The sequence below is a fragment of the Balaenoptera borealis genome (genome assembly GCF_965194805.1).
Source record: "Balaenoptera borealis genome assembly, chromosome: 8".
Lineage (NCBI taxonomy): Eukaryota > Metazoa > Chordata > Mammalia > Artiodactyla > Balaenopteridae > Balaenoptera > Balaenoptera borealis.
In genome coordinates, this window is record NC_138865.1 from 82,269,420 (window position 1) to 82,413,598 (window position 144,179).

A 144,179-nucleotide genomic window follows, 5' to 3' on the forward strand; every position below is an offset into this window, starting at 1 on the left:
AGTGCAGCCACTGGTGCAGTGAAGCTGAGTCTCTCAAGTTCTTCCCTCTAAGACTAGCGACTTCCCCTCTCTGCCTGAAGGGTGAGTGGATAAAGGTGTGAGTGGAGAAAGCAACAGAATCCTTTCTGCCAGCACGTTTCCACAGGACGAGACAGAGCAGATCCCTCCTTTGCACCTGAGGCACAGACATAGGGAGAGGTGGCGAGGTATTCCTGAATTCTCCTTAGCTTTCTGTTCTGTTCTGTTGTCTGTTGAAATTAGAGTTCAAAAGTGAAATCAACTTCAACTCAAACCTTAAGACGAATGGTCAAGGCTATGGTCAACCGAGGGCAAGCCTGTCCCCTGAGGAAAGGGGCCAGCAGCATGTCAGGGCAGCGCAGCTCCTCTTGTGCCACTCCCAGCACCCAGCAAGACTGAGGATCATTTCCTGGCACAAGTGAGCTGTGTAGTTCCGCTTTTATGATATAGAGGGGTCATAAAAGAACATTAAGTTATTTCAAAGGCCAAGTTGAGTTTTAGGCTGACTCTTATCTCAAACTATACCCAAGCACATTAGCCAAAATCGCTCACCAGAGATTATGGAATGGATCCAAATAATACAGTATCGATTCCCCAAATATGAACAATGGATCACTTCTTAAAGTCCTAGAAGAAATTAGAGTTCAAAAGTGAAATCCAAATAGAAATCACCTTTCCCTTGTAAACCAAGACACTTAATTCCAAAACGCCTCCCTCCTGCATTTCCCATTCTGCTCAGAGTCAGAGAGCCTCGCACAGCTACTGCAGCCTGTGCCATCTTCCTGGGAAGCTGCACCAGGGGCTGTACCTCCTAAGAGTGGATCCATCCAGCCCCAGGACTCTAAGGTGTCCCATGTCCCCAAACAGTCAAAAGGTCTACCTGATTCCTAAGATGGTTGATGATAGCCACAGAGCCATACAAATAGCATTCATGGATGATCCCCAGAGACAGCGTGTCACAAATAGAAGCAATGTTCCCCCTTTTTTTTGAGCCAGCAATGGATCAAAGCTGAGAGTTGGTGGAGGAAGTAACACAGAGAAAAGAAAGTATGAGGGAAAAAACTCATTTTGTCTTTAGATTTGCCAGGATGCCAGTTACTCTATGCCAGCTGTCTGGAGTATACAACATGTTCACTTAAACTCAATTGGGAAAATTTTCCATCATGAGCTTCAACATACTGCCATATGCTTCTCCCGGAGCCTTACATAAGGCCAGAGCTTCTCGCCTGAGCCACTGCCGTTGGAACTTTCTTCCTCAGAATTCTGAGAAGAAGTAAAGACCTCTGTTTGCTGCATGCTTGTCCCACCAAACTTGCGGTAGCTGTGGATTCCTTCAGCTCTCTGTGGCTGTCGAAATCCCCCATACCTGTGCCTCAGTGGACTCCCCCAAAGCTTTTCCTTCTCTCATTTTTTTTCTTAATTCTCCAGGCTGTGAATAAATTTAACTGCTCAAGAGGCAACACAAAAATCCCTTGTTAAACACCCATTTCCTGGTACATTAAGACCACAGCTGTGGACAAATGGGAAGAACCAAGCAAATATCCTTTGTGTCTCGTATGCCCAGCCCTCCAAAAATCTCATGCATTCATGTCTCCACACATATCCCCAGACCTTTTTGAGGTGAAGCTCCTTACGTCTATTAAGGACCCTACTCTTTCCAGGGCCATGGGTATGTCAAAAGCTCTGTGAGACCCTGAACTCCTACGTGTCTTAAGTGAGGTGACCCAGAGAAGACTTTACTGATGCCAGATGAGAAATCTCTGTCTCTGCTCTCCACCAGATGCCTGCTCATTCGTTTTGAGGCTCCAGATCAACAGCGGGTTGCTTTTAGTGATAATTCCTCCTGTGGCTGCCCACCTGAGAATTCTGGGCATGGATGCAGGTAATTGTCAGTTGCTGGGGCCTGTGATTATTAAGTCTGGACTCCTTGGCCCTGACATCCCAGACCTGCTTTAGCCATCCACTTGTAAGAGGCGGAGGAACTGGAATAGATGGAGAAGGATGTGGCCTGCATCTCAGTCACCATAACAAATGGGACAAGAAAGAAGTGGGTGCTGCTTCTGAGCACATGAAAACTGAAAAAGGAAGCTGATGGCTTAGTTTCTGCATTGGCGACATGGTGTCTTAGTCCATTTGGGCTGCTATAATGAATTACCATAGACTGAGTGCCTTATAAACAACAGATATTTATTTCTCATGGTTCTGGAGGCTGGAAGTCCAAGATCTAGGTACTGGCAGATTTGGTGTCTGGTAAAGGCCTGCTTTCATTAATGGCTGTCTTCTCACTGCAACCTCACACGGTGAAGGGATGAGCTAGCTCCCTGGGGCCCTTTTATAAGAGCACTAATCCCGATCAGGAGGGCTCTAACCTCATGACCTAATCATCTTCCAAAGGCCCCACCTCCTAATACCATCACTTTGGGGGTTAGGATTTCAACCTATGAATTTTGGGGGGACACAGACATTCAGAGAACATGATAATCCTGGCAGTTACTATACGTGGTCAAATGGATGTTTGGTCCACTGACCCAAACAGTTCCATAGGCAAGGACTAGAAGCTTGCTGCAGAAGGCAGGTTGTGGGTGCCACTGGGTGGGCATGCCTGGGCTTGGGATTTGAAAGAAGATGCTGGTCTTTTTTCAATAACAAGATACATTAACTGTGAATTAGTAAAATATGAACCATTGAATATCAGGCTCTGACTATATGGATTGGCCACTACTTTTCCCATGGGGCAGAGAAACTTAGAGAAAGAGAGGGGACAGGAGAGCACCAAGTATTTACCATAATACTTGTGGTATTTGTGCAGAATGCCAGATAGAGAGGCGTGAGTAGGGTATCAGTCAGGGTTCCAGCAAAAAAGAGAACCAGTAGAGTGTGTGTGTGTGGGTGTGTGTATGTGTGTGTGTGTATGTGTGTGTGTGTGTGTGTGGGTGTATAAAATGATATTTATTGCAAGGTATGGGCTCATGTTGTTGTGGGGACTGGTGAGGCAAGTTTGGAATCTCTAGGGCGGTCCATCAGGAAGGGAAGGCTGGCCACTCTGGGGCAGGAGCTGATGTTGCAGTCCACGGGGGAATTTTTTCCTTCCTCAGGGAAACCTCAGTTCTGCTCTTCAGGCCTTCCAACTGCTTGGATCAGTCGCATCCAGATTATCCTGTCCAAAGGATAATCTCCTTTACTTAAAGTTAACTGATTATAGATATTAGTCACATCTACAAAATATCTTTGCAGCAACACCGAGATTAGTGTTTGAATAGGTACTAGAGTTGAGCCAATTTGACACATAAAAATTAAGGGGAAATGTCTGCCTTTTTCCAGCGGCTGGGCAGATGTGCAGGGAAAGGCGTTTCAGAGAGTGGGAACACCATATGCAAAGTGGAATCGGAAGAAACTTAGAGTGAAGGAGAAGAAGGTTACAAAGGCAGATGAAAAAGTAGGCAGAGGCAAAATCATAAGCACCATTCTGCCTTAGAACGAGAGAGTTTGGATTTTATCCAGATAGAGGAATCTTGAGATTCTAAGGTAGCGAAGGATATGACAAGGTATGTCATAGAAAGATATGTTGTAGAAAGATCAGACAGGTGACTATATAAAGGGCCTGGATGAGCAAAACTAGAGACAAGAAGGCTGGCTAAGAGATAGTGGACAGGATCGTGGTTGGAAATGTGTTTTGGGGTAAAGTTTGAGAGCAGGGTATAAATTCACCATAATTTAAAATATTTAAGAAGTAGAATTTACAACACCTGGTCAGGATTGAAATGGAGTTGAGAGAGAAGTCCAGCTGCCTGGTCTGGGCAACAGGGTTTTTGGCCATTCATTTGCTGAAAGAGTGAATTGGGAAGGAGATACAATTTGGTGCCTCTGCTGACATGTAGTGTGTGTCATGGGTTTGGTATCAGAAGGTGTCTGTGAACATCCGTGTGTTGATAGGCAATTCTGGAGTCTTGGAGAGATGTCTGAGCTAAAAATAAAATTTTGTGATCTTTTGATGGATATTTACTGGAGAGTTATGCAAATGAAAAAAGATTATTTAGGAAGTCTGTGAGCAAGAGAAAACCCCAAAGAGAATAGGAAAAGAGGAAATAATAGAGAAGAGAAGAGGGACAAGGAGAGAATCCTCAGGGACACTTAACATTTAATAGACCGAACAGGAAGAGAATCTTGTGAATGATGTAAAAATCAGATGAAGAGGAAGCGTGTGCTCTTTCCAACCACTCCCTAAACAGTGATTTTCAATAAAGTATTGCCTTTGGTCCTCTTCTATTTTTTCACCAAAGATGTATCAAATGCCTTCTGGTGCCAGACACTACCCTGGAGATGCAATGATGAACAAGTCCCCCTTGTGATTTCTGCCCTTGAGTACTTTAGATTAAGATTTCTTGTGTCTGTGAATGCTAGGGTGGAGCAGAATCACCCCAGATGAGAACCACTGCTCTCAGGTCTCATGGCAGGGACAGATACATAAACAGAATATAATTACCTCATAAGATATGTTGTAAGAGGTTTAAAATTGGTCAAGGTAATTCGTTCCAAATGACAGAATCCATTCTTGCTATGTAAGCAGCAAGGGATAATGAATATTCCCAGAAAGGGATATTAGGTAACTTATGGAATCTATGGGCGACCGCCGGGAGCAACACATCCAGACACATCACAGCCAGAAAAAAACAGCCAAGTGTACCCCTCCATATCACTCTGGTAAAACACCACCACTGCCACTGCCTCCATTTAAGACCCAGTGTACTGGAGCCTGGATGCTAGAAGCCCTCCACAGCTACCCCAGAAAAACCTGCCCACACTCTGCCGGCATGGGTGCCGGATGATCTTCCGATTTGATGCTTGCTCACTTCCAAAATTTCCATAGGTATATCTGATTGGCAGAACTGAGGCTATGTGCCTGGTTGTGTTTTGTTTGTTTGTTTGTTTTGTTTTGTTTTTTGGCTGCGTTGGGTCTTTGTTGCTGCGTGCGGGCTTTCTCTAGTTGCAGCGAGCGGGGTCTACTCTTCGTTGCTGCGTGCAGGCTTTCTCTAGTTGCAGTGAGCAGGGGCTACTCTTCGTTGCTGTGTGTGGGCTCTAGGGCACACGGGCTTCAGTGGTTGTGGCTCATGGGCTCAGTAGTTGTGGCTCACGGGCTCTAGAGCACAGGGTTAGTAGTTGTGGCTCACAGGCTCTAGAGCACAGGCTCAGTAGTTGTGGCGCACAGGCTTAGTTGCTCTGCGGCATGTGGGATCTTCCCGGACCAGGGATCAAACCCCTGTCCCCTGCATTGGCAGGCAGATTCTTAACCACTGCGCCACCAGGGAAGTCCCCTGGTTGTGTTTTAAGTGCAGTGGGAACCTGATGATTTTGAAGGAAGGAAATGATGAGATTTTATTCATGATTTTAAGATATCACATCACTTTCCACTTGTGACCTTTGAAATTTATGTTCAAATTCAAATTCATAAATAAATCTCTTTATTCCTTAGCACAGGCTTTCTATTTCTAATTGACTTCTCCATAGCTTCTCCTGGTATCTCAATCTGTATCTCAAGTTGACTCCTCTTGAAAACCACTCCATTCTGAGAAAAGGGACCTCTCCTACACCATTGCTGAGAATGTAAATTGGTACAGCTACTATGGAAAACAGTATAGATGTTCCTATAAAAACTTAAAATAGAGTTACCATGTGATTCAGCAATCCCACTACAGAGCATATATCCAGAAAAGACAAAAACTCTAATTTGAAAAGATACATGCACCCTATGTTCATAGCAGCACTATTTACAATAGCCAAGACAAGGAAGCAACCTAAATGTCCGTCAACAGATGAATGGATAAAGAAGGTGTGATACATATATACAATAGAATACTACTCAGCCATAAAAAAGAATGAAATAATGCCATTTGCAGCAACATGGATGGCCCGAGAGATTATGTTAAGTGAAGTCAGAAAGAGAAAGACAAATATCATGTGATATCACTTATATGTGGAATCTAAAATATGATACAAATGAACTTATTATTGAAACAGACTCACAGACTTAGAAAACAAACTTATGGTTACCAAAGGGGAAGGGGGGTGGGGGAGGGATAAATTAGGAGTTTGGGATTAGCAGATATAAACTACTTTACATAAAATAGATAAACAACAAGGTCCTACTGTATAGCACAGGGAACTAGATTCAATATCCTATAATAAACCATAAGGGAAAAGAATATGAAAAAAAAATATATATATATATGTAAAACTGAGTCACTTTGCTGTTCACCAGAAATGAACACAACATTGTAAATCAACTACACTTCAGTTAAAAAACCAAAACCAACCAAACAAACAAAACATTCCATTCCTCTGGTCAAGAAAGCTTGGCAACTGTGAATGTCTTCACGCTATGTCTAATCAGCTGTCCCATTCAGTTGATTCTACTATCCTATTCCCTCTGTCCTCACTTTGGGTTTTGGACGTTTCTCTCAGTTTATCTGAGTCTAGCCATTTGTCCCATCCAAGTTCTTTCTCTTCTTGGCTTCCTGAGTATGGAAAGAAGGAACTAAAATTTATTGAAATTCTATGATGTGTCAGATGCTGTGGCAGGGACTTTGCATAACTGATCTCATTTAGAAGCAACTGGCTAGTGTGCGAGGAAGAACTATAAAATCAGAGGATTCTAAGAAGCACAAGCAAGTAGAGGAAAAAAATAGATCAATTAGACTTTAACAAAATTAAAGACTTGTGCATCAAAGGACACTCTCAAGAAAGTGAGAAAGACAACCCATAGATTGGGAAAAAATACTTGCAAATCACGTATGATGAAGGACTAGTAGTCAAAACATTAAAGAACCCTTACAACTCAACAGGAAAAAGACAAAACCTAGTTTTAAAATGGGCAAAGTATTTGAAGACATTTGTGTAAAAAAGATAGATGGGTGGTCAATAAGCACATAAAAAAGATGCTTAACATCATTAGACATTAGGGAAATGTAAATTAAGGCTACAGTGATATACCACTGCACACCCACTGGGATTGCCATAATAATAAAATAAAAGGAAAATTACACTTGTCGATGAGGATGTGGGACAATTGGAACCCTTACACATTGCTTGTGGGAATGTGAAATGGTGCAACTTTTCATAATAGTATCTAAAATTTTAATCATAAAGCCATTTAGGTGCCAGGCACAGTGACAAGCACTGACATGCATTATCTTATCTAGTTATTTCAGTAACCCTAGAAAGTCTATTCAACTCCTTCTTTCCCAAAGTGGGTTTTCCTCAGACTCTCAAGATGCTCTGGGTTAAAGTAAAACAAAACTGGGACACATTGCATCTTCAAAGCACTTCTGCAGAATCACAACACACACTACCCTATTACAGGCTGAGAACTCCTGCAGTAATAAAAAATTAACTTGGGTAATCTAGTGTTTTGCAGATCATTTGGCCACTTAACACACTTATTAACAGCAATTACATGGAACATACTTTGGGGGATATTGACTTGGAGTTGTGAGCTGTCCCACTGACAGTTTCTGCAGGGAACAAGGAATGGTCCTTTTGAGTTTTCACTACTGGCCTACATGAGCATGCCTGCATCTGATAGAGTTAGTTTAAGAAAAGGTAATCAAAATAAACAAGTCATTATTTGATGTTATAGAAAGTAATCAAAATAAACAATTCATTATTTGAGTGTGTGTTTGTTTGTGCATGCATGTGCGTATGTGCTTTCATATAGGAAGTAGCAATATTTTTGAAAGTTTGTTTTGTGCCTTGCCTACTTCTTGACTGTTTACTCTCAAGCTTAATATATTATCAAACGAGTGACTGTAAAGTAAACATAAATGTAAAACTATGTGCAGCATATCAACAGTTAAGGTTCATATTGGAATGGAGAAACAAGGGAATGGCATTTGGTGTCTGAGCTTCAGTTAAACAAGATTTAGAGCTGATACAATGCAAATGGTTTTGGCAGTAGAAAACCATATTGGTGCATATGTGGGCTCGGGTACCAGAACTCCATGTGATTAGATGCAGGACCAAAAGGACAGTTTAAACTAAGATTTCCAAGCTCAATTTGGAGAAGTCCTTGAATTTTTATTAAAAAGCCGAGCTTTATATGAATACAGCAGAAGCATTTTCTGGGAAACATGGATGGCTAACTATTTGCTGAGTGATAGCAAGTGACCCTAACTAGCCCTGTTTAGAAGGTAGTCATAATTTATTTGTAAGCCAGTGAGCATGGTCTGTCAAAGGATCATTTTCTGCTTTGTGAATTTATTTATATAAGAAGTCTTAGAAAGATATAAAATTTAAATCACATTTGATGAATTTTTTTATTAAAAAGATTAAAATTACATGAATTTAAGACTTTTCTTAAAAACTGGCTTCTACAATTGTCCTGTGCTCCACGTACCTATTAACTTATGGGGGCATAAGAACATTTAAAAATTCATTTGGATTTTTTTTTTTTTTTTGATTTAACGTCGAGTTTTAGTGCACCAAGGAGAAGGAAGAAAACATCTACCTAAGAGAATATTACTAAGTCAATTTAATGTATAGGGGAAAAAATTTATCATAGGTTTTATAGGATTTGAGTTGTATTTTGTGTTTTCACAGCTGACAATGGAGATGTTTAGATTGAAATATAATCACAATGAAACCTTTTTAATTCTTACTTATAAACTTACCAAATTTATAGGTCCTATTCCCTTCCAGAAAGCTTTTAACCAGTAAGAAGCTACAGTACAAGTCTCAAGCTATGCATAATGCCTTTTTAACAGAAATGCTGGTTTTGCAAAATGCAAGAAACTTGTAAAGATTTAAATAATGCTTATGAATTTAAAAAAATATAATAAATTGAATTTTTGTGTATCCACTTTTACTATTAAAGAGAAAAGGGGAGCATTACTATGTTAGATTTGTGTTCACTATAAAAATATACAGAAACATTTGCTAAGTGAACTTTCAGGGTTAACTGTACATTTTAGAAATTTAATTTACACAATTACTCTGATTCTGAAGTATTTCATTTTTCACATAAAGTTTATTTTACTGTGATATTTTAAAATATCTTAAGAGGGATAAGTAAATATGCTATCGGATAATGAATCTACACCTGGACCATCTCATCATTACACATAAGTTGCTGTATCCCCCAATAATCAATGTAGCTTAAAAATACTCAAATAATATGGTACTTGCATTGCCCAGTTTCAATGCCACTCTTAGGAGTAAGCATAATAAAGTATTTTAAAATATACAATTCACAAAATTGCTAGCATCCCAGCATTCTGAAGAATGCACTAGTGCCCCTATGAATTTAATTACTACAAGGAAAGAATTTTTTTAATTAATTAATTTTATTTTTGGCTGCGTTGGGTCTTTGTTGCTGCGCATGGGCTTTCTCTAGTTGTGGCGAGTGGGGGCTACTCTTCGTTGCAGTGCATGGGCTTGTCATTGCGGTGGCTTCTCATGTTACAGAGCAGGGGCTCTAGGCATGCAGGCTTCAGTAGTTGTGGCATGTGGGCTCAGTAGTTGTGGCTCACGGGCTCTAGAGCGCAGGCTCAGTAGTTGTGGCACACGGGCTTAGTTGCTCCATGGCATGTGGGATCTTCCCGGACCAGGGCTTGAACCCTTGTCCCCTGCATTGGCAGGTGGGTTCTTAACCACTGCGCCACCAGGGAGGCCCCAGGAAGGAATTTTTTTTAAAAATATATTTATTTATTTACTTATTTATTATTTTTAGCTGTGTTGGGTCTTTGTTTCTGTGCGAGGGCTTTCTCTAGTTGCGGCGAGCGGAGGCCACTCTTCATTGCGGTGCGCGGGCCTCTCACTATCGTGGCCTCTCTTGTTGCGGAGCACAGGCTCCAGACGTGCAGGCTCAGTAGTTGTGGCTCATGGGCCCAGTTGCTCCGCGGCATGTGGGATCTTCCCAGACCAGGGCTCGAACCCGTGTCCCCTGCATTGGCAGGCAGATTCTCAATCACTGCGCCACCAGGGAAGCCCAGGAAGGAATTTTTGACCCTGGGTAAAATTATGCACATGAGGGAGTTTTAGCTGGGCTGGACCAGAGGCTTAGATTTACCTATTTATGAATAGCCATCACCCCACTAAAGTTCCTCCTTGTGACTGGACAAATAGTACCATTAATTGACAGTTAAAAAGCCACACTCACCAATTTTATTGGGGTTCAGGATGTTCAAGGAAAAGAACTTGGACACGACCATTACTGGGATTTAGACAAACTAGTGAATTGGAAAGGTCACGATGGAAGTCAATTTCAGAGAATAGCAGTGGCAGAAATTCTCTGAATGTGCAGAAGGAATTGGGTGTACTGGGGTTGACTCAGAAATGAGACCTTCAAACAGGAGCAGTGATTTTGGGTACAGAGTCAGGCTGTGATCCTGAATATACTTTGTATTCTTTCTTCCTAGACTGCCTAAGCACTTTGCTAAAAAGAGAGCGTTGTCAGTAGAAATTAAAGAATTGTGGCACTGGAGGCCCACATGAATTCTATTGAAGGTTGGTCTTTTTTCCAGAGGGCTCTGGATGGAACAGACTGGGCTGTTTCAATAGGGACTTTAATCATTTTACAATAGGATGTCCTACATGACTAGAAACTGAAAGAGAAGTAAATGCTGGAGATAATGAGACAGATGGTGAAGACTTTTGGGTGTCAAAACACTGAAATTAGGTGCTCCAGGAGCTTGGGAATCAGAGCCTCTATAGGTGAGGCCCAAGCAGCACATTAGTAGTGGTGTTCCTGGACTGAATAGGTAGAGGATCTCCAGGCTTCAAAGGCAAGTATGGTGAAGCAAGTACCCTCGAGGGTCTTCCCTTGACAATTGTGTTTCTCACTGCTCTGGTGAAGGGTCTTGGTAGAACTTATTTGGGTATAGGAAGGGGTTGGGTGAGCAGTTCTTAGATGACAAATCTACTCTAGCATTCCAATTTCCCTGGGTCTTGGAGACTGTCTTCTACAACATACAAACCGAGCCGTTTCATCTTGGTTTAGCGTGGGCTACCAGGTTTCAGTTAATTAACCAAGGAAACTCTTAGAGCCACTTAGCCACTAAGTAATTCTTTTGCCACTACGTAGTATGCGCACTTCAGTTCTTTCAAAAATATTCTTCAAGCATCTACTGCATGTCAGAGACTCTTCTAGTCCTGGAGATACAGCCATAACCAAGACAGAGATCGTCCCTGCTCTCTCTCTCTTTCAGCTTGGTTCTAATGGGAAAGACAGATTAAAAATAAATTTTTATTAAATTTCAAGAATTTAAGTACTTTGTTGGAAAATAAAACTGGTAAAGAGACAGATACTGACAGGAAGGAACGCTTTTAGGTCTGGTGGCAATAAACACAGACATTAGCTCATATTAGCAAAAGAGTGTTTAAGAATAAAAATAAGTATAATCAGTGCCCCTTACTTTGGAGACAAACTGAAGTACTTAACGTACTTCTATTTTTGACTTCTTCCTTAGCATGGTGAGTTGTTTGGGAAATGATTCAATAGTTATTTGTAGTTCCTAAATTCTCAACAGCAGTTGCCTCCTGATATGTGTCACTATGTATTCTGAGTTGACATCTGCTATCTGAATCACCAAAATAGTGCCTTGTTTTAAAATTTATCCACTATTGGCTTATGTTTTATCTTACTCTAGGCCATGTTATCACTACATGTGACATCTCTGTATATGTGTTTGTGAAACTGGGATAAAGTTGGCAAAACTTGAGATGGAGGAGACTCTCTATGAAACATGTTTTTGCATTGGTAGAACAGCAGGCATAAGCACGTTAGGAATAGAGGGAAGAAGAGAGACGGAGAGATATTGGAGAAATAGGATCTCACAAAGGAAAGTCAAATGCAATTTGGGAACTTAAATGCCATTCAGGCAACAACCTTTGGAGTTTAGACAACTATAGACTTTTAATTGTAGTTTTTGGTCTCCAGCAAATAGATTAAAATCTCCTTTAGAAATAAAGCTTTTGCTTAGTGGAGGAAAATCAGTTAATGTTTATTGATGGGGATTTTGATGACAGCACTCATGATGACATTCTATTTGAGGAATGTTTCTCAAATGGGACTTGATTCGGCAAACTTTTACACTGATAGGGAGATGGACGCTCTGACACTTTAGATATTGACGTATGAAGAAGAGAAATCATTGATATGACTAAGTAATTGTGAAGCGTAGTATACGAGTCTCCAGAGTTTTGTGGAGTTAAATAAAGAAAATCATAGTACAGATTATCCTCTGTTGAACAATATAGATATGTGTACACCTAATGTCGGATAGCTATCAGAGCATCAGAGCAGTTCCTAAAATGCTTTGTTAATGATTGTTTTTAAGAATTCAAATAAATGTTAAGCCTTGTAATTATCCTACCAATTCCCATTCCCTCTTCCCTCTGTGACCAAAAGATGAACCAGTCCCAGGGGAGCCTCAGCAGATAAAGATAGGATTTTTTTTTGTTTTTTTAGTGTCTTTCTGTCCCTGCTTTTTCAGTCCATTCCAGGCCACCCAGATCCTTACTGGCTATTTCATAATAAGAAAGCCTATTGATCGTTCACATGTCCTTGATAAAGGGCTGGTATAGTTTGGACAAGTGAGCTGAGACTGACCCTAACTGGTCTGAGCCTACAGCCACTGTTCTTTTTATTCCAAAACACCGACCCCTGGAGAAAGGGTTAGGAGAATTTTCAAGCCTGGTCACCCTAGGGTTGGGTTGTGTATGGAAGAGAGGACACGAGCCTGGGAGTTAGGCAGTGCAGGTACTCGTTCTACCTGGTACTCAGCCTACCTGGTCTGTCTTTGTGAAACATACTAGGTGTGTTTCCTCACCAGATGACTTCATGGGCCTCTTCAAAAGCTCACATCCTGCAATTCCTCTCTGTGACACTCAGAGGCCAAACAAATGATTTGACTGTTTTCCAACCTCCTCTCCAAAGTATCTTGTAATATTAAAGCAGAGTATTTTGATTGTCTTATATTGGGATCTGCTAATGAAATTGGAGGAGAACATATTATTGTTTTTCAACTCTCTTAAATGGATGTGCTGTCCTCTCCCTTTTCCATCTGTTTTTCTGGCTTTCTGTTGGTTTGGGGCCATATATACGTGGGCAGTAAGGGCGAGCATTTCTGCAGAAGCACCACAGGCCCACTGTGCTTTAGCAGACTTTATTCTTGTTTGTTTCATGAGGGTTTGTAAAGATTGGGACTTTTCCAACAGTCAGCACATACTTAAGGGCACCTACTATGTGCTGGTTCTGCTTTAGTTTCTAGGAATTGGGAGAAATCTGCACATAGAGAGCCATGTGTATCTACATATTTAAACTATTATACCTATTTCCCTGTATTATTTTGGGACTAAGGAGTTGATGCAAACCAGCACTATGAATGAACTTGATTATATTTAGGAGAATAATTTCTCACTTCTTGGGTCTTTGCTACAAATTTTAACAATGAATAGCTGTTTTCAGAACTAAAAGTTTGGCAGCCCACCAATAAGATGTAAAATGAAGAAAAACCAAAGACACCTCTATCATTTTGAAGTACATGGAGCTATTTTTCAGAAGCCAGCTTCGTTGACAGAGCAAGTCCGTTAATAACCCTGCAGCACTCCCCTTGTTGGAATAACACAAATTAGCATTTAACCCGGGAGGAAGAACACATGAAGTTATTTAACATTTACATAAAATTATGGAGTAAACTCCAAACAGGTTGCCTCTGAAATGTATAATTACACTCAGCAGTCCTGTCAGCATACATGGAAACAATTTTACTTCCAATCATCTTCTGCTTTTATTCACTCAGGAATGTATCATTAAAATTTCCACAGAACAATGAACCTTAATAGGTGCTAATGCAATTGTGAATTATGGTAATTGTTACCTAAATTAATCTCTGTACTTTCCATTCCTTATTGCCTTATGCATAAGGAGTGTGAAAAAGATAATGTTGAAACTGACATTTGTATAAATGGTGTAAAAGATTTGTCTAACTTGATAAAAATTTCAGGAGAACTTGCTATTTTTTAAAGTAGTTTACTTGGAAAAAATGTTAGAATTGCTGCAAGTACAGTTTATGTAATCTTTTATTGATGAAACTTGCAGTGGACAAAGGCTGTTGACTCGTTTAGGTCGTCTTGGTGAATATGCACTCACTAAGATACCCAAATGGCAAATGTGTGCCTCTGTGTCTATATTGCGAGGACAGAGGTGCATTCACACCCATATCTGTATGGGGTCACCATTTGTGTGTTTACCTTCACTTATTTATGTAAAGTACATACAACTTGCTTGTTGTAATGAAGCCCATTACTATGGACTGAGTCGTGTTCCCTGCCTCCAAATTTGTATGTTGAAGTCCTAACCCCCCAGTACCTCAGAATGTGACTATATTTGGAGATGGGGTCTTTCAATAAGTAATTAAATTAAAATGAGATCATTAGGGTGAGCCCTAATCCAATATGACTTGTGTCCTTATGAGAGGGGGAGATTAGGACACAGACACCCACAGAGGGGAGACCACGTGAAGACAGAAGGAGAAGACGGCCATCTGCAAATCAAGGAGAGAGGCCTCAGAAGAAACCAACCCTGCTGACACCTTGATCTCAGACCTCTAGCCTCTAGAATTGTGAGAAAATAAATTTCTCACAATTGTTGTTTAAGCCACCCAGTTGGTGGTATTTTGTTATGGCAGCCCTAGCAAATGAATGTATCCACCTAGATTGGATGTAAAGAAATGTAGGTCAAATATATTCCAATCTAAAAAAAAAGGAAATACAGGTTTTTGTCCTGTCTCTGTCACTCCTGAGTTATATTGGACCTTGGGTATATCACTTAATCTTCCCATTTGTAATGAGGTCTAGATTTTGTATGTTTGTTTATATCAGACTGCCCAGCATCAGATCCTTTTTTTCTGCTACCAGCACCCCGGGTTTTCTCCGAGAGAATACTTGCCCTTTGTTTTCGGTCCCCACAGTTTGTGTGAGGCTGGTCTAATACCCTCGCTCTAGATGTGGGCATGTTACTCGAGTCTGGCCAATCTTTATGTTCCATGCCCTCTGCTTGCAATGATGGGCTCAGGTATGGGACAGAGGACAGAGACCTGGACAATGAGATTTGATTTCAGGACTTAATTTGGAAGTATTGAGCAGTTAAGCTCTCCGTTTGTTGAAGCTTCTGAGGTATGGGAGGTGAGTGCCCGGGGCTTGCTATAGCTCTGGCAGCCATAGTGAAAGGCCAGGCTAAGAAGGATGCTCACATGAAGGGAGCCAAGCCACAAGATAGAGAACTAGTACTAAGGATCCTTCGTGAGCCCTCACCCAGGCTTGCCTGAAGCTCATGATCCCTGGGACCCTGGCATTTTATTAATAAGCCAGTAAGTCTCTCCACTCTTTCTTCAACCTTAAGGCAGCCTGACTTGCATTTCTATTATTGCTACCAAGAGTCATGAGTAATATAATGGCTTAATGCTTTGTCTTCCTCTGCAAAATGAGTGCGCTCTTCTAATGGAAATGATTTTTTCCCCAAATTAACTATTACCTAGAACACTGATACTTCTCTGGCATGTATGTGAAAGGAGGCAGCAGCAAGGGCGGGAAGTGAAATCCGACCCATTTGATATTGTGCTGATCCCTTTCTTCTGTGTGGAAACCTTTGGGTTAGATGATCCAGACTCCTGCCAATACTTAAAATCATTAAATCTTATATACTTGGGAATACTTGTAGGTCTGAGTGTGCAGGAACCCTGGGGGCAAAGTGGAGAGCAGGGTGAGGGGAAAATGCACTAACAGGTAAAGAAAGCATGGTCAGAGGTCACAGGCAGACATGTGTCCTCCAAGGGCTGTGAAGTCACTGAATGGCCAGAGGCAACGGCTGCTTGTAAAGCGCTTTACCATCGGGTAGCTGATTTTGCTATCCGTCTCTGGCAGGGCTCCAGGCTGTCACGCACAAGCTGAATAATCGACTTTAGAATGCTTATGGGCAGAGGTGTACTTGACCTGAGCATAGTAAGAGAATTTAAAAAGCAATATCATTGGTGCCACCAGAAATCCTCCAGATTGGTGAAAAGCCCACTAGGTTGAAGTGGAATGCATCGTAATTAGTGATATTTTATTTTATAGAAAATGCTTTATTGAGCCAAGCCTGGGACCAGCTTTGCCATTTATAACAGTCTTTGGAACAGTGCTTATTAACCAAATCTGAAGAAGACTTTGAAAAATCCATATAGAATGTGTGATCAGTTTTGAGGGTTCTACTTTCACAGCCCATTTCCCTACTGGACCCCAAGAAAAGGGCTCCTGCTCTAGACAGATGTGTTAAACCCATGTTTGTTGATTTTTTTTTTCCAAACGTTCATAGCAGCTTTATTCATATTTTCCCAAAATTGGAAACAAAATGTTCATTAACAGGAGAATAGCCAAATTGTGGTACATTCATACAATGGAATACTACTCAGCAATAAAAAGAAATACATGGTTCAACCTCTCAAAACTTTATACTAATGAAAGCATTAAGTGATTCGATTTAGTTTCAGAGCTGGGGAGGAAGGAAATGCTAGTCTGTGGTGAAAAAATATAGATAGTAGTTAAATTACCAACTAAAGTAGCGGTAGTGCTTTGTTGCTTAGGTAGGAGTATAAGGGAACCTTCCTTTGTTCTGATATGGCTGTGGGCTAAAAGTATCCATTTTCAAAATTGTAGTTAAGATTTGTGTATTTCAATTTTATAAATCTTACCTAATAAGAGGTGTGTACAGCGGACAGATGAATGTACCAAAGCAGAATTGAGGACTGTTGAAGCTAGGGTGTGAAGGTTCAAGGTACTATTTTTTTAAATATACATCCAATTAAGATGTTTAATTACAAATCTCGACCTATTTTTATGGGCTCCTAGCTCACATATCCAACAGCATATTGGACATCTCTTGACACTGCCAGTGGTTTTCTTCCAATCTTAGTCACATAACAGACCTCTATGACCCTGCCTCAGTTTCATCCTAGGTTTCTGGTTTGAGCAACTCAGGAAAATGCTGGATTGCAAGAAGTAGTCTGAAGAGGGTTCAGTTTGGGGGTAAGAATTGACACCTGTCAATTCTTGTAAAGGGTCTTGTAAAGGACTAACCAAGTGGACCCTAAGGAGCAAACTCAAGTGGGAAAAAACTAGAAAAGTAAAACAAACTGATGGTGATCAACAGTGGACATGCTTGCAGTGAACTCAGTTACAAAGTCTCTGAAGGTAGGAATGGGTGGATGGAATCCAAAGGACCAGTGCTTCTTCCATTATGACAAAAAGAGAAGGGTAGATGGGAATGTAAAGTTTGAAGGTGGGTAGCCAGGAAATGGTGAGTTATCTGGCTAGGACAATAAAAGCCTTTTATCTTTCATAGTGTGATACCACATTTACCATATTTTTCAGATTATGTCCCTGAATCTGATTAACACCAAGTGCTTGCCAAACTCAGTTACCAGTTCATGTAAGAGAATCTGGTGCTGTAGGTATTGCACACATATGTAACAACCTGCTCTTCTACGATCAACCCTTTTTAACTCAGATTTTGGACAATATTCTGATAAGCTTATTCTGAGAAAGATCCAAATACACATTTTTATAAGATTCCAGTTCTTAGCTTATTGTAGATGAAGAACTGAAATTTTGCCAGATGATGAGATATGTACCTGCATGGCACAATGATGAAAAGCTTATAACTCTGTTCTAGTTAATAGAAATAACCATGAGTTAAACTCTGCCCCCACCCCACCATCAAGAGCCTCTTTCATAATAAATGTTGGACTATTCCACCTTCAGACTTTTCACTCTTCTAGCTCCAAACTCTAGCATTCTTATTCTTACTACTTACACCCTTTCTACTCTTTGATATCCTGTATATAGCCCAGATGATTTCCTTTGAGCTTCAGGTATGAAGCCACTGACAAAAAAAATGTTTAAATCTGTTCTCCCAGGAGCTCAAAGATCTTATCTTTATGACAACTCCTATAAATCTTAAAAAAATGATCATTAAATATTGATTTACTCAATTAATTATGAAAACTTTAGAGACCTAGTATTTGGTCATGTGTACTATTTAAAAAAGTACATCAACAGAAAACTTTCTGAATGTCACTAGACAATAAATTAAGCAAACCTTTATTGAAGCTTAAATTGTGGTACAGAAATACATTTCAATTGATTTAAGTCCAACACCATGAAGAGAGAAATTACGGCACCAAAATTTTCCCTCCTCTATCATACACACTAGGATTAATTTAGATTACTATTCAATCTATAGTTTTCATTTTTCTGGGCTTTGTTCCATACAAATTTGTGCAGTTTTTCAACATTAAATAGAAATCTTAAATCTGTTGTGGTGGGGTGGGGTGGAAATCAGACCTCAAGCCAGTAAATGTTCATCAAATCTACTGGGACACTGTTCAAGAACAAAATCCACTTTGAGCATTGGTCCTCATAATAGCACCAAAACATAAGGTACTGTGCACTAATTACAGAATCGGACTGATCCATTGATTGAAAGCTTCTTCAGTGAAGCTTTGAATCAACAACATGTTTAAAAGTCAAAAGTGTTCCAACCACTTGATTTCAAAGCAAGTAGAATTTATGTTTAGAAACACTAAAAAAAAAGTGTTTCATTTATAAATACAGAAGGAACAAAAGCATCACTGCATCAATCCAGAAAGAATCAAAAATTGTTTGAGGACAAGAAGAAATACAAAATTGTGTCAACTTTGCTCATTTATCAGCTGCTGAAATGTCCGTATTAGCAAATACAGCTAAAAGGCTAAAAACTCTTTTAAGCCTGTATTTCTAGTCATTTCGCATTGACCATTTTGGAATTTTGTATGTTTTTATGGATAGCATTCTGCTTCACTGTGTAGTATGTCTGAATAACCTGAACAGTTCTCATTCATCACTTGATGTTACTCCATGGAGAAAGAAATACCAGTAAGAGGAACTGTCAGAACACTATCACATGCATCACAAAGTCACAGAACTTTTTAAGTCACAAGATGGCAAAGACATCAATTCTGCTTTGAACCAAAGTTTATGGCATATTATTAATAGAAATTAGTGGAAATGGCTACAAAAGTAAAAGTTAAGGTGAATCATCTGAGCTAACTTGACTTGTTGAATCCAATACAACCTTTTTCTTAAATCTCCTTGCTAACAAATTTAGTGATAATTCTTTCATACTACTACTTAGCAAGTTAATAAAGGCATGGCACTCATGAGAAGCTAATCTCATTTAATGGGGGGCACAGAATGGCATACAGTTTCCATACAGTTCTGCCAGTATTCCCTAGTATCAATCTACACCTTCTTTGCTAATCAACACCAGCTTATTCCAAAAGAGCTCATGGTAACGAAAAATGCCAAACTCCCTTGACCTTAAAAGAAAATTAAGCCCAGGGTCCATCCCCCATCCCCCCTCTGGAGTATAAGGTTAGTGTAAACCCACAGTGTAACAGTGTATTGCTTTATGGAGGGGGTGGGGTTGGGAGGGAGACACCATGGTGAGGAACGAATCAATTAAAGTCATACAAGTATAGGAAGCAGTGAGATAGTAATACACAAAATGGATAACTGCAGTCATTTTCGTAGAGGACTCGACTCGTGGAAGAAGAACTTTGATTGGTGCTGCAAAAACATCTGTATGAAGTAGAAATTGGTTTCAATAACATTAGTAGAGAATATGTTCTAGTAAGTGGAGGTAACTGGATGCAAAATCCTTGTAGCAATTGAATAGAACAGTCCCAGATGGCTAGGCTGAGGCCAACACCTAATGAGGACGAAAGCCTTGTCTGTGGGGAATTTTGGATGATACCTGGAGAAATATTACACTGTGCATAAACCAGATTGAATTGTTTTCACAAGTGTTGTAAAGTTTCATATAGTGAAAGGTTTTTTCTACATGTACTTCAATTTCACAACAAGAGTGGCATAGGATACCTAAACACAGAAGAGAGCATTCATGCAAGATATCTAACTCCTTGATACAATAATGCATACAATTCAAAATGATTACACTATCATAACATCTAGGGCTTTCTGCAACTACAAGGGGGTGGTTATGGAAAGCATGGCCCTTGGTATCAATATCTAAAAAGCAGCCACCACCTTCTTCTACGTGTGTTCTCTTTTTGCGTTTTTTCGTCATTTTTCTTAATCAACTCTGCTGTTGTTGCCGCTTCTTAGCAAAACTGGTAAAAACAAAATTGTAATCACTGAATAGAGCGCTCTGGCAATCTAGACCTTTAAAACCTTCAATCTTCTGGGGCAAAGAAAGCACTGTGTGACATTTAGAACTCTGATTTGCAAACAGGGTGGTCACAAATTTTCCTGGCTTGAAGACTTCCACAACTTTCCTGATCAGGTCATCATAGGAGGTCTGACTTAAGTTTGTTTCAAAGCTAACATAAGAAAATTCTGGTTCTGGAGTGATGTGGATAGTCCAGTAAGTTCCATCTGATTTCATTCCATTCATTGAATACCCACAAGGATCGAACAGTGTGGCATCAATGACAGAACCTGGTATCAGATCACGAATTCTACTCTCATGAGTGACATCCTTTGCAGTAATACCATCTTTCATGTAGCACTGGTCCATACTGCTGGGTCAAGCTCACTCATCAGAATTTCCAGGGTTTGATCTGGCTGATTGATTACTCGACTCTCTGGGAAATCCAAAGTATACAAGTACCAACAATCAGAATTCATGCGTCCCATACAATATGCAGCTCCATTTGGGAAAATTGCATTATGAAACTCTATTTCTTCCTGGAAATTCCCGTGTGGGTACCCTTGGTGAGAAGGCTTCATGAAATTCTTACGAGAATAAAAGAAGCATTGAATTGAGTCAAACCCATTGTAATCCCTAGCAAGTTTCAACAGGGGAACTGGTGCTTTCAGCAAGAGGGTGGTACCACGTCTTCAAAATGAAACGTCTCTTGGAGGCAAACATGCTACTCTTACTGAGTACATAAGCTTCCTGCTTGTCAGTTTTTGTCACACTTATGACTGAACATTGCACATCCTTCAAAAGTATGTCCCACTTGTGTCTTGGGATGGTGCGAAGATCCCCAGATCCTTGGTTTGAGTCAGGTTGCTGCCGGGAGAACCAAACCTCCAGCAGCTTCTCGGTCCCTTCGAAAAAATGTGCAGCTTCCATCACCATGAGACTAGCAAACAACCAAAACCACAGAAAATCAAGTAAATTAAATCTCTTCTCCCACCGCTGCCGCCGCCGCTGTGGATTGTTCCAGCTGTGTTACTGAAGTTCAGGTTCCTTTTTTGCTATAATTTTATATTAACTTTTTTTTTTAAAAAAAGGGTTAGTAAAATTTCCCCAGCTTTTTTTTTTTTTTTTTTTTTTTGTGAGCGAAAGTTGAACGTGAGTCTGTTGGAAATAGAGGCAGATACAGCTCAGTCTCTTGTAGTCTGCTGTTTCGCCATTAGAGAGAGTAGAGCGAGCGCTAGCTAATGTTGCTGGCCATACTGTGGGAGCCTGCTGATTTGTTTTTTAAGCTATTTGGATTTTCTGAATCCAGATTCTTTAAATTGTAATTTACGCAACACTAATTCATTTCTTCAACTACCTTTAATTTCTTTCTTTTATTTTGGGGGTTGCTTTTATTCACCTCTGCGTGTAATCTAATGGAGTTCCTTGTTTATTCAACAAGTTTTTTGGGAGGGGTGCATGCCGTGTACCGGAAACTGTGGTAGAGGCTGGGGATATAATGAGAGTAAAGACAGGGGGGCCAAATCCCCCTGGAACTGATGGGCTCCTGGGAGAACACAGGCCTTAGGTAATATTGAATCAGCAGAATCTAATCTTGTCGGTTCTGTCTCTCGAGTGAGGGCACTATCTCTGTGAGGCCCAGAGCAGCCAGGGACTGGAGTTTCGAGGGGACTGTGGAATCTGAGGACGTATAAAGGCTGCCCCTTCAGCTGCTGTAGCTTTGCAGAAATGCAGTGGGCATCACAGGGAGGGAGACAGGAGGATTGAGGACGGTTAAGAGTGGCCTATTCTTTTACCAAAGACCTCACGCTAGGGCCAGAACTAGGGTGAAGTGAGTGAGATACTTGGTCTTGGGCGGAAAATTCACACAGGTGCCAAAAAATCCCTGGGTAATCAGGATTCAACAGAACCAGGATTAGGGTGAGGGAGGGAGGTGAGCCGTGCGTGGGATCTTTATTTAAAATTTTGATATTTTCTTCATCATGGCCATTTGGATACTTTGTTCATCATGGATAAATTAATTTTTTTAGCAATATATTTTTAAAATTTTATTGAAGTATAGTTGACTTACAGTGTTGTGTAAGTTTCTGGTACAGCAAAGTGATTCAGTTTTATGTATATATATGTTCTTTTCCATTGTGGTTTATTACAGGATATTGAATATAGTGCCCTGTGCTATAGAGTAACACCTTGTTGTTGATCCATCCTATATATACTAGTTTGCATCTGCTAATCCCAAACTCCCAATCCTTCACTCCCCCACACCCCTCCCCCTTGGCAACCACAAGTGTGTTCTCTATGTGTGTGAGTCTGTTTCTGTTTCGTAGATATGTTCCTTTGTGTCGTATTTTAGATTCCACATATCAGTGATATCATATGGTATTTGTCTTTCTCTTTCTGACTTAACTTCGCTTAGTATGATCATCTCTAGGTCCATCCATGTTGCTGCAAATGGCATTATTTCATTCTTTTTTATGGCTAATATTCCATAGTATATATGTATGTAGCACATCTTTATCCTTTCATCTGTTGATGGACATTTAGGTTGTTTCTGTGTCTTGGCTATTGCAAATAGTGCTGCCGTGAGCATAAGGGTGCATGTAGCTTTTTGAATTATAGTTTGTCTGGGTATGTGCCCAGGAGTGGGATTGCTGGATCCTATGATAACTCTATTTTTAGTTTTTATAGGAACCTCTATACTGTTTTCCATAGTGGCTGGACCAATTTACATTCCCACCAACAGTGTAAGAGGGTTCCATTTTCTCCACACCCTCTCCAACATTTATTATTTGCAGACTTTTTAATGATGGCCATTTTGACTGGTGTGAGGTGGTACCTCATTGTAATTTTGATTTGCATTTCTCTAATAGTTAGTGATGAGCATCCTTTCCTGTGCCTATTGGCCATCTGTATGTCTTCTTTGGAGAAATGTCTATTTAGGTCTTCTGCCCATTTTTTGATTGGGTTGTTTGTTTTTTATTATTGAGTTGTATGAGCTGTTTGTATAGTTTGGAAATTAAGCCCTTGTCGGTTGTATCATTTGCAAATATTTTTCTTCCATTCTGTAGGTTGTCTTTTTTTGTTTATGGTTTCTTTCCTTTGCTGTGCAAAAGCTTATAAGTTTGATTAGGTCCCATTTGTTTATTTTTGCTTTTATTTCTATTGCCTTGGGAGACTGACCTAAGAAAACATTGGTACGATTTATGTCAGAGAATGTTTTACCTATGTTCTCTTCTAGGAGTTTTGTGGTATCATGTCTTATATTTAAGTCTTTAAGCCATTTTGAGTTTACTTTTGTGTATGGTGTGAGAGTGTGTTCTGACTTCATTGACTTACATGTGGCTGTCCAACTTTTCCAACAGCCCTTGCTGGAGAGACTGTCTTTTCCCCATTGTATATTCTTGCCTCCTTTGTTGAAGATTAATTGTCCATAGGTGTGTGGGTTTATTTCTGGGCTCTCTATTCTGTTCCATTTATCCATATGTCTGTTTTTGTGCCAATACCACATTGTTTTGATTACTGTAGCTTTGTAGTATTGTCTGAAGTCTGGACAATTTAAATTTTATATTTTAAAAAATACTGCATTAAAATGTTACTTCTCTTGATTGCTAAGATTTTGGAAGCCTCCTTAAATTTTGTGCCCAAAGCAGGTGCCTAACTTTCCTCACCCTGGTCCCAGCCTTGTCTCACAATGTAGTGATAAGTCACAGCACTTTATTAGGAAATGTTTGCTATGTATCATTTTTATAATTTAGTTTGTATAGGATATGAACTCTTTTGATAAATATTTTGCATAATATATGATATATATTTTTATATATATAATTTTTTGTATATATATAATTAATTTGACCTCAAGGAATACTTAAAAAGTGTAGAGTCAGTATAATTTTGAGTCAGTAGATTTGAGGCACAGAGAGAGAGTATGTGTCTGCGCATCATTTTTTGACTCAACATCTCTCCGTTTGGCTGGGGAATCCTCTGCACTGTACCACATCTGGCTCTGAGGTTTAGTGGCTGTCTCCATCTGCACTGGGTGGCCACAGAGAGCAGGTGACGAAGACACTAACTGTGTGCCCGGTGGGGTGGCCTTGCCTGGAGACGAGACCACTGTGCCTTTCCCATTTCCCTGTCCTTCATGCAAGCCCTCAACCTCACCTCTGGCTTTATGTTGCCCTCATCTCCTCTTATCGCTCCATGTCTCACCTCTCTGTTTTCTCCTCTCCCTAATCTACTTGTTCCCTGATCTCCTCAACACCAGACTTTGCTCTGGGTTTCATCCCTGACTCCTCTGTCGCTGGCATATATCTGTCTCCCACACGACTTCTCCACCATCTGGAACAAGTTCTAGAAGCCTAATGAACTTGTAAAGTGTGTTCAGTTTGGATGGCAAAACCCATCTTTCTTCCCTGTGACTGGAACCTCCTGACCTTTCCTCATAAAACACTCATGTCCTATTTGCTACCCGTGCTCAGTTGTCGTTAGTTTGTGTTGACAGTTTTATTGTTTCCTGCTGACCCTTGTCCATCCACAATTACTATGGTATGTAGCAACCTATTTATTTCAGAGTTAAATGTGTAGAATAAAAACAAAACCAGAAAGTTCCACATGCTAGGGAGAAAAATCCCAGTTTTAAAAATATAACCTATATTCATATATGTATGAGTCCTATTGTAATTTATTTCTCTAAATTAGTGAGTAGGTCTCTTAAACATGTCCAGATAATAGTTAGTAATCCTTGGCTTTTTAGATCTCCCAGGCTCTAAAAATTATGTGTGTGAATAAACAAATATCTAATGCAAATTTTTCAGAGAAGCAAAAATTAACCAAAGAAAGATACATTGCAGCAATTAACTAAATAAATGCCTTAAAGTATTGACTATAAATGAAGATGATTCACTCTTTCAAAATATCCTGGGCTTCAACATAAAATGAATTTTTATTTATGAAACTTGTGTGACCAAATCATAACTTGAGAATTAAAATAATGAAGGGAAAAATAGTTTGGTATGTAGCAGCATGGGGGTGAGGGTGAGGAGACCAGCGTCTTTCTTTTAGTCATTGCTACTGATTGCAGACTAAGCTTGGGCAAGATGTGTACCGGGTAGATGCCTCATGCTGATAAGTGAAGATGGGGGCTAAAATGAATGGCTTCTACCCAGTAATCACTAAAGCTGATTTAAATCAGATCACACAGCTATAGCCTTATATTTAAGGAGAAATTTATCTCTGGTTGCATTCCTGTTATGAATTTAAATAGCAAGGGACTGTCATTTGCTTTTAAAAGTTGAAAGGCCAGCACAAAGATGCAGAAAGGAAAAAAAATGTACAGTGTGCTGCATAAGAGGCCATAAAGTTTGGTATTGTTTTCAGATACAAGTACTTAATCTTCTATGTAGATATGTAATCTTTAGACTGAAAATAACCTATACTTTTATTAATTTCCATATTCCTCTTATGGTTCTGTGGATTCATATCTTTTGAGAGCATGAACTAGGAATGAAAATATATCTATTTGTAGAAGCATGCCCTGGACAGTTTGGCTTTGGATTAATTGATACATTTTATGAGTCAAATTATCCAGGACTTTATCCTGAGTTTCTTCAGAGAAGTGAAGGAAGGCAAAAATAACACTTCTCTGATGCTTTGGGATCCTTGGTAAGAAGCTATGTGAGAAGCACAAAGTATCGCTCTCATTTGGCAATTGTGATTCTAAGGCATATTGAAGCAGACACCCGAGTGCTCCAAATGACAAGATAATCCAGATAAACTTTACGTGTCTTGCAGCTTTTGAAGTTTCTAAAGCCAAAGAGAGTGAAAGGATAAAAGACAAACCAAGTTCCTAAGTTAGTTCATATCATACACTTAGTGTGTCTGCTTCCTATGACTCCTGGCTGCCAGCAACAAATACTTCAGCCAAGCACCTCGAGTCAGTGTATCTGCATGTGGACAGTTCTATCGCACATATGTGCCACGGATTACAAAAATGAGACTATCTTCTTATGTAACTTGCTTTCTTTTAATGAACATAGTACTGAGTAATTAAATATGCTGCTCTACAATATCAGTTGTAAAAGCAGAATAGTTCTCCATTATATAGATGAATCAAAATGTGTTTAACTAATCCCCTATAATTGGGTATTTATATTATATGGCAAGCCACCACCAACATATCAACATGGAAACAGATTTAACCTTTTAAGTTTCCTAAAGCTGTTAATAAGAATGAAACCTGTGGAAGACCCAAGTGGATAGGGCCAGAGTCTTGTGAGGTAATACACAGTGGGAGACTTCCCTGGTGGCGCAGTGGTTGAGAATCTGCCTGCCAATGCAGGGGATACAGGTTCGATCCCTGGTCTGGGAAGATCCCACATGCCGCGGAGCAACTAAGCCCGTGCGCCACAACTACTGAACCTGTGCTCTAGAGCCCGTGAGCCACAACTACTGAGCCTGTGTGTCACAACTACTGAGGCCCGCATGCCTAGAGTCCATGCTCCGCAGCAAGAGAAGCCACTGCAATGAGAAGCCCGCACACTGCAAGGAAGAAGCCCTCACTCGCTGCAGCTAGAGAAAGCCTGCGCGCAGCAACGAAGACCTAACACAGCCAAATATAAATAATAAATAAATAAATTAATTAATTAATTAAAAACACATTTAATACACAGTGGGTCAGAGGCCTTGGGCCCTACAGATCTTGGGGGATGACTGGATGTTTAGGTAATAATCCATGTGAAGCCATTGTGTAAACTGTATCAAATGTACAAAGTATGACACATTTAGGCTAAGAAATTGCTATCTTTCAACATAAACTTATGCTTTCCAACTAAAGATATTAGCATTTAATTATTGGCTAAGGTTTATACAGTTTTATTTTGAGTATATCTTTCTTAGAAGAACCTTAATATGGACTTATATGTACAGTGCAGTTTAAAAAGTGGACAACTGCATTATAATCAAATGAATGCATTTATTTATTTTTACCATCTTTATTGGAGTATAATTGCTTTACAATGGTGTGTTAGTTTCTGCTTTATAACAAAGTGAATCAGCTATACATGTACATATATCCCCACATCTCCTCCCTCTTGAGTCTCCCTCCCATTGCCCCTATCCCACCCCTCTAGGTGGTCACAAAGCACTGAGCTGACCTCCCTGTGCTATGCGGCTGCTTCCCACTAGCTATCTATTTTACATTTGGTAGTGTGTATATGTCCATGCCACTCTCACTTTGTCGCAGCTTACCCTTCCCCCTCCCCGTGTCCTCAAGTCCATTCTCTATGTCTGTGTCTTTATTCCTGTCCTGCCCCTAGGTTCTTCAGAACCATTTTTTTTTTTTTTTAAGATTCCATATATATGTGTTAGCATACGGTATTTGTTTTTCTCTTTCTGACTTACTTCACTCTGTATGACAGACTCTAGGTCCATCCACGTCACTACAAATAACTCAATTTCGTTTCTTTTAATGGCTGAGTAATATTCCACTGTATATATGTGCCACATCTTCTTTATCCATTCATCTGTCGATGGACACTTAGGTTGCTTGCACATCCTGGCTATTGTAAATAGAGCAGCAATGAACATTGTGGTACATTACTCTTGAATTATGGTTTTCTCAGGGTATATGCCCAGTAGTGGGATTGCTGGGTTGTATGGTAGTTCTATTTTTAGTTTTTTAAGGAACCTCCATACTGTTCTCCATAGTGGCTGTATCAATTTACATTCCCACCAGCAGTGCAAGAGGGTTCCCTTTTCTCCACACCCTCTCCAGCATTTATTGTTTGTAGTTTTTTTGGTGATGGGCCATTCTGACTGGAGTGAGGTGATACCTCATTGTAGTTTTGATTTGCATTTCTCTAATGATTAGTGATGTTGAGCATTCTTTCATGAGTCTGTTGGCAATCTGTATATCTTCTTTAGAGAAATGTCTATTTAGGTCTTCTGCCCATTTTTGGATTGGGTTTTTTGTTTTTTTGATCTTGAGCTGCATGAGCTGCTTGTAAATTTTGTAGATGAATCCTTTGTCAGTTCCTTCATTTGCAAATATTTTTTCCCATTCTGAGGGTTGTCTTTTCGTCGTGTTTATGATTTCCTTTGCTATGCAAAAGCTTTTAAGTTTCATTAGGTCCCATTTGTTTATTTTTTATTTTATTTCCATTTCTCTAGGAGGTGGGTCAAAAAGGATCTTGCTGTGATTTATGTCATAGAGTGTTCTGCCTGTGTTTTCCTCTGAGAGTTTTATAGTGTCTGGCCTTACATTTAGGTCTTTAATTCATTTTGAGTTTATTTTTGTGTATGGTGTTTGTGTATGGTGTTTGAGTGTTCTAAGTTCATTGTTTTACATGTAGCTGTCCAGTTTTCCCAGCACCATTTATTAAAGAGGCTGTCTTTTCTCCATTGTATATTCTTGCCTCCTTTATCAAAAATAAGGTGACCATGTGTGCATGGGTTTATCCCTGGGCTTTCTATCCTCTTCCATTGATCTATATTTCTGTTTTTGTGCCAGTACCATACTATCTTGATTACTTTAGCTTTGTAATATAGTCTGAAGTCAGGGAGCCTGATTCCTCCAGCTCCGTTTTTCTTTCTCAAGATTGCTTTGGCTATTCGGAGTCTGTTGTGTTTCCATACAAATTGTGAAATTTTTTGTTCTAGTTCTGTAAAAAATGCCATTGGTAGTTTGATAGGGATTGCATTGAATCTGTAGATTGCTTTAGGTACTATAGTCATTTTCACAATGTTGACTCTTGCAATCCAAGAACATGGTCTATCTCTCCATCTGTTTGTATCATCTTTAATTTCTTTCATCAGTGTCTTATAGTTTTCTGCATACAGGTCTTTTGTCTCCTTAGGTAGGTTTATTCCTAGGTGTTTTTTTCTTTTCATTGCAATGGTAAATGGGAGTGTTTCCTCAATTTCTCTTTCGGATTTTTCATCATTAGTGTATACGAATGCAAGAGATTTCTGTGCATTAATTTTGTATCCTGCTACTTTACCAAATTCATTGATTAACTCTAGTAGTTTTCTGGTAGCATCTTTAGGATTCTCTAGGTATAGTATCATGTCATCTGCAAACAGTGACAGCTTTACTTCTTTCCGATTTGGATTCCTTTTAATTCTTTTTCTTCTCTGATTGCTGTGGCTAAAACTTCCAAAACTATGTTGAATAATAGTGGTGAGAGTGGGCATCCTTGTCTTGTTCCTGATCTTAGAGGATATGGTTTCATTTTTTCACCATTGAGAACGATATTGGCTGTGGGTTTGTCCTATATGGCCTTTATTATGTTGAGGAAAGTTCCCTCTTTGCCTCCTTTCTGGAGGGTTTTTATCATAAATGGGTGTTGAGTTTTGTTGAAAGGTTTTTCTGCAGCTGTTGAGATGATCATATGGTTTTTCTCCTTCAATTTGTTAACATGGTTTATCACATTGACTGATATGCATATATTGAAGAATCCTTGCATTCCTGTGATAAACCCCACTTGATCATGGTGTATGATCCTTTTAATGTGCTGTTGGATTCTGTTTGCGAGTATTTTCTTGAGGATTTTTGCATCTATGTTCATCAGTGATATTGGCCTGTAGTTTTCTTTCTTTGTGACATCTTTTTCTGGTTTTGGTGTCAGGGTGATGGTGGCCTCGTAGAATGAGTTGGGGAGTGTTCCTCCTTCTGCTATATTTTGGAAGAGTTTGAGAAGGTTGGGTGTTAGCTCTTCTCTAAATGTTTGATAGAATTCGCCTGTGAAGCCATCTGGTCCTGGGCTTTTGTTTGCTGGAAGATTTTTAATCACAGTCTCAATTTCAGTGCTTGTGATTGGTCTGTTTATATTTTCTGTTTCTTCCTGGTTCAGTCTCAGAAGGTTGTGCTTTTCTAAGAATTTGTCCATTTCTTCCAGGTTGTCCATTTTATTGCCATATAGTTGCTTGTACTAATCTATCATGATCCTTTTTATTTCTGCAGTGTCAGTTGTTACTTCTCCTTTTTCATTTCTAATTCTATTGATTTGAGTCTTCTCCCTTTTTTTCTTGATAAGTCTGGCTAATGGTTTATCAATTTTGTTTATTTTCTCAAAGAACCAGATTTTAGTTTTATTGATCTTTGCTATTGTTCCTTCACTTCTTTTTCATCTATTTCTGCTCTGATCTTTATGATTTCTTTCCTTCTGCTAACTTTGGAGTGTTTTTGTTCTTTTTTCTCTAATTGCTTTAAGTGTAGGGTTAGGTTGTTAATTTGAGATGTTTCTTGTTTCTTGAGGTAAGCTTGTATTGCTATAAACTTCCCTCTTAGAACTGCTTTTGCTGCATCCCATAGGTTTTGGGTCGTCGTGTTTTCATTGTCATTTGTTTCTAGGTATTTTTGATTTCCTCTTTGATTTCTTCATTGATCTCCTGGTTATTTAGTAGTGTATTGTTTAGCCTCCATGTGTTTGTATTATTTACAGATTTTTTCCTGTAATTGATATCTAGTCTCATAGTGTTGTGGTTGGAAAAGATACTTGATACGATTTCAATTTTCTTAAATTTACCAAGGCTTGATTTGTGACCCAAGATATGATCTATCCTGGAGAATGTTCCAGGAGCACTTGAGAAGAAGGTGTATTCTGTTGTTTTTGGATGGAATGTCCTATCAATATCAATTAAGTCCATCTTGTTTAATGTATCATTTAAAGCTTGTGCTTCCTTATTCATTTTCATTTCGGATGATCTGTCCATTGGTGAAGGTAGGGTGTAAAAGTCTCCTACTATGATTGTGTTGCTGTCGATTTCCCCTTTTATGGCTGTTAGCATTTGCCTTATGTATTGAGGTGCTCCTATGTTGGGTGCATAAATATTTACAATTGTTATATCTTCTTCTTGGATTGATCCCTTGATCATTATGTAGTGTCCTTCTTTGCCTCTTGTTATAGTCTTTATTTTAAAGTCTATTTTGTCTGATATGAGAATTGCTACTCCAGCTTTCTTTTGATTTCCATTTGCATGGAATATCTTTTTCCATCCCCTCACTTTCAGTCTGTATGTGTCTCTAGGTCTGAAGTGGGTCTCTTGTAGACAGCATATATACGGGTCTTGTTTTTGTATCCATTCAGCCAGTCTATGTCTTTTGGTTGGAGCATTTAATCCATTTACATTTAAGGTAGTTATCGATATGTATGTCCCTATTACCATTTTCTTAATTGTTTTGGGTTTGTTATTGTAGGTCTTTTCCTTCTCTTGTGTTTCCTGCCTAGAGAAGTTCCTTTAGCATTTGTTGTAAAGCTGGTTTGGTGGTGCTGAGTTCTCTTAGCTTTTTCTTTTCTGTGAAGGTTTTAATTTCTCTTTCGAATCTGAATGAGATCCTTGCTGGGTAGAGTAATGTTGGTTGTAGGTTTTTCCCTTTCATTACTTTAAATATGTCCTGCCACTCCCTTCTGGCTTGCAGAGCGTCTGCTGAAAGATCAGCTGTTAACCTTATGGGGATTCCCTTGTATGTTATTTGTTGTTTTTCCCTTGCTGCTTTTAATATTTTTTCTTTGTATTTAGGTTTTGAAATACAAAGTTTGATTAATTTGTGTCTTGGCGTGTTTCTTCTTGGATTTATCCTGTATGGGACTCTCTGCACTTCCTGGAATGGATTGACTGTTTCCTTTCCCATATTAGGGAAGTTTTCAACTATAATCTCTTCAAATATTTTCTCAGTCCCTTCCTTTTTCTCTCCTTCTCCTGGGACCCTTATAACTTGAATGTTGTTGCATTTAATGTTGTTCCAGAGGTCTCTGAGACTGTCCTCAATTCTTTTCATTCTTTTTTCTTTATTCTGCTCTGCAATAGTTATTTCCACTATTTTATCTTCTAGGTCACTTATCCGTTCTTCTGCCTCAGTTATTCTGCTATTGATCCCTTCTAGAGAATTTTAAATTTCATTTATTGTGTTGTTCATCATTGTTTGTTTGCTCTTTAGTTTTTCTAGGTCCTTGATAAACGTTTCTTGTATTTTCTCCATTCTGTTTCCAAGATTTTGGATCATCTTTACTATCATTATGGTGAATTCTTTTTCAGGTAGACTGCCTATTTTCTCTCCATTTGTTAGGGCTGGTGGTTTTTTGCCTTGCTCCTTCATCTGCTGTGTGTTTCTCTGTCTTCTCATTTTGCTTAACTTACTGTGTTTGGGGTCTCCTTTTAGCAGGCTGCAGGTTCGTAGTTCCCGTTGTTTTTGGTGTCTGTCCCCAGCGGCTAAGGTTGGTTCAGTGGGTTGTGTAGGCTTCCTGGTGGAGGGGACTGGTGGCTGTGTTCCGGTGGATGAGGCTGGATCTTGTCTTTCTGGTGGGCAGGTCCACGTCTGGTGGTGTGTTTTGGGGTGTCTGTGGCCTTATTATGATTTTAGGCAGCCTCTCTGCTAATGGGTGGGGTTGTGTTCCTGTCTTGCTAGTTGTTTGGCATAGGGTGTCCACTACTGTAGCTTCCTGGTTGTTGAGTAGAGCTGAGTCTTAGCGTTGAGATGGACATCTCTGGGAGAGCTTTTGCCGTTTGACATTATGTGGAGCCGGGAACTCTCTGGTGGACCAATGTCCTGAACTCAGCTCTCCCACCTTAGAGGCACAGGTCTGACACATGGCCGGAGCACGAAGATACTGTCAGCCACACAGCTCAGAAGGAAAGGGAGAAAAAATAAATAAATAAATTAATTAATTAAATTAAATACAATAAAATAAAGTTATTACCATAAAAAATAAAACAAATTACTAAAAGTAAAAAAAATTAAAAAGTAATTAAAAAAAAGAAGGAAAGAACAAAGCAACCAAATCAAATAATTCTTCTATGAATGATAACAAGTGCTAAAAACTATACTAAAAAAAAAAAAAAAAAAGGACAGACAGAACCCTTGGACAAATGGTAAAAGCAAAGCTATACAGACAAAATCACACAAGGAAGCATACATATACACACTCACAAAAAGAGAAAAAGGAAAAAAAATCTATGTATAAAAAAAAAAGGAAGAGAGCAACCAAATCAATAAACAAATCTACCAATGATCATAAACTCTAAATACTAAACTAAGATAAACATAAAACCAGAAACAAATTAGATGCAGAAAGCAAACCCCAAGTCTACAGTTGCTCCCAAAGTCCACCGCCTCAATTTTGGGATAACTCGTTGTCTATTCAGGTATTGCAGAGGTGCAGGGTACATCACGTTGATTGTGGAGATTTAATCCACTGCTCCTGAGGCTGCTGGGAGAGATTTCCCTTTCTCTTCTTTGTTCGCACAGCTCCCGGGGTTCAGCTTTGGATTTGGCCCCGCCTCTGTGTATAGGTCACCTGAGGGCATCTGTTCTTCGCTCAGACAGGATGGGGTTAAAATAGCAGCTGATTAGGGGTCTCTGGCTCACTCAGGCCAGAGGGAGGGAGGGGGACGGAATGCGGGGTGAGCCTGTGGCGGCAGAGGGTGGCGTGATGTTGCAACAGCCTGAGGCGCGCCGTGTGTTCTCCCGGGGAAGTTGTCCCTGGATCACGGGACCCTGGCAGTGGTGGGCTGCACACGCTCCCTGGAGGGGAGGTGTGGATAGTGACCTGTGCTTGCACATAGGCTTCTTGGTGGTGGCAGCAGCAGCCTTAGCGTCTCATGCCCATCTTTGGGGTCTGCGCTGATAGCTGTGGCTTGTGCCCATCTCTCGAGCTTGTATAGGCAGTGCTCTGAATCCCCTCTCCTCGCGCACCCAGAAACAGTGGTCTCTTGCCTCTTAGGCAGCTCCAGATCTTTTCCTGGACTCCCTCCCAGCTAGCTGTGGCGCACTAGCCCCTTCAGGCTGTGTTCACACAGCCAACCCCAGTCCTCTCCCTGGGATCTGACCGAAGCCCGAGCCTCAGCTCCCAGCCCCCGCCCACCCCGGCGGGTGAGCAGACAAGCCTCTTGGGCTGGTGAGTGCTGGTCGGCACTGATCCTCTGTGTGGGAATCTCTCCGCTTTGCCCTCTGCACCCCTCTTGCTGCACTCTCCTCCGTGGCTCCGAAGCTTCCACCCCCCCGCCCCATCTCTGCCCACGAAGGGGCTTCCTAGTGTGTGGAAACTTCCCCTCCTTCACAGCTCCCTCCCCGAGGTGCAGGTTCCATCCCTATTCTTTTGTCTCTGTTTTTTCTTTTCTTTTGCCCTACCCAGGTATGTGGGGTGTTTCTTGCCTTTTGGGAAGTGTGAGGTCTTCTGCGAGCGTTCAGTAGGTGTTCTGTAGGAGTTGTTCTACATGTAGATGTATTTCTGATGTATTTGTGGGGAGGAAGGTGATCTCCATGTCTTACTCCTCCGCCATCTTGAATTTTGGCTCAAGTGAGTACATTTAGATTTACTATGTCTGATGTCTTGTACTCTGCCAGTGTAACTAAGCAGAACTACATTTCCCAGAATACCCTTTTCTATTTAGTTTCCCGTTCAGTTGACGGCTAGAAAAATTCATAGAAGATTTGAAAGGCCAAAGTGAAGTCAAAGCCTTTTTGTTGTTTTTGGAAGGCTGATGCAGCATACCAGACATGGTGGCAGGTCACATACATTGTCTCTGGTCTGCCAGCTCACCTTGCTACTGGGGGACAGCAACCACACTCATCCTGCTCCCAGCTCCCACCAGATCTGCTCTTTGAATCCTGGGCCACAAATATATGCAGCTCCATGGTTAGAGCACGGTTTTTCCTGTAGCTCATTCAAGGCACCAGGGTTGGAGGCAGTGAAAAGCAGATGTGAGCTTCCGTTTATCCATCTTCTCATCCTCATCCAGCTTCCTTTCTGGCTGATCTTGAGTAATTGCACAGACTCCTTCAGCTTCCATGATTATGTACAGTCTAACGGCTATAATAAATTTCTATTGGAGACCATTCTTAGCAGTTCTGTTTCTCTTTAATCGAATGCTGATGGCTATAATAAGAAAAAAAATGTACACACACACACACGGAACCTGAAAAAAAGCTTCAGGAAGATGCATATGGTAGCAAGGCCTCAGCCACTGAAGAATGGATTGCCAGTGGAGATTGAAGGAAACTTTAGTATGGGGGCTGATGTGCAAGATGTGTGAGATGTATGAAAAAAATGATGGGACTATCCCTAGGGGCCTGATGGGGAATGACCCTAGGGACCTGGGATCATGGAGCACAATTCTAGACACAAAGGCTTTGAGTAGTACAACAGAGAGAGAGCTCTGTAGTTTTGCAATTAGTGGACCAAAGTTTATGGACATAGGACCCACAGAATACATTGAATATGCATATAAGAAACTTTAGGAAGGACAGAAAGGTTATGGAAAAGAGTAGTGGACATTGGGTAGTTTTGCCTGCCTAGTAAACGTCTGCAGTCTCCCAGGGCTGTAGAGCATGTGGCGACTCTCTGTGAATGTACGAAAGATGCTCCTTTCAGCCAGATGATCCAATCTAGGGTACCTGATTTGGAGACTGGAACACATCCTACCATCATCCTCTCATTTCACCACTCAGCTTGTGCCTTTGTGCCCTGATCATGTACAACTGTATGCATACTTTCCCCACACTCTTTCTCCATGACGTTCAGGTGGATGGACTGCAGCCTACCCCAGATATGGGGTGGATAGTGGACCAACTCCTGGCTACATTCCCACAACTGATAATCCCAGCGGAAAGCGACTCTTATTTTCCACAGAGAAATAGAATGTTATTGGCCTGACTTTGAGGAACATGCTTACTCCTGCACCCATCCCTGTAGCCAGCAGTATGATCTCCTATTTAGGCATGTGTCATGGGCTGAATTGTCTCCCCTCCCTACAAATTCATATGTTGAAGTCCTAATCCCCTAGTACCTCAGAATGTGACTGTATTTTGAGATATAAGGCCATTAAGGAGGTAATTAAGGTAAAATGAAGTCATATGGGTGGGTTCTAACCCAGTCTGACTGGTGTCCTTATACGAAGAGGTTAAGATGCAGACATACACAGAGGGAAGACCATGTGAAGACACAGGGAGAAGACAGTCATCTGCAAACCAAGAGAAGAGGACTCAAAAGAAACCAACCTTGATGACACCTTGATCTTGGACTTCTAGCCTCCAGAATTATGAGAAAATAAATTTCTGTTGTTTAAGCCACCTAGTCTGTGGCACTTTGTTATGACAACCCTAGGAAACCTATACAGCATTGTTCTTATTAAATGACTCAATTTTTATAAAATGATACCAAACTAATCTCTGCTGTCTGCTTAGGTATATGTCTGTGTTTAACAAGTGACATAAGCTAGCCCCACAATGATTACCCACTTGAACTTGAGGCCCACCCACCGTTTAGCAAAAATTTAGCTGAAACAGAATTTATGAAGGGAAGTTTGCTTAAAGGCCTTCACGTTTATCAATTTCATAGATATTCTAAAGCTTACCTCTGAACAAGCTCCATCCTTTGGTTAGCTGGATCCTCTGCTGTATAATGTTGTTTTAGCATTAGGTTGTGCTTTTTGCTGGGGTGTCATCAGCATAGACGAAAGAATATTCTAGAAGAGCCTCAAGAAGTACATTTGTGTGTCTACTGAAAGTTTGCTACTGAAAACATTGCATGAGATATTTGCTAGGAGGACCCTAGGGAGAAATTTCTAATTTAAGCACCAAGGATATCTGTTCTTCTCATGATCAATTAATCCAGAAGATTAACTTAGTTTTAATTTTTGCAAGCATGACTAGAAAGTTGGGTAATAGTTCTTAAACTTAATGTGCAAAAGAATCACCCGAGGAACTAATTCTGAAATTCTTCTTGAGAGTGAGTAGGGAAATGTGACAAAATATCCAATTTAGAATAAGCTTGATCTGATCAAAAAACTTTCAACTGTTCCTTTATGTACTTTTCAATTCCCATTAGGTAAAATTGCTTAGGTCCCATCTCCCTTTATTTTCCTTCCCAGGATGGTACCTGGGTACATGAAGAGGCTTAGGTGTCTCCATGGTAGTGGGTGGAGGGGCCCCTGTTCTTGAGTTATCACTGGTTTTGGACCCTTGTTCTCTACTTTGCCTCCCATCTAGCCCTCTGGCCAGGCCACCCAGTTCCACCTTCTACTGTGGTGTCACTTTGCCCTACCCAGCACAGTAGTCCCCACATCCGTCTGGCTGGCTCTCAACCCAGACGCCCACACATCATGGGTCTTGAAGGAGGATCAGAAGTACTAATCCAGATAATTCTCTAACAACATGGTCTGCTTTCCTTATTAGGCTGAGTGGCTCTATGTTGGTCATCTCCTCCTTGAATCCCAAAGGAAGAAAATGGAGCAAAGGTCCCTTCTCGTTGAGGTTTCTTCCCTTATATGACACAAATAACCCTCTCTAGGCAAAAATCTGAGAGGGGCATATCAGGAGACATAAGACTGAACACTTGAGTCTCATTTTTCTTTCTGTTCTGTTCCCTATAATTCCCCAAGCAGGAAATGGGGAGGTTTTTGTTTTTCTTTACCTACATTTTGATCTCTTTCTACAACTGAACAAGAGATTTCCTGCCATTGCATTCACAGGTGGAAATGGAATTTTCTCAGCACTAAGAAGAACTCAGTAGGCCTGGGTGTTCCCAGATTGGTTGATACACTAAAGAAGGAAATAAGAGCATTTGGGAAATCCTTTCTTTTTAAAAAATGCATGGCTCTAAGCTTATTGACTTTCTGCTAAATCCTATTTTGTATGTGAGATGCTGAATAGTACCTCAGTCTTTATTTTTGTTTTTCTCTCCTCACCAAATTTCCCCAAGTAGATGGATGCTCTAGGACATGTACTTGGAAATGCAAAACAAATAAAGCACATTAATAATTAAAAACTGTCTATATTATAAATTATAATAAAAGATAGATATCAGAAAATAAGGAAAAAAGGGCCTTAAAGGAGAGAAGAAAAAGTTAACAGTAAACTCCAGGTGCTCAAAACTGTTTTTTTTGGTCCTAAAGGCATAGATGCTGAGAAAAAATAGTTGGTATCTGGGCCATATTTTGGGTGCCCCTAATTTGGGGCATCTATTGGTACACATGAATTACTTTGAAAATTAGATGTGGATTATGCTATGAGCTGGTTGTCTTTGGTAAGGGATTCAAGAGTTGAGTTCAAGTATTTCTAAGAGTATTAGTAATCCAAGTAATCCACATTTTCTTTGCTTCAAGTTTTTTTCTTCGTTTTTACAAACTTTGATAAAGCCATTCTCATGTCTTTCTTGCTGACCTCAAAGGAGTGTGGTGGGGAAAAAAATTGAAGAAGAATAGAGATCCATTTAGAAGGTTGAGATATTAAATTGATTACATCATTTATTGTTACATATCAAGAATGGACAACTTTCTTATTCTGTATCCTTTATAATAGAATCCTTACAAGCTGGAGTCCAGTTATAGACTTTGAAAAGAAGTATGTTTTCCTATCTCATTTCTCATTTCCTCACTTCTTGTTTTGATCGGGATTGAGAAGGACTTAGAAACACACAGTCATTAGGCAGGGCAGTAGGAGAGTCCTGGCATGTGATATCAGGTGACAGATGATTCCATATGGTGGCCAAACCTCAAAAAGAAAAAGTAGAGCACTTTAAAGAGTAACAGGAAAGATTTCAGAGCAGGATGATTTCATTACGGGGCTTTATTATTTAGGCTTCTTTAGCAAGCACACATTGACACAAAATCTTGGAAGATTTTGAAAACTATAGTTGGTTTAATTACAGGCTCCCTCATTTCCCTGTTTTCTTCCCGAAAAGAATCCCTGTTTTGACAAGAGGTTGTTACCAGCCTTAAATTCCATCTCTACCGTGAAAGTAAGATGTGGTTTTCATTCCTTTTGCAACCCACACACCGATGTGGCACTCTACCCTAATCTCCATTTCCCTCTCCAAAATCCTATCCTTTTCCTCTCCACATCATAGCCTTTTTTTCCTGAGTACTTTTGTAGCAATAGGTACATGTCATCACTTTTTTTTTTTTGGTTGAGAAAATACTGTAATAAAGGTAGGCCCTTGAATATATTTTGGTGGTGTGGTTTGTAAGTGAGAAATTTTTTAAAAGATGCCTTTCTTGATGAATCCATTAGTGTTGTCTTGATTGAAAAAAAGTGATGCCAGGGCGGAGTCTTCTTTTCTTCCAAGCACCTTTGATCCCAGTGTACAAATAATGTTTATATTCCAGTTCACAGGGAAAAAAAGGAACGTGAAAATATTTCATTGAAAGCTGACAGCTTTAACGAACTTTAAAGGTTAACCCTGGTGCTAGTTAGCATATCTATTCATGTCTCCATCAGTCTATTGAATTACTCAGCTGAACATGCACACAAAAGCAAAACTTGAAAAAAAATACCCAGAAAGCCAACATTAATAATTCATAAATACTGGAGGCTGGTGACTGACAATTTTCCCCCTACTGTGTTGAAGTCTGTTAAGAACTGAATCCTGATAGCTCCTAAGTTACTTTAGAAACTCCATGAGCAACCCTGTCCAGGAATGTTAATGTTTCTGTAAGTGGTTCGCTACCGAAACATATCGTGGATTTTCCTCCCCTCGAGCACTTGTTCGTGTTCCTTTGGATTAGTATAAGGTACAGCTTTTCATGAGATGTTTAACTGACAGTTTTTATATTTGAATTTCACAAGCATCTGCAGACCATAAAAAAGTCCAAATTCAGCCATAATCCTCTGTTACAAAGTAAATCGGCATTTTTGAACAGATTCCAGATACCAGTTATAGCATTAATGAGGATATACAATCACGTTGTCTGCTTGGGCAGGATTAGAAGTGATGCTGCTCCTGACAGGGCTGGCCTGCCTCAAAATTCATTGTCCTCCTTCTTCCACATACATACAACTGTGCTTTATCAAACCTTCCCATTAAAAATAGAAGCTATCAACATCTTCAGGTGTTAGCCATTTTCCCAGGGAAATAAGGGATAAATACTACCACTCTTGCCTGACAATAAGTTGATTTCAAGCTCTTGTATAAAAAGAATAAAAATTCAGGCTTGATGCTATTAAAAGATTTAGCAAAGAGCTCCCGCAGAGGCCTGAAGAGAAGGGGACTTGGCAGGCTCTCCACCTGGTACCAATTGCTTTTCTCACCTGGGTTTGCTTCCGAAGGGGTTCCAAGGCTGTCGTCTCCAGCTCATGGTCAGAACTTCTACCACTTGTCAGTGATGAAACTCCCTTTTATGTTTTTCCGCTCAGAGTTTTTATTGTCATGCCTGCCCTTTGGAAAAAGCAATGGAGGTATGTGGATGAGGGTGTCTTCTCAGACTTGGGAAATGGTTATTTTGACATGAGGTTTTCTGTTGGTTCTCACAAGCCAGCTTCTAAACGTGAAACTATGGTGGTGTTCCAACATTAAAAACCCTTACTTGACTTCCTAAATTGCAGTCTTAGTAATCGGTTTATATTAGGGATAGTTAGAGACATAACTCAACCTCTGCCCTTGGTAGCAACAAGCTTGTTTCCATTTCCCTTAAATTGTAGTTAACGGCAACAACTGAAAACTATTACGCTAACTAAAGTCCTTCCTCACTAAAATCTTAGACTCATGAACTGCCACTAAAGGTTTAAGTTTCAAGAAGATTTATAAGTTATAGAGTAGAAACTCAAAAATAATTGATCAACATAAGGCAGTGGTTTCCCTATTAAGTAATAAATAAAGCCCCAAACACATATTGAGCACCTTTCCTCTATGAAGAACTTCACCAGCTACAATTAATGTATTAGTCATTTGGGATAGATGTAGTTTGAAATCCTGCACTGCTGATTAATAACTATGCAAGTTTGGACAAACTGCCTAAAACTTTTGAGCCTCTGTTTGCTCGTCTGCAAATTGGGGGTAATAGTATTTACCTAATAGGGTTGCAGTATGGGTTAAATAAGATGATGTAGATGAAACATCTAGCAGAATTAACAGTAAATCTTATTTCCTTTCCCTTACATTTGAATCAGAACAATCTTTTTTGTCTGTGTGTGTGTGTTTCTTTAGTATAATCCTGTGAGGAAGAAGAAGAAGATGTTGATAACTTCTATTTTGCAAATGAAGAAATCCAGGCACAATCAAGTTACATGACCTGCCCATGCAGGTCATGGTAAACCGTTTCTTGGATTTTCTGGTCACTGTCTATGACCCTCAAAGACCCATAAGACAAGTGGGTCAATCATTATTTCTCAGCTTGATAACATTTTAGAAAAATTTCACTTTAAAATCCAGAATTTTCCTGTGTCCAATGCACATTTTAAAAATAAGCTATTTGCTTTTATTTTCCTTTGGGGATTTGAGGCAGCTTATAACACAGCAAACCAAACTGAACTTGACAAAAAAGAAATAAAATATCAGGATCAAATAAAAAGAGCATAATTATACATATTATAAGGCTCAAACCTTGTTGCCATAGCTGGCTTGTGAATTTGGCTCTGAGCCATCATAAAATTCCTTGAGGGCAGTGAGTGATGTAATAGACAGTGACCTTCGTCACATTTTTGTAACTTATAAAACACTAAATTTCAAGACTATATGATGACATTTGATAAAAACTGAAGGTAAACATTACTCTCTTAGGAATAACCCTAATGCACGCCAAATATGTAACTTTCTGGTAGTTCAGCTCACTTCAGGGTATAAGTACCTAGCGAAGTTAATAGATTGCATAACGATTTCTTAAAATGGTTTCTCTGTATTACAGTTATTTTGCAAAAATCTCATTAACTTTCTGTCCCAAATTTATAAAGTGTATATAAAAAATACAGAGCAACATAAATACTAAGTAATTTTTCTCTCCACTCTCCTTTTCTTCCCTTTCCCATAAGCAGTATTAATAGTTGGTGTGTATTAGTCTATTCCACAGTAGAGAATGCTAAAAATGCTAGGTATAATGCTTTAAAAGAATCCTTTTTTATAAAAGATGTACAACTGAGCTGGGGTTAAGTTTAACATCAATTTTAGACAAACTTTTCCAAAAATTGAAGAAGAGGAAAACACTTCCCTTTATTTTTCATCTGGCCAACATACACTATCAATACCTAATTGGCCAAAGAAAACAAAACATATAAAATTATAAATCAGTGTCTTGAACATAGATGCAAAAATCCTAAGCAAAAATATTTAAATAGTAAGTTTAGTGACATATGGAAAGGCTAATACATCACAACTAAGTTGTTTATTCAAAAAAATACAAGATTAACTTAACATTTGGAAATACTTGAAATTAAATTAATTAAACAAATAAAGAAAAAAATCATACTTACCTCAATAGTGACAGAAAAAGTATTTGATAAAATTAAAAAATGGTTCATGATAGAAAACTTTGATAGCAACTAGCAAACCAATAATAAAGGAGAACATACTCAGCCTGATGAAGAGTATTACTATAGACTGAATGTTTGTGTGTCCCCCAAATTCATGTGTTGAAATCTTAATGCCCAATATGATGGTATTAGGAAATGAGGCCTTTGAGAAGTGATTAATGCCTTTGTAAAAGAGGCTCAGGAGAGTTCCCTTGCCCCTTCCACCATGTGCAGACACAGCAAGAAGTTGGCAGTCTGTGTAACCCATAAGAGGGCCTCCACCAGAATCTGACTGTGCTGGCACCCTGAACTTGGACTCTCAGCCTCCAGAACCTCCAGAGAAGTCAATTTCTATTGTTTATAAGTTACCCAGTCTGGGGTATTCTGTAATAGCAGCCCGAATGAACTAAGCAGGTATTCTACAAAATACTTAGAGTCAACATCATACTTAGTGGTGAGATGTTGAGAGCTTTCTCTCTTATATCAGGAACAACACTGGATCCTAGCTCCTGAAAGTAAGCAAGGAAAAGAAATAAAATATATTTGAAAGTGATGAAACAAAATTTTCATTGTTCACTGATGACATGAATGTGAACATGCAAAATTCGAAAGAATTAACAAAAAGTTAAAGAGTGAATTTAGCAAAAAACTGGGTAAAATATCAATACACAGATATCAGTTGTTTTTCTATATACTAACAAAGCAATTAGGAAATAAAGTAAAAAACACATTATTTATAGTTGCATCAAATAACATCAGATAACTAGAATAAATCTACTGGAATATGTGAGAATCCTCTACGCTGAAAACTAACTTTATTGAAAGACACTGAAGAAGACCAAAATAATAAAAGGATAAACCATGTTCTTATATGAGAAATCTCAATATTAAAAAGACATTAATCCTTCCCATATGGATTTATAGATTCAATGCAATTTCATATTTGCTTGTTTATCTATTATCTATCTCCTCCACCCATCTGTCTGTCACAGAAAATGGCATGCTGATTCTGTAATGTATATGAAAATGCAAAAGGGTAAGAAGAGCATTTGATCTTGAAGAAGAGGAACAAAGTTGCAGGACTAAACAAGCAGATACCAAGTTTTATCATAAAGCTCTTATAACTAAGATAGTGTGATATTGATATAAAGATAGACTGATTAATGAAACAGTATAGAGTCCAAAAAGTGACCCATCTATATAAGGTCACTTGATTTATGAAAAGATTATACTGTAGTACTGTGGGGGAAACAATGGTCCTTTCAATAAATGGTACTGAGTCCATGAGATATACATATTTAGAAAAAGAATCTTATTTAGAAAAAGACCTATATCACTGTAGGTCTTACCCTGCAGGGGAAAAAAAGACCTATTATTGGATAGGTCTAAATAGGAAAGGTAAGACAATAAGAGTTCTAGGAAATAACATGGGGACTGTAGGAACTGGAGCTTCTTAGCGGTATTTAGAATTCACCAAAGAGATGCAACCACTTCTCAAGACTGTCCAAAGTAGGGGAGACAGAGACAGAGACAGAGAGAGAGAGAGATAGAAAGACAGAGAGATTGAGAATACCTGGCTGGACCTCGAAAAAAGTCATTTGCCAAGGAAATTTCGAAATGGAGCAGAGCAGGAGATGGTAGACAAATGGATCTTAGCTAAGAGCAAACAAAAAAAACTGAAAGCAAAAGAAACAAACAAAATATGTCAGACACAATCATCGAGTTCAAAAGCAAGCATGAGTTCAGAAATAGGAGATGAAGCGCAAGTCAGGAAATGGAAAGATATAAAAGACAGTCATGGCATCAAATGGCCCATTTTATTGAGGTCCAACTGTATTCAGGTAGAGACTGATCAGGTATAGGAATTCCACCTAAGGTTTCATGGGGGCTTCCCTCCTGCCTGCTCTGCTTCTTGAGTTGGATTGGTTAGAGTAGACAAATACTAAGAGGAAATAATAGTTAAGGATTTCTTAAAATGCCAGTCCCCTTTATTATTGTTTGGACGAATCTAGTCTATATGAGTCAGAAAAGCTCATGGATGGAATAGGATAACTATTAAAAAATAAGTTAAAAGTAAGTTATTTTGTTTAACCCTGCAGTTACTTTTTTTTTTTTTAATAATTTAGTTGACTTTAAGTTTCCTTAATATCAGTAATGCTAATCGTGTAAAACAATCTCACTACCAGTTTATTCTTTTGGCAAAATTGCTTTTTACACATTTAAATGGTCCTTTCACTTACAAGGAAATGCATAAAAATTGTAAAACGTTGTTGCCTGCTGAGCTTTACCTCTACTTTTACAGTAGTGAGAACCCAGCCCTGCATGAGTAAATTTTCTAAATGTGTTTTTTTTTCCACTCAAGATTTCTGGAGCCTGTAGCTCTTTCAGTCTTTCAAACTCCCATGCTTTGAAATTCTCACTTTTGCAGAAAGCCTTCCCATTTTATCTGAATTAGGTACAAACTTTTCAGACCAGAGAAACCCTGTGCCTTTTCAAAATTCTACATTTTTTGAAACTCTTCCCATGCTACAAGTAGAAAGACACAGATATTTACTAGATCATTCTCAACATTAGCATAAGGAAAAAAAATATGATACGAAGTCCCAGAAAACCTGCAACAATAGAGTTTCCTAACAGGGTAACAAATTTTTTTAAAAATCAAAGATAAAATATTCTTTCCCAGTAAGTAGAGGCTACCCTGACGTTTTCAATCACTCTGGGGGAAAATAAAACCATTAACACACGTTCAGCCACAAGCATCCTTGGATAAGTTACATCTTACCATCATCCCGTTTCTTCTCACATAGTCTAGACAACACAGTATGACTTAGACCTCAAGACTCCCTAATAGTGTGGCTCCTAAAAAGTACAGAGAGAACAGCAGAAAACATCTTTCCCCACATTCTCTATTACTTCCTGGACACACATTACTCAACACCTGCTAACTAACAAAGGGAGGGAAATATACAATCTGGAATAGGTCTTAAGGTGTTATTGTCTCCTTTGTCTGCCATCTTTAATGTGCTGGAATATCTGGCATCAGGCCTAGAAAATCGAGATTTACATCCCCTTCTTTGAAGCTCTCTCTTTCCTCTTGGTATGGCTACTCATCAGTAGGCAAATGCCCCTCGGCTCAGTTTAGCTCAGAGGGACCTAGACTGAACGCCTCCATCACACAAGCTTTCTCCCCAGGTGTTTGTATTAATGTGTTCCTTCCTCCCCCAGTCCTCTCTGAGGAGACTTCTACCTCCCTAGTAGTGTTTTCAGTGACAGAAATTAACCCTCATCAGTCTTCAGTCCTACATAGTAGTGTTTAGATATTTTCATGTCCGTTAGCTTACTAGATTCATTTGTTTGTTCAATAAATATTTACTGAGCTTCTACCCGGCCCTCTTACAGGTCAATAAGCAACGCAGAACTCTTGCTTTTGTGGAACAGCCAACCTATTGGATCCTGCAAATGTCCTGTGAGATGGCTTCAAACAGTCAGCATGCTAGGATGTAAGGAAGAAGAAGCATAGAGAACCAGACTAGCACATGCAGACTTCCTGTTCTCAAAGCTCTCATTATTACCCTCTGGGTCCATTTTTCTCACTGATAGGCTATGTGCTTTGCTTCTTACATTCCCAGAAACATCGGGCTTAATTGTAGGTGTTGTGGGAATACATTTAAGAAATTAACGAAAGACCGTAATGGAAATGACTCACTTGGTAGAAATCCATGTCAATAGTGTATCTGGAATGATCCGTGTTACTAGCTTGGAGTACAAACGCAATTACCTCACTTTTATTTATTCAGTGTATTGCTTGAGCACCCACCTGCCCTCGGTGACGGGAAGTCCCCTTATTCCCCAAGGCCTCCCCCAACCACCCTCCATGGGCAGGAACACTAGGGACTTAGTTCATAGAAGATCGGTCCTGCTTCAAAAAGCCAGGAAGTGAGCGAAAATCAGGAAGTGTGACCTGTCCACTAATGCCGTGGCTTGGGTCTCTGCCACGTGAGGTTACAGGTGGTCCTGCACATTCTGATGGCTGGAAATTTGTTCATGGTTGCTACAATACTCCTATTGATTCAGCTCTTTTCTTCCCATCACCCCAGCAGCATGCCCCTGAACTCTGAGGACACTTTTCTTTTAGATCACACTTACATGCTCAGCCATTTCCCCTAATGCTTAGCACAGTGCCACGTGGGCCACGCTGGAGAAAAACCCAGCCCCAGCCTCCTGAGGTGCTGGAATAAGTCTTCCCCATGGTGCCTGGTTTGCTCCCCCTGCATGGGGCCACCTCGGCCCATCCCAACAAGGGATCTCCCTGCTGCACATAAGGGGAAAGGCAAATGTTGCTAAGCAACAAACACCCATTTTACATACCTACACCTACACACAAACTTTCACTGGCAAGGATTGCCTTAAATTTTCATAATTTAGAGGGTCTTTTAAATCCTTCTCTACAATGAAGCAATATCCTCCAAGGCAGTGTTCTTGGCTACACAGTAGAAGTGGCACCTTAGTGCCACATAGTATTCCAATACTAATTTTTTATAAAGAAAAGTCTGCTCCAAGACTGTGGCTATTGAGTGAGGCCAAGTAATCATTATTCAGGGCTTGAGTGCTCATGGGGGGAGAGTTAATCAGCCATTTGCATCTCCCCCAGTATCTGGTAGTTTTACCCAGCATTAGCATTTTAAAAAAAAATTGTAACACGTGACTGCAAAGCATTAATATCCAAAATATATAAAGGATGCCAGTGGTCAAGAAAGAACAGTGTAGTAGAAAAATGGGCATTTCACACGAAGGAAATCTAAATGGCTAATAAGCCTTATTAGTAATCTTGGAAATTCACATGAAAACTATGAGATCAATTTCACACCCACCAAATGGGTAAAAAATAGAAATTGGACAAAACCAAGTGCTGATGGGATGTGGAGGAATGGAGATGGCCAGTGGGAGAGCAAGTCGCCTCAGCACCTTGGGGCGACAGTGGTGCTCACCGGCCACCGCGTTGTTCAGGTAGCCCCTCACATCAGCTGGTCTGTGAGTTGTGGTGCATTCATCCAAAGGGCGTCTGCAGCAGGGGATGAGCGAGGCCTTTCTGGGACTGGGTGGTGAAAACAGCCCATAGCCCTAAAGGAGGCCCCATGCCACCAATATCAACGAATCTCAAAAGCCTCCCCGGCCCCCATGCCTCAGGGGTGTGAGCCTGGGGAGAAGCTAGTGCTTTTCCAACCGTAATGGGTATGGTCGGCAGCCTCACGTCTGCTCCAGTGATTCTGCCCCTTGGCAGTCATGGCCCCGGCCATCCCTCCCAGTGGGCCAACCTGTGTAATGACATAGGTGACCGTGGAGGCACAGAGACTTCCTCCTGGCTCTCTTGGACGACTTGCCGTGGTGCCCCAGCTGCCATGTTGTAAGGACACTCGAGTTGTCCCATGGGGTGGAGAGGCCCCATGATGAGGAGCTGTAACCTCCGGCCACACCAGCATTAACCCACCAGGCAGTGAGCGGGCCCTCCCATCCCTTTGGCAAGCCTTGGCCAAATCTTACTGCAGCCTTAGGAAGGACTGAGCTGGAGCCGTTCAGCGAAGCTGCTCCCTGACCCTCAGAAATGGTGTGAGATCATAAATGTTTACTGTTTTTAGCATCTGCGTTTTGGAGTGATTTGTTATGTAGCTATAGGTTATTGAGAAACCTTGTCAAATACAGATTCTCTAACAATCCGCTCCCAAAGGCCTAGGATGCGGGGCACTTTAATAAGATCCAGCTGATGCCAGTGGGCGGGCACGTGGTCCTTGATGAGGAGGAGGATTTGGCTCCACCCCCGCTAGGTTGAGAGCCCGTAAAGCAAACCAGTGCAGCGTCAGCAGCGTCCCCTGTGAAGGAGCGGTCAGAGCAGCCAGGCGGCGAGGACGGATGGGCGCAGCCCCGCACCTTGGCGGTGACCAACCGTGAGTGCCAAGCCTGACGGGGAACGATGCGTGGTGGGCTCGCGAGGGTGCTGTGAGCCTGGAGCCTCCTGATGAGTTCTGGTTCCATTTAATTCAGAGTTTGCTCAGTGGACTCCGGAAGGTTCTGTGCGTTCTGGTTCCGTTTAATTCAGAGTTTGCTCAGTGGACTCCGGAAGGTTCTGTGCGTTCTGGTTCCGTTTAATTCAGAGTTTGCTCAGTGGACTCCGGAAGGTTCTGTGCGTTCTGGTTCCGTTTAATTCAGAGTTTGCTCAGTGGACTCCGGAAGGTTCTGTGCGTTCTGGTTCTGTTAAGTTCAGAGTTTGATCAGTGGACTCTGGAAGGTTCTGTGCGTTCTGGTTCTGTTTAATTCAGAGTTTGTTCCACAGGCTCCGGAAGGTTCTGTGCGTTCTGGTTCTGTTTAATGCAGAGTTTGATCAGTGAACTCTGGAAGGTTTTGTGCGTTCTGGCTCCATTTAATTGGGAGTTTGTTCCAGGGACTCTGGAAGGCTCTGTGCATTTTGGTTCTATTTAATTCAGAGTTTGTTCCACGGATTCCAGAAAGTTCTGTGCATTCTGGTTCCATTTAATTCTGAGTTTGCTCTGTGGACTCCAGAAGGTTCTGTGAGTTCTGGTTACATTTAACCCAGCATTTGCATTTTAATAACTGAAACAGTCCAACACAGGTGTCCGTGGTTGGATGGGTCTCCCAGGTAGCTTTCTTCCACATGGCAGCTCAGGAACCCAGGTTGCTTACAGTATAAAGGCTTCAACATCCTCCAGGGTTTTGGAGTTCACCAGGTCTCTGCATCTGGCCACTAGATCCCTGATTGACCCATGTTTCAATGGCTCCACTTAACAACTTATTATTTACTTTTATTCAGACTTTAAAAAATTTGATTTGATTTGATTTTTTAAAAAGGCTTCTATTGGAAAATTTAAAGACATATATCTGAATTTGTATCTGAATATATATATATTCATTTTTCATATATATATATATATATATTCTGAAAAGTCAAAAGAAGTTGGATAGTTAGTGTTGACAATGAAATTGAATATAATCCTTGACTCTTATTCAGACTTTAAATTGTTAGTATGAGCTGAGGGGAAGGAAAAAAACTTAACAAACTCCAAACTGGTTCCAAGAATGGCTTTCCTTTTTAGCCAGTGTTACATTTTTCACAGGATGGGGGAAAAGCTTTAGTGGTTGCCTACTGTTCTCGAGTAATACTTTTTAGTAATGCAAGAGCTTAGTTGGCTGGATAACTTGATTACTCTGGAGGGCATGCTATTAGCAGAATGGGAAGGAATCAAAAGAAAAAAATAATTTACATTAAGGCCACAGACATTCCATACAATACAATTACTTCAGGTTTTATATCCAAAAAGCTATTATACTTTTCCCCCCATTCTTTTAGCACTGTGGTATTCTGGTAAGGGGCTTTATAAGAGGCAATAAATGGATGCTAGCCCAGAAAAAACCCAAGAGATTGTTTTGTGAATGAAAAAGTCCTGATGCTGGGAATAGGTCCATATGGATTTTTCTTTTTAGCTCTTTCCAATGAATTGTAGTTATCCATGGCTAATCAGTTCACTTCTTTTTACTTTAGTTTTCATGTGGAAATGATCATTCTGGTTCTTATTACAGAAATGTTATATGCATAAAGGAGATAATCCATGTGCAGTGCTTTTGTATACCTGAGCGAATTCAGCGTCCTTCCAGATCATTACCTGGAATCTCACTAAGCGTTATTCACCTGTTAGTAGAAATTGTTATGAGGAAAGAGCATCTTGGAGTAGATATTAGTCATGACAAGTTAGGTTATGCTATAGTAATGAATTAGTCCCTACATCTTAGTGGCTTATTAATTAAATAATATTAAGTTATTTAAATATTTAAATTTAAAAATGGATTTAATTTTCATTCATTCAGTATATCCTACATGGATAGCCTACGTGCATCTACAGTGGAAGGCTTTGCTCCAAACTCTCACTCAGATCTAGGCTGAAGGAGCCTCACCATCTTGTGTGGCTGCCGTCTCAAAAATATGATTTCCAGGATCTCCCTGAGAGAGGGAAAGAGAAAGCACAGAGCACTCACACCTGCTCTTAAAGAGTCTTGACCAGAAGTGGCATAAGTCATTCTCACTCACCAACCAGTCATGTGATTCCATTTACCTGCAAGAGGCCTGGAAAGTGTAGTCCCAGGTGCCTAGGAAGAAGCAGAGAACCACAGGTGGGTAAACAATGCACTCTTAATTGTAGTTCACTGGGAATCAGTAATTGAAATATGCAAAGGAGCTCATCAAAAGGAAACCATTTACAAATTAGGTGAACCTTTATAACTTATCTCAGGTGCTTCATCAGAATTGTGTTTTAGTATTATTTCATTCTTGTTTTGGTGGGTGGCCAACCAAAAATTCCTGGGTTTAAGATGAGGCATCAGCAAAGACACAAATTCTAACCTCAAGTATCCGACTCTGAGCTTCTCTCCGAGAATATATCAGACTGTGATCCTCTGCTTTCCATCAGGAGATTCTTAAATAGTCCATTTCTCCTTCTAGAAACCTGCTGTTGTGTTCTGGCTACAGAAAACAAGACCAAGGCCAAGTAAGATCTTGAAATTCAAAATAAAGACATCTGGTCCGAGTTTGCTGAATTGAATCGAATCCTCCATTAAATTAGGCACACGTCTTAAAGAGATACTTTCTGTAAAAGTGCCCAGCACAGTTCCTGGCATGTCTATAGTAGATGCTCAATAAACGAACGTGTACTTCCTTTGCAAAGGAAGTAAAAATCATACTGGTTTCTACTCTATTTGTGAATATATTTAGTGAGATTTTTCAGGTAATGATCTCCTTCCTATTCTTATACATCTAACCAGTTTTACAATTATGAAGCTCTTAGAACTTCTCCTCGAAGGTAGGACTTTATTATAAGCCATGCAGTGGAGATACAGCAGTGAAAAAAACAGCCGAAGTTCTCGTTTGTGCTCTTGTGTTGTAGCGGTGGGGCAGCCATGGGCACAGAGAGCAAACAAATCAAGGAACAAGGAAACTGTCAAGGGGGCCAGTGAGCGAGAGGAAGAGCAGAAGGAGAAGTGGTCCTATAGGCTGCAGCGGCCCACTAGGTGTCTGTCTGGCTTGTGCACGCATCCTGTGGTTAAATTGTTTGTGGGTGGAAACTGAAGGAGCTGCTTAGGGAGCAGAATTTTGTGGGACCTGGGGACCCCAGCTTTTCTGTTTGAGTCCGACGGCGGGGGGAGATACAGATCAGGGAGAGGGGCTTCCAGCATGGAGTCGTCACAGCAGAACAGGGTTCTGTGACACAGAGTGTGTAGGGAACGCAGAGCTGCACTGGAGCCTGGAGAAAAGGATGTTTGGGGACATCCACAGACAGTAACTTTGGGAGAGACATCAACATTTTTACAGTGGAAGAGGGCCAGGGGATCAGAAGAGAGGCGCTCTGCAGCAGGTTTGAGTTGTCAACTGACAGATTCAGGAAAAAAAATGACAACTCCCACCCAGAAATAATAGGATGAAAAATAGAACAAAACTTTGAAAAGAGAGATGAAAGTCCAGGGAAATACAGGTCATTAAATGTTAGGGTGATCCCATTGTCCTCAAAGCCTGGGTAAAAGCCATGGGGAACTTCAAGTTACACTGACGAGGCCTTGCTTGAATGTGTTTAGAAAGTTAAGGGATATTAATTTCCCTTTGGGAATTCATTCAGTGATCTCTTTCCCATTGGATGGACACGTTTTGTTGAAACACCTGGGCTGCTTGGAATTTTTATTAGTCATACTTTCAAACCCAAAAGCTATAGTTTATGATATTTCAGTTCTCCTAACACAAATGCTGGCCAGAGTTAATCAAAGGCAGGTTGGACTACACCCTGTAGTGACATTTCTGGGATAATAAGATGGCTCCAGTGTCCCCTAAATATTTTCTCTTTCCCATTGTCTGAAATGGCACGATGGCGAGGCAGTTGACCTGTTGTTACGATTGAACCACAGTTGCCCACAGTGATAATTGCTCATTAATGCGCCTTGTATTAGCTTCCTTACTTTTTCTATCCCACTTTTGCAGTTCTCAACAAGTACTTCTTGAGATCAACTCCCAAATAAACCACTTGCGTGAAAATCCTAGTCTCATTGTCACTTTTGGGGAAACCTCAACTAAAGACAGCAAACACAGCTAAATGTACTGAGGGTAGTAAGGGTGAGCTAGGTGCCAGCTACTATACAATTCTCGTCTAACTGCTAAAACAACCCTATGAGGTAAGTTTTTTTTATCATTATTATCCCCATTTTATGCAGGAGGAAAACAAGGCAGAGTAGTAAGGTAACTTGCTTTTGGTCACCGAGCTAGTAAATGGCAGAGCCTGGAACCCTCACTTCACTGCCATCCCTGTTTCATCAATTTCTGATCAATTTTGTTCCTTTTGGCATCCCATAAGGAAAGTATTTAATCTCTGTCATCCTACTTTCTAAAAACTGCTTCCCCCCCAACACTTCCTTCCTCATTATAATATATAATAATATGGTGCTGTTTTTATAAAATTCCCTTAATCTGAGGACTTCTGTGGAAGCATACATTACTACTGATGGTAATAACAGGCCACAGGCTTCACCAATATCTTAATGTTCCTCACATTTACCAAGGAATGGCCCGATTGATGCATTTCCCCACAAAGCCCTTGAGACTAGTCTGCCTCTGTGTGAGAAGCGGAGGCTTTGAGCCCAAGGCTTGCTCTTTGGAGAGTGGTGACCGTGAGGAGGGGAACGTGTGTGATGCATTTCGATTGCAACGCCTGTGGGTCTTTACTGCGGTTCCTATTTTTGCTTTTTGGGTGCAATCCCAAAATAACCTACTTTCCTTCACCACCCAATTTGGTTTCTTCTCTCACAGCCCGTAGGGCAGCACTGTTACGTCTGTCTGTCGTGGCAAAGTGATACCAGCCAGCCTGGCATGGATATGTCTGTCTTGGACTTTGTATGATTGCAATAGAAACACTCTTAAAGAAGCTTAAAATATATTTATTATACCGATTCAGGTCATAGAGGTGGGCTTCGTGATTTCTCTCTCCTCTCTTTACATGTATTGTTCACTTCTGCTTCTGTGTTTTGATCACCTCTCTTTCTGTCTGCTGCCTTTTCCGGTCGTTCATCTGTTTGTCCATGATAGTGACCTCAGCGCCCGTATCAGCTTCCTATAGCTAAATGAATTGGTTCTGTCTCCCAGTTCCTGGGAGAGAGAATATGATTTGCCCAGCTGGAGCCAAGAGCACATCCCTGCTGCAAGCAGTTGGCGGGGATGCTGCTGTTTACTCCGCGGGAGTTGCCAGTGTCAGAAGATTCTCTGTGGCGGCAAAACTGAACTTCCACGTTGGCTAAAGTGGTTTAATTTTACATCCGTGTATAACGATTATATACATTAAATGCCAACAGATTCCCCAAATTGTGCTGTAAGTATTATCTCATTTAATCCTCACAGTGACCCTGCGGTGTAATTATCCCCATTGTATAGGCGGGGAGCCTGAGGGTCTGCGGCTTTCCCGAGGTGAGAGGGCTAGTGCTGAGTTTCATGCGTGAGCTCACGTCTGTCTCCAAACCTCGTGCCCTTTCTCTATGGGCAGAGCTGAGTAGAAGGACTAGTTAGAAAACCATTTTGAACGCAAGACGCATACTTGGCAGATGTCATCACTCTCCCGTGAAGGAAAGAGTGGAGTGCAGGGAGCACATTTTAATTTTGTCACTAGATCATCAGCCCAGCCCAGCCCAGCCCAGCCTGGCGAAAGGGAAGCCTGCCTGCTGATACATAATGATGTTTCAAGATGATGAGCAAGAAAGCCCTGTCCGTTGACATAAAGATAGTTTATTACTCACAATTCATGTAACATGCCCAGTGTCTCTGCCCTCCTGGGGCAGAGGCCCCTGGGGGCGAGGCTCAAAGAGCAGTGAGGAGAGACTAAGTGAACCATGAAGGCTCTGGAGCGAGGATGAGCACTAGAGCCAGGCGTTACAGTGAAGGGCAGCAGAGTGGGCTGCAGAGAACGCGGGGAGCATCAGGGACGTGACTACACGGGCCTGAAATGAGGCTCGGAGGAGCGGGAGCAGGGGCAGCCCTCCCGCAAGGATTTGTGGGCCTCCTCCCAGTTTGCAGGAGCCAGCCTGTGGCGCGTGTTCATTCACTCATAGATACTGGCTGCCTCCGTGACTACGGACTCTCCCTGCGGGCCTGGACAAATTGCTTAAATGTGTGATGTTTCTTTTTTTCTTTTTTTCTCTCAGTTTTATGGAGATACCATTGAAATGTGTGCTGTTTCCTCTTCCACTTTTAGTTTTGGTATGCACTGCCCCCTCCCCTCTGTCTTTCCCTCCTCCAGCCTGCCTTACTCAGACGCCACTTGTGTACACTCTAGAGTTATGTTTTGTTGTTCCTTATTCCAATAGAATTATGATACTGTGTATTCTCACAACATACATTGTCCCATTCCCAGGAGACTAGGGTAGAAGCATTAGGGAAAAAATGTTAGTGTAGGGAAAATACACTAATTCATACACAGCGTTAATTACCGACAATGGCTTTATTTGCTCACCAGTCAGGGGTTTTGCTAATTCCCAAGTTTCCTCGTGACCCAGTGTCTTAACCCAAATGAATGATACTTTGGTGGAGGACAGCCCTGGCTGTCATTGACAGAGCCTGTGCATTCCCAGTTTCTACATGAGGAAGGTTTACTTCTGGCTTCAGTAGCTTCAGGCTCAGTAAGAACCAAATGATCAGAGAAAACGTTCTCCGAAAAGCCCACCAAGCACCTTGCAGGAACAGATAAATGGAGCCAGGTTGGGAGCAAGGGACTAATTCATTGAGCATCCACTATGAGCCAGGCACCCTAGAGATCGCTTCCTTGTACATAATTCCCATCCTTTTTGTTTTATATTTTGATCTTTTTTTTTTTTTCTTTATTAAAGATATGTGCACAAGGGAGAGTGTGCTCTTAGGAATCCTGCAACATGCCTGGGTTTTCTGGGAGGGGGAGGACTTAAAGCTTTATTTTTCTCCTGAGGTGAAAAGTAAAGGCTGAGGGAAATAGGTAACACAGCTTCCTTACAATATTTGCAATTATATAATTTCTGTTACACAGATCCCTTGGATTAAGATTAACAACAGTGACAGCACATAGCTGATACACATGTGACCAGCACTGTTCTAGGTCCTTGACTCATATAAGTTCATTCAACCTTGAGAGCACGCCAGTGAAATACGTATTATTATCATTTTACAAATGAGGGCATTAAAATAGATAAGTGATCACCTCCAGGTGCACAGCTAGTAAGTGGTGAAACCAGTATTTATATGTAGATAGTTAAGCCTCCGGAATCCACATTCTTAACCATTACATTCTTATCAAACGGCTGAAGCGAGTTATACACACATTGTGAAAAGAGAATTATATAGAGAGGGTGGAAACATACCAAGAGGTCACATCATTAGATTTCAGGTATAGTCCAAGCTTTGTGAATCAGTAGCTATATGACTTTGGGCAATTCCTGCTCTAAGCCTCAATCTCCTCGTTTGTCAAATGAACACAGAAGTATTAGTTATTTCCCATATTGCTTGGTATTTATGGTCTAATTATTTCTGGTCTCAATTCTTACTATGCCTTGGACATACATTAGGGATTCTAAATAGTATACCTTATATTGCGGGATAAAATTTGGACAAAATTGAAAGCACAGGATATTATCAAATAGAATAAAGTATGTTCTGTAGATATCACATTAACCTGCCTTTGTTGTTATAGGATTAATTAGAGAATAATTGCACACATTCAAATTAAAACACAAGACAGGGCTTCCCTGGTGGCGCAGGGGTTGAGAATCTGCCTGCTAATGCAGGGGACACGGGTTCGAGCCCTGGTCTGGGAAGATCCCACATGCCGCGGAGCAACTAAGCCCGTGAGCCACAACTACTGAGCCTGCGCGTCTGGAGCCTGTGCCCCGCGGCAAGAGAGGCCGCGATAGTGAGAGGCCCGCGCACCGCGATGAAGAGTGGCCCCCGCTTGCCACAACTAGAGAAAGCCCTCGCACAGAAACGAAGACCAAACACAGCCATAAATAAACAAATAAATAAATAAATAAATAAAATTAAAAAAAAAAAAAAAAAAAAAAAAAAAAACACAAGACAACAAGAAGTTGGGAGCTGCATCAGAAAAACCAGACTCAGTAAGGAAATATTTTGGTTCATGTAACCGTGAGTCAAAGGAAGGAGGAGCTTCTGAATTAGCTGATACAGTGGCTCAACCATGTCATCCAGGGCCCAGCTTCTTTCTTTCTGCTCTAATGTCCAAACTGTCAGCTTCATCCTAAGGGTGTTTTCCTTTGTGGTCTTAGGATGTTTATCTGAAGCACTTAGGTCAAACACTGCCAATTCTTATCTACAGCTAGACAAAGAGACACTGCAGGAAACTCTTCTAGAAGCCAGAGGAGGAACTCTGTCACACCTGTCTCATTGGCCTGCCATTGTATCACATGCCCATTCCCCTTCCATCAGCAGCAAGGGGTATGGGAGGTCTCTGATCGGGCTACACTGTTGTTTCTCAGCCCTCAGGGCTCATTAGTATCACAAGGGAAGCTTTTTCGAAGTATCAATACTAATACTTGGGCCCCTCCCAGGCTGAGAAAGTCAGAATCTCTGGATGTGGGGCCTGGATATCAGGATGTTTTAAGTGCTCTCAGGTGATTTTAATGCAAAGTCGATTTGAGAAGCATGGGCCCATGCTTATTAGACTTCATCCATTAAGCTAGAGATTGGGACAACATCTGCTGGGTCAAAAGTCCTGAGTATAAAACGGTCATGGGTTCAGAAGAAAATTAGGGCTTTGTTAAGAAAATGGAAATGGGAAATGGATGCTTGGTAGGCATTAAATATTATTCACTCTAAAAGAAATTTGCTAGTCACTGTTTTTAAACTTTACAGGCGCATGCTTATTTAATCCTCATAACAACATGATGAGCAAGCTATGATATTCACCAGTGTGTAATTGTAGCATCTTGTTTGCTGCCAGTATCTGTTCACTTTGGTTAATGCTTGAACTGTACCAGTTGATAAATATTTTTAATATTACCTATGCCATCGAGTAGAATGGCTTCATAGTTTGTTGTCCAAATTGAAACATTTTTGAGAGTGAAAAGGAATATTCTATTTTTAAGACTATGACTCCAGGACATTAAGAGTAAACTGGGACCATCCTGGGCAAACCAACATACGTCATCACTCTACCTACAAGGTATTATGTATAGTATAGAATTTGGCTTTGTTTAAAGAAAGGTCTGGCCTTTGTCTTGACTTCTAGAATGTAATCTGTGTCATACCTGATAGGCATGTCTTGGCTTAGGCCAGATTCTGACCACACTGGATCTTAAGAAGTGGATGTCCACACCTGAGAGTTTTAGGTTGGGGCTGGCCACACCAGAAAGACCAGCTATGTATTTAGAGTGGAGACTTTGGGTAACTGGGTATCGGTTGACCTAGAGACTGAGTTCAACCACGTGGGCAATCAATTAGTCATGCCTGTGTAATGAAGTAACAATAAAAACTGAATACTGGTGCTCAGGCACACTTGCTTGATTGGCAGTACTCCATGTGTATTGCCATGCGTCAATACTGGGAGGGTAAAGTGTCCCGAGGACAACAGCAGCTTCCTGTTTGGAACCCTCCCAGACTCTGTCCTATGCATCTCTTGCTTTGGCTGATGTTGATCTGTATCCTTTCCCTGTAATAAACCATAACTGTGAGCATAATAACTTTCAGTGAGTGCTGGGAGTCCTCTTAGTGAATTGGAAAGCTGAGGGTACTTTTGGAAGTCATCCAAACTTTCCATTGGTGTCAGAAGGGATGGCTGTCTTAGATACTTTGCCCTCAAACCTCACAGTTTGGTTAATTCTGGATATATTATCAGGCCACTTTAGGAGGCTAAGTAACATGCCCAGTGTCTCAAAACTAATGAAGGATGGAGCTTCAGCAGAGTGGGCTGCAAAGTCATTTCACTCCCCAGAAGTGACTACTTCTATGATATTTCAGTGTTGCTTTTATACTTTTTTTCTGCCTCTAATTCCTCATGTTAAATTCTTTCTGTTAAAATAACTGATTTTGTTTTTTCTTTCTTTCTGTTTTGCTGACTGGAACTAGATTGATACAACAGTGTTGACATTAAAATACTTTCTTTTTATTAAAAAATACCTCAAATTTATAGGAGACTCTCAACTATAAATACAATAAAATGTCTAGACTCTTAGAGTGAGAAAGTGGTGAAAGTGGCAACAAAATAGCTCTTAGAGCTCATGGATCAATGTTTGACTTAGTTGGGTGCATGGTCTTTCCTGGGGCTGTCAGAGGCTTAAAGGAATCAGTTGCTCCAAGTCCTGGTTTGGCAAAGCATCTTTCCATTCCTGGGCATTTTATAACACTCAGGCTGAAGCCAGTGAGACTCAAGGTGCAGAGTGTGAAAAGAAAGCAGCACATGCACAGCTCCCTTACCTTTCCTTTCTCGTCTGGTTTCTGAGACTACTGATTTGATTCTGTAAAGGGACACACTTATGTACCAAGGTGAAATTGGGAAAGTGAGGCCATATACAGTATTTGTTTCATTAATACTCAGTCCATAGATCTAACTGTGAATGTGAAACTGCAAAGAGAAAACACCTCACTTCAGAATAAATGCCCTGGACATGATACAGCTAGCAGGTGGGGATCATATACTATTTCTAGTTTATAAACATTTAACTGTGAGAGATTAATGTAGCCAAATGGTAGTTCTGCTGCCTCACTTCCTGCTTTAAAATATAGTGCATTAATAGAAAATTTGAAGTATAGTAAGGCAATCAGAAAATGACTGGCACTGGAAAGATAGTTTATTACTCACAATTCCCAAGAGGAGGTAGCTTGCCACACCACAGGGAGTTGTATTAGGGTTCTCCAGATGAGCAGAGAAACAACCAATTGTGTGTGTGTGTGTGTGTGTGTGTGTGTGTGTGTATATATATACACACACACACATACATCTACATCTATACCTATATCTATATATAATAAAGAGATTTATTATATGGAATTGGCTCACATGATTATGGAGGCTGAGAAATCCCAAGATGATATGTAGTTGGCAAGCTGGAGACCCAGGAGAGCTGATGTAGTTCCAGTCCAAAAGCCAGCTGACTTGAGATCCAAGAATTAATGTGTCAGTTCAAGTCCAAAGGCAGGAAAAGACCAATGTACCAGCTCAATCAGGCAGGCAGGAGGAATTCCCCCTTCCCTGTGTGTGTGTGTGGGGGGGGGGTGGTGGTGTGTCAGCCTTTTTGTGCAATATAGGTCTTCAACTGATTGGATGAGATCCACCTATATTAGGGAGGGCCATCTGTTTTACTCAGTCTACTGATTCAAATGCTGATCTTATCCAGTAACACCCTCACAGACACACCCAGCATAATGTTTGACCAAATATCTGAGCACCCTGCGGCTCAGTCAGATTGACACACAAAATTAATCATCACTGGTGGCCACGTGGGAAAATTACTGGGCTTGGTCATATGGCAGAAAGAGGAAAAGACTGTGGTCAGGAGCCTTCATTGTGGTTTCCTTGGGAAGGAACACGTGAGGCAGGGGAAGCATGCTTGGGATTGACTAGTTTGAATAATTACAGTGGGCTCTGGGGCATAGGGCTGTCCCTAATTGTCTGGAACTTGCCTCTGGAACCTGCCTCATTTGGGCAGGTATATAGTGGCCCAGAGTGTAAGAGTCAGATAAGGAAGGTGGTTGGGGGTGTAGACTTTGGATTGATTGGCTTGTATTTGAAAAGCATATCCCCAAGAAGGGGACTCCTCCTAAGGAGGGGAGATGGGAAGGGAGGCAGAGGGCTAGGGCAAGGTGATTTAGGCATATTTGGGTTGTCCAGTACAAGGCATATCTAGCATGTAGACCTAGAAAAGATGTTAAAGCATCAAGTTTACTGAAGCTAAAAATATGGTTAATTCAGCCCCATGGTGCACAGCCTGTCTAATTCCTACTGTAGGAGTTGGCACCTGGTCACATGCATTCTCTCTCTAACCAAAGCTGAGTCGCAAGCATCCCCACTCCCAACTGACAGACTTGTGGGTGCACGAGCAGGTAGAATAGGATAGTAGAAAATGCTTGGGTTTTGGACCCAAGAGCTCTTGTAAGTGAATACCAGCCCTTTTGCTTATTAACAGAGTACATTTAGCAAGTTATTTAATCTCCCTAAGGATTGATTTTTTAAAAATATCTGCAAGGTGGACAATGGAATCTACATCAGGGTTTTGGTGAAGATTTGAGATAATGAATACAATGGGTCTATCAAATAGTAAGCACTTATTTTAATTAGGATATTTTTGTCTTTATTAATATTAGGATATAGATAGTTGAGGGTCCTGAAATGAGGTCCGCGTTCATGGGACCTTAGTATTCAGAAAAACTCAAAATATCTGGAACTATTAGTAGATTTGTTCTAGTGAAATTTATGAGTCAAATAGGCTTATTTTAATTCATCTGTTGGCAGCTAGAATACGTCTTTGAGTAATGCTTGCATTAATCATACACAGTGGTATATTGTCTGATCTCTTGCATATTTATGTCCTTTCTTTTTGTCTCCTTTAGATTTGATAAAAAAGAAATAAACTTGAGTTGAAGTCACCATCTCTCAAAATTTAGTAGTCTTTGCTTTGCTGTCTTTTTTCATTTAGTAATAGAGAGAAAACAAATGTCTATCTGATTTTTGCTCCTTTGTATGTGTACATCTGTTTGTGCATGGTAGCTATTCCTATGTATCCATGTGCACACAGGCTGAATTAGGGATACTTTAAATGGGAAAAAAATGTTGGTGTATGTCCAGGTATTGGTATATGTCTAGGTATGGTATCTTCTCATTAAATTTTCTTTTCTTTCTTTCTTTTTTTTGTTTTTTGGCAAAGTATTTCAATCTTCAAAATCAGTTTTTTCAGGTAAAATAGTTTTCTTCCATTATTCCTATAATCGTTCAATTCCTTTAAGCTTCAGTACTGTCTCCATATTTTATTCTTCTTAGATGTCCTTTGCAACTTGACTCCCCTATATATGTCTTCCATGTCTCTTAGATTTTTCTAACCATTTAAATCTTTTTTAATGCTTTCCCTGAGTTTGGGAAGAATCCAGAGTTGATTACTGCTTTACAAATTTGATTTCTGAAAAAACTAACTTGTCAGCCTGCATTAACTTTACTGTTTGTTATTTGTGCTTTTTACCTCCAGGTCTGATACAGTTTCATAGAAACAGGTCCTTCTGACTCCTATTGTAAACACATATGGAGGTTCTAAAGCACTTTCTTGTTCCTTGCAATAAATTTATTATTTTATAGGAAGTCATTTGCTCTGAATTCTCATGGTGATCCTTTTCTTTTGAACAACTGTGCCTTTTTTAATATATGCTTTGTACTTTTTTTGGTTAGTTGTTACCTTTTGCAGAGGAATACTTTAGCTTGTCAGGGATTGAGAATTGAGAAGGGTTCTATCAGACATTGGCATGAAGCATAGTTTGAAATTTTTATGCCCAGATGAAGGGTAATGGACAGTATTTGGTTTCATTTTGCCAGTTCAGAGATCCTTCAGCCTGCGGGGAATGCGGATAGAGCAGAAGCCAGAGCCAGAGTTAGAGAAGAAAGTCGGAGCTAGTTATACTTGGGAAGTTCGCCCAGAGTTTCTGTTTTGTGTTTGGCATGCAGTCACGATTTTTCTAGGACAGGGCCCCTGCTATCGTCTGGCAAAGCTGCACTGTTTAAAATCTGATGGTTTCATTACCTCTACTCTTCACTAACGTGGTCATCAGGACCAATTTTAACAAGGAGTGCCACCACAGGGTCCTGGTGAGGCGTGGCCTCCGGTGTGAGAAGTGCTTTTGCTGACACTGGTGGGAAGCAGATTTCTCCTTCCTGATCTCTCCTACTCCCCTTCCCCAACTCTCCTACTCCTTATTATCTCACCTCCTTCTTCATTTCCAGCCCTCACAGCCTCCAAGTTAGGCTACAAGTCAGTATCTTGCTATATAAAACCGGGAAGAATAAGACTGCTGAGAGGAGCAGCTGGGCCCAGAGTTCAGGTACATGGGGAGTTTGCTTGGTTGGTTGTTGGTTTTACTTTTAGGACGTTTCCCTGTGGCTACTCTCGGGCATTCAGTATTAGAATTTCTGGGGGAGGAGGTAAGAATCTGTATTTTTAAAAAGCCTCCCAAGTGATTGGAATGCAGCTGGCCCTTGGACTTCCGACAGTTATTTGCAAATCAGGAGTCTGAGAAAAAGGCCTGAAAAAAATGTGCCAGTGTGTCTTTCTAAAATTTTCTGAGCACCTACTTTATGCCGATTGCTTTGCTTTGTGCCACTGTGTAGGATAGAAAGAAGCAGAAGGGGAGGGAAGTATAACCTAATTAGGCAGAAATCGTTCACATTTACCCAGTGCTTACCACACCCCAGGCACTTCACTTAGCACTTTACACACATTAGCTGGAATGGTCCTCACAGTCACCCTAGGATTTGGAAGCTATTATTTTCCTTCTTCTACCAATAGGGAAACAGAGGCTTAAAAAAGGTTAAGGAGCTCGTCAGCGTCACACAGGTAGCAAGTGGCAGGGCTAGAATCTGAACACGTGAAGTTCAGCTGCATTTTAAATAAGTTCTGTTGTCTCCCGCAAAAGGAGATAGCGGACAGCGTCGTTGGTCTGTGCCTAGGCCAAGTGGGAGTTCAGACTCTAAATGCTATGTGTGTTCAAGCGGCCATACACCCCAAGTCCGGGGGTGGGAGTTGGGGTCTGTAACCAGGAGGGAGGTGCAGGACGTTCTCTGCACAGGTGCACCCAGGCTGACGCCGTGTGCCCTGCCGCGCATGTGCCTTGAGCCTCCGCTGCCCTTGTCCTCCCCAGTTTCCCATCTGCAGCCATCCTTGATGGAGGCTCAACCCACCTGTGTTTGCAAGAAGCCTGAATGCTCCCTTGCCTGTTTTTAAGCCGTTTGCCTATGACAGAGTGTGAATAACAAGATGGGAAACATCTCTATTATAACTTTAGAGGCCCCGTGTGCCATTTCAGCGTCATTTTGTTGCTTTCCTTTTTTCTCTAGGTTAGTAAAGATTGGCTACTGGCTCTGATCTTTTCAAAGAAGCATAAGAGAGTTATTTACTAGCTTTGGGGATCATTTGTCTAAGTGGATTTTCAAATATTTTGTACAAACCTAATGTAAACATCTTGTAAAAAAAAAAATGAAGCATAAATGCAGCAGTCACATTCAAGAGAACTTCAGAGGGAAGAGATGTTTTCAATGTTGGTTTCTTTTCTGTGATGTCATTAGATTTTGGTAATATATTATGTCATTGTTATTACTAGGAATTTAGTAAGCGATTAACTAGCTGCACAAGTTGTTTCATTTGGCTTTACACCGAGGAAAGTAGAGAAACCATCTCTGCCCCTAAGCGATATGGTATTTAAGATGAATTTAAGACAGATACCACTGACATAAATATTAAAACCAGGAAGGATGAAAGGCAGCACAGGACAGCATTTTGTATATATCGATAGTATATAGTATGCTATAGCATAGTCTCAGAAGAACACAGATTCTGAAGCCAGACTGCCTGATTTCAAATTCCCACTCTCTGTGCAGCTGTGTGACCTTAGGTAAGTCACTTACAGCTTCAGTTTTCTCATCTGTAACATGGGGCTGCTAATCATATCTATCTCATAAGGTTGTGCTTATTAAATAAGTGTACATAGAGCACATATTATTTTAAACCATTTCCATTATTTATATATAATATACATATTTTATTATATCTGAAGGGAAAAATTAGCAGCAAAATCACCAGTTTATTGTCACAATGCCAACTATAAAAGTCTTGTGCCTTGATGAAGGATAGTACCACGAGATAGTGTTGGCTGAACTTGGTTTCCCTGTTGTTAAAAGCAAAATAAGAAAACGGAAACATTCCTTATATGTTGGTGGATTTTATTTAACCAAGGGTTTATGTAGTACTTACCGTGGGCCAGGCTCTGGTAGAGGATTTTATAAATATTGATGTATTTAATTACTTAGTGAAATGGGGTCCTCACTATTTCCATTTTTCAGATGAGCAGACTGAAATGCTGTATTGACTCTGAATCACACAGCTTGTCAGTGGTAGAACTGGAATTCAGGCAGGCCATCAGGCTCCCTGGCCAGTCCCGCTTATTCCTCTGCTCTGCTGCCTCTCTCAGTATGTGCAGGATGGACCCATAGGGTAAAATATGTTGCATATTTTACTGCAACGTTTATATAGCTTTGGGCACAGAAGAGTAAAAGGAACAGCGTCTTACAGATTTCTCTCCACTTTCTTATCGCCGCTGACTCAGCCACCATTGGATCTTTAACCCTAAGGAAACTATCAGATAAAAGACATCAGTGAAGCCCTAGAGGTGAGGGCCAAGGGAGGGGTGGAATATGTTTTAGCTGTTTTATAACAGACAGTATTTGGCCTCCTCTTTGCTAGTTTTTGGTTGGTTGTTTGTTTTAACCAACTCATGGATTCATACAGCTGTGACGCTGGAATGGTCCTTAGTACCATGCTTCTCACACTTGAAATTGCATGTGATTTGGTCTGGGATCTTGGTAAAGATTCTGATTCTGTAGATTGGGGTGGGTCCCAAGTTGCTGCGTTTCTTATTAACTCCCAGGGGATGCTTCAGGTTCCTGGATCACAAGGCCTTCAAGTTCTTTAAGTCAACGCCTTCATTTTACAAATAAGAACAATGAGGTCTAGGAAAGTCCAGAAACTTGCCTATCGCCCCATGTCTATAGTGAGATATGTAAAAAAAAAAAAAAAAAAAATCAAAAAAAGACACATAAGGAAGAAAGATGAATTAATTTAAGCCTGTTTAGTAAGTTGTGCTATATACCTGGAGTGTAAAGTAAGTTTAGTCTCAAGTCCCTGTGCTTGCTCTTGATCACGTGGTTTTCCTGCTGGTGGCCAGGTATGACTTGGGGTGGAGTATTAGGAAACGTGCTAAAGGCTCACGTGTGAGCTATGCTCTTCAATCCACTTGAAAAGCTGACATTTTGGTCTGAGTCTGACCTCTTACCTGGTCCCAAATTTAGATTGTAAGTAAAATATTCTTTATTTTTTAAAAATTTATTTATTTATTTATTTATTTATTTATTTATTTATTTATTTATTTATGACTGTGTTGGGTCTTGGTTGCTGTGTGCGGGCTTTCTCTAGCTGCGGCGAGGGGGGGCTACTCTTCGTTGCAGTGTGCGGGCTTCTCATTGCGGTGGCTTCTCTTGTTGCGGAGCGCGGGCTCTAGGCGCGTGGGCTTCAGTAGTTGTGGCACATTGGCTTCAGGAGTTGTGGCTCACAGGCTCTAGAGTGCAAGCTCAGTAGTTGTGGTGCATGTGCTTAGTGGCTCCACGGCATGTGGGATCCTCCCGGACCAGGGCTCGAACCCGTGTCCCCTGCATTGGCAGGCGGATTCTTAACCCCTGTGCCACCAGGGGAGTCCCGGAAAATGTTCTTTAGAGCTCCAGAAGTCTCAGCAGAGCTACTGAGAACTGTGTAAGTCGGTAGTGGTGAGTAAACAAATGAGTAAGTGCAAATCGCTTAACCTGGTGCCTGGTTACATGGCAGATATCCAATATTAGTTAATTCCCATTTTAAAATTTTTGTGATTTATTGATTTCCTTTATAAACATATTAAATTCTTCTTAAAACCAAATGCCCCTTTAGTTTTGTGTAGCTCACAGACCTGGCTAAAGGAGGAACAAAGTCTAAGGGAGGAAAGAACTTCAGAGATCTTCACAGCAGTGTGAGAGTGAGAAACCTCATTATTTCCTTTAGGAAGTATTAGCCTGAATAAATTCATAGTTTGTCCTTACAATGGGATTTGCTTGACTTTTATCTCAAAATACAACTTCCTATTTCTCAGTCATTTCTCTGAGAAAATTTTCTCAGGATTATTTTTCTGTATTTATTTCCCTCCTACTTTCTCTTTTTTTCTTATTGCTTATCTCTCTTGTTCTTGCTCTTAATCATTCCCCTCTCCCCTCTCTCACCTTTCTTTCCTTCCCTCCCTTTTAAAATTTTTTGCTAATTGGAAGGAGAGTAGCATCCAAGCGTCTTACCGTTGGTTCACAGAAACCCTGGGCAGGTAGTTAATTATTTCTTAATTTTGATGCACAGTCTCCTAATTAAGGGAAGGGGGTTGACGCGTGATTTGCCGGAGACCTCCGTGAGTGTGGTGCTCACTGCTTTCTTATCGTGGGCGGGCAGCGTCGATCCGTGACGCACGCAAGGGTCCTCGCACTAGGGAGGCCGTAGGAGTCTAGGGTTCCGGACCAGAGGATGCAGGCAGCAAAATGCATAGAGTAAGATTCAGGTGATACCTCTTCTCCTCTCTCCTCCCCATTCCACTCTTTCTGGAGAATGAAGCCAGTGTGGCATGAGGTCAAGAGACCCACACCCAACCCCTAAAATGCTTGCACCGATCAGCAGACACCTTCTTCCCCTGACTTGGAGCACGGAGACTCCTCTGACTAATTTGCCACATCTTTTTGAAATAACAAGGGATTTTTAAGGTGTTTATCCCATCTACAGCTTTTTAAAGCAGCAAGTTCATTTAAATAATTACCTAGTCATTTAGTTAATGCATTCTTTTTTAAACTTGACTAACTACAGCGTATGTGGTTTTGATGGAAAAAGAGCCCCCTTTATGTAATAGCACTGTTTTTTCCCCCACAAAATAAATGCAACACAGTTATTTTACCGCAGAGAAATTAGCTCATTTGCAAATGCCACCTCAGAACACAAGAAGAATGGCATTTATTGAAGCACTAATAAAGGCACCATGTTAGAATAATTTTATGCTGACGGGCCCACAATCACTCAATATTTTAAGAGCTGTCATCACACCAGCATGAGCTGCATGCAGAAGTACAAATTGACGCTGTGGCATCGTGGCACTAAGAGTATAGTTGGAATAAAATTGCGCAGCCTCTCTGTGGCGTCTGCTGGTGTCTCTGAGCCCTTCACTGCCCTCCCAGAGTGGGTTCTTGGTTTTGCACCGGCAGCTACACATTCTGCGAGTGTACGATGTACCAGGCTTGTGCTGTGAGCCCTCCAGGGTTTCTGGAGGACGCTTCTCAGTAGGTACTCAGTGACCTGTGCTGTCGCTGAGCGGAGGGCTGCACAGGCCTAGAAAGCTGAAAGAACCGCAAGTCAGCCAAAGCCACTCTTTAGATATGGATAATTAAGCAAACAGTTACCATACAATGGGTGAGGACCTCAGAGCATCAGTTTTAGCAAGTTAATAAATTCCAGTAATGGCCTGCAGTGAAATGCTAAGCTTGAACAGATGAGAACGTCGGCATGAAAATCGGGCTTGACGATTCAACCCTATGACTTCTCACCCCGTTTTTATCCTCATTGGAGCCGGGGGTGGGGGTGAAAACAACACCCGACAGGAGATGGTGGTGAGTGTGGAGGAGCGCGCAAACTTACCTGTCCTGTTTAGACAGGACACCCCACTCGAATCCTCGACCTTCCTCGCTGCCTCTTGGGCAGGATCAGACATGTTCTGCCCTGCAGGAGGTGTGGAGACGCCCCTGCAAATCTGGGTTGAACGCCATGAGTTGGTCAGTTTGTTTGGGCCCGCAGGTGCGCCCGTCTGTCAGGGGAGCTGAGAGGGAGGGGCGGCGGGATCTGCGCTCCGCAGGACGCAATGCACTGTTCCCCACGGTGGTGCGGAGGCTGTGGAGCCTCCGGCCGCTGAGTGAAAGGCTTTAGTGAGCTTGATGAGATGGTTAATTTGGATGTAAGAGAGGAAATGTTGTCATTAGCAGCCCGATAATTGGGAAATACGACACATTTCATGTGAGGGGATGACAGAGTATAGTGGCTGTTTAATTGGGGAATATAGATGATGTGTGTACTTATGCTATGTTTGGGTAATAGTCTGTGGTAGGCAGAATCCACACCCTGCCCCCCGCCCATGTCCATATCCTAATCTGCAGAACCTCTGAATATGTTACCTTATATGGCAGAAAGGACTTTGCATGTGGTTAATTTAAGAGTCTTGAGATGGGAGAATATCTTGTATTATCTATATGGGCCCAATGTTATCACAAGAGTATTTATAAATGAAAGAGGGAGGCAGGAGGGTCAGAGTCAGAGAAGAAGATGTGGTGACAAAAGCAGAGCTTGAAGTGATGCCATTGTTGGCTCTGATGATAGAGGAAGGGGTCATGAGCCAAGGAATGTGTGCAGCCTTGAGGAGCTGGAAAAGGCAAGGAAGCAGGAGTTCAGTCGGCTGACACCTTGACTTAGCCCAGCGTGACCTGTTATGGACTTCTGACCTCCAGAACTGTAAGATAGTAAATCTGTGTTGTTTTAAGCCACTGCATTTGTAGTAATTTGTTATAGCAGTATAGGAAACAAATAGTTTTCATATTTATAAGTATCTTAAATGCATTGAAATTATTTAGTTTTTGGTGTTTGGTGAGTTTTGGGTTATCATATGAACTAAAGTATGATGGTTAAAACATGGTATTTTCCATACAAATTAATGAAAAAAAAGAGACTCTCTTTTATTAGGAAAAGAATTTTTGTTAAAAACACAAGAAAACATAGGGTGATAGTAAGAATAGTGAGAAAGTACCAGTCTTTGGAATTAAATAGACCAAGGCTTTGAACAGTACTGTGTTTTCCTGGATAAGTTATAAAACCCCTGGGCTTTAGATGCCTTACTTGTCAAATGGAGATAATAATAATTTCTTCATAGAGCTGTTTTGAAGAGTAAATATGTATTTAAAACTCCTAATAGTGTGTGGTAGTTAACAGGTACTTAATGAATACTATTTGTTCCTTACTTTAGCTATATTTAAGAGTAGGTGTAGCACACTGCATAGGTGTGGCAATTTTAAAACATGGTTGCAAATTCTTTGACACTTATGTTATCAAGAGGTGGTGTCTATGTCTACTCCCTTTGAATCTAGCTGGGCTTGTAATGCTTCAACCAACAGAGTATAACAGAAACGATGCTATGTGACTTCTGAGACTAGGTCATGGAAGGTCTTGTTTGCTGAAGCATTCACTCTTGGAGCCCTGAGCCACCAGGTAAAAACCAACTACCCTGATGCTTCCATGCTGTGAAGAAGCCCAAGCCTCATGGACCGGCCACCTGTAGGCACTCCAGTTGACAGTCCCATCTATGCCCAGCCTTTGAGTCATCCCATTTCAGGCACCAGACTTGTAAGTGAAGAAGCCTCCATAGGATTCCAGCCCCAGCTGTTGGAGTCACCTGAAGCCACTTGAGTCTTGCCAGATGAAGCCCCAGACATCGTGGAGCAGAGAAATCCTACCACTGTGCCCTGCCCAATTCTTGACACACAGAATCCATGAGCACAATAAAATGGTTGTTGATTTTTGTCACCAAGTTTGGGATGATTTGTTATGCTGCAATAGAATACTGGAGCACTAGATTTTAACCATTGTTAGTGAAAAATATGAGGCAGAAAATTGTGGTGCTAAACCAGTAGCCCACTGCAGATCAGTAAGCTGGAAATAAAACATAGACACATGTATTTCTATAGTTTTTCAATTGCATTCTCTTTGTATAAAGGAAAGGCAACTGGGTATGCTTTAATTTATATTCCTTCCAATTGCATTGTAGTTAAAACAGTCTCTTCCTCATCATTCTTCTCCTAAATTAAGAAAGGAGCCATGTCTTTAAAATCTTCAGAGAGGATGCCTTCTGGATCCTCTGTGTATATCCCTGTCTGTCACCAGATACTTGTTTGAAAACACACATCTGAATGGGAAAACCAACTCAAATGTAAGGAGACAATATCTTGTTTGTCCAGGTGATTAATTAACAAATCTTGGATTTCCTACTCCTCTTTGTAATAGCTTCTTTATGTGTGTGTTACTTTTATCTCTCTCCTCTTTCAGATTTGAAATACAATATTAATCATATGCTAGACATAACAAACAAAGGGATTGAAGCTAGATCATATTGATAGGATCACGGTATTTGTGTTACACAGAACCTAATCTCATCCCTCTATTTTTGGGTGGCTTGGCATTGTCTCACAAATCAGCTACTTGCAGGATTTCCAGCGGGCACAGAAATGGGAAGCTCGCCCAGACTTCAAAGTTTGGCAAACATGGTGAGATAGACCTTACAATGGCTGCTAGTGTATGTATTTTCATGGGATTCCCCCGACATCCCATTTTAATTTAAACACATATGTTCATTATTTTTGAGGTATATGCATATGCTTGAGTATTTATTTGGAAATAAACAAAATCATTTTCATCACAATTATTTTTTTAAAAGCTAAGGATAAAGTAACACAAAGAAATCAATATTGTAGGATATGCACACAGAATAAATGACTAACTGAAAGTTTTGTCAGGTTTACAGTATTTTCAAAAACATATGGTTGCCTTTATTTAATGTGGGTTGGAAATAATGAAGCAGCAGAGGAAAATGAGTTAAAATTTTCACTCTGTCTGTTAGGTCTTCAAGAACATCACATTACCTTTCCTTGTCTCTGATTCACTTGTGAAATAAGACATTGTAAAATGCCATTGACTGTCAGCAGTATCATAATCTGAGTGTGATGAAAAAGTGAATCATAAATGGAGAAGTATATTCCTTAGGAATATTTGGATATTTTCAGGAACGAGCAGGACACGGCTTATGCTGTTCAAAGCATATTTAGGTTGCCCATAGGAGGTGTTAGCTTCTTTTAAACTGTGGTTTTTAACACAAAAAGGATTTATATTTAACCATAAAATTCTCATTTTCTCTTGGTGGCCACGACAGGTGCCCACTGCCTCTTCCGGGGCAGATCCTCAAACTACCCGGTGGCTTTGGTTGATGTTCCTCTTACTACCAACACTGCTCTCTGAAAAACTGAAGCCTTCTGAGTCATGTGTCTTTTGCTGTCAAATGAGTTTTCTTTGTTGGAAGCTGATAAAGTTTTAAAGTCATTGCTTTGGCAACAAGACCTTCTGTTCATAGAAGTAATTTGTAAGACCCAATTTTCTGGACCAGATTATATTTGGAAAATGTGATCTGGGCAGTCCCTGATCTGAAGCTTGTACAATTTGGTAGACTCTCTTGAAGAAAAATAATGCAAAATTCCAGATAAAAGTAGGTAAGAAAGTGAATATTTATTTAAACTGAGACAAGAATTCGCAACAAATTATTGGTGCCTCAGAGATCCAGGCTCTTTGCTTCTCGGGCCCTTTTAAGCAGTTGACCAGAAATGACTTCATAGAAATGCTTCCTCTTACAGCCTGGCTTCCCCTGCCACCTAGAACGTTCCACAATTCCTAGTGACTCTTGACGCTCTCAGGTTTGAGTGTAAGAGATGCCCTGAAACTTAAACTCACTGACCTCGAGGTAAATTTCCCTCTGGTGCAGTGAATGAATGAATTTTGCCAACAGAAAATAATAACTGACACTATTGTGTACTACCCTGGCATGGACCACTGTTGCAACCACTTTACATGGCCTCAGTGGTACGTTTTGATTGTCCGGTCCCACTAGCCAGACAGGTGGGAAATGAAGATTTTCCTGTGTATAATTATATAATTTCATTTAAATAATGTGTAAAATATTAATATAATACACATACAGGACTATTTATAGCCCATACTCATAAACAAGGAAAAACTCCACAAGTTCTTGAAGGCAAATTTGTGGCAATGCTTTAGACTTCATTAAAACAGAGAAATGTTAATATTCCAAAAAATGACAAGCTTTTCAAGTAATAAAGTCTGACTCATAAGCATGCTACTAAAAACTATTATTATATTTTTTAAGAATTCACAGTCAATTCTTTGTTGGAGAAAGGGTTTCTTGTTTGTGGTTTTTGCTGTCTTGTTGGGTTAATATTGCAAGATCAATAATATCAGAAAAGGCAAACATTTTCAAGGGTACTTAGTCAATTTTTTTCCGAAGGGTCAATTATAAATATTAAGTATTTACAATTGAATATAATTAAATATAATCTTATTTAATCACGTTTCATAATTTGTAAATAGTTCTCCTCCCACACATGATAGGAGATTATTAAGATGTTTAATATATCAGTTAAGCCTGGCATAATAAGATTCAAATTGGTAGACCTCTGTTAGTTTAACATATGTGTTAAACTTCCTAAAATAATTTTTTCAGCATTTTTTGAAGAGTAAACTAAAGGATACATGTAGATTTAGCATGGCCAGATTTCAGCCCACAGTGAATGTTCACGGTTAAGCTCAGAATCATAATGAAAGCACAGTTGGGACTAAGGAGAGGTCCCCAAGTGTGGAAAGTCAGCTTTAAAATAGAACGGGTAGTGAAAGGGCTCACAAACTACTCTGTTTGAGTAGTGACCGACGTTTGCTTAGTGTAAACCTAACTGACTGGTGTTGTTATTTATTTTAACCATTCCCTTACCTTAATTTGTCATATATGATGTCAGTCACGGTCCCAGCAGGAAACAGAATCCCCTCAGATGGTTTAAACAAGGAAGCTTGAAAGATGGGACTACTTAACAGAGGTGAAGGAAGGGGATAGAGCACACACTGAATGATGGACTTGAGGCACCCAGAAAGTCGCAGCTGGAAGCCAAAGTTTTTATCCCTAATGCCTGCGGGGGCAAATGGTGGAAAGAGTATTACCAGCCCCTAGCCACGCCTGACATCCTGACACATTCCACGCGGGAAGAGTCACCATAAAATGACAGTGCTGGTAGAAAATGACTCAAAAGCAGGAAGAGCAGGGAAGAAATCCCCCAGCCTCTCTCCTCTGTCTCTCCAGTTTCTTGTCAGTGCCTTCTTTTGGCCTAAAGCAATTGGAAGGCAGCTGGCAAAAGAGAAGCACTGGGATGCAGAGCCCTGGAGCACAGAGTAGAGAAGAGAGTGCAGGGAAGGTGGGGGCAGGGGAAGTGGAGAAGAACAGAAACTGGGACTTCAGCAGATCTTCAGTTTGAAATTGTGAGTTATCGGGACAAGTATTACCATTTACATTGCAAGGAAGAAATAGCTTGTATAACGTATGACATGTCAGGAGTGACAAGTGGGATCTCACCATGATTTTAAACACTGTTTTATTGCCTGAGCCTAGAATGCTCACACCTAGTAGGCACTTAATAAATTGTTTGTTGCTTGAATTGTGTATTGAGTACTGTAGTCTGTGTAGGCATCACAATTAAAATTTTACACTCTTAGATTTATACTTAAGCAAGATCAGTTCATCTAACCAGTTTAGCCAATCTTGACTTTAAAAATTCAACAACAAATAGGAAAAGTTTCAAACTAGACAACTTAAAAGTTTTTCACATGAACCTTTAAATTAACAGAAGTTGGTAATACTCAACCAGTTACTTCTGTATCAATTAAGCATAGACTCCTGGGTGTGCCTTACTACATAATAAATGGTATTGATAAACTGGGACAAAGTCAATGTATGTAGGTTAAATCAAGTTTTAAGTGTACTAATAGGAACCAGATAGCTGAAGAATGACACTTTCTATCGTTTTGTAAAGTAAATAGTCTCTACAGACTATTATGTTTGTAAACCTGAATGGTCATCTATTGGTTTACTTAAAAATAGGTTATGTCCACGGCTTGGGGATGGATCCAAGCTTTGAGGGGCCTGAAGTTTATAAATGGAGGTATCCGCTTTAAAAAACATTACAGAATTATGACTCAAAATTGCTAGGTCTTCTTCCAGAGCATTCATAGTGGTCCATGCAAATGAGTGAGTTACTCTAAAGATTGTTTCATTCACTTTAGAGCAAATGTGTTTGTACTCTTTTTTCTTTTTTAAATTTTTCTAGATTATACTCCATTTAAATCATTAGAGAGTGCTTGGGTTTTTTTTTTTTTTTAAGATAGTAGTCATCTTTTTTTTTTTTTAATTTATTTATTTATTTTTGGCTGTGTTGGGTCTTTCGTTGCTGTTCGAGGGCTTTCTCTAGTTGCGGCGAGCGGAAGCCACTCCTCATCGCGGTGCGCGGGCCTCTCACCATCGCGGCCTCTCCCGTTGCAGAGCACAGGCTCCAGACGCGCAGGCTCAGTAGTTGTGACTCACGGGCCCAGTTGCTCCGCGGCATGTGGGATCTTCCCAGACCAGGGCTCGAACCCGTGTCCCCTGCATTGGCAGGCGGACTCTCAACCACTGCACCACCAGGGAAGCCCTGTGTTTGTACTCTTGATACAGACTTACCGTCTGCAGCTGTGTGGTAGGTAGGCTCTTGGGAACTGACCTAATGCAGTTTGGTCATGTAAGATTTCATGGTTCTTTTGGTGAGATAGAGTGGACAAGATTAGATAAGTTTGTGGTGCACAGCTTAGCTACTCCCCACAACACTACCACCCGTACAATGGAAGCGAGTCTCAGGCCACATGCTCTTACATATATAGACAGTTACTGAATGGTCATTCACTAGCAAAGGAGGAACCAAAAAGCAGGGCAGGACTAGTGTGGGGTGAGCAACATTCTTACCTAGGTCACAACGTTTAAGAGAGTGCCAAAGAACTCAGTAATCAAGATAAATAATATTTGAATGTATTATTTTTCAAAATCAAAATTAATGCAATATATCCACGATGAAGAAAGTAAACATATTAAATAAATATGGGTTCAGCATTATTGGTTTTTCCTTTTACCTCTGGCTCTGATATGATTCTGCCTGGCACCGCAGAAGGTTTTTATATATTCTTCCTTGAGCTCAAAGAAATTCCAGCTCTCTGTTCTTTGAGATGGCCCCAGCATTCCTTGCATGAAAGACCCTCTCTAGGCCAACCCAGTGCTCCAGAGGCAGGACTCTATCTTCTAGTTGGTGTCAGACAAATAGAAATTCTCCGGGTGCCGGCCTGAGCAAGGCTCAAGCTTGGGTGCTGTTCTCCTGGGTGCAGGTAAGTGCACTCACTAGATTCTTGGATTCTGCTTATGCCCTGGGTTAGGAAGTCTTTAGAATGTATATTTAGCTCATCTACCTGTCTTGAGTACCTCGAGAACTTATTTCTCGTATTCACTATGCTAACTTCAGAATTAAAACTCATTCCTGCCCTTCACTCTGAATGAATAGCAAAGCCTCGGTTGATGATGGTGCTAAGTTATAGCTAGGCTTGTGGTAGCCTGGGGAGTGGCTCTTTCTCATTGTAGAAAAAAGGTACTATCTGATTTTTCATCTGTACATTCTTGACTGGCTACCCTTTGGCTGTGCATTATCGGTTAGCACCTAGGCTTTGGCTAACCCTAGTGACACTTACATCATGTCGTACTTTATATGCTCAAGTAGCTTAAAGTAATTTAGAGGCATTGGGGCCCTAGAAAAAAGTAGGTTATACGGCAGAGCCCCTGCCCTCACAGAGAGAACTTTCACTGGGAAAGAGAGAGAATCAATAAACAAACATAAATACATGTTATAATATGTACTGTCAGGCACTGATAAATACCATAAAGAAAAATGAGGCAGGATGGAGGGATAGAGCCTGATGAAAGGCATTATTTTATTTAGGGAGGGGTCAGAGCAGTCTTCTAAGACAAATGACATTTGAGCAGGGACCTGAGTGACATAAAGCAGGAGCTGTGCAAATAGCTGGGGTGGGAGAGCTTTTCTGCGCAGGAAATAGCAAGTTCACAGGTAACACATGCTAGGAGAATTACCACATTCGTGTTGCAAGGGATGGAAATGAGAAAATATAAAGCACAGAAAATAAAAGCCTCCTATACTCCCATTCCTCAGCGATATCCACTCATAACAGTTTATTATGTTTCCTTCCAGAAGTTTCCCTATACATATGAAACCCTATATCCTCCTTTCCTTTTTCCTTCCCTCCCAACAGTCCTACCTTCTTTTTCTCATTTCCTCCACCCACCTCTCTCTCCTTTAAGATGACCAAACCATACACACTTCTTGGCAACACTAAATGTTTCTTATAAGTATTTCTTCAGTATTAGTATTTCTTTCATTTCAGCACATTTGCAGAGTAACTTCCTTCTTTGGCTTCTGCTATGGTCTGTGTTCTAAGGTTTGGATGTACTGAAGTTGATTCAACCAGTTTTTGATAAATGAGCTTTGTGTGAGTTTCCAACTTTTTTTTTTTACTATTAAAATAATGCTATGGTGAACATTCTTGTATATATTTTATATATGTGTGTGTAAGTATACCAGTGTAAGTATTTCTTGCTAATCCTCAAATCGGAATTATAGGTCAAATGGCGTGCACTTTTCTGATTATAATATACATTGCTGAAGTGCCTTACAAAAAGGTTATGCTAATTTATATTCCTGCCACACTTCATGAGAGTTCCTGTGTTCTGATACTCTCACCAGCATTAAAGTATTAACAGTCATTTACATCTTTGCCAGTTGATAAATAAAAATTACAGCTCCTCATTATTATAATTTGCATTTCTCCTCTTTTTTTGTGAGGTTGCATATTTATTTCCACAGCTATTGGCCATTGACTGAGGCAAGGGTGCTAATTGTGGTTGAGGATAGAAATCCTCACCTATTACCTGTCTAATGCCAAAGGCTGCCACCAGCATATACATCTTGAGTGGATTAGAAAAAGGAAAAAGGTGACCTTTCTTTGTGCCACTTTACTGCCATCTACTAGAAAATTGGCATTATGAATAAACAAATCCATGATGACTACTGTGTGAGTGGTTAGTGGTACCTGCAGAGTTGTGCAGTCAACCTACACATCTGTATAGGACAGCCCTGCTAATATTCACAGTTAGTTTCTGAGTCTCAGCCAAGATAACTGTTGTCATCTTGACCTCTCTGGCTTTCGTGTGTTAGCTCTCTGACTGAATCTAGGACATGGCCCCAGTTTTTTCTTTCTAAATCCCTTGGGCTGTCTTGGTCCTCCCTTTCTGGCTCATTTAATCTGTCTGCAAACTTGACTCTTTCAGTGATCTGGTTGGTGCCCTTTTGTCACCTTCTTGACAGGAAGAATTAATTCACATTTTCCCATAAAAGCCTGTGATTTGAGGTCACAGGCCCATCAGCTTTCCTAAATTTCTAGCAGACTTGCTGTGATCATGTAGCCCATTTCTCTCTAAAAACACCTATCGTTTGCTCCTTTTTGGAATATAGGTGCCCCTCCAGGCTTGTGGCACGATACCTACAATAGATAACATTGATTGAGTGCTCACTAAAGACAGGGCACTGTTCTCAGCTCTTTACATGTGTGAATTTGTTTTATCATTTTAACCACCTAATGAATTAGATATTAATTAGTAGTAGTATCACTATTATTCCATTACTATTACTACTATTTCTAGTATTTTCAGAGGCAGGTGGATAAGGCAGAGGAGGTGGAGATGAAGGAAGCAAAAGCTAACAAATGTACACTTAGGATTTAGGGCCATTCCCACCTTTCTGATAAGGGAGGGCACTGAGTTTACCTACTCAGAAATATAATAGAGGAGTTTAATGCCATTGGGCAAACTCTACAACAACTCAACCCGCAAGAGGCTTGAGATAATTCAAGCCCTTTAGCTGCAGAATAAACTGATAAGCCTCACAGGAGGCCATATCCTTGGGAAGTAAGTCCCTGTTGACCTCCCTTTAAAAGCGTACAAAGTTCATGGTTCCCCGTGATCCGCTGAGCAAATGTCACATGCCTCTGATACAACTCACAGTCCAACAAAAAATCAAGCAGGGGACTCTATTTGAAAATACCCAGATGAAAGTGTGTGTATGTGTGTGCTGGGGCCTGGAGAAAAGTTACGAGGAGCACAGTATATCCGGTAAGATGTCCTGGAATTTGGGGATTAAAAGCAGCCTTGGAAATCATAACTGAAGACTTCTGTCTTCAAGACCTGGAAACTGAAACACTGCAGGATCAGTGACTTAGCCAAACTCACCCAGCTTTGAGTGGCCCGCCATGATGTCCAGAATGATGCCCTTTCCCAGAACACACTGCTCCGTTAAATTTAGAGACAAGGGTCTTCAGTTTTAATATCAGACCTGTTGATGATTGATTGGGCAACATTGGGAAAAATCACTTCATCCAGTTGCATAGGGATTAGATTTCCATAGTTTCTTTGCTCGTTAACATTCAGTGACCTAGCTGTAAGTTCCCTTTCTAAACCTGCCCCCACCCCTTTTTTTCCAGTCCCCACATCCATTGACAGCCCTTATAGGACTTAAGAATGCCCTTCTTCTGTGACATGTCTCAGCCTATGTAGGCAACAGTCCTGGGGCCCACCCAAGAAGATTTATAGTGTGGAGCTTTCTCTTAGCAGTGCTTTGACAAGGAAGATGTCAGGCAGCCAGCATCCAAAACCAAACAATTGTCAGATGGCCGGGGAAAGAAAAATAAATGTTGAGCGGAGTCGAGAACTCAGTAACTATTTCCAGGCAGAAGAAGGCTTCCTTTATGGCCATTTCAACTGGAGCATCAGAGTGTGCCTGAACTAGAGGATCTGCCCCTTTCTGACCCCAAATGCCTGGGCTACAGAGGCCTAGGGGCATTCTATCAACCATTTATCCTTACTCCTGTGTAGCTTAGGCCCCTGGGACCACCACTGGTGAGGGTAGGAGTCCAGGTGCTACTGAGGAATCTCTGAAGATCTCTCAGCACACCAGGGATGTCTCCTGTAACTCTTGCTATCCACACTGTCAGTGTCTGGAGCTATGCTCATATTTATCTTGGTGTGCAGAAATGTGTTTCTCAAGCTCACAGGGCCTTTTTGATGACATATGTCTCTTTCCTTGACCAGTTAGTTACCCTCTGCACCCATCCACCACACTGTGGGGTTGACATCTTTTTATTTTTCCTAGATTGAAAATCTGAGATAAATGACTTATTTTCACTCTATTCCTCAATCTGGAAGACAGGATTGCTTTCCACCCCCTCTCTACTTATTTATGCCCATACTTGCATCATTTTTGTGTTTTATAGGGATCTTGTGATACAAATATTGTGTATTTGGGGCTAGCCAAACTCCATCTGTGTGGAGATTCTATCTTGGCAAGTACAATCTAGCCAATTTAGATTTCCCAGGTATTGAATTTACTTTCAGATTTCTCTCTGCCTTCTTTTACTTTTCCATCTTTTTGTCCATTCCTTCCTCCCTTTCTTCGTCTTTCTTCCTTTGAAATGATTTCCTCTGTGAAAGTAGAGCACAGTAAATATATCAGTAGAAATAAATTTCATAAATGTCTATTTCTTGATTTCTATCATCTTAGAGTTAATAAACTCTCTCATGAAGAAGACCTTGTGAATTTTTAAAATCGGTGGCAGATGAAAAGAAACAATATGTTATCCCTAGAAAAATTTTAAAATAACCTGAGGATAAAACAGGAAATACCCATTTTGAGGTGTTCTCTCAAACACAAGTGCCTTCAGGGCCCATCAGGTAAATGTGTGTATCTGTTCAATGTGAGGCAGTTGGGAGTGGCAGAGTCTGTGGTTGAACTAGAATGTCATGCATACGATTACTCAAATTTATTTTAAGTTAATTATTTTTAAAAATCACATTGGCCACTCAGAATAAGTTTGTGCACCCAACTGGATGCCAGGACAGTAAGTTTGCAACCATTTCTTTAGGTAATCATGACTATGTTATTTCTCTGATGAAACTGATGCTTGTCCTGGAATGATTGAAGATTATGGTTTCCCTCACCACACTGCTTGTCTGTCACTTTTCCTCTCCTCCTTACTGTCTTTAGAATAAACTGAAAATTCTTAACGGCATTTAATATTCTCCCTGATCTGACCCCAACCTGTTATTATGTCCATATCTTTTTTTCTCTCTCAAATTGCTGCTTGCCTCACCTACTCATATTGTCTTGAACATATTCTATTTTTTTATTCTTTCCTATCCATGTGCTTTGGTTGGTATCAAATCTTTTCCTCATCGTTGTAGACAATCCACTTAGTCAAAGCCTTGATGAGAGCTGCCTTTACTGAGTTCCATAGTCTATATTTAAAGCCTCTTGCTCTGTGCTCTCACAACACTTTATGTAAATCTGTGTTAAACCAGGGTGACATATGTCTTGGTTTGCCCTGGAAAGTCTCTGTTTGTGCTTGTGGTCCTATCTTTAATACTTTATAATGGTCATGCTAATTACAACACTTACTTACAGTTTTGCCTTATGTTGGAGTTAGATGTGTTTACGTCCTCATTGGACCAAGGATCAACCTAGAGTCATCCAACGACTGGGCTATCTATTTCTGTTACATTCATGACTGCCAGTTAAGGAAATTGGTGAATTTAATCTAATTTCCATATGAATAGAAAGGGTTGAAGATATAGTGTGTTTTATAAGTAGCCCAGATATTAAGTGACTCATCTTTAGGGGGTTGCTGTTCTTTTCTCCTTTTTGGATAAATTTGACTCTGGTTATTTCTTGCATTTAGATAGTGGTAATGAAGAACAGATCATGGAACTATGTATCTTAGAGCAAGGAAGGACCTTACTGATTATTAGGTCAAATCTCCTGCCTTCGCTCATGAAAATAATATTATAGTGAACATCTATTACCTTTTGGTCTCCGCATCATTCCTTCCTCTTCTTTAGATAGTGGCACACTGATTTTCCTTTGGGGAACCTACCCACCCCACCACCACCTAACTTTCAGTAGCAGGACCACTGAGACTAGGGTGGGGCGAGTGAGGCACCTGGGGTGCAGTTAGGAGGCCCTCATTCTCAGGTTTGTGCATGAACAGGGTTGGCAATAACACAGCGACTTCTTAAATAATGTGCCCTAGATGATTGCTTGCCTCAGGACCCTAGTCCTGGCCCAGTGTAGAGACAGTGAGGCTGACCCAATCCCTGTCTCCAGGGATGGACGTTTGACCCAAGCCTGGTCAAAGAGGTTTCCCCGCACCAAGAGGCAGTTATTGGACGCAGTCAGAACCAAGGAGATTCTACTCTGGGACTTGTACTGGGTGTCTTGGGAAAGCAGTCTGTCTCTTTGGTGCAGTTGGTACAGTGAGGATAGAAGCCTGGAAATGCCAGGACGGCCATGTGGGGCAGCCTGCAGGAGAATGGATCCACAGCCGAAAGAGGCAGATCCAGGAGTGGAGAAGAGCTGCATGCTAATGAATTATTTAAGCACCTGGATCCAGCTATCCTGTTCATCCTAGAGTTTGCAGATACATAATCAAGAAATCACTTTTACACACACACACACACACACACACACTTTTCTTTTTTTCTACATGCCGGGCTTGAGTCAAGTCTCTGTTTATTTGCAACTGAAAGAGTTCTGTCCATCAATAGGAAGTGGGGAAGGCCCGTGGGAGTTGATGCTTGCTCTTCGTCACACCGCTTTAGTCATGTGTGGAGAGTCAAGCTGGATCTACACTTTGCTGCACAGTATTTCTTCATTCCTCTCTACTGTCTCTGATGTTTACCAGCAACCACATAATAGTTAAGGCACTGAACCGCGCATTTAAGTGTGTTTGACAGAAATCACAAGTTAAAGATATTTAGGAACTAGGAGCCTATGCTTGATTTTTTTAAAGAGAATTGTTATTTTCATATTAATGTCCTGCTCAACTTATTATGTTCAGTAAATAAAGGTGCTGAAGCCAAAAGAGATAAGGTACAATGGATCTAGGTCTCTGGATTTTTTTGTTCAGTGATTTTTCAGTCCACCTCACTGCCTCTCAAAATAAGCAACTCCTCATTTTCATCTTCTAGCTAGATTTTGATCTGTTGTTGAGCTGCAGGGATCAGTTGGGTGTCTAGATTGTAGTTTATTACAATGCCTACTCAACTTCCAACCAAGCAGTAGTGATTGATTTTTTTCTCTCCCATTGGGGCACACAACTCGGTTTGCTAATGGTGACAAATGACATTAAGAGACAAATGAGTTTAAATTAATGACCCTATGCTTGCAAACTACCTCAGGGAGGGCAAGTTCACTCTGATATTAGAGAGAGAGTGGTGCTTTTGCCACCTGCGATCAGTGAAGTTAATGAAAAAATCCAAAGGCCATCACAACTTCACACACTCCTGCATGCACATGCTCGAACCATCTGGAGGGCTTGCTAAAACACAGACTTCTGGGCCCCATCTCCAGAGTTCTGGATTCAGGAGGTCTGGGGTGGGGCCTGAGAATTTGCATTTCTAACAACCTCCATGGTGATGCTGATGTGAAGGTCTGGTGAACACACTTGGGAAACTGCTGCTCCATATTATGAATGGAATTTGATCCAAACAAGGAATTAGTGTGCTATGCTAACAAAGCTGCAGAGTTGAGGTAGATTTTCTTGTCCCATTTTCCCTTTTGAGCCCTTCAAACACAGACATGCTACTAGAGTTCCTTTAAATAGCTGAAAGAATGCATATGGCAGTGGGATGTGTCATTCACAAGTAAGAAGACCAAGAGACATCTAATCTTGATTAACTTAGTTGTGACTCTTATAGTTTTCCAGGCCCAGAAACTTTTGTTGTTTCATTCATCTTTCAGGGATGGTGTGAATCCTCAGGAGACTGTTAAATAAGTCTGGATGCAAATTTATTATTGTACCATGAAAAATAACAACAGATCAGAGAACCGTTGCTCTCATGTCCGTAGATAACATTTTCTCTTGCAGTAGGCAAGCTGCTATGAAAACCAAAATAATGTCAAATTACATCAAAACTTTGCTTAGGGAGTGTGGCCTGAGCAAGACAAGTTCATCATATTTTAGCAATTTTGCTCATAGGCTGGCGTGATGCACTCACCTCCGTTGGAGGAGAACCTTCCTTAAGGGGCATGTGTGCTCCCACCCCTTCACCAGGATCATCTTTGCTCGCTAAGTAGTGCCGGATAGACACTGCTAAAATGTGCTTACCTAGCATGTTTTTCTACACACCTAGTTGGCAAGATGGTTTCTAGAATAGGTTAAGATATTTAGACAAGTTGAAAGCAAGGCTTGCTCTGGACATCAGGCCATTCTGTGCTGCTGTACTGATCTAATTCAATATATCGCAGACTTGTCTACAAAACTTAAAAGTAGGGGAAGTGGACTTTCATCTGTGGATATGAGGAGAAGGCCTAATAGAATATGTGGGAAGTTCAGCATTTTTTAAAATTTATTTTCTTATCCTTCATAATTCTAAAACCTTAGACCCTACTCCATTAAATAATGCTATCCACCTATCAATTCTTGTCCCCTTGTCCATTAAGATTGATATAAAATTGAGTTAGTTTTCTTGGGCCACACAGAAGTCTAAGACCTCCTCAAGAATTGTATTATTCTTGGAGGCTTATGCTATTCTAGTCAAATAGTGGTTCTGATTTCTTGTTTGTTCTGAAGGGTTTCTCCTTTTCTGACGGGTTCTCTCTGCTCCATTCTGATCTGTATGTAGAGCAAAGACACTATTCTTAATTTCCATCAAAACCGTTTACCTAAAACATTTCTTGTAGCTGGTGTTTCCTGAAATTTTAGGATGATGGTAGGATAAGTATATAGCAAAGCATTCAGGATGGAATATTAGACAACTGTGTCCTAAAAGTGCTTCAGGATCCTGTCATGAATTGAATCCCTCACTGGACTCCAAACTGCTATTTCATGCTACTTCTTCTTGGAATTTTCCTAATGACTCATCTTTGAGTCCGTAGAACATTCTGAATCTCAGAACGGTTTGACTCTCTTCTTTTCCCCCTGTCTGCCTCCATATCATTTCCTCAAGACCCTACCATCAAAATCAGAGTGGTCTAATATGGTAGTTTCTTAAAACAAAGACAGCTCTCCACAGTCCGCTAACAATAATGCTTTGAAATAATGAATGAAACTCATATTTCAGGAAAGCTATATCATATTTTCCTGCACAGTCTCTGGCAAGTTCCTGTGATCTCTAGTTTGATAAAAATGGTACTGGTAGTCAATTGTGTAGTTTAAATCTCAGAAAGCAGCCACCTTTCCATGACTGTGGGCCTGCGGTACCTCCCTTAGTCAGGATCCCACCCCAAGGTATGTCTGCTAGGTATTATCATGGTATGACTAGAATAGGATGAGAAGAACCCAATTAACAGAGCTATGAATGAAAATATTTGCAGTGCCCAGTCTGGTTACACGAATAGGTCTTATATTTCTCAAGAAAATTAAATTTTCTTGACATTGACACCCCAACATTCTAATCAAGATTTTTCCAAAATAGTTTTTTTGTGTGTGTTTTGTTGATATGTTATTGTTGATCTTTTGTGTGAAAAACAATTGAATCATGTTTATTTATCTTGTTTTTTATTGTATTGTATTATATTTTATTGTAGTTATTAATCCTAAGGTATATAGGGTATATTTTACTGGGCTTTCTGAATAAATATTTTTTCCTTTATTAATGATGATTAAAAATATTCCTTTCCAATAGCCATCTCTTTTCTTTTTGCCTGCTTCTTGTATTATTGAATTATCTATCCAAGTTATCATGTTGAAAAATATTCTTTTATTTTTAATTTTCTAAGGTTTTAAAAACATTTTTAAAAATAAGGAATGGAGAGTGAATGCTGTTGAATGCCTTTGAAACATCTGAATGATTTAATTAAATGATTTATCTTTTTTTTTTATTAGGCCTATTTTTTGAATAATTATGTTAAGAGATTTCCCACTACTGTGCCTGAATTCTTGGGATAAACCCTACTTAGTCATGGTGGCTAATTCTTTTGTACTAATGAATTCAGTTTGCATTATTTGTATTAATAAGTAAGATTTGTGTCTCTGTGTGTGTGTGTGTGTGTGGGTGTGTGTGTGCGCATGTGCGCGCGCGTGCACTCTTCATGTCTAGTTTGGCCTTAGGGTTTGTTAGCTTACAAAAGAACTGAGTACTTTCTGTAGCACAAGAATGATCTGTTTTTTGAAAATCTGTATAATTTTTAGATAAACTACTTTTAAAAGTAGCTTTTAGATAAACTTTTAAATAATTTCCCTGTGATAGTCTTTTCATATTTTAAATTTTTTAATTGAATCATTTAAGATAATATACTATTTTCCCCTAAACCCAAGTATTGTATCAAGATGTTCTTATTTTGGGAATTCCCTCGCGGTCCAGTGGTTAGGACTAGGCACTTTCGTTGGTTGCTGGGACCCAGGTTTGATCCCCGGTTGGGGAACTAAGATCTCACAAGCCGTGTGGCTTGGCCAAAAAAAAAAAAAAAAAGTGTCCTTATTTTTAGAATCGTAGAGTAGTTTCTATTTTCTTAACCTCTATTTTAATGTTTATTAGGCAAATCTATCCTTTATTATTTATTGTATTCATCATTTATTATAATTCATTTTAAACCATTTTTTCCCATAGAAACAATGCTTGGGTTTTATTTAGCTGTTTTACAGTATTATAATTAATTATTTTTTTTCCTGTTAGAAAAAAAGGATTCTTTTTATCCTGATTTTTATAGTAAAATTTTTAAAGTTACTTAATATCTTCAATTCTCTGCTATTTCATGTATATTCTTACCTATAATAAAAGTTTTAACGATCATGAATTTACTTTTGTCTATAACTTGGATAGAATATTCGAGAGAATTAAGTATGTAAATTCATATACAGTTCTCTCATTTTCACTCTTCTAACAGTCTGTAACTGTCCTCTTGATTTCTTTTATGATCCATGGGTTTCTTTTATTTTGCAATTTAATTAATGTTCTAATTTTATAAATAATCTCATGGACAATTGGAAGGTGTTTCTTTTGAAAATCTAAGGTTTTATATATATGTATGTGTTGTATATACATATATCTATATACAAACAAAGGTGTGCATATATATTTTATTTATTATATATCTATATCTGTTGCTTTTTAAAACTACATTATTCAGGGCTTCCCTGGTGGCGCAGTGGTTGAGAGTCTGCCTGCCAATGCAGGGGACACGGGTTTGAGCCCTGGTCTGGGAAGATCCCACATGCCGCGGAGCAACTAGGCCCGTGAGCCACAATTACTGAGCCTGCGCGTCTGGAGCCTGTGCTCCGCAACAAGAGAGGCCGCGATAGTGAGAGGCCCGCGCATCGCGATGAAGAGTGGCCCCCGCTTGCCGCAACTGGAGAAAGCCCTCGCACAGAAACGAAGACCCAACACAGCCATAAATAAATAAATAAATAAATTTAAAACTACATTATTCAAATTATATCTTTATTTTTTAAAAACATATTTTAGACTCAAAAGACTTAAAAAAGGGGTACATAAAAATTTCCCACAATAATTGTTTTCCTGGAGTGTCTGTTTCTTCTTTTCTTTTTTTTTTTCAAATGTATTTATTTTTGGCTGCATTGGGTCTTTGTTGCTGCATGCAGGCTTTCTCTAGTTGCGGCGAGCGGGGGCTACTCTTCGTTGCGGTGTGCGGGCTTCTCACTGCGGTGACTTCTCTTTGTTGCAGAGCATGGGCTCTAGGTGCGCTGGCTTCAGTAGTTGCGGCACACGGGCTCAGTAGTTGTGGCTCATGGGCTGTAGAGCGCAGGCTCAGTAGTTGTGGCGCATGGGCTTAGTTGCTCTGCGGCATGTGGGATCTTCCCGGACCAGGGCTTGAACCCTTGTCCCCTGCATTGGCAGGCGGATTCTTAACCACTGTGCCACCAGGGAGGCCCTCTGTTAGTTTTTAACTGTAGTGTTTTGATGCTTTGCTACTTAGTTAGATCTTTGGAGCTAACTGCCTTATTTCCTCTGGATGTTTGTAGGGTTTTATTTTTATCTTTTTAATTAAATAATTTAACGTTTGCCTGAACATAGACATTTGTGGGGTTCTTTTCAACAGTTTTTCTAGGAACACAATCAACTCCTTTGATTTGACTGTTCTATTATTTTCAAAAACTTTTTATTTTGAAATAATTTTAGATTTACAGAAGAGTTGCAAAGGTAGTATAGAGAGTTCCCATGTACTCTTCACCCACATTTACCTAATTTTAACATCTTATATAACCACGGTATATTTATCAAAATTAATAAATTAACTTTAATGCAATATATTAACTAAACTACAGACTTTATTTAGATTTCACCAGTTTTCCACCATTGTTCTTTTTCTCTTCCAGGATTTAATGCATTTAGGTGTCATGATGCCTCCTTGGAATCCTCCAATGTATGACAGTGTTTCATGACCTTGATACTTTTGATAAGTATATTCAGTCAGTTTTTTAAACTAGCAATGGAATGCATTCTTCGTCTGTGATTTCTGCCTCTATTCCAATCATTTACATTTTCCCCCTGGGGAACATATATAATTAATAGGTTTGATCTCCACTGTCTTATTCCTTATCTGTCATTTTCTTTCAAAGATTTTCTTTTCTCTACCTCTATAAGTTTGGACAGTGTTTCTCATGTTTGTCATTCACTTTAATTATTTGATTATTCGCAATATCAATCTCTCCTTTATCACCATTAATAATTAAAAGCTTGGCCAGTCTAAATTTGATTTAGTTGTAACACTTTTATTTTTTTATTTTTTAACATCTTTATTGGAGTATAATTGCTTTACAATGATGTGTTAGTTTCTGCTTTATAACAAAGTGAATCAGTTATACATATACATATATCCCCATATCTCTTCCCTCTTGCATCTCCCTCCCTCCCACCCTCCCTGTCCCACCCCTCTAGCTGGTCACAAAGCACCGAGCTGATCTCCCTGTGCTATGCAGTTGCTTCCCACTAGCTATCTATTTCACGTTTGGTAGTGTATATATGTCCATGCCACTCTCTCACTTTGTCACAGCTTACCCTTCCACCTCCCCATATCCTCAAGTCCATTTTCTAGTAGGTGTTTGTCTTTATTCCCGTCTGGCCCCTAGGTTCTTCATGGCCATTTTTTTTTTTTTTAGATTCCATATATATGGGTTAGCATACGGTATTTGTTTTTCTCTTTCTCACTTACTTCACTCTGTATGACAGACTCTAGGTCCATCCACCTCACTACAAATAACTCAATTTCGTTTCTTTTTATGGCTGAGTAATATTCCATTGTATATATGTGCCACATCTTCTTTATCCATTCATCTGTCGATGGACACTTAGGTTGCTTCCTTCCATGTCCTGGCTATTGTAAATAGAGCTGCAGTGAACATTTTGGTACATGTCTCTTTTTAAATTATGGTTTTCTCAGAGTATATGCCCAGTAGTGAGATTGCTGGGTCATATGGTAGTTCTATTTTTAGTTTTTTAAGGAACCTCCATACTGTTCTCCATAGTGGCTGTATCAATTTACATTCCCACCAACAGTGCAAGAGGGTTCCCTTTTCTCCACACCCTCTCCAGCATTTATTGTTTGTAGATTTTTTGATGATGGCCATTCTGACCAGTGTGAGATGATATCTCACTGTAGTTTTGATTTGCATTTCTCTAATGATTAATGATGTTGAGCATTCTTTCATGTGTCTGTTGGCAATCTGTATATCTTCTTTGGAGAAATGTCTATTTAGGTCTTCTGCCCATTTTTGGATTGGGTTGTTTGTTTTTTTGATCTTGAGCTGCATGAGCTGCTTGTAAATTTTGTCGATGAATCCTTTGTCAGTTGCTTCATTTGCAAATATTTTCTCGCATTCTGAGGGTTGTCTTTTCGTCTTGTTTATGGTTTCCTATGCTGTTCAAAAGCTTTTAAGTTTCATTAGGTCCCATTTGTTTATTTTTGTTTTTATTTCCATTTCTCTAGGAGGTGGGTCAAAAAGGATCTTGCTGTGATTTATGTCATAGAGTGTTCTGCCTATGTTTTCCTCTAGGAGTTTGATAGTGTCTGGCCTTACATTTAGGTCTTTAATCCATTTTGAGTTTATTTTTGTGTATGGTGTTAGGGAGTGTTCTAATTTCATACTTTTACATGTAGCTGTCCAGTTTTCCCAGCACCACTTATTGAAGAGGCTGTCTTTTCTCCACTGTATATTCTTGCCTCCTTTATCAAAGATAAGGTGACCATATGTGTGTGGGTTTATCTCTGGGCTTTCTATCCTGTTCCATTGATCTATATATCTCTTTTTGTGCCAGTACCATACTGTCTTGGTTACTGTAGCTTTGTAGTATAGTCTGAAGTCCAGGAGCCTGATTCCTCCAGCTCCGTTTTTCTTTCTCAAGATTGCTTTGGCTATTCGGGGTCTGTTGTGTTTCCATACAAATTGTGAAATTTTTTGTACTACTTCTGTGAAAAATGTCAGTGGTAGTTTGATAGGGATTGCATTGAATCTGTAGATTGCTTTGGGTAGTGGAGTCATTTTCACAATATTGATTCTTCCAATCCAAGAACATGGTCTATCTCTCCATCTATTTGTATCATCTTTAATTTCTTTCATCTGTGTCTTATAATTTTCTGCATACAGGTATTTTGTCTCCTTAGGTAGGTTTATTTCTAGATATTTTATTCTTTTTGTTACAGTGGTAAATGGGAGTGTTTTCTTAATTTCACTTTCAGATTGTTCATCATTAGTGTATAATAATGCTAGAGATTTCTGTGCATTAATTTTGTATCCTGCTACTTTACCAAATTCATTGATTAGCTCTAGTAGTTTTCTGGTAGCATCTTTAGGATTCTCTATGTATCTGCAAACAGTGACAGCTTTATTTCTTCTTTTCTGATTTGGATTCCTTTTATTTATTTTTCTTCTCTGATTGCTGTGGCTAGGACCTCCAAAACTATGTTGAATAATAGTGGTGAGAGTGGGCAACCTTGTCTTGTTCCTGATCTTAGTGGAAATGGTTTCAGGTTTTCACCACTGAGGACGATGTTGGCTGTGGGTTTGTCATATATGGCCTTTATTATGTTGAGGAAAGTTCCCTTTATGCCTACTCTCTGGAGGGTTTTTTTTATCATAAATGGGTGTTGAATTTTGCAAAAGCTTTCTCTGCATCTATTGAGATGATCATATGGTTTTTCTCCTTCAGTTTGTTAATATGGTGTATCACATTGATTGATTTGCGTATATTGAAGAATCCTTGCATTCCTGGGATAAACCCCACTTGATCATGGTGTATGATCCTTTTAATGTGCTGTTGGATTCTGTTTGCTAGTATTTTGTTGAGGACTTTTGCATCTATGTTCATCAGTGATACTGGCCTGTAGTTTTCTTTCTTTGTGACATCTTTGTCTGGTTTTGGTATCAGGGTGATGGTGGCCTTGTAGAATGAGTTGGGGAGTGTTTCTCCCTCTGCTATATTTTGGAAGAGTTTGAGAAGGATAGGTGTTAGCTCTTCTCTAAATGTTTGATAGAATTCGCCTGTGAAGCCATGTGGTCCTGGGCTTTTGTTTGTTGGAAGATTTTTAATCACAGTCTCAATTTCAGTGCTTGTGATTGGTCTGTTCATATTTTCTGTTTCTTCCTGGTTTAGTCTTGGAAGGTTGTGCATTTCTAAGAATCTGTCCATTTCTTCCAGGTTGTCCATTTTATTGGCATACAGTTGGTTGTAGTAATCTCTTATGATCGTTTGTATTTCTGCAGGGTCAGTTGTTACGTCTCCTTTTTCATTTCTAATTCTATTGATTTGAGTCTTCTCCCTTTTTTTCTTGATGAGTCTGCGTAATGGTTTATCAATTTTGTTTATCTTCTCAAAGAACCAGCTTTGAGTTTTATTGATCTTTGCTATCGTTTCCTTCATTTCTTTTTCATTTATTTCTGATCTGATCTTTATGATTTCTTTCCTTCTGCTAACTTTGTGGCTTTTTTGTTCTTCTTTCTCTAATTGCTTTAGGTGTACGGTTAGGTTGTTTATTTGAGACATTTCTTCTTTCTTAAGGTAGAATTGTATTGCTATAAACTTCCCTCTTAGAACTGCTTTTGCTGCATCCCAGTTTTGGGTTGTTGTGTTTTCATTGTCATTTTTTTCTAGGTATTTTTTGATTTCCTCTTTGATTTCTTCAGTGATCTCTTGTTTATTAAGTAGTGTATTGTTTAGCCTCCATGTGTTTGTATTTTTTACAGATTTTTTCCTGTAATTGATATCTAGTCTCATAGCATTGTGGTCAGAAAGGATACTTGATACGATTTCAGTTTTCTTAAATTTACCAAGGCTTGATTTGTGACCCAAGATATGATCTATCCTGGAGAATGTTCCAGGAGCACTTGAGAAGAATGTGTATTCTGTTGTTTTTGGATGGAATGTCCTATAAATATCCATTAAGTCCATCTTGTTTAATGTATCATTTAAAGCTTGTGTTTCCTTATTTATTTTCATTTTGGATGATCTGTCCATTGGTGAAAGTGGGGTGTTAAAGTCCCCTACTATGATTGTGTTACTGTCGATTTCCCCTTTTATTGCTGTTAGTATTTGCCTTGTGTATTGAGGTGCTCCTTTGTTGGGTGCATAAATATTTACAATTGTTATATCTTCTTCTTGGATCGATCCCTTGATCATTATGTAGTGTCCTTCTTTGTCTCTTGTAATAGTCTTTATTTTAAAGTCTATTTTGTCTGATAGGAGAATTTCTACTCCAGCTTTCTTTTGATTTCCATTTGCATGGAGTATCTTTTTCCATCCCCTCACTTTCAGTCTGTATGTGTCTCTAGGTCTGAAGTGGGTCTCTTGTAGACAGCATATATATGGGTCTTGTTTTTGTATCCATTCAGCCAGTCTGTGTCTTTTGGTTGGAGCATTTAAACCATTTACATTTAAGGTCATTTTTGATATGTATGTTCCTATTACCATTTTCTTAATTATTTTGGGCTTGTTATTGTATTATTTGGGTTTGTATTTTGGGTTGTGTTATTGTTATTCTCTTGTGTTTCCTGCCTAGAGAAGTTCCTTTAGCATTTGTTGTAAAGCTGGTTTTGGTGCTGAATTCTCTTAGCTTTTGCTTGTCTGTAAAGGTTTTAATTTCTCCATCAAATCTGAGTGAGATCCTTGCTGGGTAGAGTAATCTTGGTTGTAGGTTTTTCTCCTTCATCATTTTAAATATGTCCTGCCACTCCCTTCTGGCTTGCAGAGTTTCTGGTGAAAGATCAGCTGTTAATCTCATGGGGATTCAGTTGTGTGTTATTTGTTGTTTTTCCTTTGCTGCTTTTAATATATTTTCTTTGTATTTAATTTTTGATAGTTTGATTAATATGTGTCTTGGCGTGTTTCTCCTTGGATTTATCCTGTATGGGACTCTCTGTGCTTCCTGGACTTGATTAACTATTTCCTTTCCCATATTAGGGAAGTTTTCAACGATAATCTCTTCAAATATTTTCTCAGTCCGTTTCTTTTTCTCTTCTTCTTCTGGGACCCGTATAATTCGAATGTTGGTGTGTTTAATGTTGTCCCAGAGGTCTCTGAGACTGTCTTCAATTCTTTTCATTCTTTTTTCTTTATTCTGCTCTGCAATAGTTATTTCCACTACTTTATCTTCTAGGTCACTTATCCGTTCTTCTGCCTCAGTTATTCTGCTATTGATCCCTTCTAGAGAATTTTTAATTTCATTTATTGTGTTGTTCATCATTGTTTGTTTGCTTTTTAGTTCTTCTAGGTCCTTGTTAAACGTTTCTTGTATTTTCTCCATTCTATTTCCAAGATTTTGGATCATCTTTACTATCATTATTCTGAATTCTTTTTCAGGTAGACTGCCTATTTCCTCTCCATTTGTTAGGGCTGGTGGTTTTTTGCCTTGCTCCTTCATCTGCTGTGTGTTTCTCTGTCTTCTCATTTTGCTTAACTTACTGTGTTTGGGGTCTCCTTTTCACAGGCTGCCGGTTCGTAGTTCCCGTTGTTTTTGGTGTCTGTCCCCAGTGGCTAAGGTTGGTTCAGTGGCTTGTGTAGGCTTCCTGGTGGAGGGGACTAGTGCCTGTGTTCTGGTGGATGAGGCTGGATTTTGTCTTTCTGGTGGGCAGGTCCACGTCTGGTGGTGTGTTTTGGAGTGTCTGTGGCCTTATTATGATTTTAGGTAGCCTCTCTGCTAATGGATGGTGTTGTGTTCCTGTCTTGCTAGTTGTTTGGCATAGGGTGTCCAACACTGTAGCTTGCTGGTCGTTGAGTGAAGCTGGGTCTTGGCATTGAGATGGAGATCTCTGGGAGATTTTCCCCATTTGATATTACGTGGAGCTGGGAGGTCTCTTGTGGACCAGTGTCCTGAAGTTGGCTCTCCCACCTCAGTGGCACAGCCCTGATGCCTGGCTGGAGCACCAAGAGCCTTTCATCCACATGGCTCAGAATAAAAGGGAGAAAAAATATAAAGAAAGAAAGAAGATAAAATAAAATAAAGTAAAGTAAAATAAAATAGAATAAAGTTATTAAAATAAAAAATAATTATTAAAAAAAATTTTAAGGAGTAAAATAAGAAAAAAAAAACAAAAAACGGACAGACAGAACCCTAGGATAAATGGTAAAAGCAAAGCTATACAGACAAAATCACACACAGAAGCATACACATACACACTCACAAAAAGAGAAAAAGGGGAAAAAATATATATATCTTTGCTCCCAAAGTCCACCTCCTTAATTTGGGATGATTCGTTGTGTATTCAGGTATTCCACAGATGCATCACATCAAGTTGATTGTGGAGATTTAATCCGCTGCTCCTGAGGCTGCTGGGCGGGGTTTCCCTTTCTCTTCTTTCTTCGCACAGCTCTCGGGGTTCAGCTTTGTATGTGGCCCTGCCTCTGCATGTAGGTCGCCTGAGGGCGTCTGCTCTTTGCTCACACAGGACGGGGTTAAAGGAGCAGCTGCTTCGGGGGCTCTGACTCACTCAGGCCGGGGGGAGGGAGGGATACGGATGTGGGGCGAGCCTGCGGCGGCAGAGGCCGGCGTGACGTTGCACCAGCCTGAGGCGCACCGTGCGTTCTCCCGGGGAAGTTGTCCCTGGATCACGGGACCCTGGCAGTGGCGGGCTGCACAGGCTCCCGGGAGGGGCGGTGTGGGGAGTGACCTGTGCTTGTACACAGGCTTCTTGGTGGCTGCAGCAGCAGCCTTAGCGTCTCATGCCTGTCTCTGGGGTCCGTGCTGATAGCCATGGCTCGCGCCTGTCTCTGGAGGTCCTTTAAGCGGCGCTCTGAATCCCCTCTCCTCGCACACCAGGAAACAAAAAGGCAAGAAAAAGTCTCTTGCCTGTTCGGCAGCTCCAGACCTTTTCCCGGACTCCCTCCCGGCTAGCTATGGTACGCTAACCCCTTCAGGCTGTGTTCTCACCGCCAACCCCAGTCCTCTCCCTGCGATCCGACCGAAGCCCGAGCCTCAGCTCCCAGCCCCCGCCCGCCCCGGCTGGGTGAGCAGACAAGCCTCTCGGGCTGGTGAGCGCTGCTCGGCGCCGATCCTCTGTGCGGGAATCTCTCCGCTTTGCCCTCCGCACCCCTGTGGCTGCGCTCTCCTCCGTGGCTCCGAAGCTTCCCCCCTCCGCCCCCCGCAGTCTCCACCCGCGAAGGGGCTTCCTAGTGTGTGGAAACTTTTCTTCCTTCACGGCTCCCTCCCACTGGTACAGGTCTCGTCCCTATTCTTTTGTCTCTGTTTTTTCTTTTTTTCTTTTGCCCTACCCAGGTACGTGGGGGGTTTCTTGCCTTTTGGGAGGCCTGAGGTCTTCTGCCAGCGTTCAGTAGGTGTTCTGTAGGAGTTGTTCCACACGTAGACGTATTTCTGATGTATTTGTGGAGAGGAAGGTGATCTCCGCGTCTTGCTCTTCTGCCATCTTGAAGCTCCTCCTAACACTTTCTTATCTAACATTTTATTTTAGCTTGAAATCTGTGCCTTGCATCTACTACAATTATTATATTAATTATAAATAAAGTTAGCTTATTGTCTTTTCATTATACGCTCATGTTTCATAAAGCAGAAAGTCATAAGGCTAAAAGAGAATACAGTAGACATAAAGAATGATCTAGCTCATGTTCTGATCCAGGATCCCATATACCTTCTAGTTGTTACATCTCTTTGGTCTCCTTTAATCTGCGACAGTTCCTTAGTCTTTTGGTATTTCCTCACCATAACACATTTAAAGAATACTGGCCAGAACTCAATCTGGATTCTCTGATATTGCTTCATGATTAAATTCAAATTATGAATTTTGGCCAAGAGTATCACCAAGATGATGTTGTGTCCTTCTCAGTATCTCATAATCCAGAGGCATATGCTGTTGACGTCTCATCACTGGTGATCACTTTGGTGACTGGTTAAGATGGTGTCTTCCAGATTTCTCCACTGTAGAGTGACTGTTTTTCTCTTTGTAATTAATAAGTGTCTTGAGGGAAATACTTTGAGACTATGTCAGTATACTTAGTGGCATCCTTTGCCCACTAATATTAGCATTCATCAATGATGGTACTGACAGCAGTTTTAATGCCTATTGATTAATCTTACCTGAAGCATTTATTACTGTGGTGTTTGCTGAATTGGTGATTTTTTAATTTCCATCATTCAGTCTAAATTTGTTTGTTGGAATTCTATTGTAGTGAAAACTTTCCCTTCTTCTCCATTTTTTTGCTTATACAACTCTTTATTTTTACAGTATGCACTCACAGATGTTCATTACAATTATTATTTATTTTGTGACCCAGATCAAAGTGACCCAGATTTGACCATTGGCAGCTCCTTCCAGAAGTGTCCTGTGTTAGATAATATTTTAAATTGGAAACCTCTTTTATATCCCCCCCCCCAATTTTATTATTAAAATGTTCAAACATACGAAAAGTTAGTTGCAGGTTGGGATAAATCGCTTGGTCAGAGAATTTCCTGTGAGCAAGATTTTAATGGTGGTAAGGAGGAGAGAATATCCAAACATTGGAAGCTTTGGGGCCTCTATGTGAGTAAGGGGTGACTCCCAAAACACAAAAGAAATGATAGCTCTGGAATGAGAAATTAAACAAAACCAGCAAGTGTTCCTACAACACCTAAATGATGTAGGGCCTTATTTTTGGATGGACGCTTAACCTACTTCACACTTTTGTTTAGGATCAAAGTGGGTGAATGGGTGAGTAAATGTAGGGGACCAGGAACTTGTCCCTCCCTTCCTTCTGGAAAGGCTTTACTGACTTTCTCTGCAGTGGAAACTTAGCCAGAGACAGTTAGCACTCAAAGTGGGTTGCCTGTGTTTCCATCATCCCAGTTCATATTGGAAATGTGTCTATTTTCTGAGAAACCATTGAGCGCAATCTAAATTTCTCATTACCATTTAGTGAAAGAGGGACTGCAGTTGACTGTAACAGGTAAAGGGCAATTGCTTATTTTTCAATCAATTCTTATTGATTTGGGAGACACAGAGTCCTTAATTGTATGTGTGCTTCATCTTCCCATTGGAAATTTCCACTTCAACTGATAAATAGATTCTAGTTTAAATTACAATGCAATATCCTTATGTGCACTGTAGAAAGAAGCTTTACGTCTTTCAAATCCTTGAGAGGAGACCCTACAGAATGAGCAAACCTTTCTCTTCCTGATATTAGCTGTCTTGCCTGGCAGTATAGGCTCTGAAACCAGACTGCTTGGGGTTTGAATCCCAGCTCAGTTATTTACTACCTTTGTAACTTTGGGTGAACTACTTCACCTCTTGATGTCTCAGTTTCTTCATCTGTGAAATGGGTGTAACAGTAGTACTACCTACCTCTTGGGGCTATTGTAAAGATTAAATAAGGATAATTCATGTAAAGCATTTAGTTTCGAGCCTGGATTCTTTTGTTTTTTCCCTTCTTCCCTGAAACCAAAGTGCAAGTTGCCACCACTTCATGGCTGAGCCAGCAAGTCTCATTTCATTTTCCTTGAATTCTTAAAAAAAATTTTGTTGAAATATATTTTTATATGCTTGCTTTTGCTTTTCAACATTTCTAATCGTCCTATCGATAAAGTGTACACTGTTTTTATTCACATATCACTTATTTTTCTTTTTATTTTGACATACTTGCAAATGATGGTAGATTGATTCTATATTTGTGCTATATACATTTCTCATAAATATGTATATTCCTATATATATATATGTACATATATATAATGTTTGTTTGCAATTGATTCACAAAAATGGGAACACTGAGATCAAAGGCATGAGTTATTTTTAGGATTATGATACAGCTTTTAGTAGTTTGGTAGATGTTTATACTAGTAATTTTCTTTAATTCCTTCTTTTAAAAATCAGATCTTATTTTGGTATATCATGTGAAAACAGCATTTAAATTTTTTTTTTTTTTTGCCAAATGTGTATTTCTAAATTATTTCATCCACAAATACCTCATTATTTATCTTTAAATGTTAAAGATTTTTTAGTATAACCATAATAGCATTATCACATCTAAATTTTTAAAACAATTTTAAATTAGAGATAATTATAAATTCATATGTAATTATACAAAAAAATTCTGTGTATCCTTTACCCAGTTTTCCCCAATAGTAACATCTTGCATAATCATGGTACAGTATCACAACCAGGAAATTTATATTGATAAAATCTATTGCACATTAAAAATTTTTAACACTAATTCTTTAATATCATTAAATACAAAGGTAGTGTTCAAATTTCCATGTTGTCTCATAATATTTTCACAGTTGCCTTTATTATAGTCAGGAGGATCCTCACAGTCTCAAACATGAAACAAACAAACCTTTCTCTTACTATTTGCTGCCTTATGCAGCCTAGCATGGATATGTAAATTGCAAACCCTCTCTATACCAGGTGTGAGAATGGGAAAGGACAGAGGGATAAAGAGAACCCTATCTAGTCACAGTTATTATCCCTGGTCTGAAGGTAACAAAACTGAAGTGCATGAGAGATAAGTACTTGAGTAAGACCCACAGAAGGCCAGTGTCACAGCTGGAATTCTAATCTGAGGCTTTTTTGTGTTTTCTGTGACAGCATGAGAAATCCACGGGAGCTCTGAGGAAAATTTTTTGTAAAAATTCTGGACAGTTTACAACCCGCAGGACTGGTGGGACTCAAATATTGCTGATGCAGCTTCATGTGTTCTGGTACACCGACATCGAGAGGTAGTTGGGCCATAGAAGAAAGGACATGGGACTTGGCTTTAAGGACACAGGTTCTACCCCGATCCCATCATTTACTAGTGGTGAACTTTGGGCAGGTCATTTAATCTTTTTGAAATTCTATATTTCATCTACACAGCAGGAATATGAGAGCCTATTTTATAGTTTTACTGGCTGGTGACACAAGATAATATTTGTGAAGCTGTCTAGCACATCACAGAAATGCTACTTCAACCAGAATGCTTGGTAAAGAGCAAAAAACAAATGCTGCAGAAAATGTTATTCGATGTTAGCAATGAGGCTGAAAATTTGAAGACTTTTTTTTAATTAAAAAAATTTTTTTAATAGATCTTTATTGGAGTATGATTGCTTCACAATACTGTGTTAGTTTCTGTTGCACAACAAAGTGAGTCAGCCGTATGCGTACACATGTCCCCATATCCCCTCCCTCTTGAGCCTCCCTCCCACCCTCCCTATCCCACCACACTAGGTCATCGCAAAGCACTGAGCCGATCTCCCTGTGCTACGCTGCTACTTCCCACCAGCCGGCTATTTTACATTCGGTAGTGTATATATGTCGATGCTACTCTCACTTTGCCCCGGCTTTGCCCTCCCTCCCCACCCCATGTCCTCAGGTCCATTTTCTATGTCTACCTCTTTATTCTTGCCCTGCCACTAGTTTCATCAGTACCGCTTTTTAAAATTCCATATATATGTGTTAGCATACGGTATTTGTTTTTCTCTTTCTGACTTACTTGATTTTGTATGACAGACACTAGGTCCATCCACCTCACTACAAATAACTCAATTTCATTTCTTTTTATGGCTGAATAATATTCCATTGTATATATGTGCCACATCTTCTTTACCCATTCATCTGTCAGTGTACACTTAGGTTGCTTCCATGTCCTGGCTATTGTAAATAGTGCTGCAATGAACATTGTGGCACATGTCTCTTTTTGAGTTATGGTTTTCTCAGGGTATATGCCCAGTAGTGGGATTGCTGGGTCATATGGTAGTTCTATTTTTGGTTTTTTAAAGAACCTCCATACTGTTTTCCATAGTGGTTGTTTCAATTTAAATTCCCACCAACAGTGCAGGAGGGTTCCCTTTTCACCACACAATTTCCAGCATTTATTGTTTCTAGATTTTTTGATAATGGCCATTCTGACTGGCGTAAGGTAATACCTCATTGTAGTTTTCATTTGCATTTCTCTAATAATTAGTGATGTTGAGCAGCTTTTCATGTGCCTCTTGACCATCTGTATGGCTTCCTTGGTGAAATATCTACTTAGGTCTTCCACCCATTTTTGGATTGGGTTATTTGTTTTTTTGATACTGAGCTCCATGAGCTGTTTGTATATTTTGGAGATTAATCCTTTGTCTGTTGTTTCATTTGCAAATATTTTCTCCCATTCTGAGGGTTGTCTTTTTGTCTTGTTTATGGTTTCCTTTGCTGTGCAAAAGCTTTTAAGTTTAATAAGTTCCATTTGTTTATTTTTGTTTTCATTTCCGTTACTCTAGGAGGTGGGTCAAAAAAGATCTTGCTGTGGTTTATGTCATAGAGTGTTTCTCCTGTTTTCCTCTAAGAGTTTTATAGTGCCTGGTCCTGCATTTAAGTCTTTAAGCCATTTGGAGTTTATTTTGGTGTATGGTGTTAGGGAGTGTTCTAATTTCACTGTTTTACATGTAGCTGTCCAGTTTTCCCAGCACCACTTACTGAAGAGGCTGTCTTTTCTCCATTGTATGTTCTTGCATCCTTTGTCATAAATTAGGTGCCCATATGTGCATGGGTTTATCTCTGGGCATTCTGTCATGTACCATTGATCTATATTTCTGTTTTTGTGCCAGCACCATACTGTCTTCATTACTGTAGCTTTGTGGTATAGTTTGAAGTCAGGGAACCTGATTCCTCTAACTCCGTTTTTCTTTCTCAAGATTGCTTTGGCTATTTGGGGTCTTTTGTGTTTCCATACAAATTGTAAAATTTTTTGTTCTAATTCTGTGAAGAATGCCATTGGTAGTTTGATAGGGATTGCATTGAATCTTTAGATTGCTTTGGGTAGTATAGTCATTTTCACAATATTGATTCTTCCAATCCAAGAACATGGTATATTTCTCCATCTGTATGTCATCTTTGATTTCTTTCATCAGTGTTTTATAGTTTTCTGAGTACAAGTCTTTCACCTCCTCAGGCAGGTTTATTCCTAGGTATTTTATTCTTTTTGTTGCAGTGGTAAATGGGAGTGTTTCCTTAATTTCTCTTTCTGATTTTTCATTGTTGGTGTATAGAAATGCCAGAGATTTCTGTGCATTAATTTTGTATCCTGCAACCTTATCAAATTCATTGATTAGTTCTAGTAGTTTTCTGGTGGCATCTTTAGGGTTTTCTATGTATAGTATCATGTCATCCGCAAAGAGTGACAGCTTTACTTCTTCTTTTCCAATTTGTATTCCTTTTTTTTCTTTTTCTTCTCTGATTGCTGTGGCTAGGACTTCTAAAACTATGTTGAATAAGAGTGGCAAGAGTGGACATCCTTGTCTTGTTCCTGATCTTAATGGAAATGCTTTCAGTTTTTCACCATTGAGTATGATGCTTGCTGTGGGTTTGTCTTATATGGCCTTTATTATGTTGAGGTAGGTTCCCTCTGTGCCCATTTTCTGGAGAGTTTTTATCATAAATGGGTGTTGAATTTTGTCAAAAGCTTTTTCTGCATCTATTGAGATGATCATATGGTTTTGATTCCTTAATTTGTTAAGGAATGGTGTATCACATTGATTGATTTGCGTATATTGAAGAATCCTTGCATCCCTTGGATAAATTCCACTTGATCATGGTGTATGATCCTTTTAATGTGCTGTTGAATTCTGTTTGCTAGTATTTTGTTGAGGATTTTTGCATCTATGTTCATCAGTGATATTGATCTATAATTTTCTTTTTTTGTGTGATATCATTTTCTGGGTTTGGTATCAGGGTGACGGTGGCTTCGTAGAATGAATTTGGGAGTGTTTCTCCCTCTGCGGTTTTTTGGAAGAGTTTGAGAAGGATGGGTGTTAGCTCTTCTCTAAATGTTTGTTAGAATTTGCCTGTGAAGCTATCTGGTCCTGGGCTTTTATTTGTTGGAAGATTTTTGATTACAGTTTCAATTTCATTACCTGTGATAGGTCTGTTTATATTTTCTAACTCTTCCTGGTTCAGTCTTGGAAAATTGTACCTTTGCAAGAATTTGTCCATTTCTTCGTGGTTGTTCATTTTATAGGCATATAGTTGTATGTAGTAGTCTCTTATATTCCTTTGTATTTCTGCAGTGTCAGTTGTGATTTCTCCTTTTTCATTTCTAATTTTATTGCTTTGCATCCTCCCTTTTTTTTCTTGATGAGTCTGGCCAAGGATTTATCAATTTTGTTTATCTTCTCAAAGAACCAGCTTTTAGTTTTATTGATCTTTGCTATTGTTTTCCTCACTTCTATTTCATTTTTTTCTGCTCTCATCTTTATGATTTCTTCCCTTCTACTGACTTTGGGTTTCCTTTGTTCTTTTTTCTCGAGTTGTTTTAAGTGTAGGGTTAGATTGTTTATTTGAGATTTTTCTTGTTTCTTGAGGTGAGATTGTACTGCTATAAACTTCCCTCTTAGAACTGCTTTTGCTGCGTCCCATAGGTTTTGGGTCATCGTGTTTTCATTGTCATTTGTTTCTGTGTATTTTTTTATTTCTTCTTTGATTTCTTCCGTGATCTCTGGCTTATTTAGTAGTGCACTGTTTAGCCTCCATGTATTTGTATTTTTTACAGGTTTTTTTCCTGTATTGATTTCCAATCTCATAGTGTTGTGGTCAGAAAAGATGCTTGATACGATTTCAGTTTATTAAAATTTTCTGAGGCTTGATTTGTGACCCAAGATGTAGTCTGTCCTGGAGAATGTTCCGTGTGCACTTGAGAAGAAAGTGTAATCTGCCACTTTTGGGTGGAACGGTCTATAAATATCAATTAGATCTATCTGGTCTGTTGTGTTATTTAAAGCTCGTGTTTCCTTATTTATTTTCTGTTTGGATGATCTGTGCATTGGTGTAAGTGGGGAGTTAAAGTCCCCTGCTATTATTGTGTTACTGTCAATTTCTCCTTTCATGGTTGTTAGCATTTGCCTTATGTATTGAGGTGCTCCTATGTTATAGGGTGCATAAACATTTATAATTGTTTTATCTTCTTCTTCGATTGATCCTTTGATCGTTAGGTAGTGTCCCTCCTTATCTCTTTTAAGAGTCTTTATTTTAAAGTCTATTTTATCGGATACTAGTATTGCTAGCTTTCTTTTGATTTCTATTTGCATGGAATATCTTTTTCCATCCCTTAACTTTCAGTCTGTATGTGTCCCTAGGTCTGAAGTGGGTCTCTTGTAGAGAGCATATATATGGGTCTTGTTTTTGTATCCATTCAGCCAGTCTGTACCTTTTGGTTGGGGCATTTAATCCATTTACATTCAAGGTTGTTATTGATATGTATGTTCCTATTACCATTTTCTTAATTGTTTTGGGTTTGTTTTTGTGGGTCCTTTTCTTCTCTTGTGTTTCCCGCTTAGAGAAGTTTCTTTAGCATTTGTTGTAAAGCTGGTTTGTTGGTGCTGAATTCTCTTAGCTTTTGCTCGTCTGAAAAGCTTTTGACTTCTCCATCGAATCTGAATGAGATCCTTGCTGGGTAGAGTAATATTGGTTGTAGGTTTTTCTCTTTCATCACTTTAAGTATGTCCTGCCACTCCCTTCTGGCCTGCAGAATTTCAGCTGAAAAATCAGCTTATAACCTTATGGGGGTTCCTTTGTATGTTATTTTTTGTTTTTCCCTTGCTGCTTTTAATATTTTTTCTTTGAATTTAGTTTTTGTTAGTTTGATTAATATGTGCCTTGGTGTGTTTTTCCTAGGGTTTATCCTGTATGGGACTCTCTGGGCTTCCTGGACTTGGGTGACTATTTCCTTTCCCATGTTAGGGAAGTTTTCCACTGTAATGTCTTCAAATATTTTCTCAGACCCTTTCTTTTTCTCTTCTTCTTCTGGGACCCTTATAATTTGAATGTTGGTGCATTTAGTGTGGTCCCAGAGGTCTCTGAGATTGTCTTCAATTCTTTTCATTCTTTTTTCTTTATTGTGCTCCTTATTAGCAGTGGTGACTCCTAATAAGCAGTTATTTCCACCATTTTGTCTTCCAGCTCACTTATTTGTTCTTCTGCGTCAGTTATTCTGTTATTCATTCCTTCTAGTGTATTTTTCATTTCAGTTATTGTGTTGTTCATCTCTTTTTGTTTGTTCTTTAGTTCTTCTAGATCTTTGTTAAACATTTCTTGTATTTTCTCAATCTGTGCCTCCATTCTATTTCTGAGATTTTGGATCATCTTTACGATCATTACTCTGAATTTTTTTTCAGGTAGAGTGCCTATTTCCTCTTCATTTATTTGGTCTTGTAGGCTTTTACCTTGCTCCTTCATCTGTGACATATTTTTTTGCCATCTCTTTTTTTTTTTTTTTTTTAATGAGTGAGATTGTATTCGTGTCGTACTGGTTGTTTGGCCTGAGGCTTCTAACACTGGGGTTTGTAGGCTAGTGGGTCGAGCTCGGTCTTGGTGCTAAGATGAGGACCTCCGTGAGAACTCTCTCCAATGAATATTCCCTGGGGTCTGAGGTTCTCTGTTAGTCCAGTGGTTTGGACTTGGAGCTCCCACTGCAGGAGCTTCGGCCTGACCCTGGGCTCATGAACCAAGATCCCACAAGCTGCCTGGGGTGACAAAACAAAACAAACACAACAGTAAGGTAAAAAATAAAATTAGATTCGGAAACTAACAGATATGTTAGGAAGAATATAAAAATAAAAATATAGATGAATCAACAACCGGAAGGGACAGCAGTACCACAATAGTAAAAAAGAGGAGGAGGGAAAAGGAAAAAAAATAAAAAGTGGGGGGAGGCCTTGGCTGTGGAGGGCGGGGCCTAAGCAAGGGTGAGGTTTGGGCAGTGGGTGGGGCCAATGCTCAGGACCCACAGGGCTGGAAAAGGTCCTGGGGGCTGTAGGGGGTGGGGCTTAAGCTCAAGGAACAGAAGGGGCCCAGGCGTGCCCCCCACCCCTGGTCTCAGAGGGCAGGCAACCTCACCTGGGAGCCCAGCAGGCTTCCTGGGCTCAAGTGGGCAGGGCAAATGACTTCCTCTCCTCTCCCACTCCTCCGGTCTGGGAGGGCCCCTCCCGCCTGCCTCTCCTGATCTCCCCGGCCTCAGGGGCACTGATCCTGTCTGGTCTCCACTTCTTCTCTGCCCCCCTCATTCCCCCTACATCCTACCAGTTCACTTTGGGGTTCCTCCCGTCTCCTTGGGCATCAGAGTCCCCCACCAGCAGCCAATAGGCACCCTAGTTGTCGAAGACTTTTTTTTTTTTTTTTAACTCCCCAGGGTAGTTTAATTTTTCTCAAGGCAAGAGCAAGGATTGACACAGGGCCCCTCTTTTGTAGAAGGATCATGATGAGGGGCTGGCATTCATCCCCCTCTTTCTTTGGCCCCATGTTCTTTACAGATTGGTGCTCATGCAAGCTCAGGAAACCAAGGCTGATCATCTGCTCCTAACAGGCCATTTGTGATTTTAGCTAGACCCAGTTGAACATCAATGGCCCCTTTGTGGACCATTTTGTTCTGTTTTTCGTAGGAGCAAAATGCCAGCCTGGTCAAGATCTAGAAACTTGCTGTTCCATTGTAATAGGATATGCATTTCAATGAGAGCTAGCAAGTTGAAGGATACTCCTGCTAGCATCAGATTCAGCAAGCCAGTGGGAAAATCTCCCAAGTCCTCTGGAATCACTGAGCCTGAAGGCCTTAGGGGCTGGCAGCTTGGCTGCCTAAAAACAGTGCGCTTTTAATGCAGATATATTGTTTCTGCTCCACCACTGGCAGTAAAACGTTGCCAATAAATCCTATTATTTTTTCCCTTCCTTTCTAACATGTTATTTCCGCACTTATGATTTTAGAAAGATGTTATTTCCAAACTTTGGGTATAAAGTGAAAATTTCTTTCATGGCACCTGCCACGATGTTGTGTTTTTATTTCCTCATAAAGGAAGAGTTCCTTTATCATGGAATTCAGAACTTAAAAACATTGATTGTTTCATTGTGTAATTCACTTCCTAAACGCATCTTCTTTTCTTTTTAGCCTCAAAATTTGGGATTTACAAAATGAATGAAAGAGCACAATTTTGGGTTAGGCTTTGGGAACTGTACTGAGGGTTTGGGAAAGGTTTTAAGATGCTGTTACATAAGATGTTAAAATCTTTTGGCAATATTGGGAGGAGTCTCTAAAGGTTTTTCTAATATAACTATTTCAATAAGTGCCAAAGATTTTCTGTGGAAAGAGCGCAGAAGCTCTTTAAACAAAGGCCCATTTCACATTTTAATGCAAATTAGTATAATTTGGAGAGTCTGCCTATATTTCTAAATATAACACTGCCTAAGATTTGTGGTATATTTTATATTATCCATTCACTTATACTGATCTCACTTCTGAAAAGCCCTATAGGGATGAATAGATTGCCTGTAGAAAGTAGGTTCATAAGCTTTCAAATATTTAAAGAAAAGATGAGACTGTAAAGGCATGGAAGATAGAGGATATAGAATTCTCAAGAAAACATTACTCAAGCTCTAGACAAGCTTCCATATCAACAGCATTGGAAGAATAAGACCCCTAAGTAATTACCACCTCCTGTAGTTCACCAAGATTATGCCATCAAGTGGCCACATCCTGGCCACGTAGGAGGAGCACACTGCAGGCCGTTTATGGAGCTGCTGGTAATTGCCTCATTTACAATAAAATGTTCCATAGTACATCACTCCCTTGCTTCATGCATGTATTTGTGCCTGATGTATGATTGTCTGCTCCTCAGTGAGTGAGTCGAATGTAACAGATTTTGTTATTTCCCTACTTGTGCAATTGGTTGGCCTAGAAGACTCATAGCACTGTTTCCTTTCCCCTATTGTTTTCCTCTAGTAGTTGAAGTGGAGACCAAAAGGAGGGGGGAGGAGGAGGAGGGGGAGAAGAAGAAGGAGGAGGAGGAGGAGAAGGAGGGGAGTGGGAGAGCAAGTCCTTCTCCCAGGACACAGTCAGCTTAATATCTGTAGTCTAGAAATTCTGCATATGAATGATGATACAGGTAGTTAGCTAACTCAAATCCCTTTAAGCACTAAGAGTCCAGGAGAGAATCCAAAGGCAACTCTCTCTTCAGCCCAGATGGAATGTGCCCCACCACTGAATTAGTGAACAAACAATCCACATCTTAAGAGCGTGGCAAGAATTTGACTGGAATACTAAACCTCTGATAAAAACAGGCATTTTCTGACCACCTCAGGAATGTAGAGTCGGTTATGAAAATGAAGATTGATTTGGAAGGGAAGAGGTTCTGCTGTTTTTGATGCTGAAAAATAGATATCTGGAAGGGGAGAGACAGGAGAAAGGGTTATAAGAAGACCTGCCAGCCACTTAACAGCAGCCAGTGCAGGAGAGTGACCAGAAAGCTAAACATCCAGGTGGAGGTTCCCAGGCCACTGGGATTATAACATTCCCTCTGCCAAGTGCTTGAGGAAGGCAGGCCAGCAAAATTAAAGCAGTAACAAAAACTAAGGCTGGTTCTGGAAGGCTGCAAATCATACCAGTGAACCCCAGAGAAAATGCATTTCTGGGAGCTGGGGTGCCCTGAGCGGGAGCAAGCAATATACTTTGTGCTCTAGTTATGGAGGCCTTGGGGTACGTAAGGGTCTGTTCAAAAGTCTGGATTGTACATTTCCATGGTGTAAAAGTCCAAATAAGTTTGAAACTGGGAATGATAATGGGTCCAGTTACACACCATACATCCCACTAGCCTGCGTGCTCTTAGCCACTAGAAAGTTTTAATATAATTCAGTCTTCGTAAACCGTAAAGAATCTTATTTTGGGGTTTTCCATACCACACATCATCCAACATTAATATATCTCAACATCCAAAGTGAAATACAAATTTTATTATAAATAGACAAGATTTTTATAATTGACTTTGGAAATTATTTTGTATCAAATAACTCATTTACTTTACGACCGACTGTGATTTTTTGGAAATCACTGTGCATTCAAAGTTCTCACTAAGTGAGAAAATACAAGCTACTGATTGTTTTCAGGTTGGAGTGAAATTATACAAATATTAAATGTAATGATTGGTGAATAGGAGCATAAGATTTCTATAGGCATTTGGTTAAACATTTATTAATTTTGAATTTCCATCTTCTTTTTGTATTTTAGAGACAATAACCCTTTTTTAGGTCTCCAGCATTTTCATGGGTCCTTGAATAGCTCACAGGCTCTTGTCACTGTGTCTATAGTGCCAGTTGGATAAGGCAGCTGTTTCCAGCTGAGCCCATCCCAAGGAAGATAGTTGCTAAACCAGTTTATTTAGACAGTTGGGTGCAATTTGGAAAGAAGGTTTTTGAAAGATGTGAACAAGTGTTCTAGTCTTCAGTTTTACGATGATACGTTGATTCTATAATTTACTTAATTGTATTCCCAACAGAAGGAAAAGGAAGGAGTTGAATGTCTTCTGATTACTGGACAGACAGATTTCTACCCTAAGAAGCACTTGGAAATTCTGAGCACTTACTTGTCAAGGCAAGAAAAGTGCTTATTTATTTGCACTCAGCCTTGTTCCACACAGGAGGTTGTGTGCCACAAATATACCTGTGATGCTCTGGGGGAAGTGTTATTCTTTTATACCTCCTTAGAGGTAGGGAAGGTCTTTGTTTGGAAAGTTCTTTGAAAAGCCACTTGGGAATGAAGTGGGGATTCCAGGGCCTGAGTGAGTGTCCACTGATGCCCAGGTCTCAGAGATGGCGGGGGGTGGGGTGACTGTGCGCTCCTTTACCTAACGGAAGGGTGAGAAATAGGAGATCCCAATAGGAACATCCAAGCAGGAGGGAACAGGTTCCAAGAGAGCTGGATCTGGTAAGGGTGACTTAACATGGTGGAGAGTTTAGAGAGCAGATGGGTTTAAATAGAACTGCCAAGTGGTTTGTGGTGTGTACTTTTTGGTGAGCATGAAAAGAAGGACAAAGGGAATTTGAAATCTAAGTTACCCACGTAACAGGGGTGATAAATCAGAACAGGCATTCCCGAAAAGGGACACATAGAATGCTGAGGAATCTACCGAAAATTAAGCTGGGAATAGTCCTGGCGTAAGTTTTATAAGATCCCCAGATGATTAATTGTAAGTTCATTAAGAAGATGAATAATGTGAGTTGCCTAGCTTAGTCTTAGGCATAGTGTAGGACCCAGGAGGTTAGTTCCCTTTTCTCCCCTCCTTGGAGGCATCTGTCAACCTCATTCTAAAGGACTGATATACTGTTCTTCAAGGTTCTATTCTAAACTCTTTCCCTTTGAATTTCATTCTCTCTCACCATACTCTCCTCTGCCCAATGTTCCTTTCTCTTAATGGTTAATTAATTTTATCAATGATTTTACTAAACCATTTTCAATTTTTCATTCTTCTTATTCTTCATATCCAGTCAGTTGATAAATACTATTAATACTACCTGGGAAATGTGTCTGACATCGTATTAGTTTCCTATAGCTGTTACAACAAATCACTACAAACTTTGTGGCTTAAAACACAAATTTATTATCTTACACTTCTGGAGGTGAGAAGTCCAAAATGGGTCTCACTGGGCTAAATCAATGTGTCAGCAAGATTGCATTCCTTCTGGAGGCTCTAGAGAAGCATCTGCTTCTTTGCCTTTCTAGCTTCTAGAGGCTGCACGAGTGTTTGGCTCATGGCCTCTTACTCCATGTTCAAAGACAGCAGGGCAGCGTCTTCTCTCTGATCTCTGCTTCCATCTTTGCATTTTCTCTCTTACTCTGATCCTCCTGGCTCCCTCATATAAGGAATCTTGTGTTTAGATTGGGCCCACCCTGATAATTCAGAGTAATCTACCCATCTCAAGATCTGTAATCACATCTGCAGAGTCCCATTTGCCATATAAGGTAACACATACACAGGTTCTGGGGATTTAGGACATAGACATCTCTGGAAGGCCATTATTTAGCCCACCACACATATACTTGACCATTTCCCTCTATCTTGTTACCATCAGATTTGCCTTACCTCATGCCTGGATTATTATAATGCTACCTCTAACTGTAGAACTTCACCCCTCCAATCCAGTATACCCACTGTTTCCCACTGTCATCCTATAGCTGGGATCTGGCCACACCTTTCTCTTTCTCAGAGCCACTCGATGGCTCCTCACTGTATACAGAAGAAATCCCCCAATTCTTAGATGTTGAAGGTGGCCTTCCCTTTTGTATTTCCCACTTTCTACTCCTCACACAGTTCAAGCACGCATTCCGTATACCAGTTCTACTCACTATTCTTTCAGCATGTCCTGAACTTCCTCAAATATTTCCTTTTGCTTTTACTGTTCCTTCCAGGTTCAATTTTCTTCCATTTCCCTACCTTGTCAGCTAAAGCTCAAATAATCAATCAATCAGTCAGGATTCAAATCAAATCTCCCCTCTTCTATGACACCTAGATCCTTTCAGTCTTCCCATATTTTTTCCACCTCTTTTCCTTCCAAAGACCTCTGTATACATTATTATAATGATATGGCTGTCTGTCTACACAGACTGTGAGGCTGTCAAGGGCAGTCACTGTGACTTGGTGATTTTTTGAGACCTCATAGCACAACACAAAGTGTTCATTGGAAAAAAGGAACAGATAATCTGTTTCATTAAATGTTGGAGAGTTTTCTTTAAGGGATAGCCAAAGGAGTTACAGCAATGCCCTTAGAAATCATTTTTAGAGGAATATTATGATTCAAATACAAAAGTTTTGCACATTTGATTGGCTCAGTTTGCTGGCTGGAGGAAATTTTCTCCGTTTTCTGAACTATACCCTCTCAGGGAGGTTTAGCATTCTCCGAAAGGTCCCTCAGGTCTTTCCCAATCCTTTCGCCCCCAGTAGAGTTTCACATCTGCTTTGTCATTTGTGAGCCTCAGATATGGTGCCAAGGAGTCCTGTTCTCCAACAGACACTTCTGTTCAACTCTGTCTGCAGTGAATGACTCCTCTCAGTTCCTTATCCAATATTTAATTCCCTGTTTCTGAGCTGTATTGAAGGTGAGGAAGGCCTATCTTATCTCCCAAGGGGCTCAGTGCCAGCAGAGTAATTAGCTAGGCTTCCTGCCAGTTCTGAGCTTTGATCTGGAAACCCATAACCTTCAGTTTCAATATGGTGGTAGAAGAAGGTGCTGGGCTGAAGAAGAATGCTCGTGGCTCTTCTTTCAAAACTGTACAAACATTACCCCAGACAGGTTGAGAATTGGACTACACAAAGCGTTGTTGAAAAAAGAAGAGATTTATTGGTTCATTTTACTAATCGGACTCTGACAATGTGTTAGTGGCTTCACAGAAAATTTAAACTAAGGAAGCCTGTATCCAAAGACGATAAGGCAGATACAGTTATTGAACTGTGAACGGCATTTCTCTGGGCACAGGAAGGCTCAATGTGAACAGATATGCTTCTGTTAGGATGTTTGTGACTGTAGGGAAAGTGGCATCAGGAAAAGCCAACTGCATTTTTTCCATCCTAAAAAAAAAAAAAATCGGAGGGGAAGAAACATGGTATGACACGTAAAAGGCACATTTGACCAGAAGACACATTCTGGTTTTGTGGCCACTAGCTTAAATACAAAAGATTTCTGTTGGAGTGAGGTTTGAAAGGCTGACAAGAAATAAAGCAGCCTCAGAAAGCTGTCTGCCTCTGTGAAGTACTTTGCTGGCACCAGCATGGAATGTGGCCGCTGCCTTTGGTATCCAACTGGGAGCTATAGATTTTTTACTAATACTCTTGGAGAAAGAGATTGGCAAATATCCTGTAAGAGGTATGCTCGGAAGGTTGGCCTGGCTGCCAGAGAAGCATGTGGAACCCCAAAGGATGTCACCGCACTTCCTTAATGCTGTTCCTTCATGGAGATTTGACTGTAGCTTTTCAACTTGAGAGTGAATCATAATGGAATTGCAAAGTGGTCTCATTATGTTAGATGGATTGAAACGACCTATAATGCATGACAGTGGGGATGTTGGGGAGGGGGTGTTAGTGGTGGCTGGCGCAGGCTTGGCCCACGTTCAGTTAATGAAGGCAGCGGTCTCTGTCGGTGACTGACGGGGATTCTGGGGTTTCTGACCCTGTCTTAAAAAATACCTACCCTGCTGGCCTGTCGTGATGCGTTTATCTCAGCCTTTAAGTACCTGCTGGCTAAGGCTTAGAGGACTTCAACAACCAATAAAATGCCAAGGCTGCTGGAATGCATCACACATTCAACTGTATTAGCACCTGAGAGAATTCCCTTCAAACTTGTCTCTCTCCCATGTTCCTCGTCTGTTCCTGCCATGACCAGCGTCCATGATCTCTCTCATTTCCTCACCACACACATCTAATTAGGAAGGGAGTCTTGTCACTCCTAGCTCTGGGTTGATGTCTCTGCATCCAGTGTGCTGCCTCGATCATCTCTTGCTTGTATCAGGGCAGTGGGCTTGGGTCTTTTGCCAGGGCTACTGGATGAGCTTTCTTCACACTACCTCCACTTGCCTTTCTAAAATACGGCTCTCATCTTGTCACCGTCCCCCTTAAAACCATTCCACAACTCTTCAGTGATCACAGGATCGTCCAAGCTTGTATCCTGACAACAAAGACCCTTCACTGGACCCTCCCCACCACCTTTCTCTGCTCCCTGGATTCCCACCATGTGGGAAACACTCAGCTTTTACCTGATTATAAAAGCAGCCTCTTTTAAAACTTTACTTTATTGTATGTGTTCTTGCCCCTCTACCTAGAATGAACTTCCCCTTCATCGTCTTATCTTTTCAAACCCAGAACGTATGTTAGTGCTGTCTCTGCAACTCTTCTAGACCAGACTTAGCTGGTCCCCTTCCTGCTCAAAATAATTTGTACACAACTTCACCAAAGCACTTTCCATACTGTTAGTAACTTTCTCCCTACTTTCTCAAAGATATGAATAATGTAGCATTCATCTTTAGGTCTTCAGTGCCTGACAATGTCTAGAACAAGAAATCTAAATTAAAAAGTTCACTACAGTAAATGGGCCGTTCTTGGGAATTTGTACGTATGATCAGTTGCCCATGTAAAGAGCTATGTTGGTGAAGTTCTGTGGCAAACTAAAAAGCAAGGGTAAAGAATCTTCATTTGTACAGCTTTTTCTCCTTTTTTTAAAAAAAAAAAATACCATTCCCCTCATTTTCTCTTAGGAAAGGCTTAGGCAGTCTGTTACCTCAATCTTTAATGACAAAACAAATATTAATGGAGTACCTACTTTATCACAGACACTTTGGGGAATGCATGTGTCAGGAAATAAGACGGGCAAGGTCTCTGCTTTCATGGGACTTGTAATCTAGGTTGGGCAAGATAGACATTAAATTCGCAAATATGAAAATAAGATCATTTCAGATAGTGATAAGTGCTATATAGAGAATTTAAACAGGGCGACATCGGAGCAATTTACTGGAAGGCTCCTTTGGATCGGTGTTATCACACGTCTCAGAGAAGCTGTCATTAAGCAAAAAGTGAATGACAAGAAGGAAAGAAGATTCTAACCCTGTGAAGACATGTGGGTGAGGACAGGTGAGGTGGGAGCATCGTGAGCAGAGACAGCCGCAGCCAGTGCCGAAACCCCGAGAGACAGAGCAAGATGGATACCTTTAGGAAGGCCCCAGTGGCGGAAGAAAGACTTGTAGGGGAAAAAGGTAGTGTACGAGCTTTGAGAGGTGGGCAAGCACACATGGTGCCGAGCAGGCAGAGACGGTTTTCTTATCACCACAGGAAGCCTTTGGAGGGCTTTCAGCAGGAGAGCAGCTCAGTTGTAAGGCTGGAGATCCAGGCCCTGTGGAAGTGGCATCCAGCATGGCTCTCAAAGGTTTCCTGATGGGATCTAGAGAGTGACTGTGCACCTCCCTGCTCCCCGGCTCACCTCCGTCTCTGTCTTGATTTCTCTTCTGTTCCCATTTGTGTCTTTCTTACTGCTCTTGAGGACGCTGGTACATAGTTCAAAGCACCAAGCACATGATGTCTCTTTTCCCTTGTTATATCTAAAATTTTATATTCTACCCTCTACTGTATCCTATTTATCATCTGGTGGACTTTATGCTCCAGGAAAATGCAGTAGATTTTTCCTGTGGTTTTGCAGTCTCCTGGTATACCGTACACATATCCTAATTTGAGAAGCATTAGGGTACAGAACAGATTGACTTAATTTGAGTGAGTTGGGTTAGGTCCAACATGGAGTGGGCATGCTTGACTGTGAGCCTCCACTGAGGACCCGGCAGGGAATCCAGGTAGAGAGAAGTTTTGCCAGTGAGCAGGGTAAAGGAAGCAACACAGGACAAAAGAGTTTTCGAAATGGGGAGTGAGAAGGTTCCAGTGGCAAACTTTACTTACTCCCTTCACTTATTTTATATATCCAGAGGGCACCTGTGTGCTCCTATCAGAAGGTAAGTTCCACAAGCAGGGACCTTGCCTGATCTCTTGATCTGTTCACTCCTATATCCTCAGTGCCTAGAGCTCCATTCCTTATGGAGTGAATGAATGAATTATGAAATGATTGAATGAGCGTGGAAATTAACAAGGCCTGCAGCCATTGCACTGATCTGAGACTCCTCCAGAAGAAGACCAGGAAAAATGTGCCACCAATGAAGAGGTCACCTAGAAATGATCTTGGAATTTTACTGACATTTAGAGAGGGTGTTTGAGAAGGAGGAGGTGGGAAAGAGAGAAAACGGGAAAATCCATGGAATTAAAACTGCATAGGCAAAAAAAAAAAAAAAAATAGAAAAAGAAAATTAGAAAAAGAGAAACAATAGCTATAGTTTTAAAATACGTATAAAATTGGGCAGGGATTATAACATATTTAATCAGACTATAAAAGTCTTTCATAATTACTGAGCTGACAAAGAAACCCCTTGAAAGGAAGTTTATGAAGCACTGCTCCAATCAGGTTCAGATCCTTTTGGGATCGCTTGAGTGATAACTGTGTGGGTGTTACTCCCTGTAGATTATCATTTTCTTTCTGAATTCATTTCCTTCAGCAGAAATGAGAGCCTGCGTCACTCACAGGGCATTCTTGTGTGATGTGTGGGTCTTCCTACCTGAGAGCTCATAGAACCACAGGGCTAGTAGTTAAAAGTCACAGGAGGCCCAGCCTCGCCGCAGGTAGGAAGGCTCCATCATCATCTAGAATGGGAGGCCGGAAGGTGCCCAGGCAGGGAGTGCCCGGGGCACTCTTTTCAGCAGGTTGTATTGGTGTGTCATCATCATGTCCAAATAGTAGGACCTGTTCCTTTGCGTTCTTCAAGTCTCAGCTCAAATGCTCTCTTCCCTCTCTACTTCCCCCAAGACTTCCTTCTCTTTTTTCCCCACTGAGCTTAGTATGTATCTACAGTATATTAATTATATTTAATTATAATACAGATAGCTCAATTACCAAGCATGCATTATGTACCACACAGTTTATTCACATATTCACTTATCCCATCATTCATTCATGAGTTACTGAACATCTTTCAACCTAAGGCACTGTGCTGGGTAAATCCTTGGGACACCAAGACAGTGAAACACGGCAGCTGCTTTTAGGAAGCTTAGCGTCTAGTGGGGAGAAAAAGGTTTAAATACCCTTTGATGAGTGGCTACTATGTTTTAGTTACCATGCTGGGTACTTTACCTGCATTTTCTCTAATTTCATAACAATCCTGTAAAATGAGAACTGGGAAGCAGACACTCAGAGAGTAAACTCATTTGATTGCCTCAGGGCCACATGATTAGGAAATGATAGAGCTGAGATTGGAACTCAGGTCTATTAGGTTCCCAACTAACTTTTTTTTCCCCCTAAATTACATTCCATTATTCTTTGCTTGTCAATTATTCTTTGCTTCTCCCCATAAATGGCAGCTGTAGCTCTCTGCCCCCTTCCCCTTATTATTACGCTATAAGATCTACATGTTAGGGAGCATATCTCCTTATCACTGTTTTCTGCCAGAGGGTTTAAGATTTTGTAGGTGCACAGTTGAGGATTTGTTGAAAGGATGCTTGCACACGTGAATGAAATTGCTCCCCACACTAAGCTTCAGGTCCCATCCTTCAAAGTGATCTGCCCTCAGTCAGCTCAGCTCTCTTTCCTAGTTCCGGGCATCTATTACCAGTATCCATCAGGGTCCAGCCAGTTATTTGAAGCAGGAAATATCTTAACACAGAACTTTAAGGCTTGCACATCCATGAGAAAGTCTGGGAGCCAGGGCTAGGAGGGAACTGCTGGTGCTCCAGAAATCTAAACGTGTAGGAATCAGAGAAAAGCTATGGCAGCCTCAAAGTGATTTTTGATAGGACACTGAGACCTCAAGTCACTGGGGCCTCAGTTGCTGCTGGAGAGAGGAGGCTTCTCCTCTTTGCTTTCCAAACCCCGAGTGGGAACCTTTCCTTGGAAACGTCTAACCCCAAATCCTGGTGGTAGGGAATTCTGGGAAATATAGTTCCCAGGGGAGAGAGCAAGAGGAGGCGAGGAGGCTTCTGAGTTAACAGTCTGACTCTTGTTGAACTCATGTTCATTTTCTCTTCGCTGCTAGATGAAGCTTCTCACTGTGAGCCCCGGCACCACGGTCTCACTCACGCAGCGCTCCCATAAGTCAGCTTGTATTCTCATTGCCACGCTAACACTGGCAACATTCGAACTTTAGCCGGAAACAAAAGGAGATCCATCTCTAACCAGAGCAAGGGAATTCTTCTTTTTTGTTTGTTCTTTTCTAACAGAGACTAAATTATGAGGTCTAAATCTGGGTAGAGCTTTCAAATAGAGCCCTGACCAGTGCTGAATCGACTTGAGGAATGATGAAGGGCTGGCTTCTCTCTGGCGGCAGCTGTGAGCTTGGTCAGCCCTTTGCAAAGTAGGAGGAAATTTAATGAACCCAAATAAGACATGATCCTTTGTGGCTATAAAAGTTACACTTTGAAAATGCTCAGCTGGTCAAGAGCCACTTGAAAATGATGTTACTGCTGGGGAACTCTGTCAAAAGTCCACTTCTCTGGGTGAGTTTCCTTCTCTTTGAGGGAAAACAAAGAGAGGTTTGACAAGCTAGAGAAGGGTCATTTTGCCATTTGAAAGAGCACATTCAAAAACCGAGGCCCTGAGCGACTGGGAGACATCCATAGTCAGTACCTGTTTATTTGTCCAGCTTTACACCATGTAAGTGATGCAGAATCCTTTCCGCCTCTAATAATACCTCCACCGTGGCCCTGAGTTAATGGAAAGCTGGAACGGCCAAGTGAGAGCCGGCGCTCAGATTAACCACTGTGGGTCAGACAAGTCCACAGCTGCGGTTGCGGAGGGAGGTGAGCGGGTGGAGGGAGGGAGAGCAGAGGAAGCCCTTCCTAAAATATTTTTGCCTAGTCAACGGATTTAATGCACGATATTTTACCACCAAATTCATCAACTGGAGGATTTTCCAAAGGATCTGGGGAAACAACCACCTAATTCAGATTCTATGGCTTCTAATTGTACAAGCAGCACATTTTAGAACCCTTTTGTGCCAAGGAGTCTTCATGCATAAAGCACTTCGTCTGCTTATACAGTAGGCAACGGGGCTTAAATGGCGTAATTATTATGTGTTTCTAGTTTGCCTCAAATTTTGATTCAGTCAGAATCCCTGAATCTGACAGCCTATAATCAAACAAAGGGAGTGCTCTGGAAGCAAGGGATTAACAGAGGGGAATTAAACTGTCGTTTTGAAACAGCTTAGACCCATATGAAAGCCCGTTTAGGAGTCTCTCCATAAATATCCCTTTTGTTTTGTCTAATTGCCGGTTTGAATGTATCAGACTCATCAATGGGATTAGGGTTAATAGATGTTTGGTCACGCAGAACATGCAGGGGAGGAATCTGATACACACACACAAAAATTGCACTTAATGAGCTTAGCAAATGTTTGCCATATTTTTAATGAACCCGAGGGCTATCATTTAGAAATGCTTAGCAACTGCTTTTCCATCCTTGAAAATAGAGCAACTGAAGGACATTAACACTATGTACACCCGTAAATAAGAGGAGCTATTTAAAGACACCAGCCAGGAGGAGAGAATGATGACATTTTTCTGTCCCAGAGCCAATGATACTTAACACTCTGGGTGTGGGTTCCATGTGTGACAACATAGTTGGGAGGTTCAGGTTTCCCCAAAGGGCACCACAGAGTGTGAGTTTTTGCAAAGAGTCATATAACCATTTTCTTTTTTTAAGCGAAACCTGTTTAGGATCAAATCTCCCAGCCTCCTCCCCCAGCCCTGCTTCTGTTTTTCACACCTTCCTGCTGCCCTTTCCAAGTATCTGTGGAGAGGCTTTTGAAATTGGAGGTTGTATGTTGCTGCTGCTTCCCTAGGTCCAAGTCCGCCCAGGCCACGAGGCAGGCCTCTCCCCAGCTCAGCAGAGCAAGGCCAGGTCGGCAGGCTCTCGGGATTGATTACTCAGAAGATTGAATGATCCATCTTGAGAGCCCATGGGATTTGGCTCCGAAAGCAATGCAGTCGGCAGTAATGGGGACTTATTGAAGTAGGCCATGTGGCTTGTGCCCTCAGAGCACAGACTGGGCCTAAAAGAATCAGGTTTTCCTTGGGGAAGGTTAGATTTTATAGACAGAGCACAAAATGCAAGTCCAGTGGATTATGGTTAGAGCAAATGAAGGATGACTTAGATCCTTCGTTTTCATAGAGCCAATTGATTTCAAGGACTTCTTGCCATCTCCTCCAGCCCTGCCTCTAAAGGAGGCCAAAAGAGACACCACCCCATCAAAAAACAAAAAAAAAACTAAGCACAACCATTTTTCAGCTCTGCTTGAAAATGAATACTCCTCCTGCAACAGCAGCTGACTTTGGTGTTGAACTACGGGATCATAATTCTTCTTAGGCTAGAACTAAGAAAAGGCCCTTTCTCGTATTGTACAGGAGCTCTGTAAAGTGTACAAAATTATGAAGTTTTCTTTGGAGAGAGTAGAATAAAGGACCTCAGTGTCATGAGGGAAAAGGGCCTGTTTATTTTGTTCTTGTTGTTCTTGTGGTGGTGGTGGTGAGGGTGGTGGTGGCCATGCGTATGTCTGTGTGTTTATGTGTTTTGCTGGTCATTTGTCATCAAGTGCTCCTTGCCCTCAAGCGACTATTAGAATGCCTGGTTTGATGAATGAAGCTAGAGATATTACCAAAGGCCTTATGGCTTTGTGGCTTAAAAACATTGTCAGTAATAAGCAATTTTTCTTTTAGAAGTGTCTAAATTCTTGGCATCCAAGCCAGTGGATCAGATGAGTTCCAAAAATATCATTTGTTAAGTGGCTCCCTTAGGTCATAGGTCCAAAACCCAAACACCTACAGAATCTAGATTGGAAATATAATTGAATGAATCTAGGTAGATGAATTATTAAGGAGTTGTAGGAACTGCAGAAAACTGAAAACCACACGTGTCCCATCTGAAGTGAGTAGGGGCTATTTGGCTGAATGGTCTCATCTTTAAACTCATGATCCAGCCCTGACTCATGCCTCTTCACTGCCTTCTGGGTTTCTGGACTTTTAGCTTGATTTTGACCTTGACGGCAGTGATTCACTGACTCTATCTTATCTTTTGGCTTTAAGACACCAACTTGCATTTTCTCTCAAGTCCTCTGAGCGCCATCCTAGACCGAAGTCTCTCAGGTGAATAAGAGAGTGAGTGAATGAATGAATGAATGAATGGTCTTCATTTGTTTAGCACTAGTATATGTGAGCCTTTTCCTCCTTCCCTCCTCCCTTCCTTCCTGGGTATATAAAGATAAGCGAGGAATAGACTCTTGGCCTTGTAGATACTACATAATCTAGAGGGAGTGAGGCACAAACGTTTGCACAAACAGTTGTCACACGATGAGAAGAGCTCTGGCTATGACACACTCAGAGCCCATGGGGAGAATAAAGAAGAGATCCCCTGAGTCTCACCAGGCAGTCAGGGAAAGCCTCACAGACCACTATGTGTGTGTTAAATTGTGTGTAGGTGTGTTCCAGGTGGCAATGTTGAAAAGAATACTGTATATAAAAGGGCAGCGTGTGCAAAGACACAAGGGTGTGAGAATATGGCTTACTTGGAAAGTAACAAACAGAGATGCAGATTGAGGGAGCTGTAGGTAAGAGGCTAGAGAGGTGGACATGAACCAGAGCCTAAAGCTTGGACTTGATCTTACAGATACTGGAGGACCACTGAAGGATTTTCAATACTCATGTTGTATCCAGGAGTTACCTAGCTCTTCAGGAGAAATCCAGCTTCAAATGATTCTTTAGCTTCCAAACTCCATATTAAAAGAAGAGAAGCTCTTCTCAGAACATTTGTGTGTGTGCATTTCTCAATATTACATTTTTAAAGGCATATTAGGGTGAAAACCCCAAACTGCTGAAAACAGTTTAGTCAGTATCCCAGGATCTAGTGTCCAAGGGAATAATCTGGAGTTCCTTCATTGAATGGTTGGGCGCCTGCAGATTTCTTCCAGTTCACTTGTAGAAGATAATGCTTAAGCTCTTTTTTTTAATACCCGTCTATTCCCTTTACAAAGAGATGCTCAAGCATCTGACCAGGCAGAACCCTCTGGCCATCTTTCTGGATGTTTCACTTTTCTGGGACAGTGTTTGACTACTAAATGGATACCAATTCATCTAGGAGAATGCCTTTACTTTTGTCATTTCCCAAATTACTTTTTAGAAGTGTTCAGTTGTCCTGCCAACGCAAATAGATCCCATAAGCCTTTATGGACACCTGCTAGGGACGTGGCAGCATGCTCTGGAAGGCGGCATTACATTGGCTATCATCACCTTCTTTTCTTAAAAAGTTAATAATCTCTCAGAATCATTGATGGGACGGACTACTTTAAAAAAAAAGGTAGGGCGAACTTTTGGGGGAAAAAGCCAAATTTTTACATAAAATAAAAGGAAATGCCTTGGTTATTTGTGACGTTTCGGTTTTAAAATCAGAGATTTTCTTAGCTCAGACACAAAAGGTCTAATAAGTATTTTCTCATTAAAAAAACAAAAACAAAAAAACAGCTAAAAGTTGCAAATGCAAAATATCGATCAAAAATCCTCTTTAGGAATGGAGTGAGGAAGGGCTGAATAGAATTCTTAGGTTAGTCTGTTTAGGCTTAGGTTAGCCTCTTCAAGGTCTAGAATTACCCATGCTTATAAACTTAGTAAATTAAACTATCACTATGTATCGATAGCTTTGAGTGCCTCAGAGACTTAATAAACAATTTTAACACAAGGCCAGCATTATAGGGGGAAAAAAAAGCTAGTTTACCACTGTGCCTGTCTTCCAGAGGTCTTAGGTCTGTTATAAACATGATACAATCAAGGAAGTCCAACATTTAAAACCCTGGCATTCTTATTAATTTGATCTATTCCAGAGTTTAAGACTGATTTTTTTTTTAATTTAAAAAATTTGTTTTAAATTGTGGTAAAATACACATAACATAAAATTTACTATTTTAACCATTTTTAAAATCAGTGCATGACTGATTTGCCTTGAAATGAGGGAAACAGCTTGTCCCAAACTGTCCTTTGGAGGAGGTACTATTTAAATGTTTGTATTTAGGTTAAAAAATGGAAAAAATCCTTTTCCAGATAAAGTCGGGAGAGGGCAAGATTGGAACTTTATAGTAGAAAATAACGCATTAGCTTAAGAGGGTCAGAACAAAAGCCCAGAGGCCAGAAGGCTTGGGTTCTAGAATGTGGGCCCATTGTGAACGGAGCCTGTTGATGCCCGCGAAGGGCGTGGGAGCAAAGGTTTACAGCTGACTGGTTTGGTATGCCTCTAGCTGATCTATGGCCGCTGATCTGTTTGGGTCTTTTCATGGGTGGGGGGGGGCAATATTTGGGTTATTTATTCTGACAGGAGGCTAGATGCTATTTCCATCTGCCTTGGAGTATTTGAGGAGATAAGTGTCTGCCACGTCCTGATAAATGGCTTCTATGGTTCATTGCCAGAGAAACAGAGTTATGGCTCCTATATTTCATTTCAGAGAAAACTTCAGCCACCCGAAGTATGCACTGCAGGCCTCCATTTGACCAGGACAGCAAAGTGTTTTTCTGTTTAAAGGACAAGGTTTGCACAGTAGCACCTGAGGGTGACTGGAGGGTAGTGGATAAATTGAAAGACTTCGTAAGTCAGGCTAGTAAATCAAGTGTGGTCAGTTCAAAATACAAAAAAGGATCCAGGGAACGAAACCTAACACTTCTGTGTCCTGGCTGAGTTTAAAATCATCTTTACGTCAGCACTCACATACTTAGTCAGTTATAATTGTTCTAGAGCATGTGATCTTTAAGAATAACAAAGCGGGGGGATACATTTCAATGTTATTCATAGTATCACAAGATATTTATTTTTATAAGAAATATGAAAGAGATACTTTTGGGGGGTACATATACCAATTATATGTATCAGTGGATTGAATGAAAATTTATTCTAGATACCAACTGAATTTCAGATACCAAATGGCAAGGAGATTATAATTGTAAATAGGCTTGTCATAATCTAGTATTATACAGAGGCATATATATATAGTCTGTATTCATCACTTCCTGATATATGGATACCTACACATGTTGAATGGCTTATACTGATGGGGAGGGGTCTCTGTTGCGTGGAAGGAGGGGAAATGTAGCCCAAGGAATGTGTGAAATCAGTACTTTCTGGGGGAAGATTTGGTGGTCACCAAGACCTTTGGGGAAAGAGACGAAATAAGGAGAGAGGACCAGAGCTTTTCTGCATTCTTGTTAGCACAAAAGTAAAATGAGCCAAGAACTCACTTGGGATCTAATCACATTAAGCCAAGTCCATATGTGACAAACTGTGTCTCTTCTGGAGAGGTACAGTTGCATCTTTGAACTGGATTTACATTGCCTGGATTGCGGCAACGATTCCTCAGGATTTAAATTTTTGGATTTTGAATACTGTAACTTGCAGCCAAAATACATTAACAGTAATATCGCTTTACATCTTTCCTATGAATTAGTACAGATTTGAAAAAGAAACTCTAAGTATGCGGCGACAGTAGTTTAACAGAATGTGCTGTAACTTCTCCAGTTGCTGCTAGTTTCAGGAGCCAATTTGCAACATCCTTGCTATTCTTTTGGGTTCCATTATTTTGAAGTTCTTTTCTCATCTGCTCATGAGATCACAAGGATAGACACCTGTAGTCATTTAGCTTTGTCTGTATTTGACAATTTGTACATGTAAATGATCACATTACGTCAAATACAAACGTTATCTCACCGTGGCCTTTCAGAAGCACAAACTTAAAAAATTTTTTTTTTCTTATTTTACATAGAGGTGAGTTTAGGAATATCCCTTCTCTAATTCCTGTTTTGCCTACCATAAGGCCAGTGATGCATCAGAAATCACAACAAGTATTTATAAAGGGAGCAAATAGGATCCATTAGATTTTACACCACTGTTTTTTAAAAAGTGTAGAGTTTCTCAACATCCATTTAAATGAGACTTTGATTTAATAACTCACCAGGGTTTGGCTAAAATTTCAATTGAGTAATGCTAATATAGAAGCTGGAACCAGGCCAACATGATTTGAGTGTCAGGGGACCACACCTAATTATTGTGACCTGACCAGAGATATGAAACCTTGTCTTTTTAAACCAGCTAAACTGAAGGGGGAACCATGCCAAGGAGAGGGTATGCCAGTTTGGCCTTACATGCCCTAAACTTGCTGTCTAGGTCGATTCAGTGGAAAGAACATGGGCTTTGTAGACAAACCTCAGATTGAATTCTGGCTGTTGCATTTATAACCTTGAGGCCTTGAGCATTTTACTTAACCTCTCTTGAGTCTCAGTTTCCCTTCCCATAAAACAGGGATTATATCTCCCCTGCAGTGCTGTTTGTAAAAATGAAATGAAATAAAATAGCTCATGTCTGATCGCTAGGCCAGCACATGGTGGCGACTCCAGAACCACCCGTTCCTTTGCTCCTTTTTCTTTCTGAGCGTGTCAGATTAATGGTGGGCAGTGCTTTTTGCAAGCTATTGAAAACAGCTACTTCTGCATAATGACGCTGAAATTCACTAGATCTTTAATGCCGGGAATAAAAATGTTCATGAAAGTTGCAGAGAAGGGGGGCATGAATTAGAGCAGGATCTTTTCTTATAACATTCTTCTCCTTTTTCTCCTTTGTAGACAAGAGAAGGAAATATCATTAACCCATGGAAAAGAAATTTGTTCTGATTTCCCTCCCTCTCTCTTATTTTATTTTATTTATTTTAATCTAATCTAATTTAATCCAATTTAATTTAATTTTACTTTATTTTAATTTTTTGGCAGAATAGAGAACTTCAGTCAGAGCTTTAGAGAACACAACAAATTTGCCATCTTCGTTCTCTTCCCAGAGAATACCTCGAGGTTCATATGGACAAATCTCCTCTCTGATGACGATCTTCTGTAAATCGGGGAGACGGATGCAGTTGCGCTGGTCAGCATGAAAAATAACATGCTGTCCATATAGAACGCAATGTGCAAAGTACCAGTGTAACTTGACATTCAAGGCACTTTAACACCTGTTTCCATAGCTACACTGTAATCCAGACATTTGAGAGGCAGGCCTGCCTCTGCCGGGCCTGTCATCTCAGGGAAATAAATTAAGAAAGCTGATGACAAGGCCTGGATTATACAATTTCTTTGAAGTACAAAGTAGACCTGAGATCTAACCAGGAACGAACAGAGTTCAGACAAAATGGGTAAAATCCATTTCCGGTAACCTTTTTAAGAAAATTTGAATGCATCCTCCTTTCTACATTTTGTTCCCCGACTCCCAGAAGCAGCATCATATGTTACACCTGGCAGTGGTATTTGTGGCACCATATTTTTCTTATTTTTAAGAGGTGATACCATATTTTTTTAAATGGAAGTTTGGAAAAAATAAACAGATGGGAAGATACTGGTGGAGCGGGGCATGGTGGAGAGAGAAAAAGAGAGAAAGATGGAGTTAGGCAAGTGCTAAAGGGCAAAGCTTTGGTACCAGACACTGAGATATTTGCATATTCACAATATGTTTCTGGCCGAGAGCACGTTTTTCTGGAGTTCTGTATGTATTTCTAGGTCTCTATATTTATCCATGTCTCTGGCTACATATGTAAGACTAAGTTTAGAGTTGGTGTCTTTGCTGGATGCTTTGCAGCGGTATTTGAAGAATTCCATGTTAAACAGGCACTAGCAGCAGACGTGAGCTGCTCTCACGTGGGAGGGGACATCGCAGAGGGAGGTGGAGACCTGGGCTCAGTTCCTTGGCACAGTGGCCAGTGATAGACAGGGCCTTTCAACGTTATTTTCATCAAGTGTTTCCGAGCCAGTTCATTTATTTTTGGATTCCTCTTCATTCCAAACAAAAGCAGTCTGATAATAAAATCAGACGATGCCGCATGGGAACAACTGCCCTCCTCCGAAAGACCCTTACCCAGCTATTATTTTTACCTCAGATGTTAGTGAAACTCAGGGTTGGAGGATCCTAGTAGAAAATCAAGTAATGCCTGTTTGCCTGAGTCCTGTTTATTACCTTATTTATTTTGGTAAATAAGTGGGGGAGAAAGTTGTTTCTGAAGGGATTCAGGTAAGGAGAGAGCGAGTTAGAAGAAGGGATGACCATTGCCAAGAGAATAGATCTTAAATGTTCTCACCACACACGCACGCACACACACACACACACACACACACAATAGTAATTACTCATTGTGATGCAGGTGTTAATTTGATGCTATTGTGGTAATCATTTTACAATATATGTGTATCAAATCAACACGCTGTACACCTTAAACTTACACAATATTATATGTCAATTATATCTCAACAAAGCTGGGGAAAAAAAGAAGGGATTACTACAGGGCTACGTGCTCTCCCAGGGATGTGGCCACTAGCCTTCATGGAAATGTGCTTGTTGTTAGTTGATTTACTTTTGTGCCCTTTTCTTAGTGTTCATGCCACCCACACCATTCAGGCTCCCTGGACCAGGTGACACTGATGACTTAGCCTGCTTATTATTTCTATCATCATCTAGAAAATTTACCTTTGGGACAGTAAAGTAAAACATTTTTATTAAATCATGTACAACATTAAGTATCCCCTTTTTGTGATGTTTTAAATCCAGTATTTTATTTAAAACTGCTTTACAAAGGAAAATATGCCGGTGGGTTTGCTTCCTATTAGGTGAATTTATCTCTTTTTCCAAATTGAAAAACAGAAGATGAAAATTATGAAGTAAAATTACAAACACACGAAAAGTAAAGACACTCATCTGATATTATTGGCCCGAGGGGTTATGTGTGTGTACTCAAGCGTGTGCCACCACATCAAAGTAATCATGGTGGCAGAGCATGTGCCTGGGGTCCCCAAGACCACCCCCAGTTTTGATGATTTGCTAGGAGGACTCACAGGACTCAGCGTATAGTCATACTCATGGTTGTGATTTATTACAGTGAAAGAATACAAGACAATATCAATAAAGAGAAAAGGCACCTAAGGCAAAGTCCGGAGGAAACCAGATGCAAGTTTCCAAGAGTCCTTTCCCAGTAGGTCACATGGATGTGCTTGATTCCCCCAGCAGCTATGTAAAATGTTGTCTTCCAGGAAGCACATTAGAGACTCAGAACACTTAGAAGTGCCCCAGGTTTTTCTTGGGGACTGGTCATGAAGGCATCCTCTTCCCACACGTACCTAAATACCAGACTCCCGGAAGGAAAGCAGGTGTTAGCATAAACCATGTTGTTTGCACAAAGAGATTAGAGACGCTGGTTCATTCTTATTAGTTAGTATGGTAGGAATTCTCCCTGAATCCAAGTTCACAGACACCAACCAAGGGCCAGCCTTGCAAGCAGGCCTTTAGGGTAGCAGTCTCAGGCCTGCTGTAACTCTTTTTTGGTGCAGTTAGGCAGAGAGGCTCTAATGATAGACTTTCCTGGCAGCCTTCAGTTCTCAGGAAGAACGGGTGCTGCATTATAAGGCCGTGGACTGCCACGGGGTCAGCTGTGCAAGGAGGGATGGATGATCCCATAGGAGATGCTGGGGTGGGTGAGGCTCACTGGTCCAGAGAGGGAGGACTCAGCAGAGTCAGGGTCTGCAACCAGCAGGAGTAAGGGGAGGCCAAGTTGTCTGGGGAATTCCATCCAGAGCATTTCCCACAGCAAAAGAATGGACCACAGACAATACCAGAGGCCAGTAAGAGGCAAAATGACCAGGAAGAGAAGAGCGATCCCTCCAGCAGGCAAATATCCAAGGACCGGCACAAGCCCAAAAAACTCCGTTCCCTCAACGTCAGGGGAACACGTGGGGCACCCTCTCTCTCCATATACTCAGATGCTCTTTGGAAGATAAACAGAGGAATGGAAAGAGACTGAACATTGCCTAGTGGGTTGTTCAATTCATGGGTCATTGCTTTAAGCCAGCCTGCATGTTGAATACATTTTTTCCCTGCTCACCAGTGGGTAGGCATTTGGGGAACAAGCCAGATTAGAGACTGAATAACAAAATTACACTTTTGCCTACATCTGCATTATAGTATGAGTTAAACTCTGTGCCTTTATTACTCTAGTAATTTTTCTTTAATTTATGAGAAAGGGTATTATTTTATAGTCTGAAGTCGTTTACTGTTTCATTACCCCAAAACTTTTTTCTGCTTTTAGGCATCTTCTAAAAATAAGACTATGTTGCCTCTAGATAACGGTGTTTTCCAATGTGCGCAAGATTCTAAATCTAAGATGGACGCCAAACATAAAGCTCTTTGAAGGCCAGCTAAAGTACAATACGTGATAGTCTTTAAAGATGGCGGCCGACAATCCCTTGTCTCCCTATGTGGGCAAGCTGATTCATCCATTAACAAGGGACGCCCATCTCCTTACATCTGGGCTGATCCCTCTGATTCCTTTGATCATGCAGCAAAAATCACATAATACCAGTTCTGGGCTTATTAGCCTTTATGAAGCCTGACATTGTCCTCTTTTTCTCTGTGGAAACCTGCTGCCATGTAAGAAATGCAACCACCCCCATACCTCTACGCGGTGAGTGTATCCAGTTAGATACGTGGTGAGGCCACAGGGAGGAGCCCTGAGAAGCCCCACCAACAGTAATAAGCGAGGCCCCAGACCTAGAACCGCAGTTGTACCGTCCAGCTCATTCTCAGTCATTTAGATCACCCCAGCTAAGACCCCAGATATCATGAAGCTGAGACACTCTTGCTGTCCAAATTCCTGATCTACAGATTCAGCAGCAAATGAAATAGGTGTTATTTTAAGTCACTAAATTTGGGGGCAGTTTGTTTTGCAGCAATAGATAGCTGGAACACATTATAAGTTAGCATTTTATGTACTGCCAAAACTAAAAAGGTAATAATCTTCAGACAAATAAATATAAACATTCCTTGTTACCTACACGAAATAGTTTTAACTCGGACTTTTGGAGTCAAAGGATCCTCCGAATAGCCTTCAAGTCATTTTGACATTAAAATCTTCTGTGGCTTTTGACAGTACAGATTTAGGTACATCAAAATTTACTGTCTGTTTCATCAGGTAGGAAGTAGAAAACAGCATTAATTCTGTTATTCAGATATCATCACCAATAGCATTACCCTTGCTTACAGTTTTTTGCCTAAGGAAACATTTTTTACTTTTTATGATAGAATTGTTCAAAAATATCTCAAAGTCGGAAATTCAGACAACGCAGCCCCCACGTATCCTTCAGCTAATTTCAGCAATTATCAACATCCTGACATTTTCTTCTGAAGAATCAATCTTATGACCATCTTTTCTCACAAGCAGCTTCCGTTCCGGGCACTGTTATCTGACCCTCATGACAGAGACTGGAGGACATGGAAGAGAAGGTGAGGGGGGGAGTAGGCGAGAAGGAGGAAAGTGTCATGCCATTGAAAACTGGAGAATCTCTCCTATTCACATCCTGTTTCCATTCTCTTTAATCAGAGGACTTATTTTCCACTTAGCACCTTAGTTAGTGCACAGAGGAATACTGCCTCCAAAATTGAAATAAAGTGGTTTGCCTTACTAAATTCCTAGCAATGGCCATGGTTCAGGCTTTAATAAGTGCCTCTGATATAAACACTTCCAGAAACCATTTTCTAAAAGGGCGTCCTCCTGCAGAAAGGTTTAAACAAAATTTAAACAAGATTTCAAACATAGATTTACAATCGTTTCATGACAAAACTACGCCTTAAAATGTTTCAGGAGTTGCTGTGGGTTTTCGACTGGGAACGTGGTGTGTGTTATACATTAGCTGTTTAATGTGTTCAGTTGTTGAATCCAAAATTGCTTGGAACGTTTAAACGTTGGCAGCCATGAAAACAAACACTAGTTCACGTTCCCAGGGCCTAGAAGAAATCAAAACAAACTTAATAGAAGTCAGGCTTAATCATTTTTCTTCATACGACTAATAAAGTTGTGAAAAACCGAGCTTCAGTTTTACATTTAAGCGGTCATCTTCATAATTACATCTGGGTTACAAATGTAATGCTGTGTTTCTTCTCCATAGTTGTAAAATGAAAACTGAACTTTTATACATTCTGTGGTCTGTATCATGTGACCACAGTGGGCTTAATGAGAATCAGGCAGTGGGCCAAAAGGAAATTTAATCCTGTCTCTCTCTCCCTTTCCTTTTTGGGACTCTGTGTGAGAGTTGTATTTGTTTGGGGGTCAGAGTTTTCTCTGGCAGTTTATGGACGCGTGGAGATGTAGTGGGACAGAATGAAAGAGCAGAAAATTGGGTGACTATAAGTAGGTAAAATCAGAATTTGCTGACAGAAGGCTGGTCAGCATTTTGGCAGGTCTAATAGTTTTGGAAAGCTTTTGTAAGGCTGAGCTGATTTGGTTTGCTACTAAAACTGTGTTGGACCCTGAGTGTTTAGATGCAGATCATAACTATTTTATAGGTATTTCCTACTGAGGTAAAAGGCTTATATTTATCATATGTTGCTTTACAAAGGTTGTTCTTTGAAGGATTTGATTCTCCTGCGAACACAAACAGGGCCATGAGATACACCAGCACACTTAGGTGCCCTGTTTCCTAACAATGGTGTGAAAGGGCACCACACTCAAAGGGGGAGATCTAGGTTTGTGACTAACTTTACTCTCGCAAGGCCTGTTGTTAAGTAGCTAAATACACTTATATTCATTCTGCAGTGTCCAATATCTTTCTTGCTTTATATGCAAAATGGGGATAATAAAATCTGTACTTTCTACCTGATAAGATTGTTTTGTTGTTTGTTTGTTTTAATTTTTATTGAAGTATAGTTGATTTACAATGTTGTGTTAGTTTCAGGTGTACAGCAAAGTGAATCAGTTATACATAGACATATATCCACTCTTTATTTTTTGGAGTCTTTTCCCATATAGGCCATTACAGAGTATTGACTAGAGTTCCCTGTTCTGTACAGCAGGTTCTTATTTGTTATCTATTTTATATACAGTAGTGTGTATATGTCAGTCACAGTCTCCCAGTTTATCCCTCCCCCCTCCCTTTATCCCCTGGTAACCATAAGTTTGTTTTCTACATCCGTGACTCTCCTTCTGTTTTGACAATAAGTTCATTTGTACCCTTTTTTTTTCCTACCTGATAAAAAATGAAAGGACATTAGTTAGTGGCTTGAAAGTAAAGTATGAAGACCTAATCGTCGACATCAGTGTTACTTAGTGAGTACCCACCTCATGCAGAGCAAAGCCTGCAGAAGAGAAGTTGCAGAAAAACATGCCAGGTATTGCTACTAATATAAACAAGATTGTAATCCTTAAGTAAATCATTTGTTCCTGAGACTAGGAAGTTAGACAAAAGTGTAATAAACACATGGACTTTATCATTATTTTTTTCCTTGCTATTGGCTTTCACTGCTAGATCAACAGGTATTTGATCTTAATTCAAAGCATACATATGCCTCGTGCACAAACCTACACATGTACACACATGTGCACACTGGATTTATAGTGACTGGTGGATCTGCTAACACTAAACACAATCTAAATGGGCATTGCTGATATAAAGAGTTAGAGTCCTATGAAAGACTGAGATCTACCAGGGGAAGTGCATCACTCTAAGAACGTACGCAAACCTTCTGCTTCTGTTTTCCATTACTGCATAATGAACCACCCCAAACTTGGATAGCCTAAAGCAGTAAGCGTTTTATTGCTTATGATTCTGTGAGTGAGGAACTATGGTGGGGTCAGTGGGGACTGGCTCATTTCTGCTTCACATAGAGTCAACTGGGCAGCTCAGCTGGGCTTGAGGATCCAAGACAGCCTTACTCACATGTGTGGGATTTGGTGCTGGCTGTTGGCTGGGGCCCTTCAGTCTCCTCCATACTGATTCTGTCTCCACGTGGATTCTCATCCTCGGGACTCTCTCTTCATGCAGCCTGTCCTGCAGGAGGAGAAAGGACTTCTTTACGTGATGGCTAGCTTCCAAGGGGCAAAAAAGAGAAGCTGCAAGATCTCTTAAGGCCTAGGCCCAGAACCAACAGCAGCCGTGACCTTCCTCCTGACTTCTTGCTGTATGAGAAAAATAAACTCCTGAATGTTTGAACTATTCTGATGGGGTATTCTTTTCTGTGGTTGAGTAATTCCTTTTGGCTACAGTGCTAAATGCTGGCTTATCTGGGCATTGAGCCTTCCACCCTTTCCTCCTTTGTTGTTCGCATCAAACACAAAAGCTTTCCTGAGGCAGCCAGGAATATCCCTGTCTGGATTACTGTTTCAAATAAGAAGAGGGGGCATTTCACCATTTTGTTTGCTTTGTTTTGGGTTAACTCCTTGTTAATAAGAATATTTAATTAAACAGAACATCTCTGTTGCCCTGAGAATCACAACTCTTCTAGGCGAATTTGGTAAGAAGGGACTGCCCTGTGAATTTCAAAAAGGATGCTGCAGAGAAAGAAACAGTATAGAATTAAGTGGTGACAACAGGCATTAATATTCCTGACAGTCTTCAAAAGAACCTTAAAGAAAATGGAGCCGGTCAAAGCTAATGGATTATTTTCATAAATCTTTACCTCAATGAACAGTTGTAGAGAATTACTCCGGCATCAGTATGATCATAAGATTCTAATCGCACAATCTTCCTCAAATGTCAGAGCTGAGAACAGGAATAAACCATACCTTCTTGCTTGGATACTTGTTAGTTAAATCACATCTTAGTTGGACTGCCTGAAATCTGATAGACCACAAAGTAGCAGATGTGTGTATGGAAAACCAAAAGACAGAAATGAGCTACTTCACTGTAGTTTGGTCTCACTAACCCTCTTTCCAAGCTTCTGAACTTTGAAAAGGATGCTAATTAGTTATTAGAAAATTGATTCAAGGACATGAGAACTTCAAAAACAACACAGTAAGAACAACAGGTCACACGAAAATGTTTGGCCAGTATCTCCGGCTTCATGACAAAAAGGGTCCTTCGTCTGGCTTACTGGGTCTGGAAGGAATCAGCTGAAGAGAAACCATAGAGCAAGGCACAGGGGCTAAGGAAGCCCAATGCCCCGAAAAAAGACAGTCCAGGGAAGTACTCCAACCTTGAGTGTTAGGCTCTCTTCCTTTTCTCCCTCCCTCCCTCCGTCTTTTCCTCCTCCCCTTGTACCTTTGGTGTTTTTCCCCAGGTGAACATAAGGATGTGTCCAAGTTGTCTGGTCTCGTTTAGATTGGTCCATGGGTTTCCATCCAGGAAGCTCTCTTTATTCCAGGGCTATGTAATAAGCTTAAATCCAAGATCATCTACTCAGAGAGGAACTGGAAAACTGCTTAGAGAAGACAAAGCCAATGTTGTGAACATTGCTAAAGTGGGTTTTTCTGTTGACTGGTCATGCTTTCCCTTCACAGGCACAGATGGGTGTACAATGCTCTTTTTTTTTTTTTTTTTTTTAAGCTTTCGGTACTGGTTTCTCCTCATCTTCATGACTATTCAGATGTTTTGGTGTTCTAGGGCTTGGTGTAGAGCCCTCTTGCCTTGACCATTTCCTTGGGTGAATGTTTTTAGGTTTATGGCTTTAAATATCTATCTCAATGCTAATAACTTTCAAATTTGTATATTCAAACCAGACTTCCCTGATAACTCCAGGATCCTGGATCTGAGTGCCACTTGACATCTTCTTTTAAATGTTGATAGGCATCTTAAACTTAACATATTAAAAAAATCACTTGAGGGAGTTCCCTGGTGGTGCAGTGGTTAAGAATCCGCCTGCCAATGCAGGGGACACTGGTTTGAGCCCTGGTCCGGGAAGATCCCACATGCCGTGGAGCAACTAAGCCCATGCATCACAACTACTGAACCTGTGCTCTAGAGCCCGCGAGCCACAACTACTGAGCTCATGTGCCACAACTGCTGAAGCCTGCGCACCCAGAGCCCATGCTCCACAACAAGAGAAGCCACTGCAATGAGAAGCCTGTGCACCACGATGAAGAGTAGCCCCCCACTCGCCGCAGCTAGAGAAAGCCTGTGCATAGCGACGAAGACCCAACGCAGCCATAAATAAATTAATTAATTAATTTAAAAAATTTTTAAAAATCACTTGATAAACAACCACATCAACACACACACACACACACACACACACGCCCCTTCTTCTTCCAGGCCATCCTCTATCTGTAAAGGCTCCCTCCAACTTTCATGCACTCAGTTGTTCAAACCAAATATCTAGGAGTTATTTCTTATTTTTCTCTTTTACTCACCCCCAGATTGCTTCCATCAGTGTTCCAGGCAATTCTATTTCTAAAATATATTTGGAATCTGTTTTCTTCTCCACAATTTTTACTACTAACACCTTAGTCTAAGTCTCTAAACTATCATTTCACATGAATTATGCCACTTGCTTAATAACTGTTTTCCCTACTTCTTCTCTTGCTGTCTATTGTCAGGTCCCCATACAGGAGTCAAAGTGGTCTCTTTAAGAAGATAAATCTGATCATGGCACTCCTCTGCATAAAACCATCCAATACGTTCTTAGCACACATAGAATAAAATCTTATTGCTTAAAACCCGCATAATCTGGCCCCACCTAGCTCGCCCACCTCATCCTGCACCTCCCTCTCACCCTCTCATTGTACTTCCATCTGGTATCCTTTCCCCCGTACCTCAAGCACATCAAGTATGTTCCTGCCTTAGATCATTCACATCTGCCATCCCCTTTGCGTGGAATACTTTCCCTCCGAATCCCTTTATGGATGGACTCTTCTTGTGATTTGGTTGTCATTTCAGGTGCCAACTCCTCAGACGGTCCTTTTCCAACCACCTTCTTTCGTTTTCTTCAGAGCACTTCCCACTGTCTGAGATTGGTTATGGAATATCACTCCTAGTAGAATGTAAGCTCTTTTAGAATGGGGACCTCATCTGTTTACTTCTCCACTGAATCTCCAACACCTAGAATATTGTCTGGTACATACTGTTCCCTCAGTAAATATTTGCTGAGTATAAGCTTTCCAACAGAGCACCTAGAAGATGTTTGATGCATATTTGTTAGATAAATGAATACTGTGTACAAGTGATGCGTGACACTTGCCTGTGCTGTTCTCTGAAAGAATTATTCTCCATACCCCCCAACCTCACTCCACTGTGTTTGGCTGAGTCTGTCTGACTTTGGACTGTGGCCAATATATACATATGGTCTATATACAGATTCCAGAGCAAGGAATGAGTGGGGCATTTTGTTCAATCAAATATTTGCCTGAACATATCTCACTGGACCTTGGTAATTTACCTTAATGGAGAGTTCTAATAACAATCTATACTTCTCTCCAATATTTTACACTAGACATCAAATGCTCTTTCCTCATTTTCTTCTAGGTCTAGGATTCTTTGAGTCTCTGTCTCTTATATTTTGTTTTTGTTACCTAATGTAGAGGAGTTGCCAGCAGTATTCATGTAAACTCTCTCCCATACTCAGTGGAGTCAAAGGCTAAGAGGGTCTCTGACTTGACTTGTCTGCAAGATTTCTGCAGCCATAGAAAAGCATGTCATTTTTGTGGCTAAATTCTTTGCCATTTCTCTTCAACTGTGCAGAAAGCTTTCCTTACTTATTAATATTGGCCTTCAAGCATTTTGCCATTGCAAAAAGAAAGTTGTTTCATTTCTTTTTAAGTTCCTGGCCATAAGCCATTGTGATTCCATTTTCTAAACATTCACATTTGGGAAATTTGATGCAAATTCAAGTTTGGAGTAGTAAGATGCCTCAAACCACATGCTATGGTTGAACTCAAAGTTTGGTCTGATATTATGTTTGTCTTTAAAGGATATTTTTTAAATCTGTAAATTAATTGGTTTATTCTGCACAGCATAACAAAAAGTGAAAAACAAATATGTGAGAGATGAGAAAAATACCACAGATTCTTACTGCTTCTATAATTGACAATTTTAATTTAAAATTTAAAATCAAGAATTTATATCTTTAAAAAACAGGAATGAGACAAATTCATAAACTTCATATATATATGCATATATACATACACATACATACATACACAGAGTGTATGTATGTATGTGTGTGTTTATATTGTATATAAAATGTTACTTAGAGTTTTGTTTTCTTTTTTTCCCAATGCTGTAAGTCATTCGCCAGAAATCTTTGAGTTTTTAATTGAGCATTTTTTGATTTTTTCAGGTAAGACGACTGACACTAGAAATGGGTCCAAATTTTTATAATATTATCTAGAAATGGTTCCTGTTATAGAGCATGTTTTGTTTGGGATTATTGTGCTTTCCTCTAAAGTAGTATAAAATATTAGAGAGCAGAATAGATTGTTATTAGAACCCATGCTATCATGGGAAGTGCATAGAATAGGGGATCTAATTGTTCTGGGTTCTAATACTATCCTTACTACTAACTAATCATATATGTTTATAGATAAGCTACAGTCTTCTGGGTCTCAGAATTTCCCAGCTTGTTCTTTAGAAACATCTTCTGAAAGGTATTAATATGCATTTTATTAAGAAAGGTTTCTGTAAACAAAAAGCCATGGAAATGCTGAATAATATCCCTGGTGTAGTCTTGGAAATTCACTAGGAATATTTTCATATTAAAGGCTCTGAGAAGTATAGTAAGAAAAATAAAACATTTAAAAAAACTCAACATTTCCCAAATATTTTTGCTCACAGAACTTTCATTTCTTTCTTTTCTTTTCAAATCATTCAACATGTTTCTCAGAACACCTACCAAATCTTATAAATTAAGTGTTCTGCAATAATCCAGCTTAGGTAATGTCATACTACAAGACTCCTAAGGGTTCTTTGAAACCCTAAGAGTTGATGATTCCTTATATCAAAATTATAAAAATAACATCTCAGAATAAAACAAGAGACTGAACTTTCAGAATTTCCCCAAATTTATTCTCATAATGTAATATAATCAGCCAATAAAACACAGAACTTTCTCTTATCACCCATCGCAACCAAAAATCTAAGGACCTAGAACTCACATCAATTTAAGGGTTTTTTAAAAATTCTGATTATATGGTACAGAAAAACATGCAAAAAGGTAGTAATGACAAGTTTGAGAATATGTAACTATTTTTCCTGGTTTTATGGTGTGATTTCCTCCTTTGGTACTCCAGATAATGTACTTGTTATGATGTTGCTTTGGAAAGAAGAGAAGAATAATCACCCCAAATCAAATGTCAGCAAAAGTTTCATGGGAGAAAAAGGGTCTTTCAGTCTGCTTTTTTTCGTGTTATGGTAAAATTGCTGTGGGTCCATTTGAACTGACAATGCCTGATAGACTCAATCATTTGTGATACCATAGCGTTTACCCTCTTGGACTAGTTCCCTTAAACAAGAAATTAGTGCGCCATCTCTATGTTTCCAGCACTGGACCAGGCACTAGCAACGTGAATATCAGTAAGACATAGTCCCTGCACCCTGTGATAAATATTATGGTAAACGTGCAGGATGTTATAAGGGCCCAAACTCAGTATGAGTATGCACAGACTGGGAAGAGAAAATAGAAGAGAAATATAATAAAACAAGAAAACCAAAGTAAACCAAGAAAGAACCCTGAAGTAGAAACTGAGAAAAATTGTTGGCGTGGGAAGACAGTGGGCCCCAAAGATATGGGACATGGTTGCTATAGAAAGAAGAGCCAGAAAAGCAAATATCAGGAGTTAATGGATCCAATTTTAAGAACCTATATCAGACAATCCTGGACTTTAAGAGATAAGGGGTCCTTGAAGCTTATCAACCAGTCTTTGTATAGATAAGTACACTAAAGTTCAAGGTCACAAAGCTGATTTGTGGCAGAAACAAACCCAGAATCTAGGACTTCTGACTTTGAGCAAATCTTTTTCCATTGTGAAATTATTTGGGGATCCTGTGACTTGTTTATTTTTTAAACTATCATACATAATTTGAAGTGAGTAGACGATTGTTTGTAGCTATAAAATGGGTTGCAGTGATGCTTACTCTAATGAGATTTGAATTATAATCCATTAAATAACAATTTAAAGAATGTCCATATTAGAGGGACCAGAGTTCCACTTGCATACAGAGAAAATGGCAAGTAATTCAAAACACATGAAGAAGGAAAAACTGACCTGGTTTCTGATGACATATGGAGGCGGTGGGTAGAAAGGAAGGAAGACATCAAAACTAATTCGATATTTCATTTACAACTGACTGGAAGAATGTTGATGCCATTGCCAGCTGCAAGTGGCCTGTGGGGGTAGGGAAGCGATGCTGGTGTCTGCAAGAGCTAGGACGTGTCCGTAGATTAGAGAAGGAAAACTGGACGAGAGGGATCCTCTGAAGGGAGAATTGATGCCCCTGACTATACACTGTGCATAATGAATGAGGCGAGACAAATTTAAAGGTCGCGATAATGAGGGAAGGGCATTTGGCTTGTTACAGGGATGGAGGTCATGGAAGACCTTTGGAACAAACCTTGAACTTTGTTATATTTACAGAGTGCTATAAATAATCATAAAATGTTTGTCTAGAAAGAATATGGAAAGCAAGTTTTTTTCTGCCTCTAAAAAAAAAATGACCTCTGAGGCTTTAACAATGGATAATATAGGGTTTATGGTTTTGTCATGTTTTTAATGATTTTCCATGGTGAAATGAATATCTAATGATCATTTTGTTAGTAAATCATTCCACATGCATAACTCTGGCCCCTCTTTTCTGTTTGTTCCATTTTCTTTAATATATATTGAGAGTAGATCACCAATAAGCCCCATTTCTCTCCCTAAAGGCATTTGGGAGATAACCCCCTTTCAGCCTTCTATTCTGAAATCTGAATTGCACAGTTCCATGAAGATTTCTTCATGGACATTATGTACCAACTACAGTGGTATTATTTTTCTGGTTCAGCTTCAATTTCTATCATATTTTAATTGAAGAGTCAATAACCAGTTGTAGTTCTCTTGTTTAAAAAAAGGCACTATTCAAATAATGGATACGTAGGCTGTACTTCCTACAAGTTCCGGCCTTATTTATGTAGTTAGAAGGAACCCTTTTGAACATCTTAATGGAGTCCTCCCTATTTATTTTAGGTCAGTTCGATATTCAACATATAAAGCCTCCCATGAATCCCCCCAGAATAGAGAGAAATACTTCTTCCTTCCTTTGCCAGACACAGGCAGTTGCTTTGGAGAATATATAAATAACTCTTTGAAACACATTTTCAAACTCTCCCCCTCCCCCCAGCACTGTTATTTTCTTTTGGATTTAAAGACTAACTCCAGCACCACAATTTCTTGAGACGAAGAAACACATTTCCCAGGTAGAGGATTCCCCGCAGTTGACAAAGCCCACTACTTAACATTATTTTTTTGAATCCACAGTAAAGAAATTGATCCATGGATAGTTTTAATAGGTATCTGAGAAAATAAAAACAGTGTGTCAAATTTCTGTCACTGGCAATATCCATCTCTTTTCTTCTGTATATTGGCCATTTTCGGGGGAATCTCTCATTGTGGAGACATTACAGATATTTGTAAGGGAAATGAGGGGGAGAAAGTTATTTTATTTATAGGCAGTTCAAATTCTTCCTGCAAAGAATTCTAACATCCCATGAAAAAGCTAAAATACCGGCAGCCTCACTTCGAATCCTGCATATGCTTGCAAGTCACTGTACCTAAAATTCTCATGTCCTCTCCACCGCTCCCCCCTCCCCCCCACCCAAATGCTTCCTTCATTTCTTCCAATACATTCTGGTAAGCTTAGCTCTTTTCTGTCTGTAAAAAAGTAAGGTATGTACTTGTTTCCTGGACTCTTACTAACTTGCACTTTGCCCTTATTTAAAGTGTGCAAATATTTCATTTGTGAACAAAATAAATAATGTAACTCTTTATTTGCTGATTCTATTCTATTAAAAAGGTACTATGTGATATGCCTATTTACTGTGGCTTGTTTCTAAAACAGCAGAACAAGCTGTAAATACTGGTGTAAAACAATGGGGTGGACAGACAGTTAATTGACTGTGACGATCTGAGGGAGCTAGATTCAATTGATTACTATTCATGGAGTTGATGAACTTTATTATACTGCTGGTATCATGTAGAAGAGAGTCCTCTTAGTCTGGGCTATTAATTTGATTGTTTATAGTGGTTTTTATTAAAGTGTGTTCAGAGGACCAGCCTCAGCAGAATCACCTAGGCTTTTGAAAATGACAGTTTCCTATGTTCCACCTGGGTCTGATTATATCAGGGTTTCTGAAGGAGGGCCCTCAGAATCTGCATTTTTTCTTCCAGTTTTATTGTGATATAATTAACAGACAGCTCTGTGTAAGTTCAAGGTGTACAGCAATGATTTGACTTATATACATCATGAAATGATTATCACAATAAGTTTAATGAACGTCTATCATCTCATATAGATATGAAATTAAAGAAATGTATAATTTTTTGTGATGAGAATTCAAGATTTACTGTTATCAACTCTCATAGATAACATACAGCACTGAGAATTTATCATGTACCTTTACATCGCTAGTACTTATATCTCTTATAACTGAAACTTTGTACCTTCTGACTACCTTCATCCAATTCCTGCCCCCCCATTCCACCTTTGGTAACCACAAATCTGATCTCCTTTTGTATGATTTTGTTTGTTTTTGAAGTATAATTGACCTACAAGACTATTTTAGCTCCTGTTACACAACATTGTGATCTGGTATTTCTGTACATTTCAAAGGGATCACGAGGATAAGTCTAGTTATAGGTCAACATACAAAGATGTTACATAATTATTGACTATATTCCCCATGCTGTACATTTCATGCCCATGACTCATTTATTTTGCAACAGGAAGTTTGTACCTCTTAATCTCCCTCACCCATTTCTTTCCTCCCTCCCCATCCCCTTTGGCAATCACCTGTTTCTTATATCTATAACTCTGTTTCCATTTTGTTATGTTTGTTCATTTGTTTTTCAGATTCCACATATAGGTGAAATCATACAGTATTTGTCTTTCTCTGTCTGACTTATTTCACTTAGCACAATACCCTCTAGGTCTATCTTTGTTGTCACAAATGGCAAGATTTCATTTTTTATGGCTGTGCAATATTCCTTTATATATATTATATATACGTATATTATATGTAGATGCCATATCTTCTTTATCCATTCATCTATCAATGGACACTTAGGTTACTTTCATATCTAGGCTATTATAAATCATGCTGCAATGAATATAGGGGTGCATATATCTTTCCTAATTAGTGTTTTCATTTTCTTTGGCTAAATACCCAGGAGTGGAATTGCTGGATCATATGATAGTTCTATTTTTAATTTTTTGAGGAATCTCCATACTGTTTTCCATAGTGGCTGCACCAATTTACATTCCCACCAACAGTGCATGAGGCATCCCTTTTCTCCTCATCCTCACCAACACTTGTTATTTGTGGTCTTTTTGATAATAGCCATTCTAACACGTGTAAGGTGATACCTCATTGTAATTTTGATTAACATTTCCCTGATGATTATTGATGCTGACCATCTTTTCTGTGCCTGTTGGCCGTACGAATGTCTTCTTTGGAAAAATGTGTGTTCAGATTCTCTGCTCATTTTTTTTTTTTTTTTTTATAAATGGGAAGAAGGAACAAATACTTTTTTTTTTAATTTTTATTTATTCATTTATTTATTTATTCATTCATTTATGGCTGTGTTGGGTCTTCGTTTCTGCGTGAGGGCTTTCTCTAGTTGTGGCAAGTGGGGGCCACTCCCCATCACGGTGCGCAGGCCTCTCACTGTAGTGGCCTCTCTTTGTTGTGGAGCACAGGCTCCAGATGCACAGGCTCAGCAATTGTGGCTCACGGGCCTAGTTGCTCCACGGCATGTGGGATCTTCCCAGACCAGGGCTCGAACCCGTGTCCCCTGCATTGGCAGGCAGATTCTCAACCACTGCGCCACCAGGGAAGCCCCTCTGCTCATTTTTTAATCAAGTTGTTTGTTGTTTTAATGTTGAATTATATGTGTTCTTTGTACATTTTAGTTATTAACCCCTTGTCAGATATCTCATTTTCAAATATACTCTCTCATTCAGTAAGTGGCCTTTCGTTTTGTTGATGGTTTCCTTTACTGTGCAAAAGCTTTTTAGTTTATATGGTCCCATTTGTTTATTTTTGCTTTTGTTTCCCTTGCCTGAGGAGACATATCCCCCCAAACATTGCTAAGACTGATGTCAAAGTGCATGCTGCCTGTGTTTTCTTATAGAAGTTATAGTTTCAGGTCATACATTTAATTCTTTAATCCATTTTGAATTTATTTTTATGCATGGTGTGAGAGAGCAATCCAGTTTGATTCTTTTGCATGTAACTGTCCCAACATTCTAGAGGCTTTCTTTTCCTATTGTATATTCTTGCCTCCTTTGTTATTAATTGCCCATATAAGTGTGGGTTTTCTTCTGTGCTCTCTGTTCTGTTCCATATATCTATGTGTCTGTTTTTGTGCCAGTACCATACTGTTTTGATTACTCTAGCTTTGTATTATAGTCTGAAGTCAGGGAGAATGATTCCTCCAGCTCTGTTCTTCCTTCTCAAGATTGTTTTGGCTATTTGGGGCCTTGTGTGTTCCTATACAAATTTTTAAATTATTTGTTCTAGCTTTGTGAAAAATGCCCTTGGTATTTTGATAGGGATTACATTGAATCTGTAGATTGCCTTGGGTAGTATGGTCATTTTAACAATATTAGTTCTTCCAACCCATGAACACAATATATTTTCCCATCTGTTTGTATTGTCTTTAAATAGGCATTCTGGTTATTCTTCTCACATTAAAATGCCTGAGAATCACTGGTTTATAACATGCTAATAAAGCAAGATTGATATTCTAACCCAGATCACCTTGTTGAACTTTAGAATCTGTTTATAGAACTGGTGGTTAGTTCTTTCGTTTGAATGTTCTACAGGCATTTCATATTCATTCCACACTTCACCCACTGTGTCTTTCTTTCCCCACAAGCGGCACAACAAGGGGGAACAGTGGTAGTGGTCTGCCACACATGCAGGCAAGGAGTCTTTTTTGTTTTTGTTACTGTTTGTAGATAATGGAAAACAGTAATGGAAAACTGCTTTAATTATCATGATTAAGCAGTGTTAATAATAATATTCTTCCCACCAATCTCCTTGGCACATTGTTGGCCCACATATACTTTGTACATGTTTTTGTTATCTTCATACATGCCACTTTATATTATAATCGTCTGTTTAGGGACTTCCCTGGTGGTCCAGTGTCTAAGACTCCACACTCCCAATGCAGGGGGCCCGGGTTCTATCCCTGGTCAGGGAACTAGATCCCACGTGCTGCAACTAAGACTTAGCATGCTGTGACTAAAGATCCCACACGCCACAACTAAAGAGACTGCATGCTGCAACTAAAGATCCTGCATGCCACAGCTAAAGATCCCACATGCCACAACTAAAAAAAAAAAAAAAAAGATCCTGCATGCTGCAGCTAAAGATCCCACACGTGGCAATGAAGATCCCATGTGCCACAACTAAGACCCAGCACAGCCAAATAAATAAATTAATTTAAAAAAAAGTGAAAATGCAGCATTAAAAAAATAATTATCTGTTTACACATTTTTCCATCTCCCTAAACTCTGAGTCCTTTATATATTTTCTATCTCCCGGCAACCAGCAAAAAACTCCCTAGGCATTATATGTAAATCTTACATACTGGAACAAATGGATTATTACAACATTATATACAAGGCATGGATCAAACTGGAAGACTAGGTATGCATATCTGCATGCTCATTTCCATAAAAATCTCTAGAAATTGTGAAAGAGAGATATCTCATAAATATAATAGTAAGTAAGGAAAACAGGATGTCATTAGTGGATTAGGTAATTTAAAGAATAATTGAACAAAAAACTCACATAGGTGTGACTATTTGAATAAACTACTTCTCTGACACTGGCTGAAGAATACATTAAGTATATTATACACACATAGTTACACACAGCCCCCATCAACAGATGAACATGGAACATCAGATTCAAAGTAAGAAAAGCCACACACACAAATTACTAATATTTAAGGAAAATTAACATCATTTTATAGAAGCACCAAACTCAATAGAAATGTTAATGATCAATGCAATGAAGGTAGTATAGAAAGCATAAAAGATATATAACTAATACTTAAAAGAAATATAACTAATATAATACTCAGATGAAAGAATATTTAAATTTGTAAGAAAGAACAGTGTTATATGAAAAAGGCACAATTAGAATCTAAACAATATCATCATGGGTATAAACAAAAACTCAGTTGATGTATTCAATAGCAGAACTGACACAGCATAAGAGTGAATTGTTGAAAAGAAATATTGAGCCACAGAATTATCCCACATTTAGCTCAAAAGGTTAAAAGACTAAGAACTTAGGAAAAATAGCTAAAAGGCAGAGAAAATAGATCTAGAATTTACAGTATTTTTTCATAATATAGCAGAATAAAATCTATCCACATGGAAATAAAAAACCAATCCTCCAAATAACTATTGGGTTAGAAAGGGTGCTATGTAATAATAGTTATGTGTTATGGCCCAAAGTAGTATTCAAGGAAATTCTTTTCTTAGAAAGTAGGAAATTATTGTGTTAGAAAATGAGAAATCTTGGAGGAAATGTTTTAATCATTCAACTCAATAACTTAGGGAGAAATAAGCCTAAAACTTGAGGAAACAATTGTTAAATGAAAATAGGAAATTAGTTAAATTTAAATAAAAATTTGATAAATATAACTGAAAACTATTTTAAAAGATGAATAAAATATAGAAAACATTAACAAGTATGATACAAAGCAGAAGACACAAAAAGCAGTATTTAAGAAACAGAAAGGAGACACAATTATTTGTATAAAAGATATACAATAAAAATTATGTATATTTTTGCATAAAAAATTGAAAATCTGGATCCAATGGATAAATTATTAGGAAACTATTAAATAACAAATTTAGTTCAACAATAAGCAGAACACCTGCATAGAACAACTATAGAATACATTGAAAATGCAGAAATTATTCCTAAAACGGTAACAGACCTAGATGATTTTACTAAAATGTCTTCTGAATTCTTAAGAAATACATCATTTTCATGTTGTTAAACTTTTTCTGGAGCAGAGAAAGCATGGAGCTTTTTCTAATCCTTCTGCCACACTAGCATAACTGATACATTATATGGACCAGAATTGTACATATCACCTAGTCATAAGCCAATATTAAAGGTTGAAGGAAACATTCTAAATATAATACTAGTAAGTTGAAACCAACAATGTGTTAATTGAATGATATATTTTTATGTCAGGAATGCAAAGATGTTTGGACAGCATAAAAATTATGAGTAAAAAGTTGTTACTGTATTAAC

At 40.0% G+C, this 144,179-nt stretch overlaps 1 pseudogene across 1 annotated transcript; it reads right to left on the minus strand.

The window, feature by feature from the left end:
* Positions 1–10,002: 10,002 nt before the first annotated feature.
* On the minus strand, positions 10,003–88,430 carry LOC309633093 (S-adenosylmethionine decarboxylase proenzyme pseudogene; annotated as a pseudogene). Its single transcript, XR_014249588.1, has 2 exons — positions 88,294–88,430; positions 10,003–27,655 (listed from the first exon to the last, which is right to left on the minus strand). The product of XR_014249588.1 is annotated as an S-adenosylmethionine decarboxylase proenzyme pseudogene (transcript).
* Positions 88,431–144,179: the final 55,749 nt, after the last annotated feature.